This window comes from Phragmites australis, chromosome 1 (assembly GCF_958298935.1).
Source record: "Phragmites australis chromosome 1, lpPhrAust1.1, whole genome shotgun sequence".
NCBI lineage: Eukaryota > Viridiplantae > Streptophyta > Magnoliopsida > Poales > Poaceae > Phragmites > Phragmites australis.
Window position 1 is genome coordinate 9,536,669 of NC_084921.1, and position 138,634 is coordinate 9,675,302.

At 43.5% G+C, this 138,634-nt stretch overlaps 17 protein-coding genes and 1 pseudogene across 23 annotated transcripts; 5 read left to right on the top strand and 13 right to left on the bottom strand.

Moving 5' to 3' along the window:
- Positions 1-996: 996 nt before the first annotated feature.
- Positions 997-2,455, bottom strand: LOC133930935 (uncharacterized; annotated as a pseudogene).
- A 5,639-nt stretch (positions 2,456-8,094) lies between these two features.
- Positions 8,095-8,307, top strand: LOC133887552 (uncharacterized). Its single transcript, XM_062327540.1, has one exon. It carries the CDS (start codon positions 8,095-8,097, stop codon positions 8,305-8,307), a length of 213 nt encoding a protein of 70 aa, XP_062183524.1.
- A 2,587-nt stretch (positions 8,308-10,894) lies between these two features.
- LOC133908695 (uncharacterized) lies at positions 10,895-11,450 on the top strand. Its single transcript, XM_062350823.1, has one exon. The coding sequence runs from the start codon at positions 10,921-10,923 to the stop codon at positions 11,134-11,136; it is 216 nt and encodes a 71-aa protein (XP_062206807.1). The 5' UTR covers positions 10,895-10,920; the 3' UTR covers positions 11,137-11,450.
- An 8-nt stretch (positions 11,451-11,458) lies between these two features.
- Positions 11,459-15,424, bottom strand: LOC133908685 (uncharacterized). The gene is made up of 7 exons (XM_062350812.1): positions 15,101-15,424; positions 14,913-15,000; positions 14,562-14,797; positions 14,363-14,450; positions 13,065-14,272; positions 12,009-12,116; positions 11,459-11,901 (listed from the first exon to the last, which is right to left on the bottom strand). Exons 1-7 carry the CDS (start codon positions 15,350-15,352, stop codon positions 11,827-11,829), a joined length of 2,055 nt encoding a protein of 684 aa, XP_062206796.1. The 5' UTR covers positions 15,353-15,424; the 3' UTR covers positions 11,459-11,826.
- Positions 15,425-16,539: 1,115 nt separating this feature from the next.
- LOC133930943 (xylan glycosyltransferase MUCI21-like) lies at positions 16,540-18,030 on the bottom strand. Its single transcript, XM_062377733.1, has one exon. It carries the CDS (start codon positions 18,028-18,030, stop codon positions 16,540-16,542), a length of 1,491 nt encoding a protein of 496 aa, XP_062233717.1.
- Positions 18,031-23,857: 5,827 nt separating this feature from the next.
- On the bottom strand, positions 23,858-26,449 carry LOC133908704 (chaperone protein dnaJ 20, chloroplastic-like). Of its 2 annotated transcripts, none has more exons than XM_062350839.1 (2): positions 25,917-26,449; positions 23,858-24,402 (listed from the first exon to the last, which is right to left on the bottom strand). In XM_062350839.1, exons 1-2 carry the CDS (start codon positions 26,384-26,386, stop codon positions 24,345-24,347), a joined length of 528 nt encoding a protein of 175 aa, XP_062206823.1. In that variant the 5' UTR covers positions 26,387-26,449; the 3' UTR covers positions 23,858-24,344. The 2 variants fall into 2 exon arrangements, with proteins under 2 accessions (XP_062206823.1, XP_062206815.1); XM_062350831.1 differs by having other exon boundaries at positions 25,928-26,447.
- Positions 26,450-30,350: 3,901 nt separating this feature from the next.
- LOC133908714 (uncharacterized) lies at positions 30,351-35,123 on the bottom strand. Its single transcript, XM_062350851.1, has 3 exons — positions 33,917-35,123; positions 32,737-33,241; positions 30,351-31,915 (listed from the first exon to the last, which is right to left on the bottom strand). Exons 1-3 carry the CDS (start codon positions 34,914-34,916, stop codon positions 30,973-30,975), a joined length of 2,448 nt encoding a protein of 815 aa, XP_062206835.1. The 5' UTR covers positions 34,917-35,123; the 3' UTR covers positions 30,351-30,972.
- A 108-nt stretch (positions 35,124-35,231) lies between these two features.
- On the top strand, positions 35,232-38,500 carry LOC133908731 (uncharacterized). 2 transcript variants are annotated; one of them, XM_062350882.1, is made up of 9 exons: positions 35,232-35,662; positions 35,944-36,127; positions 36,239-36,489; positions 36,604-36,718; positions 36,873-36,965; positions 37,294-37,437; positions 37,521-37,635; positions 37,766-37,890; positions 38,208-38,500. In XM_062350882.1, exons 1-7 carry the CDS (start codon positions 35,298-35,300, stop codon positions 37,632-37,634), a joined length of 1,266 nt encoding a protein of 421 aa, XP_062206866.1. In that variant the 5' UTR covers positions 35,232-35,297; the 3' UTR covers position 37,635; positions 37,766-37,890; positions 38,208-38,500. The 2 variants fall into 2 exon arrangements, with proteins under 2 accessions (XP_062206866.1, XP_062206859.1); XM_062350875.1 differs by having other exon boundaries at positions 35,234-35,662; positions 37,806-37,890.
- LOC133908756 (probable bifunctional methylthioribulose-1-phosphate dehydratase/enolase-phosphatase E1 1) lies at positions 37,881-40,597 on the bottom strand. 3 transcript variants are annotated; one of them, XM_062350916.1, is made up of 8 exons: positions 40,434-40,597; positions 40,136-40,342; positions 39,871-40,026; positions 39,295-39,444; positions 39,102-39,203; positions 38,824-38,933; positions 38,618-38,736; positions 37,881-38,321 (listed from the first exon to the last, which is right to left on the bottom strand). In XM_062350916.1, exons 1-8 carry the CDS (start codon positions 40,473-40,475, stop codon positions 38,224-38,226), a joined length of 984 nt encoding a protein of 327 aa, XP_062206900.1. In that variant the 5' UTR covers positions 40,476-40,597; the 3' UTR covers positions 37,881-38,223. The 3 variants fall into 3 exon arrangements, with proteins under 3 accessions (XP_062206900.1, XP_062206892.1, XP_062206907.1); XM_062350908.1 differs by having other exon boundaries at positions 40,133-40,342; XM_062350923.1 differs by having other exon boundaries at positions 40,133-40,342; positions 40,443-40,594.
- A 4,002-nt stretch (positions 40,598-44,599) lies between these two features.
- Positions 44,600-46,669, top strand: LOC133908723 (UDP-glycosyltransferase 75C1-like). The gene has a single exon (XM_062350863.1). It carries the CDS (start codon positions 44,773-44,775, stop codon positions 46,186-46,188), a length of 1,416 nt encoding a protein of 471 aa, XP_062206847.1. The 5' UTR covers positions 44,600-44,772; the 3' UTR covers positions 46,189-46,669.
- A 2,097-nt stretch (positions 46,670-48,766) lies between these two features.
- LOC133908746 (plastoglobule-localized metallopeptidase 48, chloroplastic-like) lies at positions 48,767-51,412 on the bottom strand. Of its 2 annotated transcripts, XM_062350893.1 has the most exons (9): positions 50,891-51,404; positions 50,729-50,786; positions 50,571-50,638; positions 50,199-50,378; positions 49,928-50,024; positions 49,740-49,846; positions 49,291-49,424; positions 49,023-49,178; positions 48,767-48,892 (listed from the first exon to the last, which is right to left on the bottom strand). In XM_062350893.1, the coding sequence occupies exons 1-8, from the start codon at positions 51,113-51,115 to the stop codon at positions 49,046-49,048; spliced, it is 1,002 nt and encodes a 333-aa protein (XP_062206877.1). In that variant the 5' UTR covers positions 51,116-51,404; the 3' UTR covers positions 48,767-48,892; positions 49,023-49,045. The 2 variants fall into 2 exon arrangements, 1 of the variants encoding a protein (XP_062206877.1); XR_009908260.1 differs by lacking the exon at positions 48,767-48,892 and having other exon boundaries at positions 49,034-49,178; positions 49,291-49,426; positions 50,891-51,412.
- Positions 51,413-51,853: 441 nt separating this feature from the next.
- LOC133908776 (putative pentatricopeptide repeat-containing protein At2g01510) lies at positions 51,854-55,424 on the bottom strand. Its single transcript, XM_062350933.1, has 2 exons — positions 52,749-55,424; positions 51,854-52,131 (listed from the first exon to the last, which is right to left on the bottom strand). The coding sequence occupies exon 1, from the start codon at positions 55,234-55,236 to the stop codon at positions 52,822-52,824; it is 2,415 nt and encodes an 804-aa protein (XP_062206917.1). The 5' UTR covers positions 55,237-55,424; the 3' UTR covers positions 51,854-52,131; positions 52,749-52,821.
- A 3,233-nt stretch (positions 55,425-58,657) lies between these two features.
- Positions 58,658-63,788, bottom strand: LOC133908784 (uncharacterized). Its single transcript, XM_062350943.1, has 14 exons — positions 63,608-63,788; positions 63,023-63,099; positions 62,816-62,893; positions 62,629-62,707; positions 62,242-62,309; positions 61,923-62,024; positions 60,675-60,764; positions 60,520-60,594; positions 60,389-60,421; positions 60,225-60,305; positions 59,838-59,891; positions 59,693-59,764; positions 59,545-59,619; positions 58,658-59,175 (listed from the first exon to the last, which is right to left on the bottom strand). The coding sequence occupies exons 1-14, from the start codon at positions 63,642-63,644 to the stop codon at positions 59,020-59,022; spliced, it is 1,077 nt and encodes a 358-aa protein (XP_062206927.1). The 5' UTR covers positions 63,645-63,788; the 3' UTR covers positions 58,658-59,019.
- A 1,598-nt stretch (positions 63,789-65,386) lies between these two features.
- On the bottom strand, positions 65,387-67,031 carry LOC133908793 (small ribosomal subunit protein uS7-like). The gene is made up of 4 exons (XM_062350955.1): positions 66,848-67,031; positions 66,461-66,732; positions 65,740-65,943; positions 65,387-65,633 (listed from the first exon to the last, which is right to left on the bottom strand). Exons 1-4 carry the CDS (start codon positions 66,920-66,922, stop codon positions 65,579-65,581), a joined length of 606 nt encoding a protein of 201 aa, XP_062206939.1. The 5' UTR covers positions 66,923-67,031; the 3' UTR covers positions 65,387-65,578.
- A 7,976-nt stretch (positions 67,032-75,007) lies between these two features.
- On the bottom strand, positions 75,008-79,987 carry LOC133908799 (uncharacterized). The gene is made up of 8 exons (XM_062350969.1): positions 78,965-79,987; positions 78,229-78,320; positions 77,419-78,119; positions 76,573-76,643; positions 76,151-76,240; positions 75,885-76,064; positions 75,509-75,615; positions 75,008-75,410 (listed from the first exon to the last, which is right to left on the bottom strand). The coding sequence occupies exons 1-7, from the start codon at positions 79,367-79,369 to the stop codon at positions 75,559-75,561; spliced, it is 1,596 nt and encodes a 531-aa protein (XP_062206953.1). The 5' UTR covers positions 79,370-79,987; the 3' UTR covers positions 75,008-75,410; positions 75,509-75,558.
- Positions 79,988-98,043: 18,056 nt separating this feature from the next.
- Positions 98,044-100,482, top strand: LOC133908808 (cytochrome P450 CYP72A616-like). The gene is made up of 5 exons (XM_062350979.1): positions 98,044-98,470; positions 98,760-98,980; positions 99,089-99,336; positions 99,472-99,859; positions 99,942-100,482. Exons 1-5 carry the CDS (start codon positions 98,143-98,145, stop codon positions 100,350-100,352), a joined length of 1,596 nt encoding a protein of 531 aa, XP_062206963.1. The 5' UTR covers positions 98,044-98,142; the 3' UTR covers positions 100,353-100,482.
- A 1,460-nt stretch (positions 100,483-101,942) lies between these two features.
- LOC133930952 (uncharacterized) lies at positions 101,943-116,510 on the bottom strand. The gene is made up of 11 exons (XM_062377743.1): positions 116,498-116,510; positions 116,102-116,390; positions 104,466-104,538; positions 104,317-104,354; positions 104,150-104,182; positions 103,916-104,030; positions 103,784-103,814; positions 103,622-103,685; positions 102,261-102,363; positions 102,071-102,166; positions 101,943-101,978 (listed from the first exon to the last, which is right to left on the bottom strand). Exons 1-11 carry the CDS (start codon positions 116,508-116,510, stop codon positions 101,943-101,945), a joined length of 891 nt encoding a protein of 296 aa, XP_062233727.1.
- Positions 116,511-125,768: 9,258 nt separating this feature from the next.
- Positions 125,769-131,846, bottom strand: LOC133908816 (uncharacterized). Of its 2 annotated transcripts, none has more exons than XM_062350998.1 (11): positions 131,214-131,846; positions 130,027-130,125; positions 129,670-129,773; positions 128,110-128,921; positions 127,895-128,017; positions 127,722-127,810; positions 127,431-127,631; positions 126,656-127,063; positions 126,476-126,559; positions 126,253-126,342; positions 125,769-126,178 (listed from the first exon to the last, which is right to left on the bottom strand). In XM_062350998.1, exons 1-10 carry the CDS (start codon positions 131,370-131,372, stop codon positions 126,292-126,294), a joined length of 2,130 nt encoding a protein of 709 aa, XP_062206982.1. In that variant the 5' UTR covers positions 131,373-131,846; the 3' UTR covers positions 125,769-126,178; positions 126,253-126,291. The 2 variants fall into 2 exon arrangements, with proteins under 2 accessions (XP_062206982.1, XP_062206975.1); XM_062350991.1 differs by having other exon boundaries at positions 131,208-131,846.
- Positions 131,847-138,634: the final 6,788 nt, after the last annotated feature.

Sequence of the window (138,634 nt, forward strand, 5' to 3'; positions counted from 1 at the left end):
GGACTTAGTCAAATTCAATACGAGCAAACTCAGCCTCAGGGGGGTAAGCACACCACTCCTCAGGTGCAGGGTCACTATACTTCACTTATGCGGGCAACCAATCACAATCTCAGCACTTTGCATCCGCTCATACAGCCTCAGATACAGCCAACTAAACAGAATCCCAGCTCAGCTTGCATCCACAGCTGCAGCCAATCAAACACACTTCTTTTCTAGAATACGGATCCCCTCAGTCTGCTTCCTCTCATACAGAATATACGATGCAGCTCTAAAAACCCCATACAGATAACCAAACATGCCCTTAATGCACCATTAGTAAGGAATCACATGAACGCAAAGGACCTATTTCTACCAGTAGGAGATACATCAAGAAAGTACTAGAAAAACTTTCAGTTTCCAAAAGGCTCCATATCAAAAGTACAGAGAAAACATCAGTTGCCGCTGTTTCACATTTTCACAAGGCATTTTCTATCAAAACTCGGCACTTGTACTTTTACAGATAACTTGATGGTGTATCATATCACAGAAGAAGAGACACGCTAGAAGTGACACATACCTTTCAGCCAGCATTCTCTGTCAAAACCATGTACTGTTATGTGGGGCAAGACGTATATGAGACGCAACAAGGGGGCCAGCACGGCATGATCGGCGTAGAACACTGGATGGAAGACGCTTGCCATTGTTTTGCATTCAATTAAGAGTTTGTTTAGTTTGTTTGTTTGGTTATTAGGCTTAATCTTATAGTTTGTTAGGAGATTGTTCCTAGACAGCATCTATATAAGATGGTGGCATTCATCAATAGAGGCAAGCAAGAATTTAGTCATGTCCTACCTTCCTCCCTTCTCGGTTCCATCTACTCCAGCTCTGAGGCGACGAGGCTGCCAAGGCCTTGCCTTCCTACCGAGCGACGCTCTCTGTTCCCTACCCTAACATGTACTGCATGTTATATGCATATCTTCAGTAACTAGTTTTAGTAAAAAAAAGTAGAAATTCGACCACATGAAGATAGTCCTGGTGTTACTCCTAAGGTAGGGGAGTAACAGTCGGAAACTCAAATCAGTTTCCAGAAAGATACTCAGGGGATCTGCAAGCACCCGGGTACTCTACTGGAGGTTCTACCAACTCGCTAGTTTCAGTAAAGACACAAGGAAAACTAATACTATCCTGGTTCTAGGACGCTAAGCAGAACGAAGGGGCTCCGATGATCCTGGGCACATAGTACAAGACATGTGAGAGAACTGAATTGCTACAGTGCACTTACTAAAGCACTTTTTTTTTTTTTTGGCTCCGTCCCTGACTGCCCATTTGTCAAGAGATCTTTGCTGCTATCTTCTAATCTACGAAGCATTCAAATCTGGGTACCGCAAATCGTTGTCCGCTGAAATCATCGAGAGAGAAAGTACACAACATTAGCATTTGGTAATAAGAACAGTGACACATACAGCTTCTGAAACATTTGCACAATGTTTTGTCAAGTCACTTAATCACTTATAGCAGAGAGCACTGAGAAGCAAACAGAGTTGAAAAAACCTGAGCTGAGCTTCTCCTCACCTTTTGTCCCGTGGGCGAGGACGACGATGTCCATGCGGTTGTTGCCGATGGGCAGGTCGACGAGCAGAGGGCTGAGCTGCCCGTAGCGGGTTGCCCGGATGCAGAGGGTGGTGCGGGTCACGTCCCTGCTCGAGCCCATGCAGCACGCCAACGTGAGCCGTAGCTGCATCAGGTTGTTGGCGTAGAGCTGCATCGTCCGTCAGGCTCCCTCGTTGATGTTCCCGTTGGCGTCGCCGCGGACGTACCGGATCTGCCGGGCCACCTCGCCCTCGGTCGGCGGAGGACGGCGTGGATGCGTCAGCTGTTCATCACACATCGCGTGCATGCAGCAGCGTATCACATCTCAGCAAGGATGGATTACGAATTCTGTAGCCAGGAACGCAAGAAACCAAGTGCAGGAAGCTCAGAATCACCTGGTATGTTGGATCAAGAATGCAGGGGCGCGTCATCCTGATGGGGACGTTCTCGAATCTCGATGGCCCACTTGCATCATCGTGCTGCCGTTGTCCCCGGCGACGGTGACGGCCCTGCGCCACCGGAGGTACCTCCCGTTGGCGCGGAGGTAGCGCCCCGTGCTACTCCGGATGACGAAGCTGCTCCGCCTGCGGATCGCCTGCCACAGCATCGCCGGAGGCGGCGGGTTGTAGTGGAGGTCATCCTGCGCGGCGGCGACGCCGTGGGATGGCCCGGTGCCCGCCTGGAGGTCGGTGGCGAGGAGGTAGCGGCCGTAGGCGCCGCGGAAGAGGATGCAGGGGCCGCCGTCGGGGCCCGCCGCGTGCTGGACGGCCCACACCGCGTTGTGCACGCCGCGCTGGCGGGAGAGGCAAACGTCCCGACCGTCGACGTCGGCTGCGAGGTAGTTGCCGCGGCGCACGCAGCACCGCAGTGGCGCGGTTGAACACATCGGACCGTGCTATTTGGCACAGGCACGTTAGCACAGTAACTCGCAACTTCCTATTTTAGAAAGTTTTTCTCTCCGTAACTTTTCTTTTAAAAAAAATTATCGAGACAAATTATCAAGATAAATTTGTTGAATAAGTTTTTCGAATAAGTTTTTGAAAAAAAATAATGAGAAAAGTTTTAAGAAAAAGTTTGCTCGGAAAAGTTATTTAGAAAATTTTTTGGAAAAAAATTCCAAAAATAAAAAGTAAGCATGTTAAGAAGGTGACATAAGTAGAGCAACTCGCCCGCGTGAAAAAGAATTTCTAGAACACATTCATTTTCTTTTTTGGCCCGCGCAGGCAGCTATGGTTAGCTATATTTAAAAATCTGTGCCCAGGCCTGTCCACGGGAAGCCATCGGGCATGCAGTTTCGGGCCAGTCTCGAGTAGGGCCTAGGTCGTCCTTTTCATTTTTACATGTTAAAATAAATAAAACAATTGTTCGGGTCGGGCTCGGTCTAGGCCTAGTTTGTTTCGGGCTTGTCCTTGCCAAGCTCATCTAGTAAGGTACTTTTGACCTGCATTTTAAGGCTTTTTCGGGTCGAGCTTCAGGCTCCAATCAGGTCAAATCTGCTCAGGTCTATATCAAATCCATATGCCGTAAAAAAAATGCTCTCATAACTACTGAAGATAAAAAGAAATTACATTTGATTGACCAAAACAGCTAATGGATCTCCCAAGCCAGCAAAAGAAATAAATCCCAAAGTCTGGCTCCACCTCCACACCACACCAGCCAAGCCAGCAGGAGGGGGAGGAGAACCACAAATGACTACAGGCACAACGAGATCTACGGAGAGCTGTCTGATCCCTACACTTCTACACAAAGCATCATCTCAGACAGCTTAGAAACTCTCGTCTCAAACGATTTTTGAGTCATTAGAGTAAATACAATTATAACTGTCAGTAATCTCAAATGAGTTAAAATTCATATATCATTTGTCTCAAATGGTGCCAAATTGGAACTATAAAAGATTAAAAAAATCGATCCACATGTGATAGTTGATTCCAGAGCTAAAAAGACAAAAAAAAAAAAGTAAATCTAGACAAAAAATAGGAAAAAAATTGGACGATCGCTAGGTCACCAAGGCATTGCCGCAGTCACACCCACACAAAATGTCCAATATGATTGTTTTATTCCAGTGCTACAATCCTTACTAGCTCCCCTTTGTCATTCCCATGGCAGCCCTAGGTCACGATCTCCATTGCTGCGCTGAAAGGAGTCCTATAAGCAGCCTGTAGGCAGATAAAAAATGCCAGTGGCGCACGAGGAGGTGATGACGGCAGTGGCAATGGCGGTGGAGTAGAGGGGTGACATCCGGGGATAATGTGGTGATGGTGGCACTTGTTGAGGAGGAGGGCGCACTGTGCCTGATGAGGAGTAGGAGGACACATCGGCATAGAAAGAGACGGATGCAATAAAAAAAGCACTTACGGTTGTAGGAACAGGGACCACAAATGATTTATTACATCAAATTAGACCTAGGCATTTTACAGGTTGGGCCGGCAAAAAACCTGATTTGTGTCAGGCCTAAAATATGTGCCTAGGCCTGTCCATGAGCAGCCATCGGGCCTGCAGTTTTGGGCCAATCTCGGGTAAGGCCTGGCTGTCATTTCATTTTTACATGTTAAAATAAATAAAACAATTGTTTAGGCCGGGCTCGGTCCAGGCCTAGTTTGTTTCGAGCTTGTTGATCTTGCCCAAGCCCATCTAGTAAGGTACTTCGGGCCTGCATTTTAAGGTATTTTCGGGTCGAGCTTCAAGCTCGAGCTAGGTCAAATCTGCTCAGGTCTACATCAAATCCATATGCCGTAAAAAAGAAGCTCTGGTAACTACTAGAGATAAAGAAAGAATTGCATTTGATTGGCCAGAAGAGTTAATGGATCTCCCAAACCAGCGAAAGAAATCAATCCCAACTACGGCTACACCTCCACACCACGCCAGCGCAGCCAGCAGGAGGGGAAGGAGAACCACATATGACTACAGGCGCAACGAGATCTACGGAGAGCTACCTGATCCCTATACTTCTACACAAAGCAGCATCTTAGACGACTTAAAAACCCTCATCTCAAACAATTTTCGAGTCATTAGAGTAAATACAATGATAATTGTCAGTTATCTCAAATGAGTTAAAATCCATTCGAGATATGATTTGTCTGAGATGGTGCCAAATTGGAACTATAAAAGATAAAAAAAATTGATCCATATGTGATAGTTGATTCCATAGCTAAAAAGACAAAAAAAAATGTAAATCTAGATGAAAAATAGGAAAAAAAAATTGGACGATCGTCAGGCCACCAAGGCATTGCCGTAGTCACACCCACACCAACTATTTTATTGCAGTGCTACAATCCTTACTAGCTCCCCTTAGTCATTCCCATGGCAGCCCCAGGTCACAATCTCCATTGTCGTGCCGAAAGGAGTCCTATAAGCAACATGCAAGCAGATAAAAAATGCCAATGGCGCGTGAGGAGGTGATGACAGCAGTGGTGGTGACGGTGGAGTGGAGGGATGACATCCGGGGACAATGTGGTGGTGGCGGCACTTGTTGAGGAGGAGGGCGCACTGTGCCTGATGAGGAGTAGGAGGACACAGCGGCATAGAAAGAGACGGATGCAATCATCATGGAGAAGGCGATGGCCGCAAATGAGAAGGAGCGGATTGATGCCGTAATAGGGAGGAAGACTGATGGCAACAACATGTGAAGGCAGATGATGGGGGTGGGCAGATTTGGCGATCAAAGGAGAACCTCCCACCGAAGGAACCGATTGAGGAAGGGAACAACGAAGAACATCACAGACCCAAGGTGCAGGGGACTTAAAGGGCCAACCGATCGCAGATGGGCTAACCTCTATGTCTCAAAACCACCACAAAGGCCCCAAATCACGGCTGGGCATTAACGACTCGGCTAGAACGCAAATCAAACACCAACATTGAATGTGGAACAGTTGTCGCACACCCATATGTGGAAAGAGGATCAAGCCTCCTGAGGCCTTCCATTCCATACGCTCTAGTAATAGGTGCAGCCCTCTACACGTTTGCTCAAGAAAGTTAAGTGCCCTAAGATCCTTTTCAAATTGGACATCTCCAAGGCATTTGATTCAGTGAGCTGGTCGTTTCTCCTTGAGGTTCTTCAGTCCTGGGGCTTCGGACACAGGTGGTGCAATTGGATTGAGGCAATTTTGGGGACGACCTCCACTTGCATCTTGTTGAATGGTACACCAGGCCACCAATGCGCCATGCCAGGGGTTTGCGTCAAGGAGATTCGCTTTCCCCCTTCCTGTTTGTGCTTGTGATGGGCGTCTTCACTCAAATCTACGTCAGGGTGGGTGAGTCTCGCATAATCGCCTCAACGGGTCACAACTCTATTTGACATCAGTGCTCCCTTTACGCTGATGATGTTGTCCTTTTCATGTCGCCCACCGCTCGGGACATCCAAGCACATTTGGCCATTGTTCAGTTCATCGGGTCAGCTTCAGGCCTCTCAACGAATCTTGACAAATGCTTGGATGTTCCAATCAGTTGTACCGAAGAGGATATCACTATTGCCAGAGATAACTTGCCTTGTGGTCTGTCATCATTTCCAATTTAGTACTTGGGGGTTCCTCTAACGATCGGTCGTCTTCATAAGAGTCATTTACAGCTGGTTGTCGACAGGATTGCTTCTAAACTTCCAATCTGGGCATTCAAGATCTAAAGCTGGCCAGCCTGGCATTGCGGCTATGGTGGCTATGGTGGCAGAGGTGTGATCATTCTAAGCCTCGGGCCTCCTTGCCCATGCACCAAGAGCGGCAAGTCATTGCTCTTTTCGAGGCTTCCACTTGTTTTGAGGTTGGCAACGGCAAATCCACTTTCTTCTGGACCGATGCCTGGATTGGGGGTACTTCCATTTGATTCCTAGCTCTAGATCTCTTCGACTGTGTTGCCCCGCCATCGAGGAGTAGAACCGTGCATGAAGCCTTGCTCCACCGAAATTGGATCTGGGATATTTCCGGTCCCCTATCCTTGCCTGCTCTATGTCAGTATTTGCAACTTTGGAACCACCTGCAATCCATCTGCCTAAACAGCGAGGAGGACAAGGTTGTTTGGAAATGGTCCTCTTCTGGACAATACTTGACGAGCTCGGCTTATCAGCTCATGTTTCAAGGTTGCACTCGCTTCGGGGGCGCCAAGATCTTGTGGAAGGCTTGGGCGCCGGTAAAGGTCAAATTCTTTGGTTGGTTGGCAACTCAAGACCGACTGTGGACAACAGCGCGTAGGCAACGCCATGGCCTTCAAGCTGATGATGCGTGCCCTCAGTGCTCATAGCTTCCTGAGACGATGGACCACCTCATCCTTCACTGCATTTCAGCTAGGGAACTTTGGTGGAGGCTGCTGGGGGTGCACACACCAATTGCGAACAATTCGCTGCTGGACTGGTGGTCTAAGCTCCGGGGGCGAGTCAACAAGGCCTTTCAGAAAGGTCTAGACTCCTTCGTCTTGCTAATCTCCTAGAAAATTTGGTTATTTCGCAATGTGGTGTTCAACAACAACAAAAAGCATCTCTTCTGACACTATGGTGGCTCTCATATGGGATGAAGTCGATCAGTGGTGCAATGCAGGGGCGATTCACCTGGCTAGTCTCAGAGAGCGTTTGCGTGAGTATGGTTCTATAATCTAGTGGGTGGCAGCGTCTTTCTTTCCGAGTTATTTCTCCGATGTAAATTTCCTTCGTGTTCATCTACGTGTTTTCGACCCTTAGTAGTCGTTGTGTAACCAAATATTTTTTCTCTTAATACAAAGATGCGCAGCTCTCCTGCGTATTCTAAGAAAAAAAATTAAGCTACTACCAATACATAGTACATATTATATTGTTATATCCAAGATTGTCACGGTAATAAATTGATGTGATTCATCTTATGCTTGGTATCATATTTTTGTTTCCTAGGCTATGAGGCAATTAATTATTGCATATGTTGTGAGCAATTATATCTTATGATACAATTTAGTGCAACTCTACACAGTTTCTTAGTATTGAATTTTATGTCTGACCTTGTATCCGATACAAGCATCTTCTTTCTCCTAGTTAATTACTAGCCATGTCGGTAAAAACATACGTAGCAGTTGAATTAATACGCATGATACAACCCACTGGGGATAGCCTTAAGCAATTGGTACAACCCACTGGGAATAGCCTTAGTGGAAGAGTAACAGATTAAAGCCTGATGTGGCACGCCTTGGAGTCTCAGAAGGAGCGATGGATGCGTCTGGATTGTGTCTGTCGATACGCGCTGCATCGATCTCCGATGATTCTTCATGCACTTATACTAAACCTCTTGGATTAGGTCCAGTTAACACGTACGTAGCAGTAGTACCACGGTGCCTAGCTAATTACAAGGAAGAGCTTCCAAATCGCCGTCTACGTAGGCATCGCCAGTTGGCATCTTGCACCATGGATATCTTTGACATAGTAGCCGGATGATGGACGTCATGGCTGGCGCCGGCCGGCCGCTCAGATGTGTATATATAGACCAGTGATCTCCACCGACCTTAACCACGGTACTTACTATTTAGCTCATCAAAACAACCAGTAGCTATTACACGAGAAGGGAGCCGATCGAGAACATGTCTGACTGGGGGCCGGTGCTGATCGCGGTGCTGTTCTTCGTGCTGCTCACGCCGGGGCTGCTGTGCCAGATCCCGGGCAGCAACGGGCGGTTCGCGGAGTTCCACAGCATGCGCACCAGCGGCGCCGCCATCTTCGTCCACACCCTCCTCTTCTTCGGCTTCTGCGCCATCTTCATGGTCGCCATCGGCGTACACCTCTACGCCGGCTAGCTAGCCACCCATCGTTTCTTGTCTGCAGACTGAAGTGCGTGTGCTTGCAGGCCACGTGTACCAGCCTTGTGCCGCCGGTTGATGGAGTGCGTGTTCATTTGATGGAAAGTGCTTCTAGTACCATGAATTATTTATCGGAAATATATATGGATCGTGTATGAGCTAGTAGTTTTGTTTTTTTCTGATTAATTATTTTAATTAAATTAAAATAATTAATCAGTTAATTAAATTATACTAGTGTAGATCTATAGATATTTATTGATGATTCATATTTATTCCTATCTCATCTTCACCAATGCCCACCAAGAAAAGGGAAGAATTGAGAACCAAGTTTTACTTGGATTGACGGTGAGTCGTATTAAGATTAAATTTTAGGTTTATTTTTAAGTGTCTCATCTAGTTAGAATTTTCTTTCAGTTATAGATAATATATTGATCAACAGCGAGCCGTATGTAGTGACTTCATCAATCTCTAGGTTTTGCATTTTCCGTCTTCGATTGGCGTCGTGCGAGTGTGTGCATGTGTTGTTGTGAGTACGTATATGTGCATGTTATACTAGATATGTCAATCTCTAAGATTCGCATATCTCGAAAAAGTCTACTTTACACCTCAAACTGTAATAAAAGTTCAATTTTTAAATCTAAAATACAAAACCAAATATTCTACAACCCCAAAGTAATGAAAGCGGATAAAATGCCCCCTACATACCCAAACCACCCCAATTTTTATAGACATGGTAGTGGTTTTGCTGACGTATGGCAGGTTCACACACGTGGCAGACCAATAAAAAAAATAAATCAGAAAAATAAAAAAATCAGAGAAAATTAGAAAAAATAAAAATAGAAACAATAAAAAATTAGAAAAAAAAAATCCATTTTTGTTGTTTCAACTATCACAAAAGTCTAGCTGTCAAGCGACTTAATTTAGCCATTGTTACAATTTCTGTCGAATTTCACCGGGGTTAGGGTTTTGAGATCAGGAGGTTAAGGATTAAGGAGTTTCCCTCTAAGAATGGTATCCATGGAAATCCCCCAATCCTTAACCTTCCTCTAAGCCAATCCTCCAAATCCGACATGGTACAAGCTTCATCGTTTACAATACCAAAATGCCGAAGAGGTGGTCATAAATAACTTCTAATGGAGTGTGCCCGAGAGTAAAGTGATAAGATCTAGTATACCAAACATCCGCGAGTGGCAGCCATTTGCTCCATTGTCTTGGACAGGAATGAACAGTACAACAGAGAAATGTTCTTAAACACTGATTGAGGTGTTCCGTTTGACCATCGATTTGGGAATGGTAAGAAAAGCTCATAAACAACTGAGTATCTATCAGTTTGAATAATTCTTGCCAAACATTACTCGTAAAGACCCGGTTAGAGATTGTGGATTTTTTTAATTTTTATTTTCCCTAAACTTCCTTTTTTTTCTTCTGATTTTTCTATTTTTTTAGAGTTTTTTTTCTAATTTTTCCTCATTCTTTTTCATTTTTGTGACTTTTTTTTTTCTAACCGGTCTGCCACATGTGTGAAACTGTCACCACGTCAGTAAAACCACTATCACATCAGCAAAAACCAGGGTGATTTGGGTGTGGGGGGTATTTTATCTGGTTTTGTTACTTTGGGGTTATATGATATCTGGTTTTGTAGTTCAATGTTGAAAAACGAATTTTCGTGATAGTTCGAGTGTGTAAAGTAGACTTTCCATTTTATTTTTAAAAGAGAGAAGAAGTGATGATGATGGGGAAGAAGGTGCAGATCACGAAGTGAATATATGACGGACGAATGGGGCATATGAGTTGAGACATGAGATGGCAACATCTCAACCTCTCTGCAAAGAGCAAACAGGCTTGTAGCGCAATGCTGACCGGTGAGTGTTGCAATTGTGTAGCCCATTCACCTAGGTTCGATGCTGGGCGTCGATGGGTGTTGCACCAGCCTCGCTAAGCTCACGTGAAACTACAACGCCGACCTCTGTAAAAAGCATGTTCTTTATTTATGTGTGTAGATATAGATCTAGGTGTATACTTGGATGTACATGCATACGTGTGTAGTAGACTTGAGTTTGACATATATTTAGTATCTAGAATGGGATCATCTGATATTGTGCCTCAACGTCAGAGGCAAATAGTAAAATGAGTCTACTGTTATAGTGCCTTTGATGTACTGTTCATAGAACTACTGTGCGTGGTTACTGATCAGAAAAATACTACATATATTTACTGTTCATCCATCTAATGTAGCAACAAATCTGATCTGTTGCTTCTTAAACGCACGACTGGGATGGAGCAAAGTCAGAGGTACTGTAGCTCCCTGCCTTTGCGCCATAGATGTCAAAAGATCCCATTCCTATCTAAATAGAATAAAATCAGAGTTACAGTGTCTCCGCGTAGAAAGCGTGTGCATGATTGGTGGTACCAGTAGTACTACTGTACCAGAAAACTAATTACAGTACGTACTACGTAATCCACTAGCAATGCAAGTCGGTCGGCCGGGCTCATGTGCTCTCAGCTTTTATACGCGCGGCGCGGCTCTAGCTCTTCTTCGTCTGCCGCTCCATTTGAGAGAGAGAGAGAGAGAGAGAGAGAGAGAGCCCAATAAAGAACTGAACTGAACTCATGGGTGACTGGGGCCCCGTGGTTGTTGCGACGGTGCTGTTCGTGCTGCTCTCGCCGGGGCTGCTGCTGCAGCTGCCGGGGAAGGGCGGCCGCCTGGTAGAGTTCGGCAACATGCAGACCAGCGCCGCCTCCATCTTCGTCCACTCCATCATCTTCTTTGCCCTCGCCGCCGTCTTCCTCGTCGCCGTCGGAGTGCACATCACCACCGACCCATGAACCACCCCAACCAACTAATCTATGGCAACCGAACCCTGCCCGCCTTCAGTTCCTGATCTACATCACGAGCAGCGAGAGCATGTCTGCGAACAGCAATCAAATGTTTATATCTGTGCTCGTGCAGGTACTAGTACCGAGTGATCCATTTTGGATGTTGGTGCGCCAGAGTATGACTAAGTTATTCATTGCTAATGATCCAACTAGTTGATTGTATGGAGCAGCTAGCACCCAATCAAATTATTGAGTCGACCTTGCACTTGTTTCTCTCTTGGAATTGTTTTCCATTTCTTAAAAAAAAGAATGTAATTCACTTCATGTTTCCGATGTTCAAACCACCCAACACTTGATCAAAACGAACCACACCGGCCAAGCGAAGATCCTCAACTAAAGCTAGTCTCTAGCAGGATCATGGATGGAACCAACGGAAGCCTCACTCCTCAAACCGATGCCATCATCATTTCATCACCATTGCAAATGGAGATGATTCAGTTACAGAAACTTCCATTTACATCCCAACATTCCAGATCTTCCTTCTGTATCTAGCACATCCACCCTCCCTATTGCTTGCTTATAAATTATGTTAATCCAGCGCTGCATCGCATTCGCCAGATTGGAGTACGCACAAAATGTGTGCTGCACAACAGGCTGACGGTCCAAAAGTCAGGTCTCCACCATCTTCAATAAGTTTAGTCACCTCTGATTCCTGCTGTCAGGAGACGCGGCCATCTTTTCTTCGACATATTGCTCGAATTTGACCCTCGGTCCCTGAGTTCAAACAACCAGTTAGCCTCCATGCTTAAACTCTTATGTGCTTGCCTGGTCAGGTCAAGCAAGGATAGGTTTTTCAGTATCAGGGTAGAGCAACTACTCACAGGGATTCTGCAGTGGGAGTTGAGATCCAGGAACATCTGCCGGCAACGGTCTCTGGCCACCTCCTCCACCTGAGAGGCCCGTCTGCAAGCTGATTGTGTCGACTCCCGCTGTAATCTCAAACCAAGATAACAATTTAAGGATTTTGTATGCTTTGAAATTGTGAGGAATATATATGCAAAGCTGTAATGCAAGTGATTATGGTGCTTTAGGCAGCCAACATCTTAAAACAGAACTTGCGTACACTGAAAGAGCCAATCAACTATGGCAAAGAAATGGGATTGCTGACTGAGGAAAGTTGAAAGTTCTTGCCATTTCGCTCACTTTTTCTACGGTCCAAGTTCACTCCATCGAAGTAACACATACCCTTCTCAGTACGGAAATAGTATGTGCTCACAAGTTACACACAATTAGGAAGAGTCGGTAAGTTTTTTTCTTTCTGGGCTTACTCATACATGATACATGGCTAGGACAAACCACAAATATAAATGATTTGCAGACTGTATGGCCTATGCTTGTGTGGGTAACGATAAATTTAATAACGCCTTGTTGCACCACCAACAGTAAGGTAGATATCGACTTTTAGAACGCCAACACATCAGTGACCAACGGAAAGTTTAGTTCCAGTGACAAATGACAAGTTATGATCACATTGAATTACTGATAATACGAGACAAGTCTTGGATATGAAATTACTGCTTGCGCTTTCTTACTTCCTAAAATGCGCAAGCCAGTTCCTGTGGCAGGTTTGAACAGGCATCGATAGTAAAATATAACCCATGTTAGCAAGACTCCACAAATGCAGAAGACAAATTTCTAGTTTGTGGAGTTATATTGAAAAGTATCCCAAAAAAGTTAGCCCATTCTAATATAATATATACTACAAGGGGTAAGTCCTGATCCTGGCCTTCAATATTCAAATTAGATGATATCATACAGTTGATGTAAACTGGTCATACTACTATCAGATAGTAAAGCACAAATATAGCATTTCTAAGAGCAGAATCTCATCATTAGGAAAAGGAACAAAAAGGTAAAATGTCTGTAATCATGCTTACTTGGCCAGTAGGCTTCTCCACCAGACTCCTAAGATTTGCCACCTCGTTCAGTAAGTTACCGATTATATCGTCTGCTTCTTGCATCTGCTTCCTAGAGAACTCAAAAGCTCGGTCAGCACGTAGACGAAATGTGCTGCAGTCCAAGCACGCGCAAATGCCCTTGCACCCCCTTGTATGCCTCTTAAGTATTCCTTTCCTTGGAGAAAGCTTCTTAGGAGAAAGACCTCTTTTTTCCGTAGAATGGGCAATTCTTGGCTGCAGTATACCTGCTTTGCTCGATCCTGATTCGGTGAGCTGAACACAACCAGACATTTCCTCCACTGATAAGGATTTGTCAATAGTGCAAGGATCAGAAGGCCTGCAGATCATTTGAAGTGGATCATTATCAAGAGAAGCCACAGCATCCGGATGCTCTAGTGCACAATTCCGAAGCAACAATGATATCACTGCCTTGGTAGGACTACCAAAACCAACATCAGGACATCCCGACTCTGAGCTCTGGCACTGTTGCTGTACTTCAGTGAATTCAGTACTGTCGTGCTGTTGTGCAGTTAACAACTCTTTTGTGACAGAGAGCTGAAGCTGCTCTTTGGCAAGAAGTTCACCCTTGTCTGATGTTAATGAGTTTTCCTCGATTCCATCTGGAGTTAATGGTTGTGCTTGTGCGGCCTTTTGCACTAGAGTTGTGCTGTCTTCCAGAGGAGAGACTTCTGAAACAGCAGGCTGAAGCTTTCTTCCATCAAGAACAAAATCCCCATCTGCTTTATCTTGTACCCTTATTTTCACTTCATCTCTGTTGCATTCCTCAGAAGAGTCTTCTGAGGCAGCAAGCTGACGCTGTCCATCGGCCAGGGTATCATCCCCATCTGATGTTGATTCGCACTCATAAGAAATCAGTGGGTCTTGATTTGAAGTTAAACCTTCTAGTTGCGTGACATTTTGCACTTCAGTAGCACTGCGTTCTGGAGGAGAGGCTTTTGGAATAGCAGGCTGAAGCAGTCTGCCATAAAGAACATTTCCATCTGCTTCTGATGGATTTCTTCCTTCCATTATTTCATTTTGAGCTCTGTTGCATTCCTTAGAAGAGTCTTCTGAGGCAGCAAGACGATACTCTCCACTGGCCGAGAGGCCATCCTCATCTGATGTTACTTGCCTTTCCTCTGCGACTCTGCGAATTTTGACCCTTTCACCTTCCTGAGAATAGATTTCTGAGGTACCAAGGCAACACCACATGATGAGAAAATAACTTTAAAAAGTGTCACTAGATCATAATCAATCGAACCCAGCAATCATCTTACCATTCTCCATGAGAAATGGCAGCATCCTCTTGTAGCTGAATGAGCTCGGGTGATGAACGAACCTTGATCTCGTGCACCGGATAAGCCACTGAAACATACAGACACACATATAATCTCCACTAATTCCATACAGGAAACTGAAGCAATCTAAACATAGCTTAGGGGCAGCCAATAAGAGGTGCTGCAACATCAAACTCACCGCCTTGCTGCTTGCAAGGTCATGAGGGGCAGTATTGGTCTCCTCTCTGACATTGTTACAACCATCCTTCATCTCGGGGTCTCCTCCAGTCTTCACCACCACTGGCTCTACAGACTCCACAGGATCAGATTCGCGGTGACTCCCACTCGCGGATTCGTCAACCAACCCAAGATGAAATCTGTTGAGCTCTTTTGCTGAGCTGGCAGCAGTGTTTTCCGAAGGCATGCCCTTCCCATCTGAACCCCGCAAACACATACGAGCGCACGAGGACACGGCATAAGAATAAGAAATGCGAACGGGACCAGACGAAGAAGATGAATCTGGGGGAGTCGGATTCGGAGAGTATGTTACCGTTCTTGGCCATCTGGTTGAGGAAAGGCAGCAGCCTCCGGTACCCGAACGAGCCCGGGTCGCGCACAAGCTTGGACCGCGGGAGCACCTGATCGATCCATCGGGAAACCAAGTCGGAGGTCATATGTTGGTGGAATAAAAGAGAGTCAAGGCAAGGAAGAGGAAGCAGCAAGATCAAGAAGACTCACCGGCTTCCGCTCCAGTTCATCGGCCGTCGCGGCCTCCGGTGGTGGGCTCTCGACAGATCCGGGCTTCGCGGCTGCGGCGGCGGCGCATTCCGGGGAGGACTCGAGGGAGGCGGAGGCGGGCGGGACGACGCGGCGGAGGCGGAGGTCCTTGACAGAGACGCTGCCGCCGCCACTTCGGAGGAGTAACTCCGCGTGGCGGCGGGAGATGGCACCGCCGAGGGACGCGGCGGCGGGGGTTCGGTGGCCCGGCATGGTGGCTGCGTCTGCGCGCGCTTGGCTCGGGGTGCCCGCGTCTGAGTGGGCCTGTGAGAGGGGAGAGAGAGGGAGGGAGGGAGGGAGGGAGAAGAAGAAGAGGCGGCGGGTTTTGGCGGCAAAAAAACTGGAATCCTTTTGGCGCCAAAGCCGTGCGCGCGGGAGAAGGAAGGGCTTCCGACAATGGGTTTGGATGGGCCAAATTCCAGCCCAATCTACATGTCCACATGGACTGGGTCAGGATTCGGCCCAATCTACATGTCCACATGGACCGGGTCAGTATTCGGCCCAATCTACATGTCCACATGGACCGGGTCAGGATTTGGCCCAATCTACATGTCCACATGGACTGGGTCAGGATTCGACCCAATCTACATGTCCACATGGACCGGGCCAGGATTCCGCCCAATCTACATGTCCACATGGACCGGGTCAGGATTCGGCCCGCTAAACAAGGCCGCTAATTCAATTTTCTTATAAACCTTTCAAAAAAAAACTTAATAGTAAATGGGAGAAAAAAACTAGTCATCATAAAGTCTAGCCACGTAGATTGCAAGGAATATTATGGTATTTATCATATAATGAATAAGGTTAAAGAAGCCGTCACATTTGCGCTCAGATGCTAAAAATGACCACATTAATTAGAGGAAATTAAATGAGAAAGATCTACATCACTGGTTAAATGTCCAGATTCTAAGGTGATGTGATTTAAGTAATTAATAAGAGAATCCCAATTCAAATGCAACTATATATTTTTCAAATGCCAAAGAGGTATTATTTGGTGGATCTAGATATTTATTGTATGAATCTTCTTTTTGAATGCCTTGCGTCATGTTGCCTTATCAAAAGCTTACCGGCTTGTCCTACTACCTTAACCCCTGGTGAGCGCATTGTCGATGCAGAGAAAACCCGGGTTAATTTAAACAAAACAAAAAATCCATATTGATCAAAATAAAGTGAAAACTCCATGTACCTGTGTTTTCAATCATATTCCTTGAAGAGATCTAGGTACATTATTCGTTCAGAGAAAAATGTCTTATAAAATTTGTTTCCCTGACTTAAGGATTTGTTCATTTTTTGAATGCTTGAAACCAACTTATTCAATCACCATATTAACCCATTTGATCAACATCCAACTCCTAAAATGGTGATTGAAAACGAATTGGTTTCGAACACTTGGAAAAAGATCACACCCGTTCTTGTTGCTGCAGGAGTAGAGAGTGCGTCCTGGCCAGCGTCTCCCTGAACCTGGCCAGATCCAGGCTCACGTTCTGCCCGTCCAGGTACACGCGCCCGATGAAGTCCCAGTCCCATTCCCACTCGTTGCTGCTCCCCTGCTTCAGCTTCGCCCTCTCCGGGTCGGCCACGACGACGTGGTGCAGAGAGTACCTGCGGCTCAGCGAGCTCTCGTGCCCGCGCACGTCGTACTGCTCGTAGTGCAGCCCCATCTTGAGGGCCGGCGTGCCGAAGAGGTCGCGCGAGAGCTGGGCGAGGCCCAGCGGCGCGATCTGGGTGACTGCCGCGCCGCCTCGCAGGAGCAGGAAGCTGGTCATGTCGGAGCCGTGCACGCCCACCAGCGCGTCGCACGCGCTCACGGACGCGTACACGGCGGAGAGCGGCTTGTCGTTGGCCGGCGTCTCCAGGATGTCCACGTCGAACCCCATCGATGTCGCGAGCTGCGTCACGGCCGCCTGGTTCTCGATCACGCGGGTCCCCCTGCGCGACACGATCCCGAGCCTTGGCCGCCGCCGTACTACAATCTCGGCCGGCTTGCTGCCTTGTTGGGACGACTCGTACACGCCGGCGAGAAACTGGTGGAAGTCTACGATGGTCTTCTTGTCCCGCAGCCTGGCGGGGTCGACGGTGAGGTAGCCGTGGAAGCGGGTCCCGACGATGGCACCGGGGAAGCAATGCGTCCTCTTGTCCTTGAGCAGGTCGATGACGTGGTAGCCTGAGAGGCCGGAGATGATCTCTTTGTACGTGCCGGCCCACCGCGGGTTGTATGCGAGGACCGCGAGCACGACGCGGCGGCGGAGGTGCTGCACCATCAGCCAGGACGGCAAGAACCCGTCGTTGAACGCGTGGAAGTAGTTGTGGTTGTAGCCCCCCGCCGTCATGACGAGGACCGGCGCGTCGTGCCGGACGTCGCACCGGTGCTCGGCGGCCTCCTCCGGCCGGGCCACCCGGAGCCGCACTTCGGGGATTGTTCCATTGATTTTCCCGTCCCACTTGCGAGTGTAGGGCCGTATCCGCTCCTCCTCCGCGGTGGCGCCGGGCGCCGGCACCTGCGGCGGGAACAGCAGGAGCGACAGGGACGCGGCGTCCGTGCGCACGTCGCCGACCATGAAGCAGGCGTCGGCGTTGTAGTCCGAGCGGTCGCAGCAGATGCTGTGGCTGAGCAGCGACGAGCACGGGGATCGCACCTGGTTGTCAAGAACCAGCGCGCCGCCGTCTTCCTCCGCGTCGCCGCCAGCGCGCGGCCCGAACAAGCCGGTGGCGCCGTACGGGGTGGGCGCGGAGAAGCGCGAGGCGTAGAGGAGCAAGCACAGGACCACGGCGGAGGACACGACGACGGACTGGACGGACCGCCATTTGCACTTAATGTTCTTGGCGGCCGCTTCTTCCATGGCGGCGTTGTTGATGAGACCCTTGAGGCCAGACAATTTCGAGGCCACCATGGCAGCACTGCGACTGCGAGGAATATAATGGAGCCGATCTTGAAGCTTGTGGCCGACCGTCGCGCAAGGATGAAAGTGAGTCGACTTAAAACCCATTCCAGGTGCTAGCTCATCCTAGCCTGGCCAATGCTAACAGCACCCAAATGAAATAGAGTGCATCCATGGGTCAATCTAGGGAAATACAACTCGACATGTTCTTCTTCCCTGTATATCTATTTCACTGGCAAAAATCTAAAAATAGGCAACAGAAATTATCGTATTTCTTAAAATAGATAATATATTGGTGTATTTACAAATATAGTACTCGTATTCGGTACTCAAATTTTGAAAACTAGACTTTGATACCTGAGGCACCGAAAATGATAGGCCCGTCTTGTATTCGGCACCTCGCCGTATTCAGCGCCTCAGGTGCCAAAAATTCTGTGTAGATACCAAATATGGTGCATAGTACCATATTAGCACATGAGGTGTCGAATATGGCCCGACATGTTACGGCAGTCACGTCGTGTCTCTGCTTTCGGCGCGCCCCGGTCACGTCGTGAGGAGTAGCAGCAACGCATGCACAAGCCGCAACGCGAGAGTAGAGCAAAAGCGCGAGCAAAGGAGCAGAGGAGAGGATAAGCAGTAGTGCAACGCGTGGAGAGGAGAGAAGAAACAGTGCGCAGTGAGGAGTAGCAGTAGCTTGAGGAGAGGAGAAGCAGCCCGATGCGAGAAGGAGCAGCAGCACGAGATACAGTAAGTATTTAAATTATGTTTTAATTCATACTTGCAGCAATAATAGTAATTAGAGTAAGTAGATTTTTTAATCCGTTTAATTATATTTGTTTAATTATTTTATTATTCATTATATGAATTTGATTATTTGTTTAGTCAGTGTAATAGTAATTAGCATGATGTTGTGTAATAGTAATTATTTGCTCAGCGGACAGTACCTCTAATATCCCGATGCACCTGGGGGTTCACAATGGTACCAACAGGATCAGCCTTCGGTCTAACTGACTCCATTGGAGCACGTTCTAGGGCCATCCACACTTCCGCATGAGGATCATTCGTCATGGTATATACAGGGTCGAGTTAGCGAAGCGGGATATACGTTCGGTGGAGGTCCACGAGGCAGGGGCCAATGTAGACTGTTAGGATGAAAGCCACACACCCGTCATACGCTTACACTCCTAGGGATTACGTACGGTGTCATCGTCATTGAGTAGCCAGTGCAATTTTTTGATGCACTTATACTTGTTAATGTAATTAATTTTCATTTATTTAATGTAATTATTTTTCATTTATTGTTAATTTAATTACTTTTCATTTATATAATTACTTTTCGTTTATATAATTTTTTTGCATCGTCTTATTCACTGTATTGTTAATTTAATTATTTTTAATTTATTTAATATTTGTCAAATAATTATGGCACATAACTTTATTTTTAAGTTATTTATTAAGCATTATTATATATTAGTTATGATATTTACTACTAGTTTATTGTTTTGTAAATATTTATGGAGTCATGCTTTATTGCAAAGCCATAACATTGCAGTCAAAGATAAATAAATCTATGGAGGAATCTTCGAGTACAAGCTTTCTATGGACACCTACGACGATTGATATAACACTTAATGCATCCTTGCAGGTTGTGCATGAATGGAAGGATGATCTATTCAAGGAGAACAATCTAATGGAAGCCATAGCCAAATTTCATGCAAGACCTTTTCGTTCTGCGTTAACCGCTCCGCTCCAACATGCAACCACTGATGACCTTAGAGCCTTGTTGCATGAGCGGCGTCAAATGTATCTCAGGGTGTGCAAACTGACTGAACATCCTTATGTGCTTGGTTTCTCTAGGAGGCAAAGAACGACAATGATGTTACCTGATCAGTATGCATCCCACATTCAGGTTTATCATTTTCTATTTGGTCACCATGCTTATCTTTTTTTCTATTGATTCGAATGCTCCTCTTTTACGTTAGGTGTTCTCGAAAGACTCACAGTTGATCAATAGAGAGATCACAAACTTCTTGGTGATGTATATGCTCTTCGACAGGGGTCTGATGTCTAGTTCGTGTAGAAGAAGACGATGGTTAGAAAACTTAAGGGTTGCAGGGGCACCCTCTACTACTCACCAGAAAATGACGAGGACGATGAGGATGATGATTCCATGCCCCCCATGCCATAACGTTCCAGCAGCCATACAGGAGAAAGTTCAAGGATCATTACAAGAGGATATTCACACACCACATCAAGATGACGTTCAATCAACAAGTAAATAGGACGGGGTAGTACCGTCATAGCTCAAGATGACGACGATGACAATGATTTCATACCACAATGACCCCTCCCTCCGTTGCCTCCATCTCCAGAGAACATTGATGACCCTAAAAATGATGGTAGATTTGCTAGTACCCATCCTTATAACTTCCCATCACCACCTTAGAGACAACAACCATCTTATCCTAATAGTATTGACTGGCACAACTGACATTCTTCCGCTAATTTGCGTTGCCACTTTCCTCTGCCATCTTGAGATAATGTAGGTATTCAACATATATGCAATATGAACTATACAAATGCCACACATGACTATTTATATTTACCTTTCTATTTCATAAGTTCAGTTTGATGGATGTATGGTTAGTGTCTTATATTAACTTATTAGGTTATGAATTATTTGTAAACTTTATGTCTAATCAATGTGATGGTAAGTTTATTATATCAACGTACTATTCAAGTATAATTATTTTCAACATATAAAAAGTATTACTTAGAAATCTACTTAACTATCATTCCACCGAACTCACTCACGTACTCACGAATACACTTCGGTGTATACAAATGACTACTTCATCTCCACAACATGCTTGTTATAGGTAAATTATAGTCGTTCACAACCTCAATTGCAAACACACATTACTGCAACCACACATTGCTACCAGCACAACACCTATGTCGTGAGTCAGGCTTTAGATATGAAGTGACCATACGACTCAGTTTTAAGCATGAAATGACAACACCTGGTTGCCAGCACAGTATCTCTGTCATGACTCACACTGTACATACGAAGTGAGCACATGACAATGCTTTAAGTATGAAATGACAACACCTCTGTTGTGAGTCAGGCTTTAGACAGGAAGTGACCATATAAATCAGCTTTAACCACGAAATGGTAACACCAAGTAACAACTTTCACAGTGAATCCCTGCCAAGCATCAATATCACAACTTTTCCAGCTTTCACAAGGAATCCTATGCTCCAGCCCTCAGTCAAGCTTGTGCACACAGTCCATGCACCAACCTCCATCCATTATAAATAAACCCTCACTCATCCATGGATAGACCACTCCTTCCTTAACTCTCTTAACTGCAATATCTTCCTCCGCTCCACCAAACCCACCCAAGAAGCTTGATAGGGAATGAACATCCACTTGTGACCCCAATGCACCTTCATAGGAGAGAATGCCTCGAGCCAATCCATACCAAGAATTAGATCATAACTCTTTAATGGTAAATTTTTAGAGTAAAGTGAATTTTGTAGGTGTGAATATACTAATCAGTATGGACAAGTTCAGAAGTACATATAAGAATATCCTCATTTGCTACATGTACTTGCATTGGTTGAGTGATAGCAGAAATACCTTGCAATTGAGAAGCTATTGCTGCACTGAGAAAGGAATGAGAGCTACCTGAGTCAATCAATATGAGAATAGGTTGGTGCTGAATATGACCATGGAGTTTCATGGTTCTTGGAGCATTCTATCTAGTGTAAGCAGCATCTGACAGAGCCATGAAAAGTTATTCTTTAGGAGAAGTGGGTATGGGATCATTTGATTGATCAAACTCGTCCTCTTGGAATAAATCCCACACTTCATGCAAAACATGCAATTTCATAGTGGGACCACACTTGTGCTCACGATTCCATCATTCACCACACTTATGGCAAAGGCCCTTGGTATGTCGATATGCTCGCAGTGAGGCCATTTTATCCTTAGTTACTGCTGCTCGCGCTGCTTCAGTATCTTTTTTGTCATCAGCATTCGCTGATAGTTTAGGCACCTGTGGCACCAGAGGAAGAGGAAGAGGTTGTGGTCCTATGGCGCTTGGCTTGGACCACGAGAACTCCTGTTTGCGATAATCTCTTTTGCGTGTAGAGTCCGCCACTTCTTCCTGCAATGCAGCAAGCACAAAAGCATAATCAAGGTCTCATGGACGTTGAATCAAAATAGTAGCTCTAGTGTCCTCTTTTATACCATCCATAAACCTCATTGTGTAATAACGTGGGTCAGTGATCGACTCATATGCATTGAGTTGATCAATCAGTTTAGAGAATTGTTCCACATATTCATGAATTGACCCTGTTTGTCTAATGTGAAATAGCTGACGAATGAGTAGATCATGTTGATCTCTACCAAAGCGATCATGAACTAACATGCAAAATTGGTGCCAGTTTAATTGCCTAATGCGGCGCTCAATTGATTGCAACTAACGAGCAGTTGCGCCTAAAAAGTGCATGGTCGCCACTTTGATCCATATATCAGGGGGGGGGCACTATATAGATCAAAGTAATCATCACTCCTAGATTGCAACAATTTTGGTGTCGAGCCATCAAATTTAGGGAAATGCAGTTTGGGCAATTTGTTCGAGAAATCGTGGCTAGATGAGTAATGACGAACAACCAGCCAACTAGTGACATGAAATCCCAGAACATGATCATCAAGAACAAGTGGTTGAGAGTGGTGAGATTCATGCGTACCTGTGACCGGGAGATGAGAAAGGGTGGTGACACACCCAGACCTACGCTCCTTGTGGTGTGTGTCGCAGCGGTGCCCGCTGGGGCCGATGACCATTTGCTCGGCAGGTGAGGCAGCCGCAGCCGTCTCCGGTGTTATGAGAAGACCCAGCGAAGGATAATCTTGCTCAAGCAACACCCGATCGAGGTGCTTGCGGATCACTGCAATCTCCATCTTTAGATCACCCACGGTGGCATCCATTTGAGGCTTCCAGAGACCGATGGACCCCACTGTTCATCCAATTGTTTGAACCGTTCTTCGTGCTTCAAATTGGACTCCGCCAATTGCTTCTCGACGGCTTGCTTCAGACTCTTCATCTCATTGAGCAGGAGCTTCATGCTTGGATCCATGGTGTCTAGCTTTCGCTAAAAACGAGTGAAGTGGTTGTGGGACTCCAGAGTGCACTAGATCGGTGTCTCTGATACTGGTTGTTAGCACCCCCGATCAATCGGAATCACACAGCAAGATCAGGAAGTAGAAGGAGATCAAGATAGTATTAATCAGAGCAGGTTTCGAGTTCAATAGGAGGAGGAGGTTGGAGAAGAAGAAAGAGTTGGCAATTCTGTTACCGCTTGCCCGTCTCAACCAATCAACGCCAGCTATATCGCGCCCAGCTACTCACGCACGCCAACCCCTTGCTCATCACTCGGGCCTGCTATGCCGCACACATTGCACAACCATTCTAACCCACTTACACGGTAGTTGGGTTGCAAGACCCGTTTTCCGCACGTGCTGTCTGATGCTCAATCTTCTCCCGCTTCTTGTCCCGTTTGCCTTCAGTTGGCGGCTGCTGGACAGCAGCGCTGATACAGTGGTGTGCACTAGGCTGCAAAAGGAAGTCACAAACCAACAGCACAACGCCTATCCACACCTTCACATGCGTTCGTAATCACAACTCACAAGACATGTCTAGGTGACAGTGACATGGAAAAGATCCATCTACACCCTATATTCCAATGGGTTTCTATGGTGTATATACAAGTTAAACAATATTAGAAACACATCAGAGAAGCAGAGAACATGAGCCAAAACGAATCCATGCCCAACTTAAAATAGAACTAGCTTGCTTATTTTTGTTTGTTTGTAAATATTTACATTGGACCAGAAAGGATTCAGAAGAAGCAACATAGTTGAGTCTCTTTTACATACAGCCGGGCAGCCACCTACTCAAAAACTACCATGGCCATGGATCTTGGTCAGCATCCAGCAGCCACTCCCCAGGAGGTGCTGTTTTTCAATCCTTACAGATGCAGCCGCTACAGCTACTACTGCTACATTACTTACTAAGCGTATCTGATATAGGGTTGCTGCAGAGTTTTCCACAGGCCAGCTCATCTCGAGTACACGACTTAATACCTAATCATACCCACCCAACCATGTAGTCGGTTTTGGTTCAGATGCTAAACAGGAGAATTATAGCATTGCAAGGGTTACTTTCACAATTATTCTGCTCATGATGATTCGGCCCTTCTCCGCATCCGAGCTCCCCAGGATAGGTTCTCTTCTGAATCCTTCATCATGCTCCTCCTCTTCAGCTCCGCAACTTGGTCTTCCCAAGATCTTCTCCAGCCAGATTTATCTTCCTGGTCCTGTGGTTACATAGCTAGCAAGTTAGTGAGGGAACTGCAAACAAGCTTGACAGAGTTGGAACTTGGATAATAGAATAACAAAAGATGGTTGACACTTGAAAATCATCATGGACATTGTCAACTTAAAAATTTCCACGTAATTAATGGTTCTCCATTGGGAGTTGGCATAACCCATAAGAACAGGAAGATAAGCTTACTTCTGCAGTTTTCAGCCTTCCGCGTAAGGCACCACTTTTCAAATTGTTGGTCAGATAATCTTATGCATGACATACATGAAAGTGACTTCTCCCAGTTCTTCTGAATGTTGCTATTTGTTCATTATCCATGCCTTATTTGTGCATTTCTTGTACTAGGGAAAATTCCTAGCCATTCCCTATTCATATGTATGTTGCATAAGGGTGAATTGATGTTCATTTGTTATATTCATGTATGTCAAAGAATGGTGAATTTCCACTTGCTCCTTGGTATATTAATTTTTTCAGCATAAAATTTTATCAATCTTTCAAGCATCAAGAAAAGTTAAAGGCAAACTCAAACACTCAATATTCATAGCTAGTAGTAAACCACAAGAGCTGTTCTAAAAAACCAGCTCTGATGAAGCCTTAGTTCATCAGTTGATCAGTCAGCCATCTTAAGTCGGGCTGAATCCACAAATAACTGTCATGCCAAGACATGAAAATTATATGTTTGCGAGTGTTCAAAATTGCATAGGCTAAAGAGTCAATCAAGCTAAAGCCTGCCCAAAATTTGGCGTTGTAGCTCGGCCAAACAGGACCTTATTAAATACAACACGAGCATCAATGCAAAAGCCATGCTTTAACAAACTCATTAATCAGCATTAACCAAGGCCACCTAGATTGTACAGTAGTATTTCACTCAGGATGCAGATGTGCTAACTCCTATGAACGAAATAACATCGAATCAAGGAAATTGTTTTTCCAAATGATATAGTCAAAGCACCAAGAGGATCCAGATCCTACAACCCAGAAGAACAGATGAGTCCTCACAGGTAGAGATCAAAGATCTGAACTTTGCAAACACCCTGAGTTGAAATCCCAACGAATTCCAAGTCAAGAAATTTTTGCCGACCGTTCATTCTCCATCAAGTCCAGTAAATTCGCTACGCGCACCAATTCAGCAGACTTCGATTGATGCGGCAATGGATTTCAGTGCCTACAGAGGTAGCTTCCTATCCAATTCAGGAGCTAAAACTTAAAGTGGAAGAGGAGATTTGCTCTAGGAAATTTTAGGATTTCCTTAAATCAAATTTGTACTAAATCCTAGGTATTTAGATCCTAAAACCACCTTTCGAAACAGGCCTTAAAGTGGCCCAAGATCCCAGCTTTAACCCAATAACCCACAAATCAAGAGTGATCCTAGCTAACGATTGCACCTTTAGCAGTTGGAGAATCATGCAATGCAGCAGTTGATGGCAAGGCATGGAAAATACCACGAGAAGCCAAGAGGTGGAGGCTGGAGCAAGTGAGAAAGGGAGGAGACAAGCTAGAGCAGACCAGTGACCCACCTGGTGGTGGTAGGCGCGGGCGGAACGGGACGCGGAGAAGGCGAGGCGGCAGATGCCACAGGCGAGGGCGCGGTCGTAGCTGGCGCGGCGGCTCGGGTCGGAGAGCGTCTCGTAGGCCTCCTGCACCTCCATGAAGCGGCGCGTGTTCTCCGCCGCCGCGCCCGGCGGGGACACGTCCGGGTGGTACTTGAGCGCCATCCGCCTGTACGCGGCCCGGACCTCATCGGGGCTCCCCTCCGACGAGATCCCGAGCAGGTCGTAGAACGTCGGCGGCGTCTGCTGCTCCTCCGTGCGCACCCCGCCGGCGTCCTCCCGTCGGACGCCCCGCGCCAGCAGGCGCAGCGCCGAAGGCCGAGAGCCAGGAGCGGCCCACGGGCGCCGTCGGAACGCGACGCGGCTGGCGCCCATGGGGTGGGCGGTGGGGACGGCGGCCGTGGGGGAGGTGGCGAGGTGGGGCATGTGGGGTGTGGCTTCTTGGCTCGCTCGCTCTTGGATTTGTTTTGATGGGTGCGCTTCGGTTTACGCAGGTATTGCCTATTAATATGGAGTATTAAATGGTACTTACGATGAAATCGGACGTGACAAAAAATTAAACGAGGAAAAGAGGGAGACTGTGTCTAGTGCAAAACAAGTACGCTCAAAATCGTCTTGGGTATATACTTTCGTATTTATTTATTAGTTATACAAAACTTTCTAAAAATGTATTATAGAAGATATATTAGACCATCTTCAACAGAAACTCTAAAAATTCACATCCTATAATATTGTTACAATATTCTCTAACATTATTATAGCATAAATTATTTTTTTCATCTCCAACCGACATCATATTTCCTACCTTTCGTTACTTTCCTCCTCCCCGAACCTATGTACATACTCAGTGCACAGTAATGAGGCATGCTACGGTAGGTACCAAATTTGCGGCTCCTTCATCCCGGTCGTATTACTGTAGCTGCGAAAAAGTACATTTGGAGTTTCTGTTGGAGAGGGATACGGTGTGGAGGAAGAGGTATTTTACTGTAGCAGAAAGAAAAGGTACGAACACTACCTCTATTAGAGTTGACGTTAGAGAATTATTTTTAGCATGTGTTTCTTGCATTCTCTGTCATCTAAAAAATAACTATAGATATTATGCACGGGAAGTAACCTTAGAAAGGAATGCAAGTCCAGTAATAGACAAAACTGTTCACTACAGTTTTTTCTCAAATCCCATGGAATTGCACTGCATTTACATGTTTATGTTAAATTCACATAAAACTCTTGCATTTGAAACAAGTACTGTTTCCCCCTTTTCTTTGGTGGAGCAAGCAACCAATATTTGCGTTATAGATTGGTCGTTCGCCGATGTCAACCAGAGCTTCCGTTTCTTTTCTGAGAAAAAAAAAACCTCATGGTTTATGTTACTTCACTCAGTTTCTTTTTCTTCATTTCTTGTGAAATTTGAAACTGTGCTATACCACTGTGCACAACTCAATAGTAACTACAGTATATCATTGATAACCACATAATTCATTGGTGTCCTCAAATCACGGCGTGCATGTGTTTGTTGTCCGGTCTGATGGAGTCCTGCACTGCTATTCGCGCGAAACAGAACAAAATAGACGTGCAGTTTTCAAAACTCACTGCAATATGCATATACTTTACCATATTCTTAGCGCTGTTTTTTTTTACCGATTCTTTGCTCTGGTTTTATAACACGTGAGATAAGGATCATGATTGTTCCTTGGAGTATCCGGTTTGTTTGGTTACGCAACATACCGCTGACCCAATATACAATGCAGTACGCCGATCATGCGCCATTGGACACTAATTTTTTATTTAACTAAGCAAGCTGCCAAAATTAAAAAAACAAGCTAGCCTATTTTTTTCTCCAGAATAGCAATGTCAGACTGTCATAAGAAAAAGAAAAGAAAAACCTAGCTAGCAGCCTAGCACCAATGCACCACGCATATTATTTTGGACTGTGAGACATCGAAGCAACTAATGTAAGAAGAGAAACCTCCCCATTGAATCTGCTTAGATGCATCCATGCCTTTGGATCATGTATACATCATTCACGGTTGGCCCTAGCTACCAAAAAAAGACGTACTACTCTGTATAGATTAATCTCAATAACATCGATCTGGTGAATACTTACGGTTGAGGTGCATTATATTTCATGAAGAATTAAATAATGTAAAAGGACCGGCGAAGATGTCAACATTCAAGGATGTTATTTAGTATAAATTTTGATTTCCTTTATTAATCATGCAGTTTTATACAATTTACATACACATCGACTAGATTTGGTAGGTGAGGATTCTCGTGAAGCCGCCTCGAAAAGAAATTTGAATGCGGATCACCACATCTCTTTTCTTTTCCACTGGCCCTGCGAGCTAACTCTTTTCTTTTTCTTGAAGATGAACATGGAGCAACACTATTACTCCACTATGGGCATGTTAGGCAGATTTCTAACTTCAAAATTTTTTTGGAGCTAGATGTCTTTATCACTAAGAATTCGTAAAGTCAGAGTTGTAGGTATGTTGAGAATGCTTATATGAGTTATTTTATTTATATTATATATTAAAATAGATACTTAATCTACTTTATTTTAGGTAACATCTAAAAATTGTATGTGCATGCTTTATTCATATGGCATGCACACCTATTTTGCTCTGAAAATATATAAAATTGCTTGCGAGTTTGAATCATTTTTCTAAAATTTACTTGCAATAAAATTGTTCACAAATTGTTCTCTTTTTTATTGAAAATATGTATTAGTTAGATCTAATATTGTCTTTGAATGATTCTAATTTGTTCACAAAATTTGTTGAACACTCGATTTAAATTGTCTTAACATGTTTCTTAAATTGCTCACGGATACATTCTAATTTGCTTACAATTTTTTATAAAATTGCTTACATAACTGCATTTAAGAGGCAGACAACCAGATGAATTTTTTATCAAATAATTTCTCTATTTTTTGCCATATATTGAAATTGATCACAGATAAATGTTACAAGTCCATAGGTACAAAAGTTCAAAAATAAAATAAAATACTCATGTTTAGACCTTTTTTTTTTTACTAAAACTAGTTGTGCATGCTGTAAGTCTAAAATATGCTCATACGGTTTTAAGATATATCCTTTATTTTAACCTACAAACTATAAATCTAAGGTGAAGCTAGAATAATGGAAGATAGTTTTAGAGGTGAAGCTAGGATAATGGAAGGGAGTTACGGTTTCCATAGAAGGTCGTTATCGTTGACGGACGCTGTCAGTGTACAAAGAGTCTAGATATAGACGTGATTATATAGTAGCCAGAAAGGACAAATTATAGTAGTAATATACTCCATTTAACGTGGAGAAGGTTGGCGGTTCCTTTCATTCGTACTGAAGCAGGGAAGGTGCAATTTCGTCCATGTGATAAAATAATGTGAACGGAGAGGATGTAGAGGGATTTTCGCGTAGGATAGAAGTAACCTTAGCTAATAACAAAATGAATGAAAGAAAGAAAGAAAAAAAGTCAGCCGAGCTTTTTTAGTGCTTCCCACTATATATTATCTTCTGGGAACCCCGTGTTGATATAAAAACAAGGAAGCGCATATGGTTCACTTGTAGCTACGACGCAGAACACAATCTTTATTCCAGAGAGGGCATGCCATATCCACCAATTGAGCACCCAGTACCAGTATTGATCCCCTATACATGATAATGATAAAAAACAAACAGAGCAGAAAAAGAGGGAAGGAAAGGAAAGGAAACGAACTGTTCTGACTTCTCAAGATACCAGACCTGCGAAACTAAAATGCCAAGAAACTAAAACTCTCTTCCAGTTGTCCCCAAAAATAGGATGGAAAAGGTAACCTGAATGCACAACATATGGTAGGTAGGCATTTGAAGATGCAAAACTAAGAGGCTAGCATTATTTATCACATCCATAGCACAAACTCATACCTCATTCTAAAGACAGGTGGCTATTAGAGTTAGCCGACTCCCCTCAAAACATACTCCAATGGCAATCCTCTTTGAAAAACCTGCACAGGTTTCCCAGTACGACAGCACCAATCACAGCAGGGTAAGGTGCAATCTGACAGTGCTTGCTGACTAAAGAAGCAAAAATAAAATGAAGAAAAATAGGAAGATGCAAGGAAGGCATTTGTTTGAAGATTTGCTGCTTATCTGAGGAGCTATCAAGGCACATCACTCGAATAACGGGTTGATTGCCTCACATCAGTCACTTAAACTGGCTTCTGAGGCAGAACCCTACCCTGTCACTCAAAAAGAACAAAAGAGAAGAAAAAAAACAAACAAAAGAAAAACAATGAATGCCAGGAGATATATACATATCAATTTAGGCAGACTGGTCAAAATTAAGCAGCAGACAAGATGATAGATAAACCTACATCACAACTCCCTGTGTTTGTCAAAAGACCAGGCACAAATATTGGTTAAGCATATCGAACTTTTCGAACCATTACTGATACAAGATACACGTAGTACTAATCATATGCAACAAAAAAGTACTTGAGGCGAACTAAGTGCATCAGAATTCAGAAGACGTTTACAGTATGCAGAGGAACATATTTAGACCATTTAACTAGCCAAAGCATTCCAGCTGAAATGTAACATAGCCTAGAAGATAAGTTGTTTACAGTCTTGTATATGGACTTTACTTGAGTAAGTGTGTACTCCATTGAATCTTCAATCAACATCCCAGATACAAGCTCCAACTCGCCATGGTATCATGAGCCTGAAATGACAAATATATGGTTGGTTTTGACCTCACTGTATGAAATCACCTTACAAGCTTCAGTGTTACAATTAGAAGTTCAAGGAGTGAATCTCCATCAGTTGAGTTGATGAGGAATAGATTTTAATATATCAGATGAACACTCCGAACAGCACTCAAGTTCTTCAAAGATCTTCATATCCTGCAAATAAAACTCCTAAATCAGAAAGGAAGATAACAAACACCAGCTCAGCATTCTGCATCATCATCAATCAAGTGATTCTGTGGTCAGCCAACTGAATGATACAGAAGCCAAGTAAATACTGTGGTCACTATCATATAGCAGACTCTCCAGTGCCCCCTAATGCGCTGTCTCTTCCAGGTCCAAGTTGCCCATTAAGGTCAGCTACAGCAGAGCACACATCCTTCCCTTCATCATATTCCAAACCAGCTTCATGTCTAGATTTCTTATGGTTACTATTACTGTTGTTCAGAATTTCATCTTCAGATACTGTTGAGCTCCTCTTATGAGCAACCGCAGAAGTATCCACCTTTTTATCTTCCGCTGGATCCTTTGCAGACCTTTCATCTTTGTCACCTCTATTACCTCTATGAGATCTTTCCACTGGATCCTTTACAGACCTTTCATCTTTGTCACCTCTATTACCTCTATGAGATCTTTCCACTGGATCCTTTACAGACCTTTCATCTTTGTCACCTCTATTACCTCTATGTGATCTTCTTTTATCATCCTGTATCTCGGACTTTCTGCTGTCCTTTTTATCACTGTGACGATGCTTTCTCTCAGGAGATCTGGATCCTGAATGCCTGCTACGACGAGAAGAACGATGGTCGCGAGTTGGTGATGATTTGCTTCCCTTATGGTGTCGTGGTGATCTTGAACCAGCCCGAGCAGACCTTGATTTTGATGGGCTTAAACTTTCTTCTCTTTGTTGCTTGGGTGACCGAGAATCAACTCTGGAGGGCTTCTTATGCCTTGGACTTTTACTTCTGCTCCTGTTTCTCCTTGAACTAGATGAATCATGATCACGCGATCGGTCGTTCTCTCTTCTTCCAGACCTGCTATACTTGTCCCTATCATCCCTATGCAATCGATCACTACCATACTTTAAGTGGCGAGATCTTGACGGTGACCGTGATCGGTGATCCCTGGAGTGTCTAACTGGGGGGGAGTAGGAGCGAGATCGCCTGCTCCTACGGTACTTGATAGGTGACCTTGACCGAGATTTTGATCTTCGAGTAGAGGGTGATGGTGATCTGGAAATCAAATAAATTTGTCAGGCTTCAGCACACAATATGTGGGAAGGAAAAACAACCAGTCTCTTTTTTTTCTTTTCTAATTTTAAGTGAGAAGCGTCTAGAATGAAAGAATGTATCAGGAGAAAATTCCATGCATTAATGCAGTCAAACCAAAACTCCAAAAGAAGTGACACTGCAGCAAGTTCCTACACCGAGATATCTCTCAATCTATTGCACAAACTATACCTGATAAGGATATGCCAGAATACCAAGAGATACATAAATCATAAACACATTTATGTTAAACTTTGAAACTTCTACATGAGGTTTATTCTCTGCCTTTTACTCACTTGACTGCTATATAAATTATAAATCAGACGATTTGCCATCCCTTTTTGAACTTTCATAACTCGTGAAATGCCGAGTAGGCACAAATTCCCCCAATTTGGGGCCTACCATAAACACATATACATAAATGGCAAAATATAAGCCAAGCAACAAAACACGTTATTGAAACTACATCTATCTATTCAGAATAAAGCATGAGTTTTCTATTAGCATTTAGCAAACACACAATCTCATCCATATTTCTATTATCTAAAAGAGGAAAGAACATAGCAACATTCTCTTCACAAAAAAATGAATCGATGCTCTAGTCCTAACTCCCAAAGTAGATGCAAACTAGAATCAGGAGAACACAATCTTTCTGTCACCAAATACTAAAAGTACAATGACCAGAAGTTGTTCCAGATCAAGAAAGATGTGATCATTCAAGTTACATAAAATCGTGTAAGTGTAACCTTTAACGCATGTAGAATTGAAGACGTGTAAAACAATACCTTGACTTCCCTTTTGCATCCTTTTCTTCCACATTGTCCCCACCAAAACCCTCTGCCTTCAACTTCTTGCTTATCTCAGCAGCCCTTGCTGCTGCTGCTTCAGTGGCAGATTTCATGGTGGCCGCACGTGCAGCAGCCTGTTGGGCTGCTATTGTCTGCTGCATCAATAGCGCCTGCTGGAATTGCATCTGTTGCAACTGAACAGCTTGCTGCATCATCATAGGCAAGTTACTATTACCCAAATTAGTTTTGGGAGGAAGAGATTTAGCCATCTCCACATTCAATGGGCGACCACCAACATCCACGTTATTGAGTTGTAATGCTTCAGTTGCTTCTTCTGGTTTGGAGTACTCTACATAAGCAATGTGCTTTGAATCTGTTATGGTACAATCAACAACTTTACCACAGTGCCCAAATAGCTTCTTAATATGATCCACCGTAAGAAGTGGACTCAGGTTGCTAATTTGAACAATTTTCTTCAGAACATCAGCTTTATCCATTGAGCCTACAAGGATACAATGTGCAAGTGAGTATCTAAATATGGAAAAATCACTGTTAAGTGCATGTTCCAGTTTAGAACAGCATACTTATATAATTTCAGCTTGAACAGAAGTTAGGGTGATGGAATGTTCAGTAAGCAGCTTAAATTAAAAGAAGCAGTTTTGCAGAGCTCACAACTTAATTTGCTAGGTAGAGTTGCCATCTTAGCCAGGTAAGAAATATGTAGTTTACCATGGCATGTAAAGAAAAAGAATCATGAGCAAACAACAATAGAAGCACCAAAAAAATGTAATATTGCAATAATGATGCTACTCAGATGATAAATCTGCAATATGATAAAAAAACAATAGGCCAGTAACTTTAGCTAGCGTGTGTCATGCAATCAACTTACTTTAGCAAATACCAAAGTTTAGGGTGAAATTTTTGGAGTTCCAGAGAGATGCTTGCATGCTTGGTAAGAGGATTAAGGCAATGAAATCTACGGCAATAAGCACATAAACAATACAACGATCTAACCAAGCATGCTGTATGTAGCTTACAAGATTATGAATCCAACAGGCAATGGCCGAAAACAACAGCCTCAGTCAGTCACCTACCTTTCCTGTTCCTAATTCGACACTAGATCACCTATGAAAATCAAGTAGAAAATCCCTATTAAGTTTTTGGAAGGAAGCATTACCTGAAGCCTCTCTTGTGGCCTTGGAATTGGCCTCCATCTGCGCATGTGCCTGCAGTGCCTGAGCAGCCATGATGGCCTGTGCGGCTGCCATGGCAGCTGCAGAGGGCGCCATGGGCGCATGGCCAAGGGCACCAACAGACGTAGTGGCAGCAAGCACGGACATCAGCAGCTGCTGCGGCGGGTGGCTGAACTTACAGTCGGTGTCCGCCTTTGCGCATTTACCGTTGACATGCTCCCGGCATATCTCCCCCAGCGAGGCACCGACCCCCGGCAGGACGATTCCACCAGAGGAACCGGTGGAGGAACCAGGGATGAGGCCAAGTAGGCTGGGAAAGGCGCCAGAAAGCGCGCCTGTGTAGTTGGGCATGTTGGGCATGGTCTGGTTAACCATGTTGGGGTAGGCGGAGGTGACGGTGGGGAGGGCGTTGGGGAAAGCTGCCGAGGATGCGGCGGTGCAGGCGCTGAAGAAGACGGGGAAGGGGCTGCCCATGACGGGGGCGCCGTCGAGGTCGACGTGCACCATGTAGTTGCCGCGCTTTTGGACGGCGTAGGTGACGGCATAGGAGCCGTCGCCGTTGTCCTTGACGGCGCCCTCGAGGTCGTCCCCACCGACACCCGCGGCGGGGGAGACACGTACACGCACGCGCGCGCCGCCGGTGGTGAGCCTACGGCCGTGACGGTCCTTGGCGATGACGGTGAGGGTCGCCGGAGCCCCCGCGGAGCCGCCGGCGATGCCAGGCCCGGCGGCGGAGCACTCGGAGGGGTCGACCGGGCCGAGTGGGGTCGGGGCGTCGTCGTCGGAGTCCGGGGAGGCGGCTTCTGCAGGGGAGGGCGGGGCGGGATCCGGTTCCTGGTCGTCGTCGCCGGACGCGGCGGAGGCAGCGGTGAGGGCCTTGAAGGTGGCGTCGAAGGCGGCCTTGGCGGCGGCGGCGGTCTCGGCCTCGGACTTGAGCTTGGCCTCCTCGGCCTGCCGCACCCAGATGGGTTTGGGCGCCGCCATGAGAGCACGGCTGCTGCTGCTGCTGCTCCCGCCTAGCCTACCCAGATGCTCCTCCTAGGCTCTGCGGCTCTGCTAGGGTTTCGTCGAGGAGGGGGAAGCAGATCGAGAGATGCCGAGGAAGAGGAGGCGGAGTCGGATGAGGCAATCAAATCAGGCAAGGCAAGCCAAGGGAAAGGCAGAGAGATCCTCGGGAATCTAGCAAGCACATCTCCAAGACGGCCCAAGGGGCCTAGGGAACAAGGCCCAACTGGCCCAATAGGATTGGGATTCGATTCCCTTTTCTTCCTTGGATTTGGAAGCCCTACGCTGCCGCCTGCGCGACGACAGGGCTCAGTAGAGGAGAGAGAGAGAGAGAGAGAGAGAGAGAGAGAGAGCCGCCCCATGGCGCCGCCGCACGACCCGCGCCGCCCGTACAAGCGCCCGGCCATCTCCGACCAGCAGCGCCGCCGCGAGATCGCCCTCCAGGCGCAGTCCGCCCGCCGCGCCGACGCACAGGCGCGCGCCCGCACTCTCGCCAGCTCCCTCCTCCGCACCACGGCCCCTCCTGCAGCCACCCATCACCACGAGGACGAGCAGGAGCACGAGCACGAGCACGAGCACGAGGAGGAGGAGGAGGAGCACACCGTCGCTGATGTCGCCAACGCCGCCTCCAAGCTCCGCGGCTCCGATGCGCGCCGATGGTTCGCCCGCCAGATCATGCTCCCAGAGTGGATGGTCGACGCCCCTCCCCACCTCGCCAGCGACTGGTCCGTCCCCTCCTTCGCCCCCCCCCCCCTCTCCTTTCACCTAACCTGCCCATCTGAATTCGATTTGATTCATTCCATCCAGTACTGTTTGCTGCTCTATGATCCCCCAAAGATGCCTCCTTTCCCCCCTGACATCAACAAAATTCCTTCTGTTTCAATTCTGGCCGCACTGTTGCATTGTGTCTTAGCATAATGTTGTATTAAGTCTTAACATTACAGTGACTGACAAGATAAGAGGATTGACACTGCTGCAATGTTTCTTCTTCCATGTATGTATCTAGGCATGTTTCTGCCAGGCCTGCCGGCAAACGTTGTTTGGTCGTGTCATCCAATAGCATGACAATTAGCAGGGTCCGTAACGGGTCCATCCTTCACCGATTCCCTTCTGCTCTACCGAATGGATCAAAGAGAGACATCTCCGGCCCAGCAAGCTCCTACTCCATCCTTGATTGCATTTTTCACGAGGTACTCAAAACAAACAGTTTTTCTTTTCATTTCGTGCCAGCTCCTTGATCTTTCACTTGCTTCCTGCTTCTGTGCCTGTTTCCGATGTTTGATTGTGCTTCTGTGGTGCAGCCTGATGAAACATACTATATCATTGATATGATTTGTTGGCGAGGCTATTCGCTGTATGACTGCACCGCCGAGTTCAGGTTTTTCTGGGTAAACTCTAAGCTCACAGAAACATCAGCTGGTGATCCTCCATCAACGTACCACAAATATAGATTCAGTGTGGTCCCTATGTACGAATGCACTCTTGAGGGTCTCCAAGCGGCATACTCGGGGAGCACACCTTATATCAAAGATGGCCTGCTGTTTTACAACAAGTAAATTCCTTATTCCTTTGATCCCTTCTATGAATACGTTGTAGTTAGTCATATCCACATATTTGTTAACTTCCTCTATCAAGCATTCACAAGGTTGTTTTATTTTCTTACCAGGCATGCACATTATCAAGCTGGAATCACACCCCTTGCACTAGCATGGAAAGATGAGTCTTGTAGCCAGTATGTTATTGATACAGACGGCAAGGGAGAAATACCAAGTGAGCAGCATGTATGTTTTTCTCTTTTTGTTCGATTCATATTATTGCCAACACATTTGATTATTCTCTTCAAGAAAAATTCAAACAAAGTATTGTCAACTCTGGTGCCAGTTATTGTTTCATACCTAATGATTTTATTCGCTTTGTTTCTTCATTTGCTATCAGCTTGTGTTGGAGTTGCAAGAGGATGGAAAGCTAATTACTTCTGATGACCCTCCTGTTGTATTTGGTAGCTTGGACAACGAATTCATACAGAAGGTATTGCTTTGAAATGCAGCTTATTTCCAACCAAAAAAGAGTAATCGTCATATGGAATCACACATCTCAATGTTTCCCCCCTATTTATAAGGGTGTATGTAAACTTCAATTCGGCATCTGACAGCCCCTTCCACATGCTCCAAGTTTTTAGTTGGTGACACTAGTACATGATTATGTCTTGATGTTTTGTCCTGATTGGGAGAATCAGCTCATCTCCATGCGCAGATTTCTTTTCAATTTGTCTGCCTCCATTTACTGTGATTACCTGTCTGCTTTTCTTATCTGGATATGTTTGAAGCATTAAACTTAAACTTGTATTATTCTGCAGTCAAACCTGCGACCAGGGAACCTTCTCCGCTTTGCTGTAAGAGATGAGTGTGTGGAACTTGTGGATGGAAAGATGCATATCGGTGAGCTGCAGTTTGTTGGAAGGCCGCACCGTGCTCGTGCTTTTGCTGACAGCCATTCGAAAGTAAGTGCTGACATGAGAATGCATTAATATTCATAAATTTTCCTATTCATCACAACTCCCTCTGTTTCTCATTATATGCACAGGCTTTGTTCCAGTATGCTGCAAGGCATGCTCCTCTGAGAATTGAGGATCTGGTTGCTTCCATTCAATCAAACAATATGGAGCTTGAATCCACAGATGTTGAAATGCAAGATTAAGGTGAGGGAATAATGATCCGATCTTTTCATGTGTTTGCACACAGTGAATTCTTCCGTCATTAGTTTACCTCTTCTGCAATTTCTCTTTTCTTGAGTTTTTGTCCATGTGTAATGGGAATCTTTTCATACAGAGTATATATGTGCCAATATTTACTGTTTGATTGGATTCAGGAAGGGAGACTTCATGATCAATTGAAACTTGTGCAACTGAAAGCGAATGCAAAGTTAGGATGAAGCGGATGCAAATGAGGCCAAGGTCTGTCTCACTCCTGTTTATGTGTGTTGTTTAGCTAGACACTTTACACGGGTGCTTTTTCTAGCATCACCCAATACATAGATCATTTTACAAATAAAATTTTTTTGACCGAATTTTACAAATAAATTTAAAATTTTAGCACAAGGATTTGGATAGAGTACCCTTGTGTTTCCGGTTTTTGGAACCCCATTCATACCGAACCACATACAAGGTCTTGAAACCATTCTGCCAACTTGTCTTCCTTTAACTTGCTAAATTGTTAACCGTGCTAGTGTACATATAGCAATTTTGAAATTAACCATTTCTGCATATTGCAGGTTGAAGATGCGGCATTCATGTCAAGATTTCAGCAAACGACCTGATTGTCTGAAACCCATGATTTTCAGGGAGCGGAGTGTTTCCAGGTCTTACAGATATTAGTACCTCAAGACCTGTAAAAAGAATTTAAACAGTGTATGAGTTTCTTAAAGACAAGCATTCTAGACACTGACATGTACATGGATGTGATGTGTAATGTAACTCAAATTAGTATCGTTTGTCCCGAGTTTGCAACGTGTGAATGACAGTTTGAACAGATGAAAAATACTAAAAGGAAATGTGCATGAGTGTATCCACATGTTTTATACCTTCTTATTTGATGGTTTTCCCTTCCGCTAGGGACCTAATTCCTACTATCTGGACCTAACACAATGTCATTTTTTTTAGCCAAGCAAAATGGTGTGAGCACCTGCGGCCTTTGCTGCCGTGGCTTCTTGATACACATCTGTCAAGAACAATATTTGCGACGGCCGATCTACCCCGACTGACTGCCAGATTTCGTAGTAGCTGCGAGCTTCTCTTTTGGTTCTGCACAGAAGATACAAAGAGCAAAATGGAGTAATCATCAAATGATGGGCCCATCAGGTAACAAGTTGTCCAAAAACATTAACGTACCCAACCGTTGTGTCAAAAAATCCACACAGGTATTTCCTGAGGTCACCGTAACTAGTGTTCCCGAAAATAAGCCTCTGGGCTTCTCTGCTGCCACTCGAGTATATGTAAGTCTGCAATCATGTGTTATCAAGTTAAATGGCCGCACAGGCAAGAGTTTTTAGGCTGTTAATGAGTGTATATATGAACTGTGACAATATATTAATGTGCTCTTGGATGACGATGATGTGTGAAATTGAAGTATCCAGATGTATAGCGTCGTTTTGAAGAGTAACAAGAACCTTGATGCCGCTGGCGTGCCACTTCTCAAGCGCCGGAGGCACATCCTCAAACACCACTCCTTCGATTTCTTGGCCCTCGAACCCAGTTCTCCATATGTGACCCTGCATGTGGATCAACGCAGAGAATCATCTTATGAATTGAAACTCACAACGTGCTATGAAAATTACGATTGGCAAGAGATGCTGGGGGCACCTGCAACTGCTTCAGCGATGTTATCTTCCTGTCCGCCTTGATCATGGCCTCGACGTTGGCAGCCAGAGCATCGATGACCTTGTCCTTGCCAGCCTCGTCCGGCGGAACCGGAACGGCGCCGGCGACCCCCTCAGCTAAGTCTTGCTCAACCTGGCATATCTCTCTTTCAGAAAGGTACTATATCATGAAGCCATTCTACAGCATTACCTAGAAAGTGAGATCAATTGTGGCCACTCCAAGTACTCCCTCAAGTTATAAATACATATCATTTTGAAAAAGTTTATTAAACTTTTAAATTTTTGACTAACAATAACTTTCAAAGTATTTAATTTAGAAACCTTAAAATCATATAGGTACATTTATTTTAAAAAATGTTTTATGATATCATCAATTCAATAGATCTTTTAAATATATATATTCTAATAGAAAATAGTGATCGAAGTTATATATTAGAAATCGTGTCTTATCCAAAAGATAGGAGGGAGTAGTATTGAACAAACTGTTCATCAGGCACAGCTGATGCATCTAGGCTGCGCTATCCATCCCAGCATCGAGTCGAGTAGTTTCAGCAGTGACCTGAGCACGCAGCAGCTTAATGTCATCCTTGGTCTCGTCGGTGTCGTAGGTGGCGGCCAGGTGCCTGCGGACGTTGCCGCGGGCGTAGGGGAAGAGCACGTCCGTCACGAACGAGATGGGGCTCGTCGTCCCCTCGATGTCCAGCACCACGCATTGCTGCGTGTCCCGGTGGAACGAAATCAAAATTGTTTCAGCATATGCTGGTACTAGATTGCATCGCTAACGATTATTATAGGAAAAGAATGGAGGGTTGATCACGCACTACCGATGACAATTGAGGAAGATTGGTTGCGCCGCCGGCAGGGGCTGCTCGTAGACGACGGTGACCACCATCTCCACTGCTTTTATGCTTCGCCTGACCCAATCGCTGAGGGGTGGTGAATCCAGCTGCGACGTTTACGGCAACCTTGAGCGACCCAAGACCGTGCGGCGGCGGAGGCGGAGGCGGAGGCGGAGCGAGGAATCTCAGGCCCTGCAGCCGGCGAGGATAAGAATCATGCTAAGGATAGGAGATCTCGTGGTGCGGTGAGGTGTGGTGGGGTAACAGATGAGCGGAGGCGTACCTTACCGACCTGCGACACCGGCGGCAGCAATGGCGATGCCATGGTCGTCTTCGTCCTCCTCTCTCAGCTGCTCACCGCATGCGTGGAGAACTCGGGATGGATGCCGGGGTCAGCCGCACAGGTGTGGCTTTTCCGGTCACTCAGTCCAGCGTGTGGCTCCTCTCGCACGTACGGGCAAAATGCGTTCTATGGAGCAAATCCAAATGGTGTGAAACTGGGCCAAATTCAATTCGGATCGGAATATTTGTCGGTTTTTTTAGTAGTAGCCGGAGATCGAAAAGGAGAATAAATTTATAATTTGCTACTTAAAAGACTGATCATTCAATTAGGATAACACTCGTGTCAATAAAATATAGTTATATCTGAGTTAATAACTATAGGCCAAAATGACATGTAACGAAGCTACTTTTTAACAGTAAAAAATTAATTATCGATCCAAGTCCATAACTGGTAGTCTGTTTAGATATTGAGACCAGGACCCAAATCGTTAGAATTATTCTAAAATTTTCTCAAGATATGAATAAGTAATCATGTCACAAATCACGACCATACTAACTGCACACTTCTGTAGCTTACCGATCCAAGTCTCAGCCGCCTCGTATAGCCATTTTTATCGCTTTGTAAGAGGTTCTATCCTCTTCAAATACCCAACACGCAGATCTCAATCAAGAAAAACATCAGCTTTCTTCTTGCTATTCTATCACTCAACTTTTTATTAATCCTAGTTACAAGGTTAAACAGTAACTGAACGGAAAAAAAAAAGAATGTATACAATCTTTATCTTTATAATCTAAACCCCCTCAGTTTCTCGGCCCGTGGATGCGCCACGTCATCCTCAAAACCTTAGCTGTCAGATCTCTACACGGAGAAAAAAAGACCGCTAGATCTTCCTCATGTGAAGTTCGCATCTAGCCCCTTAGAGAAGTGTCGAGTCACTAGCCTTGCAATCCGATCCTCCCTCACGCATCTCTCTGCTTTGTCTCCCTCGATGGATCCGTGAATTCCCATATCCCCATAACTGTCACCTCACAAAAAAAAAGAGAAAGGCACCACCCTCGCTACCGGCGCCGCCTCTACGGGCTTACTCAACATGCTTCGGGGCACCTCCACCGCTGCGCTCTCCACACTCCTCGGCGTGACAGTCATTGTGGTAGCCTTAAATCTCAGAAGCAAATTCTATAGGATCGGGTCCTACGAGAGACCCCATTCCCTGTGATGACATGTGCTCCCCCTCTCTCTCTTTTTCAGTTCAACTATTAGATTACAAGATGTGTGGCTGGATCAGGGTTTCACGAAGATCTTTTCTAGGAATGTCCTATAGAATTTGCTTTATTGAACCTCGATTAGACTGTTTTAGAGAGACATAGCTGCCTTATCTCCCACCGTGAAACCTAGGAGTATCTCGTAGCCATCACCCCACGCTCGAGGACTCCTAAGGTTTCTGCAGGTGGCTCCGTTTTATTTTGCTCACGATTCCCCCAAAATACTGTAGATTTGATTTCCTTTTGCTGAATGTGGATTGCGCCGTTGTTATGTGCTTAGGAAAGGTATGCCCCTCGGTAGATTTGAGCTTTGTCTCCTGTGTGCAATGGGTGGTGTTAGCCATTTTTTTCTTTTTTGCGAATCGGGTGGTGTTAGGCATTGTGGGATCAATGCCACAGTAGCGACCATAGACCTCTTCCTTGGATTCAGCTATCCAGGCCAATTATTTATCACACAAAATTATTTAGGTTTCTCCTTGCTCCCAGCGAGCAGATTAAGCTCAATTATTATTCTTATGTCAATGAGAAAGTTCGTGCCGTGCTCATACACTTGCTCGATTAAGTGGTGGTGATTTGTCCTGCAATTGTCCCAGTACCACCTCATCAAGGAACTTTACAGGCTACGGCTTATCCAATTGTGTATGTGCCATTGTTCCTATGGTATGTTAATGGCTATCTCACATATTAACAGTATTTTTTGTTTTACTGTTTGTTTTTTCTGTTTGCTGCTTTCAGTTGTGAACACATATATGCCCAGCAGAGGTGGAATCCTGCAGCTACATTGTTACCAGTTTGAAAAAATAAACAAAAAACAGTGGCAGCTTAGAATCTGTATAACTTTCATATGCCCAGCAAACTGTTGCCACAAACCATCAGTTATGTCCAAGATTAATGTGAAACTAGCTTGTGTTGCATACTTGCATATAAGGTATATCGTTTCCTTTTCTTAGCATTACTGTTCTTGCCTAATAGCTTGGGACGGTTTGTTTAGTTCCAAGTCCTTGAAAGAGCATATAACATCTATTCTATTATTGTTATCTCGGTAAATCGGTATGGTGGATTATCAAAATGGCTCTTAAACATACTGGTTATTTTAACCAATTGCTATCGACTCATAGGATAAGTTGCTGCATGCAAGATTGAAGTAAACACGACGGAGTCCGCAGACAATACCCATACACTCCTTTGTTTTTCGGATTCACTAAGTACCTGATAAATATGATATTACAGTGAGAACATGTTTAGGTTCAGGTTATTCTCAGAAGTCTTGATTTGAAGCTCTCAAGGCCTTTACACGAAAGGAACATAATGGTCCTGGACTCCTGGCGAGAAATCGCAGCAGTTAATTAAGTTCCCTCATTTTCGACTTCCCATTTTCTTGGCCAGTTTTAACAACCATGTTTAGATGGTGAAGTCTTTTGTCTTGCTCGATTGCCACAAAAATTTCAGAAATTCCATCTAACACATTGATTGATTCAAAGGTCTGTATAAACTTCAGTAAGCTGTTCTTTGCCTTTTTTTTACTTTGTCAATAGTCAAAGAACAAGATGGTAATTGGAAAATTCCTGATAGCATGGTGCTTCCATGCTACTACAGGGACTGCGCATTTGTAAAATGACTAAACTCCAAATAGGATAGTGCTTTTGCTTAATAAGAGGGGAAGCTGGAAAAGTAGCTCATACATCATAAAATTGCAAAGACAAGTATACCATCAATGCTACATTCTTTTTCTTTTGTTGGAAGGAGATTATACAAGGTTAGATATGGGTCTAACATCATGCACTTCTCTTGATATGCAGTTTTCATCCTATGGTTTAAGTTTATGTCCTATGGATATATATGCCTGATTGCTGCAACAACGTAGACACAGAAGAGCTGAAGAAAGGAGTCAGCAGTACCGTTTAGAGACGAATTGTTGAAAGATTATATATTTTGTGAAGCAAACAATCAGCAGATGCACAAGAGTTTTTCGTTTGCTCACTGCACAAGAACTCTTACACAACATGCATGGTAAGGTGTATGTCACGCTTCAAGTTGGACTGCTATGTCTTTTGGAAGTTGCATAATATTTCTCCTTTCCTGAAATCAGCTGGCTCAGGTAACTGGGCGTACCAAATTTCTAGCATATTATTTAAACATACACACATGACACACCTATACACTCAAACTAACTCTCATCTACATATGTGTACACTAGACCTACAAACTATACACATATGGATTGATTAGGAGATACAACTTAGCTAAGAACATCTCCAACTATATTCTCTTCGTTCCGTTCCCTTCCCAATTCCACTCCCCGTTCTCATTCATTTTATTTTCTCTCATCTACAACAACTTTTTTTTAAAAGAATTCGTGAAGTGAAAAGAGAGATAATCTTGTCCTAAAAGTAATGATATTAGGAATCATTTCGTAAAAAGAAATCGTTGGATCGTTGAAGCGAACGAAAAATCTTTTATAAAGAAATTCTGAGTGCTGATAGGAAACCGTTGAAAACCATCCAACGTGACTGGGAAGGATGAGACAACCGAGTTAGATCCCAGGATCGAACCGGATCCACAAGTGGGTAGAAAGGAAAACGTTACAGGCTATTTTAAGGACAAGATACAGTCGCCAACCCCGGTGGCCGAAGACACCTCTTAAACATAGAATCCAAAGTAAAGGGAAAGTAAAGTTTACCCTTAATTAAGGGCACACACTAAGGTACCTTACCTCGAGAGCTCCGCCACCGCAAAGCACTAACACTAGTCCAACAACATCATACACAAGCACCATCATCTAAAAAAGCATCACCTGCCTCCGATCCCTGTCATCTCAACCATCAGTAACACCTATAATGTTAGTTGTGATGTCATAATAACAATTGGGATCCACAGGTTCTGTGAGCAGCAAGCATCCGCACTAATTCTGACGCAGACAGCAAAGGCGGAGGCCGACCGGTCACCAATTGCGTGGTGAACTCATGCCCGACAAAATCCACTTGCAGCAGCAACACTACCGCAATCATATGAACTTGTTGTGAGCTCGCTTGCTTGATCTAAGCGTCTAGAGCAGTGAAGTTCGACGTGCTGCATCAATGGAGAACCCTCCCGTGTTGGTGCAGCACTTTCTGTTCGTGACCAGCCCGCTGCACGGCCACATGAACCCGGTGCGCTGCCTCGCCGCCCGCGTGGCGGCGGCGAATCCCAGCCCGCGCGTCACCTTCTCCACCGCCGTCTCCGGCCACCGCCTCATGTTCCCCTCCCTCGCGTCACCCGACGAGGAGGTCGTGGACGGCGCGCTGCTGCACGTCCCCTACTCCGATGGATTCGACGAAGGCTTCAACCCGAAGGTGCACGACGTGCGCTCGTACAGCACGCGAGCGCGTGCCGTTGGGTGCGAGACCCTCTCCGGCGTCGTCGCGCGCCTCGCCGCGCGTGGCTGCCCCGTGACGCGCGTGGTGTACACCTTCCTGGTTGGTTGGGCCCTAGACGTCGCGCGCGCGCACGGCGCCCGCGCGGTGCTCTACTGGATCCAGCCGGCCACCGTGTTCGCCGTGTACTACCACTACTTCCACGGCCACGGCGCGGCGCTGGCCTCCTGCGCCAACGACCCTGGCCGCGACGCCAGCGTCCAGCTGCCTGGGTTGCCGCCGCTGAAATCCAAAGCGCTCCCGTCCATAGTGTCCATCACCTCCCCGGAGCAACCCTACTACACGGCGCTCACCGCGCTGCACGACATCTTCTCGGCGCTCGACGAGCACAGGCCCAAGGTGCTGGTGAACACGTTCGACGCACTAGAGCTGGACGCGCTCCGCGCGGTGCCGCAGCTCGAGCTCGTCGCCGTCGGTCCGGTAGTGCGGGACGAGGCGTCTTCGTTGAGCACCAGCTCGTTCCAGCGCGAGAACGCGAAGGAGTGCATGGACTGGCTAGACACGAAAGCCGCGCGCTCCGTGGTGTACGTGTCGTTCGGGAGCATGCTTCAATTGAGCAAGCGTCAGGGGCTGGAGCTGCAGCGCGGCCTAAAGGCCACCAGCCGGCCGTACCTGTGGGCGCGCAGGGGCGCGGAGCAAGAAGGGCAAGACGCAGACCTGGACGAAACGAACGGAGGCGCCGGCAGAGAGCAAGGGATGGTGGTGGAGTGGTGCGATCAGGTACGAGTGCTATCACACCCAGCGGTCGGGTGCTTTATAACACACTGCGGGTGGAATTCTGCGCTGGAGAGCATCACGCGCGGGGTGCCCGTCGTGGCCGTGCCGCAGTGGACAGACCAGCCGACGGTGGCGTGTCTGGTGGAGGAGCGCGCAGGCGTGGGCGTGTGCACGCTGGTGGACGGCGAGGGGGTGGTGGAATGTGCCGAGCTCCAGCGGTGCGTGGAGACCGTGATGGGCGACAGCGACCGCGCCGTGGACATCCGAGCATCTGTGGAGCAGTGGAGAGAGCAAGCGAGGGAGGCAGTCGCCGGCGGTGGGATGTCAGAGAGTAATCTCCGGGTGTTTGCGTTTGGGCTATGATTGAGCGGGCTGTGGATGGTATGGTAGGTAGCAATATGCACTGAGCATATATACCTGGACTAATAAGGGTACGTTTACTTGACCGGTATTGCTATATTTTAATTACCTAGGCATTTTGAAGCCTCTTCTCACCCGAATTTTCCTTTTTCTCCCCTTTGTTGTGTTTAATCATGCCTGGTGTGGAGTTGTATGTGTGCGTGTGTTGGACTGACCGTCAGTTTTGGGTGAGTTTACTCAGTTAGCGCATGAGTTCAGTTAGAGGTTGTTAGCTCTGACTGAGCATAGCGGGATCATGGCGTCGTGTTTATCATGGGCGCTAGAATCGGTCAGGACGTGTTTCGTGTGAGTGCCTATGGACCTAATAAATAGGAAAGCCAAAAAAAGAGGGGATTAGTTCCTGAACCCCAAAAAACTCGTTGTGCGCACTCTGCGCTGAACTCGCTCGCTTAAATCACTGTTCATCATCTGAAATCATTGTAGTTTCTGTTGGTGATATGCTCTAGAGGTAATCATAAAGACGATTGTATCACATATATGTTTGTATACATTTTATATATTTTTAAATAATATGTTATTCATTTTTTTATAATAATCATTTATATTGATTAGCAAGTATGTAACTTGTTTATAAACCCTTTATTTTTATTATGATATTATTCTAAATGATTCTTAGTCTTATATTATTATATTAAAAAATAATGATACATAGACTAGCATATGCATTGATTAATAATTATGTTTTATATATCATAGATATAGATATATCAAATAAATAATGTAGACACATGTTAGATAATATGGTATTGAATAGACTCCACCTTGAGATACTAATGGGATTGTTATATAGTGTGTCATCAATTGTAATCTCAAACGATGTATTTGTAGGATACTTAGACTTGAGATCGTCATTGATTCCCAAAATATGTAATAGTTTTATTAGGAGCTATCAAATGGTACTCCGTAACTGGATAGTCATAAAGGTAGGTTTCAAATTTGCCATGAAACATGTCATGGGGTGTAAGCAATTAAGATGGAATTTGTCTCTCCTATAAAATGAGAGATATATCTATGAACCCCTTAATGTAGTTGGATTAGAATGTGCATGTCATACAAATATGATTAAAGAGTTAATCACGAGTTGAGTAATTCACTACAAGATTGAGTGAATGGTCAAGCTATCACAAGGATAAAATGTGCCTCGTTTTGAGCTTGACTGATATCATGATGCAAAGGGATTAGTGTATGTGTATATCAAGTTCAACTGATATGATTTTTATGTATATTTGGGAGTTAATAAGGTCTGCTAAGGACCGCTATTGATTTCGGTTCAGAAAGAGATTTTCAAGTCATAACCGTTTGTACATGAACCTAACGGATCACATACTTAATGGGTTGAAACAAAATACGTGGATTGGATCCATAAGAGGGTTTGATCGGGTCGTGATCCATCAGGGACTAGAGTTCTGATGGGATACCAATCTGGGAGCATATAATATGACCTATATAAGGGGAGACGTGGGAAGGGGTGTGCACAGTTGGATCACTCCGAAACTCTAGCCGCGTCCGCTCTTTCCAACCTCTCGAAACCCTAGTTGTACATGCGGTGCTAGCACACCGACGTTCAACGTTCCACCCTAGGACGTGTGGATACTATAGAGACGCTGATGCTATTGCGGCGATGATCGGCTTGACGACAACTGGAAGCTACTGTTGATTTGACTCTTATTCGATTTTAGGTGATAATCCCACTGAGTTCGACTGCTTCCTCTGCATCAACGCGCATGATATTGGACTGGTCTGCTCCAACTCTTTTTCCACTGCACTGCACGTCAAGTGTTAAAGATCTATAACCGCTACTCGTATGGTTTCTTGATTGAACACGGTATAAAATTTTATTTTACGCTATCGTAGCCTACACATTCCCCAACAATTCCTATCAAGTACCAACAAGCGACCAAGTAAGCATATGATTTGATCTCCAACAAGTGGCATCAGAACACGAGGCAACAATGGCTTGAGCGCATATGGCACCAGCAGGAGCCAACAGGTTGTGGTCCTAAGGATAGTGAGGAAATCAAGCAGCTCGTTGGCACTCCATGTGCCGACAGGCACAAATTACGCCAATTGGGCCCTCTCAATGAGGGTGAATCTACAGGCGCAAGACATATGGGAGGGGAGGCGATCGAGCTCGACACAACGGATTATCATGCAGACATCATGATGTTAGCAGCGATCTTGTGTACAGTTCCCTTAAAGATGCTCTAGTCATTGACTCACTGGCGAAGAAGAACATAATCAAGGAGGCATGGGAGACGATCAAGGTGATGCGGCAGAGTGTAGTGTGTTCGAGAAGCCAATGCCCAGTTCAAAGATGGAGAATCCATCAATGACTTCTCGATGCGGATCATGGGGTTGGTGAACCGTCTTCGTGACCTCGGTGACGAGCTGCCGAACGAGAAGGTGGTTTGAAAGTTTCTACACATGGTGTCTAACATGTTCTCGTAGGTGGCGGTCTCAAGTGAATCTCTGCTAGATGTGGCGACGATGTCGGTTGAGGAGCTGACTAGTAGAAGCAAACTAATGTAAAACTGCACATGTATACATTATACGTCCATGCCTGTATCTGTTTTCCAACAGCAATGGTGTACTCCAAATCCAGACATTCCGTTTCATATACAAACTACACAGTCTACACTCTACAATCCTGCAAAAATGGGCCAAGCCAAAAAGAGAGGGAAAAAAACTCGGTCAGGTATGCAGCAAGCAGAAATTATGAATCGAAATCAAAGGCTTGCATCTTTGCAAAGAAACATGACAGATTGTGAGTACAAAACCTTTTCATATGTGTCACCATTAACTAGACTTCATTTAACCCCAGCTGAAGCATTTTTTGCATTATGGTCTTGTACTCCTGGCTCCTTGACCACTCATCAATCTCGCGGGCTCGCATCACAGGCAAAGGGTGTGAAAGCTCTCTAGTTTGAGCATTCCTGCAACATGTAAAGAGAGATAAAGAAATGCAATACAATACACATTCATTTCCACAACATTAATAGATTGCCAATCATGCTGCTTCAAGGTTCAAGAGGTAACAGTTCTAACCGGATGTACCACCCAACTGGGTTCGACGCAGCCTTGTCATAGGAACGAGCTTGCTCCAAGAAGGCATCCACGTTCAGCTGGTCGGCAAGAGATGGGCATCCTCCGGCCAGTTTCATCAGAACTGAGATGACAACCTCTTGACAATCAAGAGCTTAGTATTAGGTGATGATACCAACTTGTAGAGTAAACATTATATGTCAAATCCAAGAAGAGCTATTTCTTCTTTTATTTGAGATTGAACAGCAGATGTTCCTTCTATGCACTGAATTGAATGGACTTCTACTTTTGCGCACACATTCATATATAAATCTCTGGCAGCACCATGCAAAAAATCCACTTACAAGGCAAAAGCAAAGATGGAAGAAACAACATTGCCAACTCTTCTGCTGGACATTACATTCAATACGAATCAACTTACATTTCAAAAATTAGTTTATGGGTGAAGGTACCTTTGGGTCTTGCACCACAAGAAGAGCTGCTCTATCGCAAGTCAGCTCTGCAGCTCGTAGCCACCTGTACAACTGTTCTTCCAGGAAGCCAGCAACCATGCCAAAACCTGACGAGAGTGCATGTACTTACCATGAGATGCAGTTCAACTACAGTGTATTTTTAGCTCCTATGTGGTTAGATGGCTTACCAGGGACAGTGTATGCTCCCATTGTTAGTATGTTGGCAAAGGTAAGCCACACACCATGATCGCACTTCAGGTGACCCAACTCATGAGCCAAAACAGCCTAATCGAAACAAAACTTATATGATGAGTACTTGATGCATTCAGACCCTGGCAATTACAAGTACGCAATTCATCATTCTTATTTGAATGGCTCATCTAGACAAAGCCAGAAAAGAAAAGGGGGGTAATTTACATCTCTGTAACAGCTTATGTGTGTGTGAAGACGCAATTGTACCTGCAATTCCTTTCTAGTCAGCAGCTCCACAAGGCTTGTGTGGACAACGATGAATGGTTTTTTGCCGTTGATTGCTAGGGTGTACGCATTAGGAACAGGATTCTGCCGTATGTACAAGTCGGGAGCTTCCGTGTTCAATAGTTTTGCAGCCTCAACCAGGAGCTGGTGAAGATCAGGCAGCTGAAGAGACAAGAACACATTATTAGTGCCTTGAATTCAGTCTGAGTACAGTAACATCTGGTGATGGTGAAAGTAACAGATCATTACGTGCAAAAATTTCACCGTGAAAAGATTGGTGAGAGACTGGAACTAATTATTGAAGAGCTGATCCCTTCATAAATTATTTAGAGATGATTAATTTGGCAGACAGACCTGGTTCGGGGAAACGAGAACAGATGATCCAATGTTCTGGAGGACCATTACTTGCTCTGAGACCGGCCCTGCAGTAGCAAAAGATAACAGGAATGAATTGTTGAGGCTACTACGCTGAGATGGATTGGTAAGGTAGAAGAGTAAGGTGAGTGAGTGACCTAGCAAAGCTTTGCCCATATCGTTAAGGCCCGGAACCGCTCTTAGCAGCAAAGTGTTCTGCAAAACAAGAAAGAATTTATCAGAGGACAGAAACATATGTATCATCATGCAATCGAAAAGGATATGTAGACAGAAATACAATGAATTAGAATTTAACTGACCTGCTTGTCGAGCGGGTGGCGGAAGTCGTCGGCGTCGAGGCCCCGAGCGACCGCAGGGGAGGCGCGGGCCGAGGCAGCTGTAACCACAACGACGTGCCTGCGCCACGGGCGCCTGGAGGACGAGGAGGAGGAGGAGAGCTTTGGGGTCCAGTAGCAGCGGAAGGCGACGAGCTGGCGAGGGAGCGCGGGCCCAGAGAGGAGGCCGGGAGGAGCACAAGCCGCCATGCCCGTGAATCGAGAGCAAGGTAAGTTCCCACGAGTCCGTCCAGCCGAAGAAGGCTGGGAAGTACGGGCGGCCGAGGAGCTAACTAAGCTCAGCTGGTAACTTCAGACTTTACGGCTCTGCTACTAGTTTGTAAGGTGCCAAATTAAGCCCCCCCCAAAAAATATTTTCACGCGTACGTTGCATATGCATTCCACGTAGTATATACGTTTTTTAAATCTTTATTACAGTATTTCTAATTTTCACGGAATTGGCTGCTGACAGTCCTATGATCAGAGCGGATACACTGGCCCGGCATTTCTTGCTGCCCCCCCCCCCCCCCCCCTCCTTCCTCACCAGAAAAAGGTTGCGTGACTGACGTGTTCAACATCAGACCACTTGGTTTAGCCTTGGCCTCAGCCTCGCCCTCGCCCTCAGCCTCAGCTTCAACTGGGTGGGTGCGGCCGACTCTGTACCTTCAGTTCAGCTTCAGCCTCACCACAGATTTTTCAGATCAATACCAATAGCTCAAAACAATGCACAATTTTTTTCAGATCAGTATTAAGGAATTTTCATTTTCGAACTTCCGTAAAATGAACAGATTTGGCACTAGTGGTGCATCATAATTCATAACTCAGCATCCAGCGAATATCTGATAAACTGAACCATCCTATTTTTTCGCTATCAGACAAGTAACATTAGTACCATCTCTCCTGGGGGGGGGGGGGGGGGGGGGGGATGACTAGTTACTACAACATGGATACAAACTACTTGTGCTTCCAGTTCATGTGTCAATAGAAGCTCCCTCATCAAAGATTTCCAGTGGAACGCATCATTTTCAAGAAAAAAAGAACAATCATAGCTGAAAGTATATCTGCAAAATGGAAGGCAGTTACCTGTCAGATCCGCAACGGGATTCAGATAGCATTTTGATAGCATACATTCGTTCACTTCGAATATGCCAACCACAACTGAGCCGAATGGCACAGTTATCATGCCTCAAGTTTCAACAGCAAATAATTCAGGGGCGTCTTCAGTTCTGTGAAAACCATAAAAGTTTTCAGTAACAGTTCAAATATAAGGCATTCAAATTTAGGACAATTGCAACTATAACTGCATAGCGATCAATATAATCATGATCTTTAAGAGTTTGCACAATACGTCTTTTGGCTGGTAATCAAACTCAAGAGGAAAATACAGTTAAAAACACAAGGAATATCAATGTGACCAGATAAATTTACATATGCACAAAATGTGCTGATTCAGCAATTATTATATATGGTCAAATCTGGGAAACTACATAATGGCAATCATCCAAATGCCAAAAGAAAGGGGGAACTTGTCATGGAAAAAAAATGAATCACTACCTAACATTTTTTACCCTTTATTTATTGCAATTTGTGAACGAAATAGGGCAATTTCACGCCTTACATAGGTAACTGATTAAGCCTTGTTTGACATGGCAAAATGGATCTCAGTTCTCGGATCTACTTCCAGAGTCCAACGACATAGATGCAAGAGAAACCACTAGCACATTTTTTTCCCCAAAAACAAAACCAAGGAACTTAAAATGTTACTAACAAAATTGCAGTGTAACGGTAATGTAACGAACTGCACTACTTTAAGTTTATCATTTAAGACGAGCATACACTGTACCTGACATATGTGCTCCTGTTGACTTCGGTTGTTAATCAACATATTAAGTGTGCATATTCAGCTAGCCAAGGTACTACCAGTAGTCTCCACAAGAGCAAACTCCATCCTTGAAATGGTGAAACCTGCGTGAATCTCTTACAATAATGTCTCTGTTCACAATCTTTGATATCATCTTGATGGCAGCATGGCAGTCTAGGCAGGCAGTCAGATTCTTCATAACCCTAATTGGTGTCCCAGGTGGGGTGTTAATCAGAGCAAATGCAATGGCCAATCTCTCACTGTGGTATTTTAGTGACTCCAACTTTAGCTCATCATCCACCAGATGCAAGGCACAGCTAGTGTCAGGCTCATAGCCTCGTTTATCCATCTCTTTGTACAACCTCTCAAGCTCTTCTTTAATCTCAGCTATCATTGGGTTGGTTTGATCATTTGAAGAAAAGCTGTAGATCTTTTGCTTGATTTCAACCCAACTGTTAGCCGACTCTTTCCGAACTCCTTTATCTCTCATAATCTTTTTCACACGTGCAGCATCTTCCCACTGACTAGCTTTAGCATATATGTTGGACAGTATGACATAGGGTGTCGCGTCTGTGGGCATCATAGTGAACAATTTGTCAGCTACAACTGTAGCTAAATCCTTGTTTCCATGGATCCTACATGAGTGAAGAATGGAGCTCCATATTATTGGATCAGCCTCAAACGGCATCTCGTCCAACACTTTCTGAACTTCATCAAAACAGCCTGCACGACCCAAAGTATCGATAACGCAAGAATAGTGTTCCTTCCAGGGTGATATGCTATAATAATGTTTCATCAAGTCAAAGTATTTAATGCATTCTTCCGCAAGACCATTGTGACTGCAGGCTGCTAGTACACTCAAGAAGGTGACTGAATCTGGATGAAGACCACAGTGAAGCATGCTTTCAAACATCCTGATGGCATTCTTTGCTTGTCCATAGTGTGCATAGGCTGAAATAACAGCGTTCCATGTGATGGGATTCTTCTCAGGCATCTCATCAAATGTTCTGAGGGCTTCATCCAAACAGCCACACTTTGCATACATGTCAAGAAGGGCACTACCTGAGAACACGCTGGACATGTGGCCAGATTTTATGAGGTAAGAATGCAATTGCCTTCCTATCCCAATCATAGCCAAGCTTGAGGAAGCCTTCATGATGCTTGAACATGTCGCCCTATCAGGATTTAGACCAGCTCTTCTCATGTCACAGAATAATTGCAATGCTTCCTCATGTTGTCCATTCTGGACATTCCCAGTTATCAATGCGGTCCAGGAAATGGCAGTTTTGTCACTTTTGTTTGCAAAATTAATCTTTGCAGCGTCCAGCATACCGCATTTTGAGTACATGTCAATCAGGGCGTTTCCTACCAGATCCTCCAAAGAAAGGCCAAGAAGGACCAATTGAGCATGTATTTGCTTCCCAATCTTGATGTCAGGCAACGACCCAGCTACACTCAGCAAACTAGCATAAGGTAAGGCCCGCCTGTCAAAACCGAGTGTCTGCATCTCGCTGAATAGCTGCAGAACCGTACCGGCAGATCGGTTCCAAGCATAGGCTGCGATCATCACATTGTACGAAACATTGTCCCTTTCTGGCATCTCATTGAACAGCTGCTTCAAATCACCAAGGCAATCACATTTCGAGTAGAAATCAAGCAATGAGTTGTTGACAAAGACGTTGTGCGCTGAGGTGGCTCTGGCAACAAGACCATGGATCTGACTCCCAAGGTGGAGATCACCCATACCTGTTGCCACGGTCAGCATGCTCGAGAACGTGAACTGGCTGGCTTCAAGACCTGCACAACGCATAGCAGCAAATAGCTCGAGTGCCTCCCGATGCAGGCCCTCCCTGGAGCACCCCATCATCATGGCATTGTACGTGACGGAGTCCCTCTCTGGCATTTCGAGGAACACTCTCCGCCCAGCAATAAGGAACCCGTGCTTGCAGTATGAGTCGAGCAGCGTGTTGCAGACGACAACGTTGGTGTCGAGGCCGAGCTTGGTGACGACGGGATGGAGAGACGCGACACCGCAGCCAGGCACATTAAGAATGGTGGAGACAGTGACGCGGTCAGGAGCGACGCCCTCCCTGAGCATGTCGCGGAAGAGGGAGAGGGCATCGGAGGCGCGCCCGTCCGCGGCGACCGCGCTCATCATGACTGTCCAGGTAACGGCGTTGCGGTAATGCGCGGAACGGAAGAGGGCCTCGGCGGCGGCGAGGTCCCCGGACCTGGAGTAGCCGGAGAGCATGCGGTTGAGGGAGAAGGCGTTCTTGTGGGGCATCCGGTCGAACACCTCGCGGGCGCGGACGAGGCGGCCCGAGGAGATGAGGGAGTGTAGGTGGAGGTTGAGGCGGTAGGTGACGGGATCGAAGCCCGTCTTGACCATGCGTGCGTCCAGCGGCGTGCCGGCGCCGGCGAGGAGCGCGGCGATGCAGCCGGCGCCGCCGGTGGGCTTGCATGGGCGCATCGCGGCATGGGCAATCGGGCGCCACCTACTCTAGCCCGCCCCGTCCTGGATGCTGCCTCTACCCGTACGCCCTACTATGCTCCGGCGCCACCCGCGGCCTGTCGTCTTCTCCAGCGTCACCAGCCGCCGCGTCGCGCTGCCGCAGCAAGCCCTCGCCTAACCGGCAAGTCGTTCATTCAAACTGTACAAGTTCTACAATGTTTGTGTACTTTTCAAAATTCCGCTTCTTAGGTCAAAAGGCGTATTCTTTCCTTTCCCACTTCCAAGCAGATCCTCAGTTTACGTGCAGAGTTTGGAGATTTTTTAAAAAAATAATATTATTTTATTAAAAATCACAAAAATAATAGTTAAATCCTATATTTACAGAAATAGATATATGCTGGTACTTCACGTGCCGATATCCTATATAGTAGTGGGTCTATGTGCTAATCGTTCGTGTTGATATATTCTATGTCTCACAAACGATATTTAAATAAAATTTTATAATTTTTTCATATAATCTCGAATAAAGATTATCTTTATACGAACATTGTGTCTTTTGATGAGATCTAGTTGAATATCTTTTATTTAAATTTAATTAATTATATAAAGTAATTATAAATTATAGATCTGAAAAACTAGATTTAAGGATGTGTTTGTTTCGTGACCTTAACGTGTCCCGCCAAAATTTGGTCGTGTCTCACACTCTCACTCATTTGGCTTGCATTTGGTTTGTGAATAAAATTTGACTAAGCCCAAAAGAGATTTGGTTGGCCTATCTACAGTCAACACCGAAGCAGGACGTTTTCTAGGTGGCCGATTTGTGCGGCGATTTTGGCTTGGCCGCATGGCTAGCCATAGCCACGTGTCGCCTCGTGAATGATGCATTTAATGTATTGTTTTTAGTATTATCAAGTTTCTAATAATAAAATTTGCTAACCTGTACATCTAATTATAAATCCGTTCGTAGCATTGTATTTGTTATAATTTAATCTAGAAAATATGACCTTATTTAAATATATTTTAACATAAAAAATTAATGATATATGGACCCTACATATCATACTCACTGTTTTGAAATATTTTGACCAGACAACAATCTAAACACCAATTTTACTTTTGTCTTTGACAGAGCCTTAACTTTGGTTTGGCTACAAATCAAACACTACTTTTGTACCTTGAATTTAACTCTATTCTAAATTTAGCCATGACAAATATTTAATCAGACTTTATTAGTCAACAACCAAACAACCCCTAAAACTTCTAGCCACCTTCAAATACTTCTAAACCTCAGCTATCTAACTTGTAAACCTTGATCAAGCACTTCTAAACGTCGACTGTCTGGTTTCGGCTTTATTGTTTGTTGTTGGTCCGCACAAAAAATACTTCACGTGAAACTTAGGGGTAAAACACTTAATTTCCTCTTCATACTAAAAGAAAATCCAAATAAAACCGACAACACAAAAAATCGGGGTAATGATTGAAGGGCTGTGAACAGAGATGATCAAATGGATATATCGGATCGGCTCGGCACGAGTTCATTTAGGCACGGCTCGGATACGTCCTGACTTGAACGGATCGGTTAGGTCGTGATGTACTAGCCCACGTGTCTCCTCTCGGCCTATAGCACAGTTTGTTGGTCATCGTGTTGTGTCGGTCGATTCGACCATGATTATGGCCCGACGACATGGCCAGTGCAGCGGGCACTGCGCCACGGGCGGCCCAGCGACGCACGGCCAGTCAAAAAATAAAAAAATAGATATAAAATTTTAAAAATATATAAAAATAAGATAAAATATAGAAAATAGGTAAAAATAGCTACAAAATAAAAAAATAAAAAATAGAAAATAGAAAAATAGCTAGGTCCAGACGTATCGAGCCGAATCATACCCGTCGGTGCCTATTCATGTCATACACGTGTCAGTATGCTGTGCCACGTGCTCAACTGGTACGGTCTGTAACCTCGTGCCATATCGATTCGACCCATCTAGACTCAGACCGTACTATAGCTAAACCGTGAATATAGTATCGTGCCGTGCCTCAGACTGTCCAATAAGCACCACATATTTAGTTTAGTTGTGAAGACTTGTTTTATATAACTAAAACCGTCTAGAGCACGTGGCGACATGGCGAGCCTTCTTTTGAGATGGAAAGTAGCGGCCTTGGAGACCATGCAAGCTAGCTGCGGTCCAGAAAATAGTAGGGATTCGGATTTTTTTATTTAATTTTTTTTAAATTTAGCAAATTTAGGCAATTGTTTGAAAAAAATAGTAATTATAGGCGTCTATTGCCCGTTTGAAGGACGACTTATGTCGTCCCTTCCGATGAACGGCATGTTTAAAAAAATAAAACTGTTGTAAGGGCGATATGTTAAAAAAATAAAAATATAATATTCTATTACTCTCAAAATTCAAAATAATATGTAAATATTCATAAAAAATTCTGAAAACAAATTATGCTGTAGAGGATGCTATTATTTAGCTCTCACAAAATTTTGAGCTAAAAAAGTTGTACAAAGAGAAAAAAAAGACAAATTTTAGGGATGCTAAAATTCGTACGTACTCAGTTAAAATTTGTTTGTTTTTTTCTTACTGTATAAGTAATTTTTTGAGTTAAAATTTGTACCTACACATATCGAGTGACATATGCCTATGCGTACTATTTTTTCGAACGGATACCTAAATTGCTAAATTTGAAAATTTAGAACATAAAAATAAAAATTTCGTAGGGATCGAAAGCAAGTTAGCTGCGGCGATTCATCATCGTTGAACGATCGAATCGAGACTCCGATCCAAAGTAGCTAGAGACTCTTTAAAGCATCATTCATGGATCAGGCCAATATCACTAATGTCGTTAACAATTTAGCGTGCGGATACGCATACGTGCTAAATTGCTGATGCGTCCATTCAACTTTATCTTGTTGGTGATGGGGCTCAAGCCCTCCTACCGGCTACTAGCTTCCTCCTTTTTTTATGCAAGAGACGGAGATGAAGAGGAAAATGAGATGGAGGGGATCAATCCCTACAGGTGGTGATCATTCATACATATACACGTGCCTGGGTGCTACGTCGCCTCCACTTTGTTTCGATTGGATCCGTCTTTGAGCACCTAGTGACACGCACGTCCTGCACAAGCGAATTTAACTCAAGGGTTGCTGCACGACTTTCCAGCGCCTTCGCCGACTCCAGAGGGGGAACCTATCGGATCAAGATCAACCGACGTCACAAGAGGGGGACCAGGATCAACCGACATCATCACTGACGCGTGACTCCGATCCCACACGTCAATGACATGTAACGTGAAATCAGAGAATCCCAATCCGAACCTACCACCGCCCTGCCGCCGGCTCCTTTCACTCCCGCCCCAACTCCTTCCCCGAGGAGCTTTGCACTCACCATCTTGCTTGCTGTTGGTTTTAATCTGAATCCAACAAAACACAATCTAGTTGCAACTTGCCACTGTTCTTTGCCAGCATGTATAACTGTATCATTACCTTACCACCGTTAAATTACAACATCATCGTCCACTACCATATACAAACAGCCCTTCCCAGACAGCAGCAACTACTGTCACAGGGCATCATGTTTCTCTTCCCGCGCCTAAAGAGAGTATAATTCAAATTGCGTTGTAATCCTTGACGTCAAGGCGCTGCTCTGCAAGACATTACATCCTACAAAAATTTGTATTCCCAATTGGAAAAAGGGAGCCGTCCTTTCGGCAAGTGCCCTGGTTTCTACTAACCTAACATATAGATAGATGTTGACCTCTTTGGATAAAAACACTATCTATCCGAGCACATACGTCTCAGCTGGTGGTGCTCCTTAGAAAACCAAGCGCTCCAAGCAGGGTTGAACTACCAGGTCTCCTGGGGCTTGGTTCCGTCGAGCTTGGCGCCCCACTCGGTAACTCTGAGGATCCTTCCTTCATAGAACTTGCTCTGCTAAAAACACCCTGATGATCCTGCACATGTGAAGTAATAAGAACTTAAGCTGCGACTTCAGAGTATAGAAGAAAAAAAAAATGTAGGCTGCTTTGTTCCTGGTTCAGATTAAGCACAAAGAAACTATAACTCCAATAATCCTATTTCTTTCACCGCATGAATGTCCTGTAACTAGCGACATCAGATCACACACACTGTAACCACAAGTGCCTTTAATGAATTCTCTCAAGTACATGCAATAAATTATTTATCTTCTGTAAGCACCATTTGCACATACAGCTAGTAATTTCAATATGTCTAATCAATGTGTACAACAATCATTAGGCAGAACAGATCATGAGCAGCACTAATCTGAAGTCACAAAGTGCCTTAGTTGATCATGGCCTTACTCTTTTAGGTGGCATTGAAGCTCCAACTAGCATACTCAGTCCTGATGCTGACATGGTTGTAGATGAACGCACAACCTACTTAAGCAAAATACATAAGATGGATAAGCCAGGTCAATTGTATTGTCAAAACAATGAAACCAAACCTGACCTTCGGTATCTCTGTTCTAGGTGACTGTGCTGCAGGAGACTCTGGTTCCAAAGCCAGAGGCAAAGAAGCAGCCTGTGGTACCAAAGACAAAGGGTCAATCAGTGAAGATCCAAATTGCAGAAACTGGAAAAGGTAAATAATTTACCCTAGAAATTCTCTCTGAAGATTCAATAGCAGGAAAAGGAGTTGATGATGCGACCTGAAAATTGTATGAATAACAATCAACAAGTATGACACAAGATAGTTGCCAAACTCCATAAAATGCAAGAAAGTTGGTATCATCTTGAAATCTGTGCCAAAAGCACCCGCCTGTAGTCACTTGAAAAGACAGAAAATTCTTTGAATCGCCTTACATCATCTATCAGAAACATATGGGCATCTTCATAACTTTCCATCTAAATACAATTGTGTCCTATGGGATTACAAGGGATACGAGGTCCAAACTTCTAACTAGCCACAGGCTATAGAATTAACATGACAATGTTCGCAACAAATTAGTAATTAGGGAGTCAGGTATGTTGTGCTGACTTGCCTGACGAGTATCAGCTTTTGGACTCTGATCCAATCTTTTAGTGAATTCACACAAGTCATATATTCCTCGTGTTGTACGATCCTAAGACATTTCGGTCAGAGATTAGAAACATATATGATTTCCTGGGGCCAAAACAAGTTGCAGTACTATGAACTTCTACTTACTTGAGTATAAGCAAGGCGTCCAAGCTTTGTCTCCTGCAATACAAGAGGGAATCAGTTTGTACCTAGCACTAAGAAGAAAATGAGCTATATTGAACAAAAAGGACAAAATATGCATCGTACAAGATACCTACCAGACTACGAACTACAAGATGAACTGTTTCCATTTCCTTCTGGAAGGCACTGAGATCTCCATGGATGATTGTAACCTATGAAATAATTTTGTCTCAGTCTCCCTTAAATAACACCAAATCCTGATAAAAGCGTAATACATGGGTACGCTTCAAACCTCTTTCCTTGTGGCTTCTGAAATTTCTTGGCATTCATCTAAACTACAATCTACACGGTCAATCCTTCCAGCAAGGTGTCTCTTTGCAGCCTGATATCAGAATATTTCACATAAGTAGAGTTCTGGTTGCAACAGTTGGAGTTAGAACATCTATATGCTACCATACAACAAAACTAGTCTAATGTCTGGAGGCATATCAAGTGCGAACTGTGAAGCCTAGAACTGTTTCCTTTTTCTTCTTGGGTGTTTTTCCCCTCTTTCAGTTCAACATAGGGCATAGGTATTAATGGAATTATACAGAATCCATATATATCAAAAATCATATTGGGATATGCACGTATAAATAATGTAACAAAAATGGACAAAAACTTATAAGTATTTGACACTTTTCCCTCTGCTTCTAAGCACATGACACTTTTGACCAAAATTGACTTTCTCAATCCGTAGGCACACCACACACTTTCCCATATTTCCTTTATTAAACCCGCCAATTCTCCATATTTTACTGCCTTGTTTTATGCGCTTGAGATATTATTGGAGGGTGTTTTGGTCCACTTGCACTAAAAAAATGACTGCGTAGATACTGTGTGCATTTGTGCACTGGTCAAAAGTGCCAAATACATGGAGACAGCAGAATACAGAATATCAAGTATGAAATCATAAGAAAGCATAACAATATAGGAGATATGACCATCGTAAGAAAGGTTCTGTTGTGAATTGAAGGTCTTAAGCCATTTTCACTGAAAAGCCTTTGATGTAATGATTTCTATTCCTGTTGTAACTGAACAGCCATTATAACAATATAGGGGTTGACATATCGAAGTCATAACTTTATCAGGATGTCACAGGATTGATTGTACTGAATGTTTGGACTTCGTAGTTTGTACCCATCATCTTTAGGACAGTTCATGATGCAATTTTACCATAGGACCAGTACTTAAAAAAAAAACAAAGAAAGGGCTACAAGGTTGTATACATGGAATGGATGGCCATAACTGTTAACGTATAATTGCTGGTCAGGCTGCATAATCGGGCTCATTAGACCCTATAATCACTTCTAGGTGGGTGACCAAATGAATACAAGGTACCAATTTTTAGAAACTTGTGTAGCGCTTAGTTTAAGGAGTACGCAACAGATATGCCGATTATTGTGATGCACATGTGAGAACTTGAAGGTCTAATAGTAATATTATAGTGAACAATGGAAGAAGAAACTTACTATAGTGAACAATGGAGGAAGAAACTTACATTAACATTTTCTGAAACCTGATCCACTTGTTTACCCACTACATTAGAGGCATCAGATAAACCACGCTTTGTCACAAACATCATATCAGAAAGTTTCCACCCCTGTAATCACAATTTAGCTCTGATAGAAGTGACAATGGCCAAAACATCAAATGGTACATTAGGAATAGTATTGGCAGTTTGCAGTTTATGACCATAGCGGTAAAAATGACAAGAAAGAAATAAAACTTTCTGCCTGCAGAATAATCTAATACAAATTTATTTAGTATACTTTGTTGAAAAAAGTATCCTTTCACTAAGTTACAAACCAAAGATGTACCTTCCATCTTATGAATAAATATCCAATAGCTCCAACAACAACAGCTGTTATACCATAAGCACCAGGGCCTGCAAAAGAATAATTTTGCTATCGTTGGTACAAAAGTCTATAAAGTTACTAGAAAAGTACACGATGGATATTTCAGTCGTTCCTAAAATAAACCAGCAAGCATTCTGTGAATCTAGGCTACGGTAATAATTCCTAGTAAGTTAAACTGACAACACTATCCTTGCAAAAAGAAAATTTAACAGCAGCACCAACAAAGAATTCTTCATTTCTTTGATGTGTGGTTTTCAGGGCCAGCAGGTAAAAGACCATAGCATGTAGAAGATAAAGCACAGTACAAATTTGTATGGAATAGAAGAGTGAATGAAAGAAAGGACTAACCAGGTCTACCATCAACAGTGACAATAGCAACATGATGTGATTTGGACAACATTTGCAGCTCCTCTCTTAGATAATTGACCTGAAGCATTTGTTTGATGAATAATTGCTCTGCTCTACTCTATTCTACGCACTGTGTGCATGCAATTGGTGTTCTAGCATAGAAAGAGCAGAATTGACAATTAAAAACCTGAGTTAACAACTGTGCGGTATGCGGACTGCTGGTAGATGGCACATCTTTGCCTTGCTTTGCGTTCTTGGTCATGAACTAAAGAGGAGAGGAGAAATAGGTGATACAGTGAAAACAATTGTTATCCAACAAGTGGTATTTGGTATTGTAGGGAGGGGCGGAAATAAACAAAGAGGAGGAATGCAGAGAGAAGGGAAATGTTGTTACCTTGAAAGCACTGGAGACTACATCCCTGAAGTTGGGAAGGCTGGAATCACCGCCCGCGAGTATTGATCCGATGACCCCTGCAAAGGGAAAGCACAGCGGTGTGACGATGAAGCATTCAAGCTTGTTCTAACAGTAATAAGCTAGCAACAACACTATGCACTGCAGTAATGAGCTTGTTCAAGCTTGTTCTAACAGTAATGACCTTGCACTGCTGGCTGTCTGAAAATCAATCAACAGACTACTCCGAAAGGCAGAGCAATGAGTTAATCTAAGGAGGCAAAGTGAGGGAGCTACCAACGCAAGCTAAGCCAGATGTTGCAGATATGTCAATATGCAACGCATGTTGCTGCTTACTAGTAGTAGCACGTATAGCATTTCTGCGAATCCGTGGAGCTAGCACACTCAAAACTAACGAGCTAAGCGGGCCGGGTCGACACAGTATACAGTAGGGCTTTGAAAGTGGCCTGAGACTGAAGTTGGGAGCAGCTCAATCGGATGAGCCGGAAGAAGCAGAACACTAGAACAGAGGAGGAATCCGCGACACCATCACGGCATAAGGAGGCGGGGGATCTGGTGGGTGTGTACCGGAGCCGATGACGATGGCGATCTTGCCCACCACCATGCCTGCTCAGCTGCTCGGCCCCCGGCGCCACCGTGCCTTTTGCCTTGCGAGGGGTCCAACTAGAATCCTCCACCGGGGGAAGGGAAGGGGAGGGGAGGAGAAGGGACGGCTACCCGGCTAGGGTTCGTGCGTGTTCAGGTCAGCTGGTCCGACTCGTCTCGACTCGAGCCGGCCCGGTCGGTCGGATGGACGGACCGGATGCTGCTACGGTGTCTGATCGGGCCAGGTAGCCAGGAAAGGACGTGGACTCTGTGCTCACCGGACATAAGCCTCCAGCCGCTGTTGCCGGAAAAATAATCCTACTAAGTCTGGTCTCGTTTATTTTAAGGTCTACCACTCAATATATAACAAAAATTATTATAAAATTTATAATATAGATAAAAATATATATAACAAAAAAAATTACTACATATTATACTATAAATTAGATCTAAACCTCAAATATATAAGAGCAGGTCCCGTATGATTATTTTCTGCTGTTGCATGTGGCCACGAGAGAGCCGGGAACCCTGACTCGTGACTCCTGACCGATTGATTGTCTTGGACATCAAGAAAGAAAAGATGAACTTAAGCATTGACAATACAGCAGAGAAGTGCCTGGGCTGCATCTGGGGAAGAACACGAGGTCATGGTGTAGTGTGACCAATTCAATTGATGCATTACGAGATGACCTAAAGCTTGGGTAAAATATTAATGGTATTAAATAAGATCACTGACATTAAACATAGGTAGTTTTTTTTTCTTTTGGGATGGCAAAAAACTGGTAAAATAAATATTTAATACCCCTCTGATCATAAATATATATCGTTTTGGAAAAGTTTTACTACTGTTACGACCGGTTACTACTGTTACGAATTCTGCTGATCAGACCGGTTACTACTGTTACGAATTCTGCTGATGAAGTAAAAAAAAATTGAAGCAAGAATTATTATGCTAGTAGTTCGTCAAAAAACATTTCTAAAAGCAATAAAAAATTGACATGAGTTTTTTTTTCTATACGTAATGGTTTGAGCGTAATAACTCTCGTTTGAGGAAGTAGCGTAATAGCTAACACCGTGCAAACCAAAATTACATATGGAAAAAAAGGTCGGGTCAATTTTTTTATTGCTTTTAAAAATGTTTTTTTATGAACTGCCAGCATAATAACTCTTATTTTTTTACTTCATCGGTATGATCATAATTCGTACAGTAGTAACCGGTCTAATTAAAGCAATTTTTTATTGCTTTTAGAAATATTTTTTTATTGTTGATTCAAGCAATTTTTATTGAGAAAGAGACAAAACGGTCATTGTACGTACCAATTTAGGCCCAAAACATAAAAAATGGCGATTGCCACCCTTATAAGTGGCATTGTCTGAATTTCCCCAAAAAGCATACCGACTTTTTTGCCTCTAAAGCCAAATCTTGTCAGCGTTGCCAAATCTTTTGCACGGCAAAATTTGGTTCTCGTGAGAACCAAACCAAAGAGCCCTAGCCTTGGCATGCGTAAACTGATCCACCAAAATTTTGAAACAACCATATTAAGCTATACTTAACCCAACCAGAGATCCAGCAGTCGAACAGTAACCAAACAAGAGAACCGGCGACCGCAGACACAATCAGGACCCAAAACTACGAGAACAGAGACAATGAACCGACTATCTAGCAATGTTTGCAGCTCAAAGTCGCAACAAGCCAATTCGCCAGACATCGCACACACGAACATATTCATCAGCGCGAACTGGCAACGAGTAATTCAGATATGTAGGAACAAGAATTGATCAATTGAAAGAGTTCAATATGCATCTCTGCACCAACCGCGCGACATCTCTTCTCGGTAGTTTTCATTGTTCATTCAAAGCAAAACCACAGCTAGGTCCCAAAGTCTAAGCATCAGGTAGAACATAACCAAAACTCCTGCCAACAACAAGAGTGCATGACGACACAAGCTCCACTCAACGGTTGGCCTTGGCAACACGCTCAATCTCATCCTTCTTCTTGATAGCGTAGCTGTAACACAAATGGCAAACAGATGACTGCTGGTTACCATTTCACGAGGTCACTTGACTTGAGTTAGGAAACAAGCAACCGAGACGTAGTCGCACAGTATCAATACCTGTTGGACGATCCCTTGGCAGCGTTGATCAACTCATCGGCGAGGCACTCGGCGATGGTCTTGATGTTCCTGAAGGCACTCTCCCTGGCACCAGTGGTGAGGAGGTAGATGGCCTGGTTCACCCTCCTCAAGGGAGAGATATCCACAGCCTGCCTCCTCACAACACCAGCAGAACCAATACGGGTGGCGTCCTCACGCGGCCCACTGCAAGATAACCATAGCACATCATGTCAATAACAAAATCAAACAACCAATGGCATGATCGCTAACTATTACCAAAGAAGCACTTCGCCTAACAGAATTATAGCAGTGTCAGCAGCTGTACAAGACAACCAATCGCCATAATGACTGGGAACAATTTAGTGCATCCCAATATGGATCAAACTCTCAAGTGACGCAACCCTGTCCTCTCAATAACAGGTAGTAGTGGACAGGTTCCAAAGGTATTGCAGTATTTATCCAGCGAGAAATGTATGAGAAACTTCGATGGAAATTTGTACCACTTCAGCCAAGCTCACTTCCAATATCAACGTGTACTAATTCAGGTGGTGCCATCGGAAATGGCTGAAACAAGAGGCATGGAACCAATCTACAATCTGAGAACTAACTACTGCCAACAATGCCACCATACAGTTGTACATTCATGTGGTTATCCGAGTCAAACACAATTTGACATGACAGAGCAGCTCGTAGGTGGGGGAGGGTGGGTAAGAGACCGGACCTGTTGATGATCGCGTCCACGATGATCTGGATGGGGTTAGCGTCGGTGAGGAGGTGGATTATCTCCATGGTGTGCTTGACGATGCGGACGGCCATGATCTTCTTTCCGTTGTTGCGGCCGTGCATCATGAGGGAGTTGGTGAGGCGCTCCACGATGGGGCACTGCGCCTTGCGGAACCGCTTCTTCGAGTACCTCCCCGCCGTGTGCGGCAGGTAGGTCGCGTGCTTCGTCGACGACACCGCCAGATAGTCGGCCAGTGAGATGTCGTTGACCTGGAGATTCACAGATTTTTTTCCGATTCCGTTGTCACATCTCACATCCCATTGCTAGCAGCAGCGGCAGTAGCAGTCCGAAGAATCGAAGCAGAGAGAATATCCATTCACATACCTGGACTTCATCGAAGGCCCAGCGGTTGAAGAGCTTCACATCCTGCTGCAGCTGCTGCTCCACCGCCTCCGCCATGGCCGGGATCGAGAGAGCAATGTGCTGCTGCTGCTGTGCGTGGCGAAGCGGCGGCGGACGCAGAGAGAGAGGAAATCCTAGAGACGGCTTTGCTAGAGGGGGGATGAGAGAGGGTGGGTTTTAATAGGAGACTCCCTTCCAGCTAGGGTTTCTGATCCGACGGCTGTCCATTAGATCTCCTTTATAGACGGTGCAGATCAGCCGATGCCGTCTCATTAGCGGAGCGAGTTTGGGCCTTTGGGAGGCCCATTCGAACTGGGCTTGCAGAGCTGTGAGAATCCATATATATATATATATATATATATATATATATATATATATATATATTCAAGAATGCATGTCCATTTAAAAATAAGATCTCGCCCGTTGAATGGGTTAGAACTTTTGGGCCCGGCATTTAATGTATTAAATAACTGAAGAGAGGAATATTTTGTCCGTTTAGTGAGCAAGAATTTGATCTCACCCACTGAATAGACGACATCTTTATTAATATACAATAAAATAGACATATGTATAATTATCTTTCTAATATAACTTTTGTATACGACAATTCAAAAAACGTTGCACATTTATTTGGTGAAAAATGCTAGTTGTCCAAACGACGTCAACAAATGTTTCATTTTATCCTTAATTTTGGTTCGATGTCATTTTATTGATATTTCTTTATTTAGTAGATGTAAAAGTGTGCGAGTTGATTTTTTATGAAGTAATATTGGGAGGATACAAAATCTAATTTATTGAATAATAGTAGTTGTGATGATTGTGGGTACACACTAGGGGTATCGTATATGACATCTTCCTTCGGTCGATATATTTATTATGATTGTTATAGAATTGCCGTTGTACGATTAAATGGTCTGAATAGAATCATAAAACAAAAACATGGTATATGAAAGCTATTTATAACAGTAAAAATAATATAGTAGCATGTAAAAAGTCAATAATATAACACTATAAAACTAACAATGGCATAGCTACCTACATGTTGTGTCCCCACGAGTGGATGGTGGAGTAGTGTACTCATCCTGGGAGGGCTATGTCCCCGGGAGTGGCGCGTTAGGTAACCGCGACATACCGAGCTTGTCCTCTATCCGAAGATGAAGTCGTATCCAAAGGACCTGAGTAACGTGCCTGTCGAGGGTTAGTCCCTGACAATGATTTTGAGGTATGCTGGACAGTGGGTGTGTGAACGGCGTTTCAAGAATTGATATGTGCGCGTATGATGGACACAGGGACACAGGGAGTTATACAGGTTTAGGTTCCTGGAGGATAATAGCCATACGTCCTGTGTATTATGTTATGGAGGATCTCAATTGGTTACAGAGGTAGTTCTAGCTGACTGCCAGACTTGATATTCCTTTTTTTACAAACAGGGTTCTCATCCATTTATATAGTAGGGAGGAAGAGAACTTATATGTGAGTCCAAACAGAAGACCCTGCTCATCCTAAAATCTAACCCAATCCATTATTACGGAGGACCGTCCCCGACCACTTACTTGATCGGCCTGCTGACAATGTCCCGTCCATCGTGCGACGCCGTGTCGACCTGCAAAAGTCCCACTACATAGCATTTAATTCTACGAGACGAACAAGACCCCTCTGCGCCGTCCATGACTTCGTCCACTGGAGTTGGCATCTGAGGAAGGAAAACACTTGAGTGGATGTCAATAAATGCGATTGGACATGTTGTGTCAGATCCGGTCCTGCGACTAGTGAGGCCAGTCGTGCGACCGACCAGTTTTAGGAAATATACACATCTGGCCATTATATCCCTCGCGAGGTCTGTTTGCTAGGGTACCCCTTTACTCAATATACTGACAGTAGCTCCTGAGCTTCCTCGTGACAGTGACTTGGCCTGGTCACACCACTTGGGCCTATAGTCTGCCTAGAGATTGGTCATTGACGTCATCAGTCCTCATAGTGTAACTCTAAACTTTGCGTCACATGAGGAGGTTTAAATGTCCCAAGAGGGGGAAAAAGAGGGTACGAGAGAGATATATTGATTACTATTGGACATGAAGGATTCTTGGTTCCTTCTGAGCGCCCCCTCGGGTTTCGAGCAGTTTGAAGGCCGTGTTGGTTAGGGTGTCGCTGTGGTTTAAATAAGAGGAGTGCTTAATGGCCTTTCGAACCACCCCTCACCTTCCTTCTCACCCTCAAGCTTATAGTTCCTAGAGTACATTCGCCTCCATCCCATTCTGCATTCTACTATGTAGTGTCTGCAGGCCCTGAGGCCATGGCATATTCCCCTCCCTCATCGTCGGAGAGGTCGATGACCTCGGACGGGTCAGTGGGGTAGAGTCAGCTCCAGCTCTGGATCCGCTTGTCATGGTGCTTTTGGAGGCGGCGGTTGCCGCGGGTATGCTTGCGAGGTTGAAGCCAGCGACCATCGAGCTCATGCCCTTCCAAAGAAGGTTGCCCCCTTTCAGTCCATCTCAATCTCCCACCCGGGTGGATCCCTCGGCCGAGGTCATCAATATCTCCAATGACTAGGAGGGGGTCTATTGTGGCCTTCTGGAGAAGGAGATCGATGAAGGGGAAGAGTCAGAGATGAAGCAGAAGGGAGGTCTACAGGGTGCACCAGTGCCAGTCAACAGCCCAAGTAGGGTCTTTGCATCGGGCACCTTCCCTGGACCTTATGCCGGTTGTCGTCCAATCCTCGGAGTGGTGAGCTGCCGCTCCAAGGAGGAGTACAAGAGGTTCCTTGACTCATTCAAGGGCAAATAGAGGCAAGAGTACACACTAGGGGTATCGTATATGCCATCATTCATTCGGTCGATATATTTATTATGATTTTTATAGAATGATCGTTATGCGACTAAATGGTTTGAATAGAATCACAAAACAAAAACACGGTACATAAAAGCTATTATAACAGTAACAATAACATAGTAGCATGAAGAAAGACAAATACTATAACACTATGAAACTAACAATGGCATAGCTGCTTACAGGTTGTGGCCATGGGAGTGGACGGTGGAGTGGCGTACTCGTCCTGGGAGGGCTATGTCCCCGGGAGTGGCGTGTTAGGTAATTGCGACACACCGAGCTTATCGCTCTGTCTGAAGATGAAATCGTACCCAAAGGACCTGAGTAATGTTCCTACTAAGCAGCTCCATATAGCTACTTTGCGCCTCTATGTCCCAGAGATCGTTGATCTCAACACATAAAACAGCTCCATATAGCTACTTTGCGCCTATGTCCCAGAGATCGTTGATCTCAACACATAAAACAACAAAAAAAAAACATGTTAGCATCAACATGACATATGTAAAAAAATTATTATGCATGAAGCGAGTGTCGTACCTGAGTCGGGGACGCGAGAACTCGAAGGACCTGGGTCCATGGAGGAAGCGTGCATCACCCCGCTCGTGGCGTAGAAGCGGTCACCACCACAGGTGAAGGGTGGCCTAGATGTTGTGACGCTGTAGCAAGGGTCATCGGTGCCAGAGAACGAAAACCAAGGCAACATGCCACTGTACTAGGGGTGACCAGCCCTGGTGAAGAACTATCTCACCGTAGCAGGGCTCGAAGAGAAAGTCAAGGTCGAAGACATCCTCGACGGGTCAACGATGAAGGTCGGACGTTCCAGTGGGTGTGGCGGCTCAATGAAGGTGGCGAACGGGCGTGCCGAGATATGAGCTGACGCTTGTGGTCTCGTCGTAACGTCTGAGGACGAACTGTAGCTCATTGATCGGAAGACTTTGGCCACGTTCCGGATAATCTGGCCAAACGTCATGCTCATCTCAACCCTAGGGACCTTGCCGCCACTGTCAAGCTGCAACTTTGATGCACATGCCTCAGCATCAATTTGGTGCAGTACGTCCCTCTGCAAAGGAAAGCTTCATTTAATTACATATTTTTTTACAATCTATTGTAGTAAATGAGGACTAGCGTAGTGTTATTCGTACATCAAGAGAACGCGTCTGGTCCCTATGCGTTGGGTATGTGTCGTGCATGCCTGCCATGTGCTATGGAAGCTTGGTCGGTGTGTACGTGACCCGAATCCACATCTGAGGCACGAACTATGAGAGGTACTCCGTGTACGTCTCCTCAGAGTGTGGTCGATCCTCATCCATGACATGCTCGATAGCTTAGTCCCATTCATCAACCCACTGTTGCACGAGCCCCCCTCCGCGTCAACTTGCAGAAACATATATACGTGAAAACATGTGTAGACGTGAGTTGTATAAAAATGTAATTACAATGTTAAGCACATGTGTGTGTTGATAAGCACTGACCTAGTCACCTGTAGCGAGAACGCCTAGAACTTCCTGAACTGCCGCATCACGTGATACGGTGAGTACTCATCGACGTAGATGTCAAAGACGAGGGTGCAAGCCATGAGTTAGTACTCCCGATCACATAAGTAGAGCACTGAAAGTCCTAACGGAGCGCGTTGATGTACCTCGGCCTCCATGTATAGCCTCTAGCGGACATAGTCCACCGTTAGCTCATTAAACTGGTGTAGTACGAATGGTGTCTAACATCGAGCTCAGGGTCAAATAGCTCCAGGTGCGCCATATCAGTATGTTCACAAGTTATTTATATTTGTATATGCAAAACAAACATAGAGTAAGAAGTGTCGACCACTCTAGAATTGGTCTAAACTGGTCTTTATTTACGGGAACTAAACAAGTAAAAGTCCAACATATAACATGATATAATAAAATTTTCAAATCATACATACATATGTGAACAAATCACAACCTAACACGTTACAGCCTCGCACATAGTGACAGTCTCAGTACTAAAATAGTAAAAATATAATGTTGTGCACATAAATATCCATCACACCATGAATTACAACATTAATCGATCTCAATAAGCCGACGACCAACGACCCTGAGGACGTCTCCCATTGCACCATACCCGAAAGGACTTGCTTCCACAGGGTTTATACTTGGAACACCAACGATGCATTTCTTGTAAGTGTGTCCTATTTCGTTGCACTTGTTGTACAATTTCACACGACACCCAGCTTATACTTCATCCATGTCATTACAAAGTCTAGTAGTCCTGGGTTGTCCCTTCTTCTGCTTCATCTTATCGGGATCAGAGATGAATACACAATCGAGCATAGGTTCCTTCACGAAAAAACCATAAATCCCAAAATTATAGACATCATGATTTTAGGTGTCGAATAGAGCTTCCTTCTTGAAGTACATGGAGACATACCTTCGAGTCCTCATACCCGTCATAGCACACGCGACAATCACATAGGAGCATGGCTTCTGCAATAGCATTAGCTTGTAGCAGGTGCAAACGCACATGTCATCGAAGATGGTGCACTCGTGGATAACTCTCTCATGCTCGCCCTCTCTCATTCCTTTATCCTTGCATAGAATTTCGTATCTGTGCTGTGTAGTTCCCATGATCTTCACCCAGTGCATCTTTACCTTCTCCGCCTTGTCTTCTATATAATTAGTTATCTTCGTCCCATAAATTAGACGGGCATCATTCAGCATCATGTGCGCTACCGCATAGCGATTCCTAAAATACTTGCAGATCCTTTGAAGTATGAACTCTACAATCCCCACCAGCGACAATTCCCTTACATATTTCATCACCCAGCTGTAAACCTATGCTAAATTTGTAGTCATAATGCCATCCTAGCCTCGTTTGTGTCGCAGAAAAGAGCCTACTTTTGCTTCGGCTCATTCTCAATCTACTCACTAAATGACCTGGTAGATGACTCAGTCCTCCTCGTGATGCCAACTTCATTGTCCGTTGGCAGGGACTCAAGAAGTACTGGTTCGTCCTCTGGTCCTCTCACGGGCCTCCCTACATGCTCATATGTTTGCTTCTTTGTTAGCTCATCTAGTGTTTTTCAAAGAGCATCAAACTTTCGCTGCTGGTTCTGACTGCACAGCCTCTTGAACATGTTCATGAGGTTTTTGTTCTTAAATTGGCGAAAAAAGTTTGCACCCAAATGCCTCATGCACCACCTACTCTACAGATCTGGCCACATAGGTACAATCAAGCCATTGTCTGTTCCATTTTGCAGATCCTTAATTACCACAAACATCCCATCATGCCGGTCATGTATAAGACACATGTTCGACCGAGTACCAACAATTATCATCCTCACACGGTATAGGAATCAATATCAAATGCTGGCGTTCTCAATCTCCACTAATGCAAAGGCCAACAGTAGAACTTGGTTGTTCCCATCAATCCTAATAGCAGTAAGGATCTGTCCTGTGTACTTGTCAGTAAGAAAAGTGCTATCGATACACATGATAGGTCGATAATGCTTGAAAGCTTCAGGACCACCGCCCGTTGGACGGCCTGAGCGGCTGATTGTTCCACTGGACCACTTGACATACTCAACTAACCAGGTGAGAGCAAGAAGACGCAGGGTCCTAAGGACAGATGTTACTAGAGGCCTCGTCACTAAAAGGAGACGTAACCTGTAGGCAGCTGTGTCATTGTTAGTTTTATAGTGTTATGTTATTGTCTTTCTTCATGCTACTATGTTATTGTTATTATCATAATAGCTTTTATGCATCATGTTTTTGTTTTATGATTCTATTTGTACTATTGACTCATACAACGATCATTCCATAACAATCATAATAAACATGTCGACCGAATAAACGATGACATATACGATACCCCTAGTGATGTACCCACAATCATTATAACTACTATCGTTCACCAAATTAGATTTTGTATCCTCCTGATATTACTTTACTAAAAAATTAACTCACACTTTTACATCAACTAAATAAAGAATTGTCGTCAAAATGACATTGAACCAAAATTAAGGATAGAATGAACCACTTTGTGATACTGTTTGGATAACTATTTGCACAACTAGCATTTTTTTGCCAAATGATTGTGCAATATTTTTCAAATTGTCGTATACAAAAGTTATATTAGAAAAAAATAATTATACATATGTCTATTCTGTTGTATACTAATACAGATATCGCTCATTCACCGGAGAGACAAAGGCGAGACCAAGTTCTCATCCACTGAATAGAAGAGATATTTCTCTCTTTGATTATTTAATGCACTGAGCGCCGAGACCCAAAAGCTCTCAGCCATTGAATGAGCGATGATAACCAATATATAATTAAAGCATGTTTATATATATATATATATATATATATATATATATATATATATATATATATATATTCATGAGAATCCATTGACTTGACAATCGGCACCCACGAACACTCTATTTGTTACTCATAATCAATCCTACAAATATAAAGATAGAACCCTACAAATTTTATTCAAAATCTCTACTATATACAACACGAGTTGGTTCTCGTGTTACCTCTTCTCTCTACTCTCCTCTCATATAATAAAACCCCTAAAATTTGAATAACTTACCCACTTTTATCATCCACTCTCGTCCTCCAACTTCTACACCTCGTTACCAGCTATGAATATACGATCTGTTTTACTAATTAAAATAAATAATAATCTGGAGGAAAATTAGTAGATAATCTCCTTTTTTTTATCCCATCTGAAATCAAACTGTAATATCTCTCCTGACATATTCGTTCGGCAGTGTTCCCATGGCACATCTACATCTCTATATCTTAAGTTTATATTTGATGTTATAATATCTAATGTTTGTATTTTTATTATAACACACATACACTTAGTTAGTCAATAATAATCAGTAAGCTACAACGATAGTCAGTAAGCTCAAAATCAACAAATGTTGTTGTGAATTCACACTGCAACAGGTACTCCATTCTGATGCATGACTTCAGTTCAAGCTACAATCCATTAGCATCTCCTTCGCTTGAAGTTTTGCCCATATCTCAGAAAAAGGAACATGCATAATAACAAAAGATCTCAGTTGGAGATCGACTTAAATTGGTCTCAAAACATCTACCAGTCAAACATAAAAAAAAAACATCTACGCAAGTTTCATATAGCCGAGGATATTTTTGCGATGCCAGCCACAAACACTGCGTTGTCCCCAGGCAGGAAACGGTGGATCCAGGAGAAGCATTACTCCAACTTCAGAAGCTGGAGTACAATCAGCTCCAAGAGCTTCACCAATGATACTCCACACATATCTTGCTTTGTAGTCAATTGAAGAGGGCAAAAAAAAAAAAAACATTAATTGAATTTCTCATTGCATAAAAATAATAACAATCGTCTTTCCGTTTCTTCCCCCTTTGCTGAAGGAAGAAGAGCTTCAATCACATGCATACATGAATACTTTCTACAGCCACTGAAGAAAAGAATATCAATCTTGTCTCATGGACTCAAATAGGAACACAAACACCTGACCAGACCTCAGCAGCAGCCAGCTGCAACCTTAACCGGCCATTCAATTCCCATCCTCCACCCCACAAATTCCTTCCTGATGATCAGCAGCATCTGGCCTTTCAACATCCGTGCACGCTGTTAAAACATGCCTCTGTACAATTTTTTGGCCACTTGTCTCTATCTACATTCATATGGACAAATCGCTCCGGGAGTACCAGAACTGTCACTTGTGATCACAAAGATGCTGCAGCAGCACAAAAAGTTTCATGGGTTATGCAAACATATAAAAATAAAATAATCTATCTATGCAGGAACAGCTATATATGTCAGTCAAAGCATTACATTGCAAACTTGCAATTAACCGTTGCATCCAAAGCCTGCGTCAATCAGGGCTATCTAGAACTGCTTGACTGCTGCATCTCCCCAACTCTTTCGATATCAATTTCCCCCTGCAGTACCATAGCACAAAAATTATTCCTCAGGAATGTGAACCAAAAGTAAAGCACAAGCAGCATTAAAGAAATCAAATGGAAGAAAAAAAAGAACATTCCTAAACTATACAAAGTACCTACCACTTAAAGAAATCAAATGGAAGAAAAAAAAGAACATTCCTAAACTATACAAAGTACCTACTGTGGTATAAACATATTCTACTGCAACAAACACCAGATATATGAATAGTGGCATGAAGAGCGATGACGAAGAACAAATATTGTACCATGTCAGCAGCAACTCCCTTAGGCTTGCTCGCGCTCAAGGTTGCTCGTCTAATTGGTTTTCTTCTCTTGTGGAAGGATTCATGGAGAGAATCCATCATTGAACCTTCAGGCCACTTGCCACTTCTATCGGTTGGATCCAAGTTGCTAGGACCCCAGGTATACATCACAAATTTCCTCACCTGTTGGTAGTGAGACCAATAGATTTATTGGTTAGGGAGACAGTCAGACAGATATAATGCTCCTCGTTGGATCAAGACATGTTTACCTTGTCCCAATTCCGTTGAGCACGTTGTTTGCTCAGAATTTTCAGCATTCTGGTATCCTCATCACGGAGCTTCTTTATCCTACCTTCGCACTGAAAAGTCAATGTGTTAATTATGCAAGCAGTTGCATACTAAATCAGCGTCCTGATGATAAATAGAAATTACATGGTTATTCCTTTGTTTCAGTGCCACGAAAAGTCAAAAGTTTCCCATGATGTGAATAATACCAAATAATAGTATCAAATAATGTGAAGTGGGACAAGAAATTGGTAAGAATGGAATGTTATGCAATCAGGAGGTGATACTAAAGTTTTAGACTAGCATGTAAGATATAGAAAGAGTTCCATTCACAAATGAAAAAAGATGGCAAGGTACTGAGTACTGACATAAATTAACCACAAATACAAGCTATTTGATGACTTACTTGACCCATGAGGCAGAGAAAAATTGCCACACTGAAGGCATACAGGCCACCAATACTCGCAAGTACACTAACTGCAGATAACAATCACCATTAGATGCTAGAAATGTGAATTGTGCAGATTGTTAGCTCAAGTTCAACTTCACAACTCATGTGATTGATAGTGAGTTCTGTTGGGCACTTGAGCCAACATTCTCATATGGGCCCACACGATCACCAAACAAGTATATAACTGAGGGGGTCACAAAGCTATTGCCCTTTTTTTAGATAATGGAAACAAGCTATTGCCTATGGCTTCATTATGCATTTTGGTTGTTTTGGTTTTCAAGGACATAGGAAATCAACTTATCAAATGTTGCTGCCTAAAATATGTTCTGGATAAAGCACTTTCATAGCTGGAGCAGCAACACAGGACAAGTTACTGTACAAGGAATTCAGGATTGAGTTACTTCCAGAAAGCTATGCCTTATTGCTCTACTAAGCAGCAATGTTACAATTTGATATGAAATTCCCTACATGTCAGACTATAAATACATGAACATGACTAAAATACATCAAACAGCTAAATCAACATCACATGCCATGGTCTAAAGTCTAACAATCCAGTCTCTCTGAGGTTTAAAAATCTATCATCGAATCATTTGTGCAATGGAAAACACACAATTCATATGGGTATTTAGTAGTGCAATCTGAAGTAAAAATTGGTATCATTATTTGTAATTGGTCACTGGGAAACACAGCACACGGTAAAAAAGAAAAAAAAAGACTTTGCTACTCCATAGACTGGAAAGACGACCCATGCATTGTATCACTCCGAGAAGCTCAGCCTTGGCATCATGAGAGACTCACCTGGGCCTAAGACATTTTCATTACCAATCTCCACAATAAAGTCTGAAAGATAACTTATGTAGAGTGTAGTATTCATTACTCCATCCGTAGGATTCTGGAGGGAAGCATTTAAACTGCTAACATCAGAAAAGGTAGACCCTTGAGTGAAGTCCTGAACAAGTGGCTGCAAGAGCTTCAAGTTATGGTGATTGTTGTATATTTGAGGAAACAATTGAATCTTGAGCACATTGGAATCTCGCCCTCTGAATGTCTTCAGTTTGTCATCAGCGTAATTATCTGAGCTTATAGTACCACTCACAAAGCTCACGTGTTTATCGTCTCCATGTTGCTTCGCGGTCAGGTTAAACTGGAAGCCGACAGCGGCAGCTGGTTGCCTTGGCAAGTCAACAAAATTCCAGGACACGTAATGGTCTCTCGGAGGGATCCGACAACCATTGCACTTGAGTGAAATAGATGGCCCCTGGCTCGTGTTTTGGCAACTGTAGGTCAAGAATGTTGACAGAGGCACCACCCTGAAGTCCATAAATCCAGGAGTCCCCATCGCTATTGTAGATGGGGCGACTGCTTGAGCGCAGGTCATGCTAGAGATAGTGGTTATGTGAAACTCGAGATCATTCACAAAAGACAGCAAATCCGGAGCATTAGCTGGTTTAACTCGGTGAACGTAAACGTTGCGTTGTTTGATGGCTAGATACAGAAGCCTGCAAAAACCGAGTAACGAATAACTAATCCAATAGGCCTTCTGTCTGTGAGCCTTACTACCAAAAGAGCAGCTAATTGCAATAGAAGAAAAATATGAACATTACTTACACAGTGACTAATCCGATGAAGAGTATCAAGCTAGCCACTGAGAACGTACCACCCAGCTCTGTTTTTCTTTTCCTCAGTACTTGTTGATCATCCTAGATTTTGACAAGGTACAACAATGCGATTTTCATAAGGCCAAAAAAAAAAAAAAACCGTCCCAAAGAGATGAATGAATCGCGCAAAAATGAGTGCTCCATATGATGAGTGGAGATGTCCTGTTGAGATAGGATTACAAGGGTCTTTGTGCATTCCACCGCCAAGATTCCAGTTTCATTTAACGTAGTGTGCTTATGGTTTAGAAGGAACAGCAGAGTTACACTCAACATATAAACGTCAAAGGCAAGAAGAAATGAAGTCAAACTGACCCAGAAGGCCAGAAAGGAAGGGAAATTTCCAAGAAATTCAGAGACAGCAGTGCCATGGAAAGAAGCAACCCAAGCCGAGGGTCTCCGTCTGTCCGGGACATCCATAACACGTCCAAGAAGCAATCAAAGAAGGAGAAAATCCAAAACGCGGCGGCGAAGCAAACCAAGCAAGGAGGGGAATTCCACAACGCGACCGGAAAGAATAAGCAGCGAGAGAAAGATAGAGAGCGAATAAAAATCGACACTTCGCAGGCCTAATCATTCATCCGAAAGAAAAGAATATTAAAATTGCAATCTTGTGCATCAATCGGACCGGCGAATGATGAAAAAGTGGGAAGGAAATTAGCAAGCTGTAGCATGACAGGGGGACGGACCGTCCAGTGGTTGTTGTCGAAGATACAGTCGAGGCGGCTGACCCAGAACCGGGCGCGGAAGAGCCTCTTGTGGCGGGCGGGGTCCCGTCCGGCGAACCTGGCGGCAGCGCAGAAGCCGAGCCAGGAGAGGAGCGCGGCGAGGACGGTCCAGAGGAGGACGGCCTGGGACTGGGTGAGGCGGCGGACGGCGTCGAGGTTGAGGACGGGGGCCAGGAAGTAGAAGCTCTGGTTGCGGGACGCGTCCACCGAGCCCACCTGCCAGTCGCCGAACCCGCCGCCGCCGCGGCCCGGCAGCGACACGCAGCTGCTGTTGCCGCCGCCGCTGTTAGCGAGGAGGTAGTACCCGGGGTCGCACGCGCAGAGGGTCACGTTGTAGACGAACATGTGCGCCGCCGCGCACGCCATCGCCGAACAAGCTTGCCTGCCACTGGTGTGGCAGATTGGCAGCTAGCAGCGGAATGGGAGATGGTGAACCAATCGATCACTGTGCCGGAGCCTGAACTGCAGCTGGAGGGGTTGTGATGCGAATCAATCGATCAACCACGTCGCCGGCCGGAAGGCAGGCAGGCAGCTAGCTCAGGCTCAGCTCCTTCGCCGGCAAGATAAACAAGCCGGGAGAGGAGAGGTACAGACTACAGAGACGACGGGCAATCGATTAAGCAAGAAAGACACGGATGGGCGGAGGTTGCCTTGGAATCGAATCGGATGCTTTGCTTTGCTATGCTATGCTTTGGGCTACCATGTTCCCATCTCCAGTCTCCCACCCCTGCCCTGCCGGCTTTTCGAATCGAGATCCTCTGACGTTGTGCAGTGGTCACTGACGCGTGGGGCCCACACGCCTGGGCCCACATGCAGTGACCACTGCCCTCTGACGTTACGTCAGAGGAATTGCTTCCGGCTTTTCTCCGCTGGTTGGCTGGAACCGGTGGGACGAAGGAGAAGACGGAGTCCACCAGCTTCCTTCAAAGCTGAGACAGCTTGCTGAACTCAACAAAGCATACTGCAAAAATAATACTCGTACATACTCTGAGCTCAGAGTAGATACCAGCCGTTGTCAGCCAGCTCATCCTCCCTCTTTGCTTACTCTTTCTCGGAAAACTCGTTGACAGGTAGGATTTGGCATGAGGCTATTCGAAACTAGCATTGTTTTTTTTAGGAATTTTAAGAAAACTGTAGTACAGTTTCCTACTTTTTTCCCTCGTATAATTCCTAATAAATTTGAAGGTAAAATGTACAGTTTCTACGTTTTCCCCCTTGTGAAATTCCTGTAGAAAATGGCCGAAGAAAGGTTTTGGATGCCGCACCTGGAATGACTCTCGGTGTTGGGATTTATATTGTAACGGCATTAGCATTCGATGTAGGAAATATTTCAGGCAAGAAAATTGCCTATTGATGGAATTAATAAGGAGGAAATGAGGCGTTCGATGTTTGGTACTCTATATGATTGTAAATGTAGGTCGTTTTAGCCTCCTCAACTATTCTCTAAATATAAGTTATTCTCGAACTTCTATGTACTTTTTTTTTCTCTTTTATTCTCTTCTTACCTTTGTTTAATAAATGTTACCACTCTTACAAATGAATGAGTTATCTTTTTCAATACAAAATAAATAAAGAGCAACAAGATCATTTGATCTACTTTCTTAATCTCTGTGCACAAGTCTAAAACGACCTACATTTGCAACAGGAGGGAGTATGTTGGACGGAAGCACTCAATCTCTCCGCGCTCAGCTAGCTCTATGTGTAAGTCTGATGAAAAACAGCGAGTCTTCATATCGTGAATAGTGTTCTGACGAAATTCAGAATAGGGAACTCCGTGTTTGTGCTGCCAAACTTCACAACATTTTTTAGGGTTTCTCTCTCTATTTATTAGCAAAATGAACCACCACCACTCTCTACATCTAGGTCAAGAGCTAGGTCATGATCTGATAATTCCTCAGTCATATGAACTCCATCAAAAACAGACTGATGCTGAAATTGAAAACTACCAGCTACCTACTAACTAAACACCTAAAGATTCACAGCATGGACTCTACACAGCTTCTTACCTGACCGACTCAAATGGAATGTACAAAACTTATTCAACAATTTATCCCCTAAGTCTTATTGTACTTAGTCTGCTTGATCCCGATCTTGTCACGAAGTTCCTAAAACCGAACTAGACCCTAGGGTTTAGTCAAAATATCAGCCAACTGGTCTTCAATTCTGACAAAAACTAATATCAACCTTTCCTTGATTGATGCAATCTCGAATGAAATGGAACCTGGCATCAATATGCTTGCTCTTGTCATGAAGAACTGGATTCTCGCACAAAGCCATAGCCGATTTGTTGTCCATCTTCAACAATGCAGGAACCCTCCTTTCATTCTTCAGGTTAACCATCAAATTATTGATCCACACACCCTGATAAGCTACAGTAGCATCTGCAAAATATACTTAGCCTCACAAGAGGATAAGACAACAACCCTTTGTTTATGTGATTGTCACCCAACAAGCCAACATGACTTTCTCTAAGAACGAACATCACACTAGTTGTGCTTATTTGATCATCTACATCTCTTCCCAAATCACTGTCATTGCACTCAATTAACCTTAAGTCTTCCACCTCTTTCTTGAAGAAGCGACAACCATACCTGATTGTTCCAGCCACAAACCGCAGGATGTGCTTGACTGCGGCCAAATGGTCTTCTCTAAGATCTTCCATAAACCCGCTAGCATATCCAACAACAAATAAAATATCTGGGCAAGTATGAACTAGATACCTCAAGCTCCCCATAATGCTCATGTACAGTGTGCTATCCACAACATGCTTACCACTAGCTCGACTCAATTTCAGGCGATTCTCCATAAGAACAACACATGAGTTACAGCCATTTAGACCCATTTTCTCTAGTAGTCTTCTTGCATATGCACTTTGGTTTAGAGTGATGCCATTCCTATTCTGGTGTACTTCGATACCTAGATAATAACTGAGACTTCTCAAGTCATTCATCATAAACTTCTTCATTTCTTCCTTAAATCACTCTCACTTCTAAAAACTGTGCACATGTAATGATGAGGTCATCAACATATACACCCCACAAGCAATATATTGCCTTACTCTCCCTTGGTATAAATTCCATGCTTGTAATACCCTAATTTTCAATTTTTGCCAATTTATAAAATTTTCTAGAATTTATTTTTGAGCTTAAATAATTGCAAAAGAGTAAATGCTATTTTTATAAAAAGAGAATCTAATTTTGAAATAGGAAATATTTGTTTAAGTGCATTCATGCTGTTTCAGGTTAGGTTTCCTTTGTTTTATTTGGTTTTCATTTGTGGCTTTTGATTTGAATTTTCTTGCTTTGATTTGAATTCAAAAACTTTGGAAAATGATTTGAAAAAAGAAAAAGGTTAAAACCTCTTCGTGCCGCCCTCTCCTCTTTTTGGCCCATCTCCCCGCGCCCGCCCGTTTCTCCCGCCCTCTTTACGCCTGGGCGCTGCCCTCGCGCTAAGCCAGCCCAGCGTAGCAGCTACAGCAGCCCAGCGCCGTGCCGCCATGGAAGACGCATGCGCCGAAGCCGCTTTCGCCCGAGCCGCTGTCAGATGGGACCCTCGCGTTAGATTCGTCGTCTCCGAGTTGGTCTCCACCGAGTCCGAGTTGAAATCGACGCCGCCAAGTAGTCGTGGCCTTCCCCGAGACCCTTCGTGCCGCCTATATAAAGCCCCACCTTCCCTCGGTTTTTCCCAAAGTCAAACCCGTCGAATTTTGAGCCAATCCGCCGAATCTCCGAGCTCCGTCGCTGCCATCACCACCGTCTTGGCCAATCTCGCCACCTCGCCGTTCTAGAACCGCCAAGCCTCACCCGAAGCCACCGGAAGAACCGCCTGCCTGTGCTGAAGCTTCTCCGAGACTCGCCATTGTCGATTGACCACCGGAGCGCCCTCACTGATGGAGATCCGAGCCCTCCGCCACCCCAATCGTCGCCGACCCCCTTCTGGTGCTTCACTGCCCTCGGTAAGCTCCAAAACGGATTCCCCGTGAGCTTGTCGTCGTGTTCTGCCGCTCACCGTCGCGCCCTGTGGCCGACGACGAGGTTCCGATGAAATCTCCGGCCGTCTGCCGCCATGAGACCTTCGGCGTAGCCGCTTCCCTTCTTCCCCGGTCGTCCGATCACCGTGCACCGTTAGATCCGAAACCAGTGGCCTGATTAAATTGGAGAATACCCCTTCGTTGGCCAATCAGAAGCCGACGCATGTCGTCTATTTAATCCCAGTCAGCCTCGACCACCTTATATGCCCCGTCATCAGCCACCTTAGCGCCACATCGAGAAAAGTGCTGACGTGTCTGCCGAGTCAGCGCCTACGCATTAAATCAAGGTTTTTCAATACAAAAATAAATCTAATAATTCCCCAAAATTAGTAACTTTGCAATTTAACCCCTGAACTTTTCTGTAATTACAAAAAGAGCCATATCTTTTTACACTTAGGTCCCTAAACTTTTCCAAAATCACATATAGGTCCTTCTATTTTTATAAAAGGTCCCTAGACTTTCCGTTAATTACAAATAAGTCTTTTTCTTTTTCAATATAAACTCTAATATTGTTTTTAGCATATCTTTTTCGTCATAGCTCTATTTTAAGCAATTCTTGCACCGTTAGATTCGTTTTTCAGAGCTCTATCTTTCTAGATAAGTTTTGTCTTATTATTCTTTTATTTTGTGTTCTGTTCTTAGTGTATTTTGGTTGTGTGCTTTGCCGGTAAATGTGCGATTAGTCGACAACGCCCCGGATAAATTTGAGGAACATCAAGACCAAGAGCAAGAATACACTGTGCAACAGTAAGGAGAAGGCAAGCGTCCTTGATCATCTTGAATCTATATTTTTAAATATTTTGTTTTAAAAATTGCATACAGTGTCTGTTAATATGATGGGTAATCACCTATGTTAGGGTTTTCCCTAAATTTTCTCTTATCATCTCTTGTAACCTAGATGGTTTATGGTTAGGTATCTTTGTTGGGTAGATTGCTTAGCTATGCTTTTGGGATACTAGAAAGTGTCATAATCTTGACTAATGAACATATGCAATAATGATGGTTAATTTGTTAATGGTGTAACAACATGGAACTTTAGGCCTTGAGCAAAGTAGTTTTAATGGACGAGGCTGATATGGGTAAGGCGTGGCATACTAGTTAGAGCCTATTCAGTGTGTGTTGTGTCAGCACAAAAGTGGTCTTTTGGGTAGGAATTGAACTCACGTAAATCCTGGCGGTGAAACCTAGTGGGTAGACGCATACTGGATTAATCTCTGGTTAGTGAAAAATGTCATTCAGTGATTTCTTGGTGGCACACCACTGGTTTGTGTTAAGTGTTTCGTGAATACGATAACATGGAATTCACTGACTTGTGGGGAAAGCTGGACAACCTCTGCAGAGTGTTAAAAACTTTTATAAAAGCTGCGATCGCGGTTATGGAAGACTTGGATCCTCACATGATTAGTGGGTTGTGGTTATGGGTTGTGGTTATGGGTTTGGATATGGTTTTGGTAATAGTACAAGGAGTACTAGACGGTTATGATATGCAAGGTGGGGAGCCTTGTACGCTGGGTGTTGGACTGTATAGGTCGCATTCACTTAATAACTGCTTAATGTTTTTGATACCAAATATGTTTTCATTACTCTTATTTACGCAAAAATACCATGTGTTAGCCTATTCTTGTTGTAAGCCTATATATCATTACCTTTCAACACTTACTGAGTACTCTATGTGCTCACCCTTGCTATCTCCCACAATACATATACTGCTCAGTGGAAGACTTTGAAGATTTCCAAGATGATGACCTGGCGCTCTAGGAGCGTGTCTTCCGGTCGGTTCCTGTGGAATGCTTGGTCACCGATACTTTCGCCTCGCTGTCGTCGTTTAGATGCTGTCGTTTAGCTATTGAAGTTGTTTAGGTGAAGTCTTTATTGTAAGAAGTGAACGATTATAAGTTAAAGTATTACTTTTGTTACTTCACGTATGACGTCCTTATGTGTGTTAAACTTACTGGGCACACATAAGCCGCACTTGGTTTTGTACGTTAAAACCGAGTGTGACATGCTCCAAGGCATTGTTCAGAAAACCCAAAGAAGTCGGTATCTTGTCTAGCTTCTAATTCCATGCCCTTGGTGCTTGCCTAAGTCCATACAAAGCTTTGCGGAGTTGAAGAACCTTTTGCTATTGATCAGGGACGACAAAACCTAGAGGTTGAACAACATATACCTCTTCCTTCAATTCTCCATTCAGAAAGGTAGACTTCACATCCCTGTGATGAACAATCCATCCCTTTTGTGCAACCATTGCTAGCAGTAGTCTAATCGATTCCATCCGGGCAACAGATGAGAAGACCTGATCAAAATCAACTCAATGCTGCTGCACATAACCTTTGGCGACTAAACATGCCTTGTGTAGTTGTGCTTCACAACTACTCCATTTTCATCATGTTTGGCCTTGAACACCCACTTCAACCCTATTGCCCGATGATTGTCAGGGAGATCAACCATAACTCCAAGTTTGGTTTTCTTCAATCGACTTCATCTCTTTGATCATCGCCTTGCACCAACACTCTTGTTCTTCAGCTTCAGAAAAGATTGCAGGCTCCTCGGTCGTGACAAAATGTAGCTCGCCATCATCAATATCTCTATTTGCATACCCTGGTGATGTTGTCGGTCTGACAACAGTGTCCATGGACCGCATATTCAGAGGGGCATTATCGTGGTTAGCATCCAGAGAGGCGGATGTGGGTGCCACCGTCTAGATACCCCCACCTTCTCCTACTACTCGATCTCTACTTGGTGATGGAGAGATTGGCGTGTCAGGGCTTGGTGTAGACATGTCAACAGTGTACTCCACGATGAACGTCCCACTGCCCGCAGCCGTCATGTGCTCGAAGGAGGCCGACCAATCCCAGCCATGGTCTTCATCGAACAACACATCTCGTGTTACATGTACATGATTGGCGGCAGGATCATACACCCTGTAACCCTTCACGCCGCTTTGATAGCCGAGGAACACCATAGGCACACTGCGGTCATCGAGCTTCGAATGCTTGGGCCTGGTGATCTTCACATGTTGTCAGACTCGTCCAAATTACATCTGGCTTAATCGATAATTAAGTTGATTAAAACAGAAGTAATTTCGGCAATCCCGATATATGCTGAATAAAGTCCAAGACCACAATATATACTGTTTACAACATAGTTTCATCACAAGATATAAACAGAGTACAAAAGTTCTAACTTTTATTATAGACCTTGCTCCATGTTCCAGTTTCTACTTAGATCAGAGGTTTCATAACGCAGTGGAAAGATATTAATAAAAGAAAAGACCAGTGACACCATTGCCCATAAGGCACTATCGGGACTAACTCAGACATTCGATCTCTACTCCTGGCCATCTCCAGCACCAGTAGGATAAAAGTAACCGTAAACCAGTCATTACCTGCATCAACTTAAGGGCAACACCCCGAGTACGAAGGTACTCGCAAGACTTATACAATATAGGTATATACTATCCCGACTCCAAGGATAATGCATTGAGTTGAGTAGAAAGGAAATGGCCACAAAGTTAAGTTGACTTAGCGAAAAAGCAATTTAACCAATATACTGGTACGAACACCTAGCATTGACTGACAATACTCAATAAAGTAAACTTGCTTAACTCGAATAAGTACCAGCACATGCTTCACCCAGAAGCGCACACTTTTCATTTCACAACTGAACAAAAATCTACGATATTGCCTAATGGACATAAGCATGCCCAGAACCAAGAGCGCGATAATTCAAATTATTCTTACACTCTGTAGGGGGATACATCTTTACCCACATGACTCGGGTTCATCCTCTTGGCCCCTGAGACAACCTTTCTCATACCCGGAACTACCCACTTACACTTACCTCTATGGCACCGGGGTTACCGCGAGCGTGTCTTGGACACCTTCGGATTCCTGCCACCTTGCATCACCTTGTACTTTTTCTATGTGTCATAGGAACGCATGGCAAGCATCGGCATGACATACGATAATCAGTTTATCTTACCATTAGATCAACATGTGAAAGTACGAAAAGTGCTTAAGCCAAATGACACCATGGACGGTGCTTAAACGATTCAAGTGGTCTATGACACCCGGGTCTCCTCTCCCGAACTACCCCTAGCACCCGCTCACATCCCGTCTCAATTTTTTCAACTCATCAACCCAATGTATCATTTCTTTGTAACTGTAGTTGAAATTCCTACAGCTCGCGAATGACGGTGACATTCGTCGCTCGACTTTTACCGATCACCTATGCAAGGCTAGGCAATTACCACATCACTTTTAAGTTAGACCATGACATGAAAATACCTAGGTTATAAGGATCAAGATTAATAACTTCATCAAGATAGGTACGATACAACAAATAGGTTCTACCCGATTCTCGACATCGACTCCTTATCACATGCATCTACGATATATAGCAAAATCTAACAGGTTGACCAACTATTTACCAAAACATAAGAGAGATATGATAGATGCTTGCCTGGTACTACCTGTTGTTCACTCACGAATTCAACTGGTTCACCTTCATGTTCAAACTAGTGACTCTCCGAAACGTCGTTTGCTAAATAATAACATGCATTGCAATGAGCATGATGACATGCAATGAAGGATGCTCCACAGTGCATGAACAAAGTGGAGATGCAATGCATCATGTCATGAGTTTAAAACCTTAAAGATTTCCTTGAATCTGGATTATTGTTAACCATTTAACAATTTATGGATTAATTAAGCTAAGCTCAAAGCTTATACCTAAATAGAAAATTAATTTATATTTAACATAAGTGTAAATATTTTTATTGAACAGGACATAATATAATAAGATTATAAAAATTGAACCCACCAATTCTGGACTTACCATTAATTAATTATGAATTAATAAAACTTAAACCTATTTTATTAACTAAAGCTATCACAGTACAAATTTCATAACTCGTAGTATTTTTAACATGTAGAGTATGATAAAACAAAGCTAACAAAATTGGTTTCATCGTTTTTGGATCTATATTAAATTTTCTATGCTTTTTACAAGTTTTCAACTGAATTTACACGATAACAATAATTCTATTTCACTTTTTCCGATTTAACCTAATATAAAAGGCAAAAAACCCTTTTGTATCGGGAGCTAGCTAGTCCGAGTCATGAAAGTGGGCCCAGGCTGCTTGACTCGGGTCAAAACGACTAGAGGCCAGGCGAGCACAATGCCGGCGGCACGACCTGGCATCGCCAGCGGCGAACGACGGTAAAATTGACCCGGGCAAGGACACGTACAACTTCTAGATGTGCTAACGAACTCAATGGCATGGCTATCGGCCCACGGGCCAGGTAGCGGCTCGATCGACAACATGCGCGGGGAGGCGGCAGCGGCTCAACCACCGCGGACTACCGCGCCGAGGACAGGCTAAGACAAAAAAGAGCACGCACACAAGAGAGGGGGAGTGCAGGGAAGCTCACTGTGGGCTTGGATTGAACGGAGAGGCTGTGGTTCGACTAGTCGATGGTGAGCAGCAGAAGGAACCACTGGAGAAGAGGAAGACGACGCAGGCGTACAAAATCCGACCGGGAAAGATGGGTGAAAGGACAATATTGTCACCTAGAGTTGGGGTTTATAAGTGTTTTAACAAAACTTTGGCCCTTTTACTATTTGGCCTACACTTGCAGTAGAAATAAACTAATGTCTTTTTCATAAGTAAAAAACCTAAATATACTAGACTCAACTAGTGCACAAATATCCTAAACCAATATGAAGCTTACAATCCTAGGGTGAGACAAAGGTTATTCAAATCAAGCAAGATAACTCTAATTTGAAATTCTAAAATTACTATTCCTCATAAATTCTGGTACTGTTCATCGAAAGTTCCGATTTAACTGCTTATCAGAAGTTCTAATTTTTCAAATCGGAAGTTCCGATCAGTTCAAAACAACATATTTTATAATTACAAAATTAAATCTATGCACATACATACAAGCATAGAAGCATATACATCAAAGTAATGCACAAGAGTAAAGAAATATGGAGATAAATAATTTGTTACCGAAATTCGAATATTCACCGATATCCTATGTCTTCGTTGAGGAAGCTCGGTTACACTTGAGCTGAGTCCTTTTCAACATTTTTCCTCACAAGGTTGCACACATGCACTCCTCACCTCCACTATGGACAACTCTTTCTCCACTCCGGAGATGGTGAGTCCCGTGACCACTTTCGAGCCTCCTCACAATTTTCACTTGAGGAGATCATCGTCAATCCACCACCGAGCCGTCTAGGAGACGGTGATCTCCAAGAGTAATAAACTCCCAAACTCATACGTGATCAACATCGAGTGCTCAAACATACACAACCTATGCGGCAATCCGTGGGCTACCAAAGCACCATACCCCTTACACACCTCTCTCTCTATTCATTAAGCCACCAAGACTTGATTTTCACCAAATCTTGTTAGAGAGTGAAGTGGAGCACTCAAGGTGGAACACCAAGTTCAAAACACCTCACAAGAGTAGCACAAAACCCTCTAAGCAACTAGCCCCACGAAATGAGTCTAAGGGGTATTTATACCCCACTCTGAAAAACTAGCCGTTGGGTAGATTCTGTACTGATCGGAACTTCCGACCCCCCGATCGAAACTTGCAATCCCAAGAATCCCAACGATCAGAAACTAGCAGTTACAGGCTTTTCCTGGCACGCATCAAAACTTCCGATGCTTCGATCGGAACTTTCGATTAGCAACAACCACAACCAAGAACCTAAGGCTTTGATTATATCGGACATTCCGATTTAAATTAGAACTTCCAACCAAAATATCGGAACTTTCGATTATAAACTAATTAGAAAACCGAGAGCTCTGGATTCCTAAAACATTAGAATTTCTGACTGACATTGTAACTTCTGACCTTACACGTCGGAACTTTCGATTTCAGCACAGCTGACACTCTGAAAATAGTGATAGCTTTTGATTTCAAATTCCAATTTCGATGATTTTGGACTTTACGGAAAGTTTATTCAGAGGGCTATGCATCCCTGCTGAATTCATGATCTCAAACATATTTGATCAAAGATAAGAACACTCTGAAGACCGATTCAAACACTTCCACCAAGATTAAACTAGGAACCACATGGAACATGTCAAATACCACTAAGACATGGCTACAACCACTTTTCGCCACTAAGACCGACAACACAAAGGGTTAGATCTAAAACACCTTTTATATACTCTGGACTCCTAAGGTGAACTCTCAACACAAACTTATCCCGCACTAAGCACATGGTTTAAGTACTCGACACAACAATTGAACAAAGCTTTCAGTAGTCCCTCTTGATAGTACGGCTATCAATCGTATAACCCGGTCTCCCACCATACCTTTTGAGACTGGCAAAACTAGAAAACCAATTCTAGTTATACCTTTGCCTTAAGCAATCCCATCGGACTTGATGAACACATTATCCAAGTCGTGATGCTTCTCATAGCTCTTCAAGGCTCGTCATCAACTCCTCTTCTCTTCATGACGATGATCATCCTCGCTTCCATTTTGATCTTTACTTCATCTTTCGAAAGCTTGATGAAGTTCACTTGATTACTTCCTATACACCAAGCATGTAAGACTTCTCTTTTCAAAACACCTCACAAAAGCAGCACAAAGCTTTCTAAGCAACCAGCCCCACGCAATGAGGCTAATGGGTATTTATACCCCAATCTGAAAAACTAGTCGTTGGGCAGATTCTGTACTGATCGGAACTTCCAATCCCCTGATCGGAACTTCTGATCACAAGAATCTCAACGGTCAGAAACTAGCCATTATAGCCTTTTCCTAGCACACATCTGAACTTCCGATTAGCAACAACCACAACCGAGAACCTAAGGCTTTGAGTATATCGGATAGTTCGATTTAAATTAGAACTTTTGACCAAAATATCATAACTTCTGATTATAAACTAATTAGAAAACTGAGAGCTTCGGATTCCTAAAACATCAGAATTTTCAACTGATATCAGAACTTCCAATTTCAGCATAGCTGACACTTTGAAAACGACAATAATTTTTGATTCTGAAGTCCGATTTCGACAATTTTGGAATCTACAAAAAGCTTATTCAGAGAGATACATATCCCTACTAAATTAATGATCTAAAACATATTTGATCAAAGCTAGGAACACTCCAAAAACCGATTCAGACATTTCAACCAATTGTCTAAAGCTTAATCCCCCAAGATTAAACTAGGAACCACATAAAACATGCCAAATACCACTAAGACTTGGTTGCAACCACTTTTCACCAGTAAGGCTAACAACACAAAGGGTTAGATCTAAAACTCATTTTAGATACTCTGTACTCCTGAAGCAAACTCTCAACACAAACCCATCCCGCACTAAGCACATGGTTTAAGCACTCGACACAACAATCGAGCAACGCTTTTTGCAATCCCTCTTGATAGTATGGCTATCGATCCTATAACCCGGTCTTCCACCAAACTTCTTAAGACATGCAAAACTAGAAAACCTATTCTAGTTATACCTTTGCCTTAAGCAATCCCGTTGGACTTGACGAACACATTATCCAAGCCGTGATGCTTCTCATAGCTCTTCAAGGCTCATCATCAACTCATCTTCTCTTGATGACGATGATCATCCCCGCTTCCATTTTGATCTTTACTTGATCTTGCGAAAGATTGATGAAGTTCACTTGATTGCTTTCTATGCACCAAGCATGTAAGACTTCTCTTTTCACATTATCTTCATCTGGTTCACCACTTACGCATGAACCGTAAGCGTCAAACATACAAGTTGTCTATTAAGCTTGTTTTGATCTTGCTCTTCTGACTTGGTATATTGAATATTTTAATTCAACTCATGTCTTCTTATGTAACCTAACCCTAACTCACCCTCAAGCACAAAGCACATGGGTTAGTCCATAATATATAATTGATAATGTCATACCTTTAGTTACTTGATCTTCACAAGTAACTTATCATTTTTGCTTATTGTCAATCTTCTTGAGCTTCTCATTCATCTCATAAGCATCACTAAGAGCTCAATGACAACGATGCATTTCTTTTGATCTCATGGCATTCTTCAAAGAATCCATGCTTCATTTCTTATGCATCTCCTATGAAATAATCCTAATAACAATTCTCAACATAATTGTTAGTCCATATATATTGTCATTACTAATTATCACTTAGAGCTCATTCATCTTGATGCATATCTCTCCTCCATGCATCACATATGGAACAACTTACTAACAATTCTTAACAATATTGTTAGTTTATAGGTATTGTCATTAATTATCAAAACCACACTTAAAGGCTAGATGCACTTTCAATCTCCCCTATTTTGATAATTGATGATAATCTCACTATATGGTTATATTTTAAAATTTAAAGTTTTTACTATACATCTAATCCAAAAATCAAATGTATATTAAGAACAAGTTTTGGAAACATCACACATCACAAAGACATTTAAAGTTGCCAAAACTAGTTTTACTAGCATCAAACACCACAGTGGTTTTGATGTTAGTAGAACTAAACATATGTATATAGCAACCCCCTCCACAATCTATTCATGTGTGAATGAATCTTTAATATCATTGCATATATTGTCTCTCTCAAATTTTTGATGGAATTTCCTTTATACATATGGAGCAATCATGATAATGTATATATCAAAGTGATTATGTAATGCAAAGCAAACAACTTCCAAAAAAGAGTTGCATGATTTTGCTTTTAAACACTCCCCCATTTGACATCCTCTTTACAAACATAACATCTATTATAAATTCTCCTCCATAAGAAAATTCTCCCCCATAAGCAAAGCTCTCTTACAAAATATAACATCTAGTTCAAATTCTCCCCCAATTGACATCAATGCCAAAATAGAATCATCGAAATGAATTCTCCCCCAATTGACGTCAACTTGGCAAGAAATTTGGAGAACTTTACCAAAAAGAGAAAATTTCCTCCAAGCACATTAGCTCTATCCCATAAAAGGAATCATCGAAGGCTAGTGCATGACCTTATATAGTGTAAACTCCTCATGATATGTATATTTCTCATAATTTAAGTGAAAATAAATACACTTATCCAATTATGAACTATGTGAGGAGATCATGCTATACAATGGATCAATAGGATTTTAAAGAGATGCCAAAAGAGATTTCAAAGAGATACCAATTTAAGAAGATACCAAATATAATTGCAAAAGATACCAATTTTAAATTCCAAAATATATCAATTGAATATCTACAAGAGATATCAATTGAAAATCCCCATCAACAATATGATGTATTGGATATGCCTTGCAAGAGTATGCCTTGAATTTTCAAATGAAAGAGACGCCAATTGAAATAGATATCAATTGAAGGCAAGTTAAGCATGAGTCCAAAATAAATATCCAAAATATATCAATTGGATACCTTCAAGAGAATGTACTTGTGTTTTGGATTAGACTCCAAGTTAAACATAGCAAAATAGTTGACATTATAACGAATATCTTGTTTATCACAAAGTGTCAACATCCCATAAGCTTACATGTTCAATAAAACCATTTAAAACGGACTAAAAACCTCAAGAAAAGGAGTTTGCCAATTTTTTTTTATCAATATTGCATATAGGAGCAGCTAAGCATTTGAAATGAATTCTTTTGCATATTTGGGATTGGATGAATCATAAACATGATTATAGAGTTTTCACAAAAATATGCTACTTCAAATTACTCATATTTTCAATAAGGGTTTTTAGTCACTTGCATGAAAAATAAATTTAAGCAAGTTATTTTCATGCTATGATACAAGGTTGAATCTTATGTAGGTTGCATAAATTCAAGTTACCGAGATAGAATTGGATTGATGTAGATCATTGTTCATTCTTAGTTGGCTTTACTTTGATATGATTCTTCTTTATGATTCCATCGGTTTCTGCTTGACTGGCGTCATATAGCGCTGCACATCGTAGGCATACACCATGAGCAAAGCTGGCTGGTCATCGTCAATTTGAGCTAGCAACATCTTTTTCGTGCATCTTGGCTATCGTTCTTTCCACACAAAAAACAAATATTTAAGAATATATAATATATTATAATTTGATCGGAGGGTTGGATTACCGCTACCAGCAATCCCTGGCCCAGTGGCCAAGCTTGCCACAGTTCTTGCATTTGTCCTGATAACAATCCTTGCCTTAGCGGCCACCATTGTCACCCCGAGCACTGTGTCTGTGTGCATGCCGTGCCTGTGGCGCCGATTGCCAGAGCTTCCCTTTGACTCCATAGAGGACTTACCCCTGTGCTACCGTTCCTTGAGCCTGGCCATCCACTCCTCCTCTGTGAGTCGGAGCTTCCCTTTTAGACTGGTGTGAGTGTTGCTACTATCACCGCCTGAGTCTTTGGTCGCCTTCAGACGCATGGCAACTTCCTCTAGTGACAGCTTGTCCAGATCAAGCTAGGTCTCAATAGATAAAGGGATCTGTTGGATCTATGGAGGAACAACACGGACCATCTTCTGCACCAATCTTTCATCCTCGATGTACACAACAAGAACCTTCAGAGAGCTCACCAGGCCTGAAAGATGCATAGTAAATTCATTGATAATTTCATAGTCACAAAATGCGATGACTTTGAATTCCCAGAGAAGCTGCTGCGCCTTGGCCTTTTCGAACTCGATCCACACCAACCCGCATGGTCTTGATGGAGTCTCACACCTCCTTGGCGCTAGAGTTGTTTGTGATTTTCGAGATCATCTCGGCGGGTATAACGCGCAGGATCACCTCAAGTGTCATCTTGTCTTCCTGCAGCTCGACGATGCCTTGATCGACTGCATCCCACAACCCCCTCACCTGGAGCATCACCTTCATCATCAAAGACCAGGTGCCATACTTGGTACGATTCAGCCCTGGGTACGCCTTAGCCCCACCGATCTCCTTCACCATGTGTTGCATGACAACCTCATGGCCGCCGTTGCCATGGGTATGTGGACATCGTTGGACTGGTGTTGGCGATCGGGGGTGATTTCAATGCGGACATCGTGGGACTAGTGTTGGCGTTTGGGGGCGATTTCGACACGGGGGAGTCAGTGACCTTGCTGTCACCAGAGACGATGACATGTTGCTGCCCAAATCGACACCAGGCTCTGATACCAATTGTTAGATGAAAGCACTCAATCTCATCGTGCTCCGCTCGCTCTCTGTGTAAGTCTGACGAAAATGAGTTTTCAAATTGTGAGCAGTTTTGTGATGAAATTCAGAACATAGAACTCAGTGTTTGTGCTGCCAAATTTTCGCAACATTTTCTGGTCTCTCATTTATTAGTAAAATGAACAATCACTGCTCTCTACATCTAGGCCACGAGCTGGGGATGAAATCCGACAATTCCTTAGTCGTGTGGCTCAATCGAAAACATACTGACGCTAAAAATTGAAAACTACATGCTACCTGCTAACTAAAAGCATAAAGACTCTCAGCGTGGACTTTGCACACCTCCGAGCTTTACAACTTACCTGACCGACTCAAATGGAATGCACAAGACTTATTCAACATGTATGGTATACATATGTTAACAAAAAAATAGTATAGAGGAGATTACAATACATGCGCTGTAAGTTCTTTGTAAAGCAGAAGACAGATCAAACATTGCAATACATGCTTAGTTTTAAACGACGGATGCCCAGCCCAACCAATTTGAGAGAATTAATAATGCGCTCTCAAACGTTGGAAGCGACATATGAATGAATGGAGACCAAGTGAACAAGTGTCGCATCATCCTTCTTGCTCGTGGAAAACGCAAGCATTATCAGTGTTACGTTATGTAATGATGAATTGTGACACCCCGAGGACCAAAATAAGCCCAGAATGTCACTCAGACCAACCTACAGATAAGCCAAAATCTACAGGAAAAAAATTCGGCAGCACCTCCCCAGAAAGTGGAGGTAATTGGCAACAAACACACATAGAGAGAACAGATTATAGATTATCACACTAGCAATATAAAGATCCTAGCAAATGAGGGACAAACCTCGACCATACAATTTAACCACCACAGACTCATTATAAACATCACAAGGCAAATAGTCATTATCTGACAACACATCTAGTTTATCCCAAAAGAGAAGGTGAATGCGCAGGCAACGTGCAGCTACCCATTCCGCATGCGATTGACACCTCAAAGAGAACCTGTAAAGGAAAACACGGGTGAGATTCAAAAATCTCAGCAAGTGAGTTTGCTTTAAAGAGCTATTTAGCCACAGTTGAATAAGCAATCAACTCTAAATTGAAACTAGTAACGGAACCGACTATCCACATCAAGAGAAACAAATATGACTAAGCAAGTCCAACGATAACATTAACTATTTTAACATTTTGTTGGCATAAACCTTCATAGCTGCATCGAATATACAAGCCAACTAAAGGAAGTAAGACCTTGATGCGAATTAGAGAATGAACTTCATATGAATGCATGACCATACACATGACATGCTCTTCCTCGCCCTAACCCCTCCTCGGGTAACATAAGGGGGTGCATTGTACCCCTTCTCGGGTAACATACGGTGTTGTACCGGTACGGTCGAGGCCAGAAGATGACGACAAACTTCCAATGCATGAGATGTATATATATGACATGCTTCATGCATAACCAACAACATAACCTCTAGAACATGCTTAAGACTTCAAGAATTGCATAAAATAGTAATGAACAACCACAAATGGCAAGTCATACTTACTGCACTTCGTAAATAAGTAATCGAGTAAACTTCTGAAAGGTAAACAACATAGTAACCAGCTCATAATCTGTTATTTAGGTTAGATGAATGCATTGAAAGTTAAAAGAATGTAGGCAATCAAATAACAGGGTAAAGCGTAACCATTCGCTACATTCACTTGCCTTCATAGACGATGAAGACGGGCATTAGCCGTGACGTGAGGCGGCACCACCTGAACAAACACACAATTAGCACAAAGACGCTGCAACGACGAAGTAAAAGAAGACGTACGCTTAAATGCCCAAAAGAACAACACCAACGCTATTGTTACGCCTATACGTGAACTACAACTTCCAATATAGTCATACACTCGCGTCCAACACGCGCTACTCACTAACGGGACCAACAATACATTTAACCGACAACACGGATGACTAAACTCCAGCTCCTACAAGCATCTAAGGACTACGGAGGAGTCACCTTTGGAGCGAAACCGCACACCGGCGAACCCGCGGATGACCTCCTCCTACCTTCTTCTTCTTCTTTCCTTTCTTTATTTTTCTTCTTCCTTTCTTTTCCTTCCTTTCTCTCCCTTCCTTCTCTTCTTCTCTGGCCGACCAGCCGACCGGCCCGCCTCTTGCTCCCTCCTCCCCACTGGCCAGTCAGCCCCCTCCTGCTCTCTCCTCCCCACTGGCCAGCCGCCCCCCCCGCTCCCTCCTCCCCCTCCCCGACGGCCGAGCATGCGATGGCGGGGGAGGCCGGGACGATGGCAGCGGCGGTCGGAGGCGGCTGCCAGAGGCGGCGACGTTGGGAGCCAGGGCGGCGGCGTCGTGCCCGAGGAGATGAGGGTGAGGCGAGTGCGAGTGGGGTCGGGTGGGAGCCGATCCTACCGAGCCTTATCCTTTATTTTTTTAAACCAACGGTGTAAAATTATTGAGCTCATCACGAATTCACTAAGAGTCTAAACTCGACATTAGATAGCAAAACGGATTCGTCTTGACGAGATCTACGTATCCACGGTCTCCGATCGTCCAACCGAGCAACGGTTTAGAAGGTCACATTATGATCAATATTATCGGGTATTACATGAATCAACCAAAATTTGCCACGCTGTTCTGTTCTTATCCTGACCGAGCAAAAATTAGCTACTTTGATCAGCGTTAGGGATGGACATGGACAGCTCTAGTTCAATTTATTAATCAATTAAGGAGACAATATAAACTAGAAAAAATATCTAATTAATTAATCAAATTGAACTAGTGTAGATCAATAGATCAATCATGCCCATCCCTAGTCAGCGTGGAGAAAGAATAGTAAGACAGCACGCCCGCTTCTACGTATTACGGTGGAAACTGGAACGGTGAGCAGCTGCCGCTTCATTCCCCTCCCGCTGCACACGGCCGGATTTTGGGCCCGAAAGAAAGCCACAAGCATCGCTTTTCACCGGCCATGGCGACGAGCGTGATAGGATCATCGCCTGGTGAGGCTACTTCCCCATGGAAGGCGCATCAGCTGCTTCTGGTGCTGCTGCCGTGCGCGGTCCTCGCGTGGGGCGCCGCGCGCGCGCTGGAGTGGGCGTGGCTGAGGCCGCGGCGCCTGGGCCGGGCGCTGCGGTCGCAGGGCCTCCGCGGCACCGAGTACCGGCCCCTGGCCGGCGACGCGCCGCTGGCCGAGCGGCTCAGCCGGGAGGCCAGGTCCCGGCCGCCTATGCCGCTGGGCTGCCACGACGTCGTGCCCAGGGCCATGCCGCTGTTACACCACGCCATGAAGGAGCACGGTTACGTCTCTCTCTCTCTCTCTCTCTCTCTCTCTCTCTCTCTCTCTCTCTCTCTCTCTCTCTCATTGTCTGACTGGAATCGTCGGTCTTGTCACGCGAGCACGATGCGCTGGTTTGTGGAAATTTGCCCCGTAAAAAAGAAGAGCTTGCCAGTTGAAAACGATGCCATCTTTGCTACTTTCAATTTCCGACAGCGGCATGCCGCAACGAAAACGAAACAAACGACTGACTTAAAAAGTGCGAGCATCGGTCGCTGTAACCACTGTGGAAATCGATCGACAAATTGCAGGCAAGACGTCCATCACCTGGTACGGTCCGGTGCCAAGGGTGACCATCACCGAGCCGGAGCTGGTGCGGCAGGTTCTGTCGAACAAGTTCGGCCACTTCGAGAAGGTGGGCTTCGGGCAGCTCCAGAGGCTGCTGCACAACGGCGTGAGCAGCCACGAGGGCGAGAAATGGGCCAAGCACAGGAGGATCATCACCCCTGCCTTCCACCTCGAGAAGCTCAAGGTCTGAGTCAGCTAATCACTTAACCTGACATGAGCGATGAAATGCATCATGTCAGCAGCTAGCTAGCTGAATCCGAGGATCAACCCTCTCGATCTTCCATTTTTCCAGCGCATGTTGCCGGCCTTCGCCGCGTGCTGCGAGGATCTGGTGAGCAGATGGGAAGGTTTGGTTGGAGACGATGGCCAGCTGCGCGAGATAGATGTTTGGCCGGAGATGCAGAGGCTGACAGGGGATGTCATCTCCCGCGCCGCGTTCGGCAGCAGCTACCTCGAAGGCAGGAGGATCTTCCAGCTCCAGGGGGAGCAGGTTCAGCTCGCCATGACGGTCGCCAACAAGCTGCACGTCCCTGGTTACTTGTGAGCTCTCTGCTGATCAATCAACTCCCCTTTTGCTTGTTAATTACCACAGCAAGAGCAGATTGATTTGCGATATTTCTGCTGCCGTGCGTTTGATTAATAGTATGAATGAAAGCATGCATTCCGTGCGTGCAGGTTGCTGCCTACCAGAATCAACCGGAGGATGAAGCAGATTGCTGCAGAGATCGAAGGGATCCTGAGAGGAATCATCGCGAAAAGGGAGAACGCCTTGAGGACCGGCAAGGAGACGAGCGACGACCTTCTTGGCCTGCTGCTGGAGTCGAACATGGCGCGGTTCGGCGGCGGCGGCGGCTCGAGCTCCGGCATGTCCACCGACGACGTGATCGGGGAGTGCAAGCTGTTCTACTTCGCCGGCATGGAGACCACGTCGGTGCTGCTCACGTGGACGATGGTGGTTCTCTGCATGCACCCGGAGTGGCAGGACCGCGCGAGGGAGGAGGTGCTTCGCGTCTTCAGCGGCGCTAGAACGCCGGATTACGACGGCATCAGCCGCCTGAAAATCGTTAGTGTCGCGCAGGCTCATTTGATGGCAGGCTCTGAATCTTGCGCCGCGTCTTGTAATCGTTATCGCAATTGCATTGCAGGCGACCATGGTGCTGCACGAGGTGCTGCGGCTGTACACGCCGCTGCCGGCGGTCCACCGCAGGACGTACAAGCCGATGGAGCTCGGCGGCGTCAGGTACCCGGCGGGCGTGATGCTGACGCTGCCGCTGCTGTGCGTCCACCACGACAGGGACGTGTGGGGCGCGGACGCGGACGAGTTCAGGCCGGAGAGGTTCGCGGAGGGAATCTCCAGGGCGTTCTTCCCCTTCGGCGGGGGGCCGCGCACCTGCATCGGCCAGAACTTCGCGCTGCTGGAGGCCAAGATGGGGCTCGCCATGATCCTGCGGAGCTTCGCGTTAGAGCTCTCGCCGTCATACTCGCACGCGCCGTTCCCCGTCACCCTGCTGCAGCCGGAGCACGGCGCGCAGGTCAAGCTCAGGAGGCTCCCATGAGCTGCCTATGCATGGATCTTCCTCCAATAATTTGTGGATGCAGGAACTGCCTCCAAGGCACGGTTCTAAATTCCACTGTAGCAACTGAAAACTTCTAACTCCAGTGTACTCCTATAGCAAATAAGCAAAACCACTTCTTGCAAAAAAAAAAAAAAAAAAATCAATTAGCTCCCGCGACTCTATGGGTAACAAGTAAATTCATGCTTTTATACCTACAGTTAAACGGGATCAAATTTGGTCTTGAAATTCTTCATGGATATAAAACGTAACCTTACATACATCTAAGAATAATTTGATAATCTTTTTACAACTTTTAGATACGATGTCCAAAAAAAAAAAAACGCACAGATGTCAAAATTAGCTAGCTTTCATAGGATATCGCCCGACTGTTGGGCAACATAGCTATCTTCACAGGTACACACCAGGCCGCCAGCCGATGGCACTTGTTAGGCCCATAGACCCAAGTAATTAATCAGCGGACTAAAATTGAATTTGCTTGTCGACGCACAAAACATGAAGCCATCAAAACGTTCGATTCACAGCTTCAAGTCTAGCAGGAACATCATTCATACTACAATTTAAAACTACAAAAAGGTACACGATGTAATATGAAATTTGAATTCAAGCTGTGGTGGATTTCTGGTTGCCCGTTCCGAATAAATTCTCAGACAACTTCGGAGCCATTGGAGAAAGAACCATGGGTACCGGGGCCATGAAATTAGTAATCTTCTCATGGACATGATACCTGAACAAATCACATAAGAGCCAAAAAGCACAATTACCCAAAAAGAAGCCTTCATAGTTAACTCTGTTAAAGCCTTCGACAAGAGATGGTCCATGAGCTCTAAGGTTACTCAGTTTAAACCCACGGACAATAACACCAGACTCCAGAAAAAAAATCAGAGGTCATAAAGATTTTTAGGTCCAGAAATCTTAGAATGATAACAGTGTAAAAACAAACGAAAAAAATGAAATTTCTTGAAAAAAATTGTATCTTTTGTGAGATGAACTAGATTTTGGCATAAACTTTGAAATAGATATAAAATTGTGGATACATTTAGTGTATTTTTCAAAAGAATACAAATTCAAATGTGACCCACATGGGAAAAAATGAGCCAAATTCAAATTGCAGTAAGCATCAGATAATTTATTGCCTTGGCATGCCTATGCGTGTAAAGACATGTGTTGCGATAAGAAGTGCAATAGCTGAAAATGAACTAACCTGATGCCCCTCTATCACATGACTCGAGGAACTCCTTGAGAAGTTGATGATAAAACTCAGAATCGTCAATAAGCTCAGGATCACCTTCCATATTGTGCCCCTAAGTTACAGCAAGGAGAACAAATGAGGCCAGGAAGTGCAGTCCACATATATATCCTCTAATTGTATAAAGTATAAAAAAACCATTCTGATATCAATCAAATTTAACTTGTGAGATAAATAACTAAGGCTACAATGAAAAAAAAAACATGAATCTCCATCTTAATGGAAGAAACGAGCTTCAATAAACTAGAAACTGTAAATATTCGATAGTTCGAAGGAGAGGCAGGTAGATTTGAAATAATTGCAAGGGAAGAATGTAGCAATGCTCAAACCTCCTCAACAGTTTCAGGTTCTCGCGCATCCTGAAAAATGAATGGCAAGAGTCACATGCTACTAGTTAACCAGGTGCACAAACATGATTGGTGGTCCTTTATAATAGATGCATCTAAAATACCTCCCCAAATACACCAACAGCGGATTTCGTCAAGTACATCCTGTTAATCATCCGGCTTGGATCTCTCATATAACAAGCAACTTGGTCACTTATGTTCTGTTCTCATACAGGGGGAAAGGTAGAGGCATTAGGTTTAGGCTTGTTCCACAGTAAAAATTTACTAAAGTAGCTAAATAAGCATTCAGGCAACCTGATTAAATGCGTGTAGCTTTCCTTTCAGTGCAGCAGCACCTGTTGTCACCTGTATTTTCCTCTGCCATTTATCTACCTCAGTATTTCTGAACGTGGTTATCCTGTACAAAAAATAATTCAAACTCGGGTTCATTTTGTATCAGCACATAAAGCCAAGTTGCTAAAAGCCAAATAAAATATGTGCAAATGCAAGCTGATAAGTTCTAGAATATCCATATAACTTTGGGGCTTTTGATTCCCACTCAGAGCTTTCATGCCATGCCATGTATCCTTAAGAACTTCTAACTGTACTTTTCGTCATGCATGGTGTCTCATAGTTTGCACATCATTGAATCCAATGCTGTAGAACCAATATACTTTCTTGGAGGATGTTAACACAACACAAAGTTCAAATGTAGGACGGCCGTACTGAACACAAAACCAATATACTTTCTAGAATATACATATATATTGGTTAGCACAATGCAAAACCAATATACTGATAACTGGGCAGTGGCGATCATCAGAAAAAAAGGTTTCTTGCAGAATGAAATCGAGAAACTGTATGAAATAAGTCGACCATTTAACAACTCTGTTACATTACTCTATTAGCATTACTTACCTATGAATAACTAGCCACCTTTTCATCTTGAAACCGGGGGGAGGGGGGGGGGGCTAAGCAAGGATTTTTTTTTTGAAAACTACTTTCCTTTTCACTAAGTTACTTTAGACTCTAGTTTTCAAGAAAGGTCTTTGTTGCATGTCTTTCCTACTACCAGGCTTGGCAAAGAAAGGCAAGCCAACAACTACAACTAGGCTGACTTGATTGTAGAACTTATAGGACGGATAAAAGAAATTAGCTCGTTGGACAGCCAGCAACTTCAAATGAAACTGGATACCTGGCAACTGGCACTGCAATCAGATGGCTGAGACTCACATAACGACCTACAGGCTACAGGCAACACCAGCTGAGACCCAGGATAGTAACCCAACCTATCGTCAAATCACAATGAATTTATGGGTTTATATTTATCTTTTTCACATGAGTTGTAGTAAGTTGGCTACTAATTCTTTTACTATGCTGAAGCTATAGCAGAGTTTAGTTTTAAAAAGGGGGGAAACCTTTAGTCTATTAGGGGTCAGGGCAGTGTTTAAGACTTTAAGTACATATAAAACAAATCCTACTATCAGGACCTGATAAGCATATAGGTAGAGAACTAGACAGTTTTAACAATAAATGTTCTAATAATATGCAGGCAATTGCTAAATGTAATGACTGGAGACCGTAGGGTTGCAAGCAATTGTAAACAACCAAAAGGCATAACATCTTGCAATCTTTGTCAAGCACTGCTGGTTGGCTACTGCTAATGCAAAGGTTACCTTGTCTGCAATCTCTGTACTTCTGACCACTCGTCATTCTCTCCATTTGAGGCAGATGGCATTTCTGGAATCGAGTCAAGAATGATGAATATACAGATGGAATGTCAATAGTTTTTATGGTGGAACAAGAATGAGTACGGATAGTAGCAATAACATTGGCACCCTTTGCAGCCTGATTACTCTCCAGCAAAGCCTATAGGTAGTTTCAGAGGTTAAGTACAATAAGAAATACTTAATCGTATCGACCAAAAACTATAGCATTGAAAGGCAAATAATATGTGCAACTAATCGAACCTCCTGCAGCTCCCTAATGCTACCCAGAGTCTGCTTCGACGAATTCAACAGATCGTCATAGGCTTGCTCTATCTCCGTATCGTGATTGCAGAACCTTGTCTTGATGGGTTCCTGCAAGAGCGCAATAAAGAACACATTTGAGTTTGAATTCAACCTAGCAAAAATCCTGCATCAGAAAGGGTAACAATTATGAGGAACCAAAGAAGATACTTGCTACAACAATAAGGGAGCGATGGCAACTTGTTTGAAGTGGAAAATGCCTTCTGCGGATGTCAAGGTAGCCTGTGGCAACACCCTCGTGGTTGAGGTGAGCCGGGGGGGGGGGGGGTTCGATTCCCTCCCGTATTCCCTTGTAAAAGCGTCCAATGAACGCCGAATAAGGAGAGCTCTAGTCTAAAAAAAAAAAGAACCTCATTTCCAAGGTCTTGTCCCACATGGCCTTCAGGAAGCAGAAATTGGACAAAGATAAGTGTTTTGAAAGCATTGAACATAGTGCATGATGATGGCAAGATGCTGAGTTAGCAACTCAAAGAAGAAGGTGGTTAGGCACCTTTTGGTTTTTGACTGCGTGACCTCTCAAGGCGTCCTCCTCTCTATGCTGCTTCATATTCTTCAAAGTACTTCTACGCAGAGGTGCACCTCAGTTGAAGAACCCCGAAAATTTTGGGGTAATAAACCGAACCAGCACCTTGGCTAGGTTGAGCTTGCGCACCACGCAGCACAGAAACCCACGACAAACTGAATGGAAAGAAATCAAATTTGACCGAGGACAAAATGAAACCTTAGAACAAGGGAATCTGACTAACTGACAGGGGCGGACTTAGCATTCAGAAAAAATTGCATCCAAGCAAGTTAGGGTTCATTACCAACGAAAGAAAACTACCCTCAATTAGGATGAATCACCAACCCAATCCAATCGACGTGTTGAGGGCAAGTGCGAATGGCTGCCTGCCGTTCTTCGGTGGAACCACCGGAGTCTGGCAGGCAGAGGAGGTTCGCGGCGCGGCTAATCGAGCGGGAGCTGAGGTGTGGTGCAGTTGGTGTTTATCGAGGGTTTCGGCCAGTTTTTGGGCCGATCCCAGCCCAACGTGGGGAGTCCAGAAGTCCATAATTAAAGCTAGCCAACCGTGCCGTGCCTACTAGGCTATCCCAATACTTATTATTATAAGAATAGTTCAAGCACGACACAACAATTGACTGGACACGATCACGCCATACCGTGCCGACCAAGCCCAGCCTGGTTACGATAGGTCGGCATGGGCACTGCATGGTCAGGCCTAGTTGTGCCTAAAGGCTTGATCGGCCCAGCCCGACCCGACACACCATGCACGGCGTATGGTGCCAGCCTGACTAAGCACGGCTGTCATGTGGGGGCACGCGAGTTAATGGATTAAATAAGTTATGCCCGACCTGTTTAACCTATTAACTTGATTTTTTTTTTAAAATTTACCGTCTTGTAACCGTTTGTGAAAAAAAAAAATCATTTTTTAACAAAATTCATCATTTTTCACCTATAAATAGAGCATAATCCTGCCATCCCATTCCACACCAGCAATAATATTTGCTTTCTTGTTTTTCTCTCTCATTCTTGTCTCAAAGTTCTTGAGAATTTATGAAAAATAGTTTGAATTATTGCCAAAAATCCGAGAAATTTCAACATCGTCATCCTACTGTCTTGAAGAAATCTTGATAATTTTTTTATCGATGTTCTTTCTTATTTCTTCAATTCTTTATTTTATTATTCGATCATTTCTCTTTTCTAACTCTAAATATTTGAATTTTTTTATGCCATTCAACATTGATCATAGACACCGGTGATCATGATGATACATCCATCAATCATGATTTTTGTCTTCAAGTACTCTCAAGGAACTACGACCCCCTTTGATAGCAGTATTGCAGGTGAAGAAGGACCTAACGGTAAACCTTCAGTTGCTTCACATGCAACAGCACCTCCATCGTCAGGCTCTATAAGTGCACACACGTTAGTAAGCACTGACTCTAAAAGATCAAGGGTCACTACTTTCGAAGTTTGGCAAAATTTTGAAAGGATCGACAAAGAGGAAGACAGGGTAAGTGCCAGATATGCTAAGTATTATATTTGCAAACATAAATTATCTACAAAGTTCTCAGGTAGAATGGGACACTTGAAGAGGCACGCCTCAACTTGCAAGTGAAAGAATGTAGTAGCTATGAAGTAGACGGTGCTACAGTACAACCATGTTAGCTCTGTTCGTCATTGGGAGTATGATTCTTCCAATGCTCAAAAAGAGCTATGCCGTTTAATTACAAGAGTGGATCTACCACTCAACATCGGCGAGTCTGCTATATTTGAAGATTATATTAAGCAAGCTCATAATTTTAGGTTCAAGCATGTTTATAGCCACACAACTGCTAAGGATATGGTAAAATACTATAATGCATGTCGTAGCAAGCTTAAATAAATGTTAAAAATATGTACATTTTCAGTTGCTTTAACTTTGAACATATAGGTAGTTAGGGCTAGAGAGGATTATCTTAGTATGGTTATTCATTTTGTTAATAATAATTGGAAACTACAAAAGAGAATAATAGGTTTTTAGTTGATCGACAATGCGCATGATGGTGAAAATATTATTGGAAAAATATCTCAAGTAGTTGAAGACTTTGAACTCACAAATAAAATATTTTCTATTACTTTAGATAATACCGGTGCAAACTCTAGAGCAATGGATATTCTTACTCTATTGTTTAGTATATATGCTGAATCTTTCTTGTTACATCAACGCTGTGCTTATCATATTATCAATGTTATAGTAAAATCTAGTTTAAAGAGGTTGGCGCAATATCTAGAGGATTTTCGTATTGCAGTAACTTTTGAGAACTCATCTAACCAACAAATTGTAGCATATAAGCAGTACTATGTTGCAATAGATGTGCGTCCACGTAAGTTCGATGTGGACATATCGGTAAGATGGAACTCTACTTTCTTGATGCTAAAAAATATTGTACCATATAAGAGCACATTTGATATGTTTATTTATACACACTATTATCAGCATGGGTCAAACTTTACTCACGGAAGCGTATTGGTATGTTCAAAATGATACTAGAGTTTTTAGAAATTTTTTATGATTGAACTATGAGTTTGTCATGAGTTTATTATCCAACATCTTGTTTAATAGTACATAATATTATTGAAATTATTACTCATTTAAACAACTATAAAAATGGTAATCTTCTAAGAGTTCGTGTAGCTCTTATGAAATCTAAAATTTTAAAATATTAGAAAGAAATTTCTTTGTTGTATGCTTTTGCCTTTATTTTAGATCCTAGAGCTAAACTCATAGGTTTCAGTAGAGTTCTCATAATTCTAGGTGATGCTCTTGGCTACGATTATTCTACTTATTATACTAATGTTCATTCTAAGTTATTCGATGTTTATATTTAAACAAAGTATGCTAAAGTTCACCTACAATGACCTCCATTAGCACCCATAACAAGTAAGGAGATGATAACATGGGAAAAATATTTGGTTGAGGTTCTTCATCAAGAAGTTCAGACTCTTCATTACTATCATCTACGAATGCCAGAATTTTAAAATCCGGAGGGGAGCTAACAACCTTCATCGATAGCAACATTATCATCCATGAACAAGAAAATTTCAACATACTGCAACGGTGGTATAAGCAAAAAATGAATTATCTAGTGCTTTTACCCTTAGCACGAGATTTGTTAACAATTTTCGTATCTACAGTTTCTTCGTAGACTGCCTTCAGTCTTACTAGAAGGATAATCGAAGAGAAAAGAACAATTCTCACAAGTGAGATGGTATAAATACTCACTATCGTAAAAGATCGGGAACAAGCTGAAGCACGAATGATACACACTGCAGAAAACACTGAGCTTGAAGCTTCACTAAAAAATCTATAGCTAGATGTTGATGAGAACGTGTAATTTTCAATTTTCTGAGTTAAGTTGTACTCTTTTTTCCTTTTCTAGAAAGGTTTTGTATGAGACAACCTATCAATAAAGCTTATTTTTAGAACTAATTATGTTTCCATATTATTTTAGATTTTTATTTTATTTTTTAGTGACTTTTCTTTATTTTTTTCAAAAATGACCCGCCACCCATCCACTTGGCCTATAAATAGTCACCACTGGCATCATCCACAAAACCACTCACGGGCCCATGACCTTTAATTCTTTATCTTACTATCTTTCTTTTGCTACTTGCTACTTTGCCAGCTACTTCAACAAATCAAATCTATATTTTCATTCATGGATCAAGACACTGAGGACTTGCGTGCATGATCATCAATATGACAACATTTTGAAAAGATCTATAGAGAAATAGATGGGGAACATGTAAGATTTGCCGAGTATAATATATGTAGCAATGAATTATGTACAAGGTCTACAAGTAGAACGAGACACTTGATGAAGCATATTACATGTTGCAAGAAAAAATTTGGAGTTCCTAATGAAACCATATAATTTTCAAAGCATAGACACTTGATGAAGCATATTATAGTTCTCATATCATCATTGCACCAATTATTAGTTTTTTATGTTGGTTATAAGGCCATGGATGTAGATATGTATATTTAAAACATCTTTTCCTGATATTTTTGGTCAAGTATTATTTGTTTTCTCTTTTAATTGCTCATAACACTCTCTATGCCTATCTCTTTTTGAATGTCCTTGATCAACAAAACTCTATCTCATGCTTAATATTTGTGGCAACTCCCTGAGCACAATAACAAGGGGTGTGTGCTGCTACTGATGAGGAATGCATAATTAATAATTATACAACTACTATAAATACGGTATATTCATGACGGGTCTCCATCATACACGTGCCATTAACCCGATTTGATAGGTTCCATCACCTTCATAGGGTAAAGAAGGCATGTGTCTAAATATCTGGCAGTTTATCATGTTCTAGATTGTAAGACTCTAACCCAGGATCACCTATGTCTCCCGTATCAATCCTTGGATCAAGTAGCTGATATGCACAATATAACAGTTGTAGTATCATAATCAAACTTCATACATAAGTATTAAGGTTCAGAGTACAAAAGGTTTACAAACCATACAGTATATTACAAACCTAGCCAAACGGTCAACAAAAACACAATGAAAAGCAAAGACCGAAGCCACAAGCATCTAGGGTGCGAACGCAACTTCTAAGACTACTCTTCATTCCTAACTTCGCCTCCGGTGTTGTCATCATTGCTTCCTCATCTGAATGATAACAAGAGTGGGTACGGAAGGTACTCAGGAAGCCCTATTCTACTTTAAGTTGTTGATAGATGCACAAAGGAGAAATTCAAGGATAAGACTTTACAGTTTAGTTTTAAGTGCAAAGCTGTTTATGCAAGTATTCAATTGTATCATCTACTATTGACTTTAAAACAACTTAAATAGTTCAAAACAAAGCCACAAGTTATATCTGAGGGGTTTTCGGTCCTAGAAGGGGCTACATCTCACTCCATAGTCCCTGGTGTACCTCTAGTACCACATAGCTTCCCGCGGATTGAGCCAAGAAGAATCATCACATGGACATCTCATCCACACACTCACTCATCAAGACGCACGCACTCAGAGTGTACTCAAGCGTGACCACGCCTTCGCATGTCCATGACCGTGGACACAACTATTCGAATATATCTACACTCTTCAAAGGTTGTACACTGTACCCACACGATATGCTTAGCCTCCAACCGTTGCAAGCGAAGGAGCGAATCATACCGAGATACTTCAATCACCTTTCCTGTCAGGTTTTTCTATAAGATTTACCCTCAAATACTAGTGGTCTTGTACTGAATGCCAGGTTCCCTTTTTAAGTATTTGTCTGTCTTTGCACACTCAAACAGAGGGCCACATAGTTACTTGACTGCTCGCTGCTCTCAGCCTCCTAGTATGATGCCTAACTCAATCCGGTGAAGGAGAAGTCAAGTCCTGCCCATTTAGCACGCATGGTTGCACGGGGGTGACTAAGCATGATGGCACAATGACTCGGTCCTTAAGCGGCTAGGGCATGCATCTTCTGGCAATGAATACCACAGAGGTAACTTAAGCCACCAGGAGCATCTTCATCCAGAGTACTACTCTACCGGCCCATACCAAAACAGTTTTCACCCATTTTTACATATCACGCACCATATCCCACATGACATCAAGGATTTCACAACCATCACGGAACTCACAACCATCAAGGATTCATGGTATATGAGTTATCATTGATAACTGTAAATCTTATCTCTAAGGAAAGGTATTTTAAAAGTGACGTCTCTGAGGAGATGTATTCAGACCTAAGTATGCTAGATATCAAGGCGTCGTCCATCATTAATATAGATAACAACAGTTAATCCTATGGTGTTATGTATTTTGGATAATGATATTCAAGGAATGGTATGTGTTAGATAGGATTTAACTATTACAAGCAGTTTGTAAAAGCGCAATACATGTCATATGCGATAATAAGTTCAGTTTTAGTTGATCATGTAGATTATTTGAAAACATTGGTTCGGTATGATCAAGGAGATAGGACTTGCTTCTCCTCAGTTCTCTTTAAGGTCTTGGTTGTATTTAGGATCCTCCTCGCTCCAAATGCTCCCGGTATAGCACTCGCAGAATTCTGGTGGTTCTGCAATTGCGACTACGATAAATAACGGTGACACTATAGAAGAATTAAATAACAAAAAATGGAAAATCAAATGAGCCCTAATAGATATCACATTGTGATGGATAGGTAGATCTTGAATTTAGATGAATTTTGACCAAACAATCCCCAAAATTGGTGCAAGAACGGAGAAGTTATGACTCCTAAAAGATTTAATCTAAAATTAAATTAGAAAATTCTAAAATTCCACTATTCATAGGTGGGCCCACGAGTGGGACCCACTGAACAGTAGATTGGACCCACATGAATAGTGACTCAGTGGGACCCGCATGAACAGTACTGATTGGGCCGAAGTGGGCATGGATGGGTTGGGTCTGGGCCTAGGCTGCGCAGTGCCGGCCCACTCGGGTTTTGGGCTGGCTGATTCACCGGTTGTGGAGCTGGGTCGGCCTACTAGGGCGTGGCCTTTGGGTAGCTTAGCTTTCCTGGTAGGCCGGCAACACTTAGGTCGAGCCACGACCTATGGTCGTTCCAAGCGCACACTTGGGTGTGTTATCGCAGAGCTACGTCATAGGGGGGGGGGGAACGGCCTTTAGTTAGCTTAATTAATTATAAAAAGTTTTAATCAGGAGTGAAATTTGAAATTAATTAACATGTTCAAAACTTAGGATTTTACAAACCTATTCCACTTAAACGAATCTCGACCTCGAGATTCGGAAAGCTTGTCGAAAAGGTTTGGAAATTCCTTCATTATATCCTCTTCGTGTTCCCATGTAGCTTCTACTTCTGTGTGACTACTTCACTGTACTCGGCATAACCTGACTGCAGTCCTTCGGGTTTGACGGGTTGCCACGTCCAAGATTCGGATGGGTCTTTCCTCATACTGAAGATCTTAGTGCAAATCCATGACTTCTAAGGGAACTTGTTCCTTTGGAACCCTCAAACATTTCTTTAATTGCGATACATGGAACACATTGTGCACATCGGACATCTCTTGCGAAGATGCCAACTCGTATGCCACTGCTCTAATCTTGTCGAGAATCTTGTATGGTACCACATATCTCGGTGCCAGCTTTCCATGAACTTGGAATCTCCGAGTGCCTCTTATTAGGGACACCTTAAGGTAGACATAGTTTCCAATTTTGAAGGTCAAGTCTTTCATTCAGTTATCCACATAACCTTTTTGTCTACTTTGAGTTACTCATAAATTCTCTCTGATTTTAGCAACTTGTTCTTCTGCATCTCTCATTAATGCAGGTCCGAAGAGCGTACGCTCTCCTACTTTCGACCATAGTAGTGGTGTTCTGCATTTCCGTCTATATAAGGCCCCAAAGGGTGACATTTTTAGATTAGCTTGAAAACTGTTGTTGTAAGAGAACTCTGCAAATAATAGACTTTTCCCCCAGTCTTTCCCCTAGGTGATCACACAAGCTCTCAAAAGATCTTCCAAGATCTGGTTTACTCTTTCAGTCTGACCATCAGCTTGTGGTGATAAGCATAACTAATGTCAATTTAGTTCCTAGAGCAGTGTGTAAACTTTTCCAGAACCTGGATGTGAACTAGGGGCCTTTATTGGAGACGATCCTGCTTGGGATTCCATGTAGTCTCAAGATATTATCAATATACAAGTTTGCCAATTTGTCCCCTCTATAGGTTGGCTTGACCAGTATAAAGTGAGCTACTTTAGTCAGACGATCCACTATAACCCATATGGAATCGTTACCTTTCTGAGTTCTGGGTAACATGACTATGAAATCCATACCAATTTCATCCCACTTTCAAGTTGGGATCTGCAATGGTTGCAGCAGTCCTGCTTGTCTTTGGTGATCTGCCTTGACCCTTTGACAGGTGTCACATTGAGCGACAAACCCTGCTATGTAAAACTTCATTCTTATCCATCAATATTTGGTCCTCAGATCTGTGAACATCTTGGTACATCCTGGATGAATGGAATAAGGGGAGTTGTGGGTTTCATCCACGATGAACTCCCTAAGATTTTCCCCAGCTGGTATACATAACCGATCCTTGTACCACATAGTTCCTTATGGATCTATTTTGAACCCTGGTGCCTTATCTAATCCAAGGTTCTTCTTGACTTCTAGAATCTCCTCATCTTCTGACCGGGTGTCACAAGTTTTATCCTCCAGTGTTGGATGTATCACTAGAGTGTGAGCTTGTCCTTGCGTTATGTGTATATTCAATTGTTGTATTTCCACGAACAATTCTGGCACTAACTCTTGGACCTGTAGATTATTGCAGTAAACTCTCCTGCTAAGGGCATCTGCCACAACATTGGATTTGCCTGGGTGATATTGGATACTTGGATTGTAATCCTTTATCAACTCTAACCACCTTCGCTGTCTCAGATTCAATTTTGACTGGGTGAAAATATACTTCAGGCTCTTGTGATCCGTATAGATCTCACACTTATTTATAAGAAGATAGTGTCTTCATATCTTAAGTGCATGTACAACTGCAGCTAACTGCAAATCATGAGTTGGGTAATTTTGTTCAGGGTCCTTCAGTTGCCTGGATGCATAAGCCACAATCTTGCCTTCTTGCATCAGTACACAGCCTAAACCTTGGCGTGACGTATCACAATATATCACAAAGTCCTTCGGGATATCTAGCAACTTTAGCACTAGGGAGTAGTCAGTCTCTTCTTGAGTTCTTGAAAACTCTTCTCACAGGATGAAGCCATTCAAACTTGGCGTCTTTCTGGAGGAGCTTGGTCATTGGCCTAGCTAACTTTGAAAATCCCTCAATAAACTTGCGGTAATAACCTGCCAATCCAATGAAGCTTCTAGTTTCTATGATATTGATTGGTTGAATCCAATCAATGACTGCTTCAACTTTAGAAGGGTCCACTGACACACCTTCAGCTGTTAGAACATGTCCAAGAAATACCACTTCTTGAAGCCAAAACTCACACTTAATGAATTTGGCATAGAGTTGGTGTGCTCTTAGCCTTTCCATTACCACTCTCAGATATTGTTCGTGCTCTTCGTCATTCTTTGAGTATATGAGAATATCATCAATGAACACTATCACAAACCTATCTATTTCTTCTATGAACACCTTATTTATTAGATTCATGAAGTATGCTGGGGCATTTGTCAATCCAAATGACATGACCGTGAATTCATACAGCCCATACCTTATCACAGAGGCGGTCTTCTAGGAATCACTCTGCCGAATCTTTAACTGGTAGTATCCTGACCTCAAATCTATCTTAGAGAAATACTTGGCTCCTCTTAGCTGATCGAACATGTCATCAATCTTGGGTAGTGGATACTTATTCTTGACGGTCATTTCATTCAAAGAACGGTAATCGAGACACATCCTTTGGCTCCCATCTTTCTTCTCTACAAACTAGACTGGGGATCCCCAAGGTGAAGAACTAGGTCTGATGAAACCACTTGCTTGCAACTCTCTAATCTGTTCCTTTTATAACTCCAATTCATTTACTGCCATCCTATAAGGTCTCTTGGCAATCGGGGTTATTCTGGGTAAGAGATCAATAATAAACTCTATATCACGGTTCGGCGGCATACCAGGTAATTTCTCTAGGAATACATCTGGGTATTCACATATTATTGGTACATCCTCTATTGACTGGGTAGATATGTTGCATACCATTGGGTCAAATTTTGGTCTTTTGGGTTCAAACTCTACCTTAATTCCCTTGTGATTGACTAGGGTAACCTTTCATGCTCACTCCATTCCTAGGATGACATCTATTCCATTGGAATTCAGAATAACTAAGTTCGTCAAAAACTCTACCCCACTTAGTTTAACACAGGGGCATCCTAGGCGACACCAAATTTCTTGCAAGGGATCAAACAAGCTTAGGTTTCTTAAGAACCACATATGGCAACTTATGAAGTGTAGCAAACTTTGAAGAAACAAACGAATGCGAAGCTCTAGAATTGAATAAGACCGTTCCAAGGGTTGAGTTGACGTGGAACTCACCGAGTGTGACTTCCGGTGCTTCCTAGTCCTCCTGTGCATCAATGTGGTTCACATGGCCTCGTCCATAGTTCCGTGACTATTCGGCTGATTGATTCCCTCCTCATCCTGCTTCTGCTATTGGAGCTTTAGGGGATGAACGAGTTGTAGCATTGTTCATGTTGGCATTGGGGCAGTCCTTGATGTAGTGACCTGGTTGATGGTAGATGTAACATGTCCTCTATGTAACTACTAGAGTTTGGGTGCTGCTCTGCTGGGATTGCCTTGCATTGGAACTGCGGGGAGCTGACGCTGCTGCGCGGGATGTGGGCCCCGGAGCTTGGTATTGCATAGTCTGATGTTTCCGGTATTGGGATTTCTATCGCTAGCTCTGGTTGTTTCCCTTGGGTTCTACTCCCCTAGTGTCTTTAGTCAGAGAACTTTCTCTTCCTTTTTGCCTCTATGGGTGCACAGGCCTCTCCTTGAAGGATGTTCCTATTCATCAGAGTGTTGAAGTCGGGGTAGATGATAGGCACGAGCTAGACATACAAGCTGCGCTGCAGTCCTTTCTTGAAACGATCCTGCTTCTTTTTGTTTGTTGACACGTCTTCTGGGGCAAAGCGGGAAAGACGGATGAACTTCTGGATGTACTGGTTTACTGCCATTGATCCTTACTTTAGGCTACAGAATTCGTGAGCCTTCATTTCCATGGTCCCTTCCGGCACATGGTACTTCCAAAACTCTTCACAGAATTCCTCCCAAGTGATGACATCGACGTCTTCTGATGCCTCGTAGTAATTATCCCACCATTATGTTGTTGATCCAGTAAGTTGATGGGTTGCTAGATTCACCCTTTCTTGACCCTCACGGTTGATGACTTTGAGCTTTCTGGTGATGGCCCTAAGCCTGTCATCAGCCTCTAAGGGGTCTTCGGTACTGTTGAAAGTTAGAGGTTTGATCATCATGAACTCTGATATTTTGTTCTAAGGTCTATAACCTCGATTGTTGTTTCCTGCTTGTCCTATGGCCTCTAGTAGGCGGGTCTAGTTGACCATCACCGCCACTAGGTCTTTTTCTGGTGGTGGGGACAGTGGGGTTCCTTGACTGCTGTGGTGTCTTTGGTGGACCTCCTGGTTGGGCTGAGAGTTGGCGACCCTGCCCCTTCTTCTACCTTGGCTCATAGAGGCCCTTCCTCTGGACCCTATGGTACTTCCTGTTTTAGATCCACCTTCAGGGGCTACAATAATGAGAGCCCCCTGGCGTTGTTACCGAAGACGAGACAACTGCCTGGATGATTCCATATGTTCTCTATAGATAAAAGAGGAAGCAAGAATTGAGATACAACTATAAGATGAGAGCAAGCAAGATAGAAGTAATGACAATCCTTGCCAACCACGCAATCAAGAGCCAACAAGGATCAACACCATACGCAAGCACCAACAACATGTATTAAACGTACCTAGGACTATCTCTGCTAGTTCACCAGTACAAAAGTTTTTGATCTACAAATGACAAAAGCATGCTCACGAAGCATCTAACTATAGGGTTATCTACAAAAAAAGCTACTAAAGAACCTACTCCTACTACTAACTCGCCACGACGCGCGTCGTCCTCAATCGTCGACTGCGGACCTGTCGGCGGCGTTGTCAGCAGCTGACTCAACTGGTGAGAGGGTCCCAGCTGGTGTCGGGGTAGAAGTGGGATCGAAGATCCTATTGGCGTTGTTGTCGTTGTTGTGGTCACTAACGAGCTCACGCTTGCTAGGGTCCTCCTCCTCCGAGTCGTCGGTGGATATCACCATATCTCCATCCCAGATCGGCTCGGCGAGCGCTAAACCTCCTCTGGCTGCTGGAACTGGTGAGGGGCCAATCCTACCATCTTCTATGGCTGCTGCAATATCCGCTGGTAGGAGAGGTACACCTGAAAGGATGATGTACTAGGTCCGACTCGCGGGTAGCGTGAAGGTACTCTCACCGGGAGCCATTCATGGCATTTTGTTTGTTAAGATCCCTATGATGCACCCTTACCTCCCTCTACCATCCTTCGCGGTTCCTTACCGTGGTGTCTTCAGCGGCTACATCCTGAACTCTGATATGATCCAACATCACACGGAGAGCTCTCTCCCATATCTCTGACTCCTCTGCCCTCTGGAGACTAGCCTGGAACAGCTGATAGGTATCATTGTGCATGTGCTCCAAGGCATGGAGGTACTATGCTGTGATGGCCACGGTGGTGTCGTCCTCCTCTTCCTCTTGTCCTGCATCCTCCATGGCAGTTAGGCATGCACACCAAGCGGCTCACTGGCCAACGGCAATTGGGAAGTGCCTCATGGGAGTGTGTGCCACCTCTCTAACACGTCTCTCAGATATGTGCTGAAGTGCTTCATAGGCCACCAACTGGTACGTACCAGGGTATCGTACTTCAGTGGTGCTAACATGCCACGGTCGTCAGCTGGGATGCCTCGGACAGTCGAAGATATGCAGAAGAGCCTGGTACTTATGGGAACCATTCTTGTCGTACTCATGGCCGGTGTACTCGGGGCGTCGGTTGTACCTCATGCGACAACAAACTTTTGACAACAACTTGGAAAAGCCCTTCACTTGTAGACATCGCACTGTGTTCCAGTCTTCATCTTCCATCTATCGAGGAAAAGGGAACATCTTAGAACCAACATAAAAGAGGTTTCAAAAGCAAAAAGACAGAAGGTAAGTACGGAAGCAGTTTTGATAACATAGTTTTTGGAAACTAAACTGACACAAGCAAGTCTATCATAAGGTCACATCCTACAACTAAGTATGGCTCTGATACCACTCCTGTAAGACCCTAACCCAGGATCTCCTATGCCTCTCGTATCAGTTCCTAGATCAAGTAGTTGATACGCATAATATAACAGTTGTAGTATCACAATCAAACTTCGTAAATTAGTATTAAGATTTAAAGTACAAAAGGTTTACAAATCTGGCCGAACAGCCAACAAAAATACAGCGGAAAGCAAAGACCCAAGCCACAAGAAGCTAGAATGCAAATGCAACTTCTAAGACTACTCTTCATTCCCGATTTTGCCTCCGGTGTTGTCAGCATCGGCTTCCTCATCTGAATGATAGCAAGGTGTTGATAGATGCATAAAGGAGAAATTCAATGATAAGGCTTTATGGTTTAGTTTTAAGCGTGAAGCTGTTTATGCAGGTATTCAATTGTACCATCTACTATTGACTTTAAAACAGTTTAAATAGTTCAAAACAAAGCCACAAGTTATATTTGGGGGTTTTTCGGTCCTGGGAGGGGCTACACCTTGCTCAACAATCCCTATTATCACATCTGGTGTACCCCTAGTACCACACAACTTTCGGTGGATTGAGCCAGGAACAATCATCACACGGACATCTGGTCCACACACTCACTCATCAAGACACACGCACCCAGAGTCTACTCAAGCGTGACCACACCTTCGCATGTTCATGACCGTGGACACTGCTATTCGAATAGGTCTACACTCTGCAGAGGTTGTACACTATACCCACATGATATGCTTAGCCTCTATCGCAAGCAGAGGAGCGAATCATACTGAGACACTCCAATCACCTTTCTTATCGGGCTTTTCTACGAGATTTACCCCCAAGTACTAGTGGTCTTGTAATAAATGCCAGGTTCCCTTTTTAAGATTTGCTTGTCTTTGCACGCTCAAATAGAGGACCTCATAGTCACTTGACTACTCGCTGCTCTCAGCCTCCTAGTATTATGCCAACTCAGTCCGAAGAAGGAGAAGTCAAGTCCTGCCCATTCAGGATGTATGGTTGCACGGGGGTGGCTAAGCATGATGGCGCAATGATTCGGTCCTTAAGCAGCCAGGGAAAACATCTTCTGGTAATGAATACCACAGAGATAACTCAAGCCCCTAGGAGCATCGTCATCCAGAGTACTACTCCACCTGCCCCCGCCAAAATAGTTTTCACCTATTTTTACACATCACCCATCATATCCCACACGACATCAAGAATTTCACAACCATCACGGAATTCACATTCATAAAGGTTCATGGTATATGAGTTATCATTGATAACAGTAAATCCTACCTCAAGGGGAGACATTAGATGCATATAGATAGATCAAGGATAAGGATGTAGAGTCTTTAGGTTTTATAGAAAGCTAGTTTTTTTATGCAAGGTTCAATTTGCAATGACTATCTTAGAAGCATTTTTGAGGATATGGGGGTCGTCGGCCCTGGGGGAGATACTTTCATCCCACTAGTTCCCACACTTCTTTTGTTGGTGGACACACAGTCCTGGATACTCAAAGCACATACCCAACCATTTTTGAAAACATGAGCACACTGCCCACTTATACGCCAAGGAGGTCCTCATGTTAAAAAGCTAATCATTGTGATCGAACCATAGCATATCCTTGATCGAGGACACGGCTATCCGGATAGGTTTAACACTCTACAGAGGTTGTACACTTTACCCACAAGATATGCACATACTCCAACCTTAGCAACTGGTGGAACTGTCATAACGAGAGGCAACGATCTCACAACATAGTCACAATATCAACCCATGGGGCACTAAGATACCATGGGCCTTAGAAGATCCACGGGAAGGACCACTTATCAATCTCAAGGCTCTGACATAGCCTCAGCAATATCACCAGCCGGACCTTGAGCTACATACTACCCAAGTCTTCATCTGGTCCCCATTGCCACTACCGCCCTCCAAGTGGGTACCAAACTAAGTTGGAGGGGTTAGGTCAAGTCCTACCTATTCAGGTCATGTGGTTGTACGATTGGATACTAGGTAGGATGTCATAGCGAATCGGTCCTTATATGACCGAGGTGAGTGTCTCCCAGCAAGAACACCACAAAAGCGAACCTTGCTCCACGATAGTTCTCACCTCAATGGGGTGCCTTACTCACCCTCATCAACAATACTCTAGAGTTTTCCAGGAACACAAATCTTACACGCACACACACTAAGCACGCAACACTTCACATTTTTTAAAAGGTATGATTAACATATGTAAGTATCCTGGTTCTTTCTTTTGAGCAAAGCAATCCTAAGCATGCTAGTAAACAAGCATTCATCCAAACAATCATTATAGTTGATGTTGGGGACCTTCTAGGGTTTCAACAGAATAAAGGTAACAATATCAAGGCGTGGCATAAACAAGCTAGGTCATAACTATATTAGCATATTCTTTAAAGTTACAGTCATTTACTTAAGCATGCATATCCCTATAGTTTGAAACAATGCCTCTACGGGTTGTATTTGAAAACATAGGATCAACATGATCAACGGTGTAGGACTTGCCTTCATTGAAGTCCTCGTCCGCTCCTTCTTCAAACTTCGGATCCTGTGGGTCTTCCTCGAACGCGCCTTCCTCTAACAATCGCAACATACGACAAAAACGCACACATAAAAAATCAATCAAATTATTATATTAAAAACTAAATAAATTACAAAAATTATGGAATTGACATAGTTGGGTAGATCTCGAATTTAGATGAATATTGGTGGAAGAATCGTCGAAAACGGAGTTAGGACGGAGGAGAAACGAGATTCAGAAGTTTTGCCAGGAGAGAAAATTAGAAAAAAGAAAAGGAGGAAATATTCCTGGACGATCCAATTTTGGAATCGGCTCGGCTCGGCTCAGCGATCGGCTCAGTGGCTCGTCTCGATCGGGCCCACATATCAGCGAGGGAGAGAGAGAAAATAAGGGAGGGAGAGGGGAGCTGGCCCGATATTTGATGGGGAGAGCGAGAGGGCGAGAGGGAGGGAGAGGCGACGGGATGACGGTGCGCCGACGGAGGGTGGCGGTGGCTCTGTTGACCGGTGGAACAAGGCGATGTTGGTCAGATCCGGCCCGGGCTGGGGCGGATCTGGCCGGTGGGGGCCGAGGGCGTCGGCCGACGATGACGAAGAAGCGGTGGCCAGAGATGATGAAGGAGGTGGCTAAGGTACGTTCCTCATGGGGAAGAGGGAGAGAGAGAGAGAGAGAGAGAGAGAGAGAGAGAGAGAGAGGCGGTGAGCTCACCGGCGGTGGCTTCAGAGCGGTGGCGGCGGCGGTGCTCAGAGAGGAAGAGAGGGAGACGGCGGAGGTGAGGGAGAGGGGTGGTGCGTTGCGGATGGGGGAGAAAGGAGATGGCATTATTCACCTTTTATAGGGGGTGACAGCGGCTGCGCGGGGCGCGAGGTGAGACGAGGCAAGGCGCGGGGCACGAGGAAGCGGCGCGTGGGGCGAGGTCCGCCTGCAACGCGAGACGAAGGGATGGTGTGGTGCGGCGCAGCACAAAGCAGGAGCGGCACCAGGTTAGGGGAGAGAAAGAAGGAGAGAGAGGAATTTTATTTTTCTGAGTTTTTTAATCCTTCTGAGAGAACACGGGTGTAACAGAAATCATCTCAAAACAGTCTCATAACAGTTACAGATCCAGATCAGTGTACCAATTTGGGAAAAGCAAATGAAACGACACAAATTGAACTAAATTTCAATAGAAATTAGATAAGAAATGCAAGGAGATATTGCAGAGGAGAGATCGAAGAGCACTCACCTTGCCAGTGGTCTCGTAGTAGTCGTTGAGGAAACCTGGTACTTGGACTGATCCAAGCCAAACCAGTTCGCCACGTACTCATCCAGGCTTGCGTGAGCTGTGACCAAACAGCGAAATCTCCAAGCATAGAACCCCCAAATCCTGGAGAGAGAGAGAGAGAGAGAGAGAGAGAGAGAGAAAAGCCTCCAAAACCATGAAATGTGGCTGACTCAACTTCCTGCACGAGCGGGATGGCGCCCCCCAGGGACGCCTTCTCGTATTGTGGCAGAGGCACCTGCACTGGTGGTAGGGCCGGAGTCAAAACCACCGGTGCCGCGGGTTGGCTCGCGAGCTTCTTTGGATCCTAGAAGCAGGAAGGCCACCGCGAGCCTTGTGAACATTTGGGGGGGGGGGGAGGGGCGAGGGGAATTGGAAGCTTAGGGTTTCGGGGATCAGTACCTCGAAGAGGGACGCCATTGGGGGTGCGGTGGCCGCGCGTGCTAGGTTGAGCTTTGAGTGCAGGGTTTTGCCTCGAGTGAAGAAGAGCCAGGGATGGGGAATTTTGGTGCTTTTGTGATTCAATGGGGATCTGGCCACCGGATCAAGCTGGTACGAGGGAGGCGGGGATTTGGCCAGAGAGCGCGTTGCGGGAGATGTTGAGCGAGTTGAGGAAGCGGCAGTTGGCAACCTCGGTTGGGGTTGGGTGTGAGGCGACTCACAGTTGGGAGGCCGATTTTTTGCGAGGGAGTCACGTTGGGAGCCCAGTTTTTATGTAGTAGAGCACTATTGAAAGATGGTATAAAAATCATCTATAGTTTAATATTTTCAGAGAATATTTACAAAGAAATATAATTATGCATAATGTTGATTGATGTTGTAACGAGTAACCAAGACTATAACTTTGGGAAACAAACACCGATACAAAACAAAGAATAATTGATCATAAGATGCATATAAGATTTTAAGGTGATCATGAGACACATAGTTGGCTAGCTCTATGTAGGAATGAGATTGGCGACTAGAGGGAGGGTGAATAGGTGCCTCAACAAATTTCATGCGAAATCGATGGCCTTCTCCTATTTGGATCACCCAACGCACCTCAAAACTCAAGCGGAAGCAAAAATAGAGAGAAGTTTTAACAACAAAAAATTGAGGTAACATGACTCCACGGATGGTATATGAACCATAGGTTCTATTTAAGATCAATCCATGTATCTTAGCACTCAAAAGATCACAACTTACAAAGAAACAAGAAAAGATGAATACCGAGCAACGAAACTCTCAAAGTTGATTGTCTAGAAGCAAGGGAATTCAAGACTCCATCACACAAGCGTGTGTATGTGAATTTTATACCTCTAGCAACAAGAAAAATGACCTCATAAGGTGCTGAAATTTCAGCCAAAAACCAAAACGAAAATCAAAACCGAAAAACTTGCAAAGGAACCAATAGAGGGAAACTAGAAGGAGGGGAATTCAAACATATGCAAAAATATAAACTTTATTACTCAAAGAGGTCAGTCATATTTTAGGCGAATTACAAAGATTTATCTCCCAAAACTCTCACCTATTACATAGGCTAAGCACTCATCGTTCTTTCCTCTAAAACCCTAGCTCTAAGCTCTCAAATAGGTGGCACAAGAGGGGTTCAAGTGGCTGGTTCAAACTCTCTCATAGCCCTACCTCTCTATTTATAGGCCTAGGAAACTTGATCCTTAAGTTTTCTGCTTTTTTTCAAAATATCCCTCTCGTGCAGTAACTCATACATACCATCGAGGGCATTTTTGTCCATTTTCTTCTCCATTCATCGGACGGCTACAACGCCTTAATGACTTAGCTTCATCTCGACGCAAGCTTCATGATGATGCCACGTACTCCTCCAGTCCTCCAACGGTTTTGAGGCAAAACCGCGAAACCGTATGCACGCTTCTCAAAGCGTGACTCACCGCCTTACTTACACCTTAAGCAAGCGCTTCGATGTTGACGTATGTACTCCGTCATGCGATCCTGACCGCCGAGAAGTCTCTTCCCCTTTCGATCCCTCGGACCACCTTGTCACTTACACTGGCATCCCCATTCGCTTGACTTTGTCAACACGCTGTCTCCATCCGCCTTCCATGCTTTGCTTGACCTCCACGTGTTCAGCTAGAATCACCCTTGACTCCGCCTGGCCTCCTTGATCGTCCGGCACCAAGCACTCCGCTTGGCCCCGACCATCCTACTGTCGACCGCTAAGTTGCATCCATCACCTGCACACTATGAGACAAGCAAGCACATATCTCCAACTCTAATTACAGTTAGTCCATAATCAATATGCTTAAATGAAATCCCAAATCAATTCAAATTACGTCAAAGCTCATACAAAACTGAATGTCATCAAGCCAAATAAATACCACTATCAATCACTAATCACAAGTAAACCAAGATACATTTCATCTTAGTTTCTCAATCTCTCCCTTGATAAGTGTATTGACAACCCTCAAGGCACAAAAATTTTAATTTGAAGAAATTAAGATAAGCTCATCCAAGTGACAAAAACTCAAAAAAGAGCAAAATATATCACTTAGCATAAGAAATATTGTAAAAGCCCTAAGAGAGGCAAAGACGAGCCAAAATCCTCAAAAGAGCAAGAAAAAACTCAAAAAACCCAAGAACACATGCTCGTCCTTGATGGTTGCACATATTCCATTTTTTCATTTCTAGATTAATGCAATTTTCTCCCCCTTTGTTGAATATTTGTGCATAATATCTTTGGACATATTTTCTCCCCCTTTGACAATGCAAACATCAAGGATACAAGACTATGCGAAAGATGTGCAAATAAAATGCAAGCCTACAAAGCTTTACATATAGATTACAAAGCACTTGCAAGGACTAGAGATGTCAAAGCACTAGGAGGAGTAAACAATATAACTCAAAGGCGTACAAAGTCTCAAAGTGAGTTCATATGACAAGCATCGGGAGTGAAGCAAGTTTTGATCATGTTGTTCAATTATCCAAAAGATGTCACCACAAAAGCATCCACAGTTTCATGATCAATGCAAAGATTAGAGAAACTAGTGCTATGTTAAGTTCAAACTAGGCAACAAAGTTCAACCCAACAGGCTATGCAAACACCCACATATCAGTCTAAGCCTTAGTTTGACAACATAAAAAATAACAATCTTAGCATATTAAAAGGCACAAGTTAACTTTCTCATTTGATCATTTAACTATCCTCAAGTGAGTTTTAAGCAACCATGGGTTCACTTATTTGGCAAACCGCATCAGCCCAAAAACCAAAACAAAAATCAAAACCGAAAAACTTGCAAGGGAACTAATTGAGGGAAACTAGAAGGAGGGGAATTCAAGCATATGCAAAAATATAAACTTCATTACTCAAAGAGGTCAGTTCTATTTTAGACGGATTATAAAGATTTATCTCTCAAAACTCTCGCATATTACATAGACTAAGCACACATCCTTCTCTCCTCTAAAACCCTAGCTCTAAGCTCTCAAATGAGTGACACAAGAGGGTTTCAAGTGGCTAGTTCATCGGACGGCTGCGGCGCCTTCACGACTTAGCTTCGCCTCGATGCAAGCTTTGCGATGGTGCTACCTACTCCTCCAGTCCTCCCACGGTTTTGAGGCCAAACTGCGAAACCGCTTGCACGCTTCTCAAAGCGTGACTCGTCGCCTTGTTTACACCTTAAGCGAGCGTTTCGATGTTGACGCGTGTACTCCGTCATGCGATCCTAACCGCCGACAAGTCTCTTCCGTCCCAATCTCTCGAGCCACCTTATCACTTACACCGGCATCCCATTCACTTGACTTTGTCAACACACCATCTTTATCCGCCTTCCATGCTTTGCTTGACCTCCACGTATTCAGCTAGAATCACCCTTGACTCCGCCCGACCTCCTTGATCGTCCGGCACCAAGCACTCTGCTTTGCTCCGATCATCCTGCCGTCAACCGTCAAGTTGTATCCATCACCTGCACACCATGAGATAAGCAAACACATATCTCCGACTCCAATTACAGTTAGTCCATAATCAATATATTCTAATAAAATCTTAAATCAATTCAAATCACATCAAAGCTCATGCAAAATCGAAGATCATCAAACCAAATAAATACTAATATTAATCACTCATCACAAGTAAACCTAAGTACATTTTAACTTTGTTTCTCACTCTCAACAATGGATTAGAAATTGTGACTTTGAATTATTGAATGACTCGTATTTAGTGAAGAGATGAGAAGACTAAATAGTGTATATTTATGATATGACTAAATATTGAAGAAATATTTGTATTAACTATGAACACATATTTAAACGTTGGGTCTACCACTGCCAACTGACCAAGAAAGCTTTGGTTACCAGAAGAGGGCAGTCGTTTGGTCGAATAAGGTACCAGCGGAAGGCACTCTCTACGGGATACTAGCCCAGGTCGAATGAGGCCTGGGCTGCTGTAACCTGTAGACGGCGGTGAGGTTGTCGACGGTTAGTCGCAACCAATTGTAGTGGCAGGAGAATAGGGAGAGCAGCACGTGCAAGTTAACCCTGCAGTTCAAGCCTCCTAGTTTTGCCCCTGGACCACGGCTCGCCCTGGAGACCTAAACAAAAACAAGGTAGTTTGGCTTTGAAGTACCGTCGTGTTGTGTATTTACCGCGCATTATTTGTCAACTAATGCAAGTCTACAAGTTACATTTTACAGGCGTATTCATTTGGAATGTCTGTTTAAGCATCGACCGGAAAGAATGTCAATTGAAAATGACTCATTTTTACTAGACAGTAATTGCAAAAACCTCATCATCTCAACACGACCATCAGCATTGTGACAAAGAGCGTCGCCAGAGGCAAAGCATGACGACACATGAACATTTGGGCTAGGGCCGAGCCAGGCCCCGTTCTGGGCAACATGAACTTTCATGCCAAAAAAATGTACCGCTAGTATTGCTCCAAATAATGGATTGCTCGGTTCATTCTTTCTACACATCGATCTTTCTGTTCTCCCGTGTGGTTTGCCTGCCCTAATGCCTCAGCATAGACAAATATAATCATCATGGACATGGATCCCCGCCAAATGGGGACAACAAAAATAATCACAACACCAACAATACAGCAACATGGTGGGAGGAGGGATCCTTTTCTTTCCTTCCACACCTTCATCTATTTTGTTCAAGTATAGCAGTATGTACAGATTTCCTGAAACAAGGCAAACAAAAATATGTCAATCATCTGCCATCTGCCACTACCTAGGCAGCCCGCCCACTACATACCTTGTGACAGTAGAACCCAGAGATGTACCAGACTTCTGGTCAGTGCTGCTCCAAACTTTCTTTTTCATCACTCGAGCCTCCTTTCAGTGACTGTACTTCAAGACAGGTAGAACACTCAAAAACCAGCCTTATAATGTCTTGTGTTGATGTTGAGATGAAAGAACCAAGAAAATGAAAAAAAAACTTAATTTCTATGTTCGATAAGATTGTGTCGGAAATTTACCTTGTATAAGTACTTCCTCCTCAGCTTGATGGCCAAACGGACACATCTTTTTACATTGATTTTCAGCATATTATCGTTGAACATCTAAAGAAAATCCATTGTGAACAAAATAACTATAACTAACCAGTCCATGGACACAAGGGTTTAGATGACATGAAAGAAAGTAGTTACTGAACTTGCCTTGATAGCGTCATCTATTGAGCAAGTCCCTCTAATTATCTTGTGGCGATTGATTATCAAGATTGCTGCTACACAGAATATAGGCAGTTCGTCATCTCCACTCCTTGCTAATACATTTGCACTCAGATGCGGCATCTGCTGATGCCTTGCCCATATAGTAGCACCTGACAAGCCACAAAGATGATTTCTTGTACTGGATTTTGCTCCAGGATGGCAAGCTCCACAGATTTCACCATTTCTACGATGGAATTTCCTGAATTTGGATTTTCTTCTAGTGCAACTGTTCACCTGATGTACTTCTTTGACCTCACATGATAAATCATTCTTCAGATCTACTAGCAACGGTTCTAGACAGTTCACTTTTAAACGCCTGATTGCATCTTCATCAAAATCAGCAGCCCACATCATCTGAAAGGCAAGAAAAACACTGAATCAACAGAACAAGATTATAGTGTAAAGAGCATTTAAAATAAAATAATCACTTGCAGTCCTGAACTGATGTAAAGGGCACTTCAGTGTGGTTATGTGCAGTACCTAATACCACGCTTAATCTCTTAGCATTATTCAGGGCAAGTAAATTATTTAACCATGTTGTCACAAAGATTAACTATCATTATTATGAACTATTTAGGTCTATGATGATTTCAAATCCAAATAAAAGATTCACCATATTTTACCTACATGCCTGTTTCAAAGAATTCTCATGCTAATTCCATGTAAGAACTAGTCAACTAGGGATGATCCAAAATAAGACAGATATGCTGAAGTGCCAGACCTCCCACATGATCAACGATTCCTCAAAGGATAGCTCTCGACGAAAAAGCACTAGCAGCATCCGAAATGCAAAATGAAGGCTTTCAGCACCAATTGCTGACAAATGTTCAAACAATTCTACATCTGTCAATTCCATGATCTTCCACAATGCTTGAAGCTGCTTCATAACTCCTGTTGGTCCCTCCAGCTGGAAATTTTCACGCTGAGGTGCAGCAGAATGTACATTATCCATCAAGTAATGTAAGGGACAAACTAAAAGGAACAACTAAAATTTATGATAGATGCAAATTACCATCCTTCTCAGTAGCATCTCAAAGCACCAAAAAGCATCCGCATCATCCTCATAAATAACAACAAAAGGTGACAGCAGATCACTCATACCTATAATCAACTTATCCCATTTAGAAATTTAGATACATCAAGTAAATAATTGTAGCAAATGAAGCTTCATCAAAATATGCAAACCTTGACAGTATCCAGTGGAGGGATCAACCCATGCATAAACTGCAAGTATATCTGACATTCTGGCCATATTCTTTGATTCTCCATAGAAATCAAGGTGACTATCTGTTCTCACCACATCAACCACTGCATGAAGTGTTTTTTTTTAATTGTTGGTATCGAGAATACAACCAGAAGAGACCACCAGAATTATGCAAATGAAGAGAAAATAAGCATACCAATCCGATGCAGTGTCCAAAGCCATTCGGAGACTCTATCTTTGTTGGCAATCAGACTGTTGGATTTGGTTCCATCAACTAAATCTGCTTCTGGTGCATCAGATATCCTCAACGAATCTATAACTTCCCTACTATAGCTAGTATCATCTAACCATCTATCCTGCTTGTATGCATCTGAGTGAAAGACGGCTGAGTCACTGTTGCTCGCTCGAAACAGATCATTGGAGAATGAATTTGACTCTATAATGAGATCTATGTTATTATTGATTTGGAAGCTGTGCACGCGTTCATCACGGGGCCTTAACCTATCTTCAGGAACTGAGAAACTACAATGACTTTCTTCAACTCCATTGCTATCCCCACCACCATTCGAGAACAAGTTTGTACCAGGCAGGGAAGGAAAATCAGTGAAGGTCTCACTGTCATACCTTGGTTCACCGATGTCATCGTAATCTCCGGAATGTCTTGAGCAATTATTCACTGCTGTGGAAGGCACCATAAAACTGGACTCATAAACAGGGCTACTGTTATGTATGTTGAAACCGGCTGGTTGAGCTGAATTAGTACAGCTTTTCCATTTTTGAGACTGTGGTGTGCCACCAGACCCATAATTCAAATTGGAATTTGCTGCTAAACCGCAAGGTGCATGTTGTGATGCTTGCTGACTTGTGTCGCCTTCTTCTCCACTGTCAATTTCTTTAGGAAAAGTCCTGACATCCATCAGCTTCGATCCAACAGCGTAGGCCAGCTCACCTGTACCAATGCTTGCATGCATGCTTTGGCACTGCCTAATTAAATGATGATATTTCTCCCTACATAGAAAGAAATAAAGCATAAGGTTAGAGCCCCTCCAGGTTTCCAATAATACTCACGGGTGTTAAACTACAAAAGGAAAACATTAGTCTCTAAGCTTCAAGAATTTTTATTCAAATAATCACGCCACTCACAAATGGAAGTAAATCAAAAGGGCAAAAATTAAATGGAAAAACTCCAGCCTCCAAAATATTAGAAATAGCAACTGCAAATGAAATAGACTACAGAAAATAAATTTCACATATTGAGGCAACTACATCAAATGAATCATAGAACCTCAGAACAGGCACAATACCAAATCTACAGTTTTCAGAAAACATTGACAACACCAGTTTTTCCCATAGAGAGTGCATAGAAGGTAGTATACTGAAGAAAGGACAAAGGAGAAACATGTGCAACAAAGACATGCTATGTGCTTATGTCGGAAATACATTCAAAGATCCAGACTGGTACTCGGGACAAGCATGGTGACACATTTTTAATATCATTTGCTATGTACTACACATAAGTATAAATATAAGAGAAACTCTAGTTTGGGACTAAAATTTTAATGCTTCATATGCAGGATAATGGTAAAACTGGAAAGGGTACAGAAATTTAGCTGTAGTAGTTTATTTTACTAATACAAAAATAACCAAACTGATGCCTACCACATCATTCTTTTTTGAAAATAACATGCAAACCTCTTAGCCACTTAGGATTGTAAATAAAAAAATCCTTGTACAATAGACAGAAAAAATATCAAACCTTCGAGCAGCTCTTAGTTTCCCCCTATATTCCGAGGTGCTACTCAAGGCATAGCAGCCAAGAAGAAATTCCCAAACTTCTGCTCGAATAGAGGGATCCACGCCCTGTACATCAATGATGGAGGTAGAAGTTGTTAATGATTGATAAACACTGTGATGCGCTTTCATTATTCACAGTTGTGCAGACAGTTCTTTTGGTGATGAAAAAAAACTGGTATACAGAAGCTGATACTACTGCATGACAGTGAAGCCTAAAAAGCCTAAAGGCAGGGGGAGGGGGGGATCATTAAGCGCCCTTCAACAGCTAAAAGAACATGAAAAGGAAATTCCTGAAACATTAAATACATAGTGAACTCACCCCTACGACAATGAATTTAAGGGCTTTACGGAAACTTATGACCTTTCCATCACTGTCAAAACATGTGTGCCATTTCTCTGGTTTGAGCATTTTGCTTCCCTGTATGATTGCAGATAAAGGAACAAAATAGTAAGCAGTGCAGGAATAAAAATTCAATATGAAGTATAGTTAATAGTCATATACTCTGGTAGACAAATGGATGCAATTGTCATTTTATTATATTGCTAATTTGTCAAGTTGCAATTTACTTGAATGGTTAACAATTACAGTGTGTCATCATCTTTCCAATGCCAAATTAGTAATCGTGTTCAGGATGTGCCTTCCCTCAAAAATATTACCATAATCATATTAAGATAAGCGTCAACGAACAAAGTATGACGGGAGTGCATCTGTATTTCCTAACTGCCTCTGTTGAGAAAACACTTAAAGCGCCCTAAACAGCAGTAAACATTAAGGAAATGGTTTTACCCTGCTGTGAAGCTTATGCGACACTGAACCTTGTCTGTGTCCAGTGGCCCTTATGATGTGCAAATAATAAAATAAAAGAGGCATATTGTTTTTCGTATATAATGGTACAGGATAAAAACTAAACATAGATGAAATATGCATTGACGCAACAAAAGAAGGCTTCAAGCTCAAGTACACATCTATACCATGTACATCAATTACCAAATAGTAAAAGTGAGCTATCACTATACATCATGTGATTAGTGTAGTTAAGGGAAATGCAACAGATACATTCCTTGCCAATAATGGCCAACCCATAAGCAGTTGAGGGGGTGTTTTGTGTGTGTGATGAGGCCAATTTGTGGGCGCTAGCTGGTGCCAAGGGGCTGTCATTTCTGGCTGCCTCCCGGGTTAGCAGTTGAGGGGGTGTTTTGTGTGTGTGGATTGTTCTTTTGCCTGCTTTTGGCGCGTATGTAATACCTTATGCGTGATCTGGTTGCGTTCTGTGTGTGTGTTTGTATTTCACCCTTTTCTCCTTCTTAATGCAATGATGCGCAGCTCTCTTGCGTATTCGAGAAAAACGGCCAACCCATAAGCAACGGAGCAGCAGTGGTCGGGCCAATGTCACGGACAAGGGAGCAAGAAATTCATTGGCATTGGCGTTAGTATCTATCATGCAATACATATGAAGCTGTGCATAACAGGAGTGATTAATAACTAAGAAGCAAAGCGACCTTAACTGGAGAGGGGTTGAGGCAGGGGTCCCCAATGTCACGGACGAGGGAGCCAACGCCGCGCTGGAGGTTCGCCATGGCGCCGCCCGCGCGGCCGCCGGCGCCGCACATCCATTTGATGTAATCCCCGCCGGCGCCATCAGGGGCGGGCTTGATGGGAGGCATGGGGGTTCACTTGAACCCCAAAATCTTTGGGAAATAAACTGAGCCCGCAGCACGGCTAGATCGCTCTTGCGCGCTGAAGAAGACGAAGACGAAGACGAAGACGAAGACGAACAAGAACCGAATCGAACCCAACCATGGATTCGATTGGATTGGATTGGATTGTATTGTAGTATGGTAAACAATCCGTTCAAGCAATCGTAGGGCAGTTACCGACACGAGAAGGAAGGGATCGTGCCAGGTGCGGGTGGATGGATCTCCACTCCACGCCAGTCCAGATGCCGCAGAGGGCGGCAGAGCGCGAGGCCTCGGCCTCTCTACGAGAAAATACTTCAGCGAGAAGAGGGGTGGTCTGGAGTCACACGTCGCCGGCGACGGCGGTGAGGTCGCCGTTGATGAGGCAGAACTAATTTGCGGCGGCGGTAGAAAAGAGAGAAGGATAGCAAACCTCACAAGTCACTAGTGGAGTCGAGTCTCCTCAAATCTACAGATTTCCGGTTCTGCCCCTCGATGCACGGCCGAAGAACATTGCAACGTGGGGAGGATCTAGGGGTTTTTCTGTCCTGCATATTCTTTCGACACGTTTTCTGTCAATCTCGGTACGGACGGTTCGCGGTTTTACATGATCGGGGCGGAAATGACAGCACAAATCAGTATTATCAGATATTGGTATCTTGAAAATGATACTATCCGATATTTAAAATATAAATATGTTAAGAAAATTTCACATTTGACTGGCATATATGAATATGGATATATTAAAAAAATCTCAAATAAAATGTAAAATCTTAAAAAATACGGATGTGGATAGGGATAATATCTATTTCGAATATACAAAATTATCTTTTTAAATCTAATTAGCCATCCCACTATATTCTTTTTTCTTATTTTCTCATCTAATTCCTTGGACCTATTTCACTTCTGTAATATTGTGTCACGTGAAAGATAACTAAAACTTATTCTCTTAGAGCATCTTCAACCGAGCCATCTTCTCACCCCCTATCCTATATTTGAGGAAAAAACGATGAAAATCGGTCTCCAACCGATCCCCTATCCGACCCCCTTTATTTGAGGAGCCCTTAAATCTTCTCCCTCACCCCCTACATCTAGGGACTCCTCATCCAACCCCTCATTTGGGAGAGAGGGGAGAGAGAGAGGGAGAGAGGGGAGGGAGAGGAGAGAGAGTTACCAAATATTAATAAAATAGAGGTGATTCGAATATAGGGGGTCAAATATGAGGGGTCGGTTGGAACGCGTTGAGAAATAGGGGATAAAATCTGGATGAGGAGTCTTTAAATAAGAGGAATAGAGGGTCAAATATGAGTAGTTGGTTGGAGATGCTCTTATGTGTTATTTGGTAGAGCTCCAGATCCTAGCTTCATATTAGGTTTGGAGTTTATAGGTTAAAATAAGGTCTATTTAGTAGAGCTTTAGTTTCAAATATTTTTAGAGCTAGTCATCCATAGCTTAGAAATTCTTGAAAGTAGAGCTGTGAATAGTTAGAAGATCTTTGTTAAGATATTTTATTCTTATTTTAAATTAAAAATAAATATTTAAATCACTTTATTTTATCCTAAGAACTCTAAATCCTGCATGAATCTCAAAGCTGGAGCATCGCCAAACATAATTAAAATAAAATAAGCCTTTATTTTTAGTCTAAAATATAAATAAGATGACTCACATAAACACTCTCGATGTACCCATGATTTCAACTCTATATATTTTTAGAGCTATAGATACCTAGGTCTAAAAATTATTAGAGTTAAAACTCTATAAATAGACCCTTAGCTATGGATACCTAGGTCTACTACATATCAGTTGTCACTTAGTTATTTGCTAACATTGTATCACTGTGTTTTGTAATGAAAATAGGAACAAATGTTAGTTTACATTAATGACTGGTAATCATTTGACACATAGCTATATATGCTGTCAAATATTAACATGCTATCAAATCTGTGTTAGTCATTCTTGTGCTATATAAAATCGTTATTCCATAATTTATCGATAAAGCTATAGAATATTCATAGTCAACCCAAGTAAATGGATATTCGGGTTCGAATTCGAACAATCCGATTTGTAATAGTATTTGTGGATATTCAAATTTCTTTTTTGCATTTTTTTTGAAACATGGATACAAATATGAAAAGTGTACTATCCAATTCGTATCAGATCCATTTTGACCCCTAATCCCCAGGCAGTTTTATCTGATCCGAATTCATGGATCCTCGGAACATTTTTATTTTAGCACCTTTTAAACTAATATTTTAAAAATAACACGTGCGAAACTAAATTTCTAGGAACTAGCCACTTTTGTCATGCCAAATGTATAACAAAGTACATGGCGTAACTCACCAACGTGGTCACGAACTAACCCCTTTTGTCACGCTAAAGTACATAGTGTGACTCACTAACGTGGTCACGCTGGCGTCAACCCGACGCCTTTACACGTGGGACCGACGTAGCACCCAGAGTCACACCAAAGGTGTTGGTGCGACCGCTGTCACGCTAATACTTTTGGCATGACTTAGGCCAATACAGAGCGCCGCGTCAGCCCCCCTCCTCCGCCTCCTCCTCCTTCCAGACTGAGCCCAAGGACATTGCTTTCATCCCTCTTCCCTCTCCTCTAAATCCTTCATCAAATCCGTCAATTTTGGACTCAAATCAAAGGAGATTTCACCAGGGATTGCTCATTGAAGGTAAATACTCTATTGCATCTATTCAATTTTGATTTTCTCTGTAGTTTTAGATGGTTTTAGGCTAGCTAGGGTTTGGAGATTAAGTGATGAAAATGTTAAAATTTGGTTAGATTAGCTAATGGTTGTTTGTTGTTGTTCAATACTTAATGTAGCATATTTATTATGGTTGTATGTAGAACATTTTACTATTGTAATTTGTGTTGCGAAATTGACTGTTTAAGATGGTAACCAAGTTTAGTGCATAGGATTTGGTAGTGTTGAATGTAAAAATATTTGGTGCATATCAAATTCGTAATGGATTGGTATTTATGTAGTTGTATGGTATGACGACCAATTTGTGGCGTAAGCAAAAGTGGGCACATATCGATAAGAAGTATCCCGATATTAGTTGCAAGGATACCCGCATTCCTCCTACTCTCCTCATCCTGACTTGTGACTGTGGCAAGCATACCGTGGTCCTTCAGTCTCTACATGAAGATACTGTTGGCTACGTTTACTACATGTGCAAGGATTATCGTGTGAGTGTATATTTATTATGGGTTAGGATAGAAGAATATGACATTACTTTTGTTGACATGATGTTTTAATAATTTGCAAGAGCGGGAGATGTGCTACTTCTTCTAATGGATTGATGGGTCTGAGATGAATGACCCTAGGATTTTGAAGGTGAAACGGTTTAGTCGGTATCCGAAGCTATATGACAAGTTTATTCGTTGGCTTCCTCCTTCACCAAATCCATCAAAACTGATGGATAAAGAGAAGTGGAAAGTGAGCAGAACACGTGTAGTGGATCCTCCGTTGTGCAAGTGTGGGAAGCGAAGCGTGCTTTGTGAATCTTTTGGAGAATCTCTTTACTTTCGCTGTGAAGGGATGACAAAGGTAAAAACTGATCATAGTTACTTATTTAAAATTTGAATGAGGTGGAATTAGATGTCATGTACCTTGTATCATGAATTTGAATGTAGCACATGATGCTACTTGTAACTTTTGAGATTTATTATACAGTCCCGATGGTGAATGAATAGAGGAGGAAGAGGATCAAGTGAAGGGGAATAGGGTGATAGAACCACGTCGTCCAAGGAGTTGCACTCGTGGTGTGAAAGCTCGATACGGGATAGTACCCTCCAAACTTGGTGTGGGATACTACTATGGGCATTTGTATTTTCTGTTTTGATATCCTATGTTGGTTGTACCTTGTTAATGGGAGTTCATATGATTTTGTTTTTGGAAATAGAGTGCGAAGATGTCCATGGGAGGAGTATCTTGATAAAGATGAGGTGGATCATGAGATTGTATGGCGCAGTAAGCATCATCCGATGGTGCTATCAAGCTATCTTGAGTGTCGTAAGAAGGTAACTCGTGATTTTTACTGTGCTATGTATCCCCAGCACAAGATGAAAGCCATGGAGGGTCAAGAGACAACGGCTAAGGCAGTGCAAATAGAGACAATGAAGGCTCTTGTTGCTAATTTGCATGTGCTAGTCTCGGACGACGACGACGATGACAACAATGATGATGATGATGATGAGTTGCTCTATGATGGGTCGGACGATTAGCATGAGTGGTCAGTTCGATGGGTATATAGTTAGTGTCTTATATTAACGTACTATGTGATGAACTATTTGTAAACTTCATGTGTAAACATCATCGATTGTAATATGTGACCCATATGGATTGTTTTATTTGTGTGTTTGGTATGTTTATTTGAGAAATTTGAACATGTTAAAATAATGACAAGAGCAATAATTACGCTAAAATAATGATGGTGGCATAATAGATGGATGCCGAGAACAGTTCATTAGAAAATTATTATACTACGTTGTGATGGCGAAACTCGTCTACTGCTATGATAAATATGAGTATCGGTTTTGGTGGGATTAAAAACACAGTACTCTGAAAATAAAATATCATGCCGGCAAACACTCCTAGTGTATTCTTGAAATTTGTTAATCATTGAGTTTAAAGCTGCTAATTTAAATGCCTTTTCCATGGTTGAAAATAGTGAACTACTTTGTATAAAGTTATTTGTTTGCATTTCTTTAAGGTGTCTACTTTGAAATGTAAAGTGGTGGAAGAAAGCTACTTCGACAAATTCATCACTCGGAGCATTATTACTACTTTGAAAATAGTGAACTACTTTGTATTCAGGTGGGCCCGTACCAATTTTGTGTTGCATAATACGATTAAACAAATTTAAATTAAATATGGGTTGGAAACAATTTCATATATTATTTAACAAATGTACATGAATTATAAAATATATTTCTATAACATTGGAATATTATGTCACGCCAGGAGCCCTGACATGACAGACTCTGCTACCACGCCAGAGGAACCCCATTTCCAGGGACTCACTGGGAGCGAGGAAGCGAGGAAAGGGCTGGTGTGATGAAAACATTTGTCATGCCAAAGAACCTGGCTGACAAGCCTGTAGACTCATGCCAAGCGTTGCTACTCATCTTGCTGACAATCTCACATGTTGTTAATTCACAACCTCTAAGCATGATGACAGTCCCACTTGTCTTAGTTTGCTCATCCTGTTTGGCGATATATGAGTAGCATCCTTGCTTCTTCTCACAACCAGACATCTTCAGCTGAGTGGGAGCTAGATGAAAGCATATATGACAAGGAAGTGGTTATTTAAGTGGTAATGTGAGTAGCATAGCAACCACCGCTCGCTCGAACCCAAAGAATAAAGAGTGCAAACCACTTAAATATCATCATTGCTACTCAAGATCCTGAAGAAGGAAACTGAGAGGATGTTGTATATATACAGTACACACAAAAGCATCGCACACATAGTATTGTTCAGTAGCACAAACAACATGACGAAACACAACGAAACTAAAGTGTCAACACAAGATATTCCACATATGACATTTTTCAAGCACTGCACACATGACATTGTTCACTACTTAGCCCTGTGCTGTGTATGGCTTCTTCTTTATCTGATCATGGCCCGGTTTAGTAGCAAGGATATTCGCACTTGCAATGTCGCTCCTGTCACGTGTATGTCGTGGCTTCTATGAAGGCTATGTCGATGGAGGAGCGCATGCAAGCTGTGAGCTCCCGATCTTATCAAGCCTGTAGGATGAGTCGTCACCCACCGAGTTGTCTTCCTCACTCTCGGAGGGTTCTCAACTCGGAGGATTCCTCGTGTCGGGCCTTACCTTTCCCACGTGCAGCCACTCCTAAGGAGGTAGAGACAATCCTTGAGCTAGCACGTGATGCCGTGCGAGCAACACTAGCACTACGACTGGGGGCCCTAATACCATAGTGCACAGGTGTCTGCCGGGTCGAAGCTGTTACGTGGCTAGTAGATGGCTGGGAAGAAGTAGCACATGGTGCTAGTGCCACATCTGGTGTTGTCATGCAGCTCATCTTGTATGCCAGGCGGCGGCAGCTCCTATGAACCCCTGCCACAAAGTTGGTAAAAATGTCAGAGCATTGAATATAGAAATAAAGGGGGGGGGGATAGAACGATGGCATATACATGAATTGTTACCTCCACGAAGGTGTGAAGGTGGCCGACCTCCTCCTCGGAACTCTGTGGGAGTAGTAACGCTTGTCCAGCTTCATTTGCAAGGCATTTGAGCTGCTGACCCTGCAAACACGATGCAATACATTAAGTACGGTAAAAACCATGAGTAAATATGTTGCATCTATCATGAATTACAAGTATCATGTTGAGAAACCAAGTTGAAATGTGCCTTGGTTTACTTGTGATGAGTGATTGATATTGGTATTTATTTGGCTTGATGATCTTCGGTTTTGCATGAGCTTTGATGTGATTTGAATTGATTTAGGATTTCATTTGAGCATATTGATTATGGACTAACTGGAATTGGAGTTGGAGATATGCGTTTGCTTATCTCATAGTGTGCAGGTGATGAATGCAACTTAGCGATCGACGACGGGATGATCAGGGCCAAGCGGAATGCTTGGTGCTGGATGATCAAGGAGGTCGGGTGGAGTCAAGGGTGATCTTAGCTTAACACATGAAGGTCAAGCAAAGCATGAAAGATGGATAGAGATGACGTGTTGACAAAGTTGAGTGAAGGGGACGCCGGTATAAGTGACAAGGCGGCTAGAGGGATCGTGAACAGAGAGAGACTTGCTGACAGTCAGGATCATATGATGGAGTACACGCGTCAACATCGAAGGGCTTGCTTAAGGTGTAACCAAGGCAGCGAGTCACATTTTGAGAAGTATGCAAGCGGTTTCGTGGTTTGGACTCAAAACTATGGAAGTACTAGATGAGTACGTGGCACCATCATGAAGCTTGCCTCGAGGCGACGCTAAGTCATGAAGGCGCCGTGATCATCCGATGAATAGAGAAGAAAATTGACCAAAATACTATTGGTGGTAGGTAGAAGTGTACTACAAGAGAGGGGTATTTTGTTAAAAATCTAGGAAATTTAGGGATCAAGTTTCCTAGACCTATAAATAGAGGGGTAGGGCTATGAGAGAGTTTGAACCAGCCACTTGAGCCCCCTTGTGCCACCCATTTGAGATCTTAGAGTTAGAATTTTAGAGTAGAGGAAGAAGAGTGCTTAGCCTATGTAT

What these genes read in the sequence shown, in the direction of transcription:
- LOC133908746 (XM_062350893.1), bottom strand. Translation starts at nt 51,115, where the DNA reads ATGGCGGCTTGTGCTCCTCCCGGCCTCCTCTCTGGGCCCGCGCTCCCT. An exon ending in TGACTAGAAAGGAATTGCAG is followed by an intron (nt 50,025 to 50,198) that starts GTACAATTGCGT and finishes TGTTTCGATTAG; the next exon opens with GCTGTTTTGGCTCATGAGTT. An exon ending in GGGAGCATACACTGTCCCTG is followed by an intron (nt 49,847 to 49,927) that starts GTAAGCCATCTA and finishes CACTCTCGTCAG; the next exon opens with GTTTTGGCATGGTTGCTGGC.
- LOC133908723 (XM_062350863.1), top strand. Translation starts at nt 44,773, where the DNA reads ATGGAGAACCCTCCCGTGTTGGTGCAGCACTTTCTGTTCGTGACCAGC.
- LOC133908695 (XM_062350823.1), top strand. Translation starts at nt 10,921, where the DNA reads ATGGGTGACTGGGGCCCCGTGGTTGTTGCGACGGTGCTGTTCGTGCTG.
- LOC133908704 (XM_062350831.1), bottom strand. Translation starts at nt 26,386, where the DNA reads ATGCCCCACCTCGCCACCTCCCCCACGGCCGCCGTCCCCACCGCCCAC. An exon ending in CCCGCGCCTACCACCACCAG is followed by an intron (nt 24,403 to 25,927) that starts GTGGGTCACTGG and finishes ATGTAACCACAG; the next exon opens with GACCAGGAAGATAAATCTGG.
- LOC133908714 (XM_062350851.1), bottom strand. Translation starts at nt 34,916, where the DNA reads ATGGCGGCGCCCAAACCCATCTGGGTGCGGCAGGCCGAGGAGGCCAAG. An exon ending in GGCCACAAGAGAGGCTTCAG is followed by an intron (nt 33,242 to 33,916) that starts GTAATGCTTCCT and finishes GTATCCTTGTAG; the next exon opens with GCTCAATGGATAAAGCTGAT. An exon ending in GATGCAAAAGGGAAGTCAAG is followed by an intron (nt 31,916 to 32,736) that starts GTATTGTTTTAC and finishes TTTGATTTCCAG; the next exon opens with ATCACCATCACCCTCTACTC.
- LOC133908756 (XM_062350908.1), bottom strand. Translation starts at nt 40,475, where the DNA reads ATGGCATCGCCATTGCTGCCGCCGGTGTCGCAGGTCGGTAAG. An exon ending in CGGTGTCGCAGGTCGGTAAG is followed by an intron (nt 40,343 to 40,433) that starts GTACGCCTCCGC and finishes CGCCGGCTGCAG; the next exon opens with GGCCTGAGATTCCTCGCTCC. An exon ending in CATCGCTGAAGCAGTTGCAG is followed by an intron (nt 39,204 to 39,294) that starts GTGCCCCCAGCA and finishes ATCCACATGCAG; the next exon opens with GGTCACATATGGAGAACTGG.
- LOC133887552 (XM_062327540.1), top strand. Translation starts at nt 8,095, where the DNA reads ATGTCTGACTGGGGGCCGGTGCTGATCGCGGTGCTGTTCTTCGTGCTG.
- LOC133908776 (XM_062350933.1), bottom strand. Translation starts at nt 55,236, where the DNA reads ATGCGCCCATGCAAGCCCACCGGCGGCGCCGGCTGCATCGCCGCGCTC.
- LOC133908731 (XM_062350882.1), top strand. Translation starts at nt 35,298, where the DNA reads ATGGCGCCGCCGCACGACCCGCGCCGCCCGTACAAGCGCCCGGCCATC. An exon ending in GGCCTGCTGTTTTACAACAA is followed by an intron (nt 36,490 to 36,603) that starts GTAAATTCCTTA and finishes TTTTCTTACCAG; the next exon opens with GCATGCACATTATCAAGCTG. An exon ending in ACAACGAATTCATACAGAAG is followed by an intron (nt 36,966 to 37,293) that starts GTATTGCTTTGA and finishes ATTATTCTGCAG; the next exon opens with TCAAACCTGCGACCAGGGAA.
- LOC133908784 (XM_062350943.1), bottom strand. Translation starts at nt 63,644, where the DNA reads ATGGTGGTGGGCAAGATCGCCATCGTCATCGGCTCCG. An exon ending in TAGTCTCCAGTGCTTTCAAG is followed by an intron (nt 62,894 to 63,022) that starts GTAACAACATTT and finishes TCTCCTCTTTAG; the next exon opens with TTCATGACCAAGAACGCAAA. An exon ending in ATCTTGTAGTTCGTAGTCTG is followed by an intron (nt 60,422 to 60,519) that starts GTAGGTATCTTG and finishes CTTGTATTGCAG; the next exon opens with GAGACAAAGCTTGGACGCCT.
- LOC133908793 (XM_062350955.1), bottom strand. Translation starts at nt 66,922, where the DNA reads ATGGCGGAGGCGGTGGAGCAGCAGCTGCAGCAGGATGTGAAGCTCTTC. An exon ending in GGGCCTTCGATGAAGTCCAG is followed by an intron (nt 66,733 to 66,847) that starts GTATGTGAATGG and finishes GTGAATCTCCAG; the next exon opens with GTCAACGACATCTCACTGGC. An exon ending in GCCAAGGGATCGTCCAACAG is followed by an intron (nt 65,634 to 65,739) that starts GTATTGATACTG and finishes TTTGTGTTACAG; the next exon opens with CTACGCTATCAAGAAGAAGG.
- LOC133930952 (XM_062377743.1), bottom strand. An exon ending in GCTGACAACGCCGCCGACAG is followed by an intron (nt 104,539 to 116,101) that starts GTCCGCAGTCGA and finishes ACCTCTGCGTAG; the next exon opens with AAGTACTTTGAAGAATATGA. An exon ending in TTGGAAATGAGGTTCTTTTT is followed by an intron (nt 104,183 to 104,316) that starts TTTTTTAGACTA and finishes ACCTTGACATCC; the next exon opens with GCAGAAGGCATTTTCCACTT.
- LOC133908808 (XM_062350979.1), top strand. Translation starts at nt 98,143, where the DNA reads ATGGCGACGAGCGTGATAGGATCATCGCCTGGTGAGGCTACTTCCCCA. An exon ending in CCACGCCATGAAGGAGCACG is followed by an intron (nt 98,471 to 98,759) that starts GTTACGTCTCTC and finishes GACAAATTGCAG; the next exon opens with GCAAGACGTCCATCACCTGG. An exon ending in TCCACCTCGAGAAGCTCAAG is followed by an intron (nt 98,981 to 99,088) that starts GTCTGAGTCAGC and finishes CCATTTTTCCAG; the next exon opens with CGCATGTTGCCGGCCTTCGC.
- LOC133908799 (XM_062350969.1), bottom strand. Translation starts at nt 79,369, where the DNA reads ATGGCGTGCGCGGCGGCGCACATGTTCGTCTACAACGTGACCCTCTGC. An exon ending in CTCAACGGAATTGGGACAAG is followed by an intron (nt 76,065 to 76,150) that starts GTAAACATGTCT and finishes CACTACCAACAG; the next exon opens with GTGAGGAAATTTGTGATGTA. An exon ending in AGGGAGTTGCTGCTGACATG is followed by an intron (nt 75,616 to 75,884) that starts GTACAATATTTG and finishes ATGGTACTGCAG; the next exon opens with GGGGAAATTGATATCGAAAG.
- LOC133908685 (XM_062350812.1), bottom strand. Translation starts at nt 15,352, where the DNA reads ATGCCGGGCCACCGAACCCCCGCCGCCGCGTCCCTCGGCGGTGCCATC. An exon ending in TGGAGAAGCCTACTGGCCAA is followed by an intron (nt 12,117 to 13,064) that starts GTAAGCATGATT and finishes TTGAGATTACAG; the next exon opens with CGGGAGTCGACACAATCAGC. An exon ending in ACTCCCACTGCAGAATCCCT is followed by an intron (nt 11,902 to 12,008) that starts GTGAGTAGTTGC and finishes GTTTGAACTCAG; the next exon opens with GGACCGAGGGTCAAATTCGA.
- LOC133930943 (XM_062377733.1), bottom strand. Translation starts at nt 18,030, where the DNA reads ATGGTGGCCTCGAAATTGTCTGGCCTCAAGGGTCTCATCAACAACGCC.
- LOC133908816 (XM_062350991.1), bottom strand. Translation starts at nt 131,372, where the DNA reads ATGCCTCCCATCAAGCCCGCCCCTGATGGCGCCGGCGGGGATTACATC. An exon ending in CTCCACTGGATACTGTCAAG is followed by an intron (nt 127,811 to 127,894) that starts GTTTGCATATTT and finishes AGTTGATTATAG; the next exon opens with GTATGAGTGATCTGCTGTCA. An exon ending in CAATAGATGACGCTATCAAG is followed by an intron (nt 126,560 to 126,655) that starts GCAAGTTCAGTA and finishes GATTTTCTTTAG; the next exon opens with ATGTTCAACGATAATATGCT.